At 36.3% G+C, this 116798-nt stretch overlaps 6 protein-coding genes and 1 long non-coding RNA gene across 21 annotated transcripts; 6 read left to right on the plus strand and 1 right to left on the minus strand.

The window, feature by feature from the left end:
• The first annotated feature begins 11651 nt into the window (after positions 1-11651).
• On the plus strand, positions 11652-38639 carry LOC149620784 (ATP-binding cassette sub-family C member 4-like). 6 transcript variants are annotated; one of them, XR_016375579.1, is made up of 18 exons: positions 11652-11881; positions 12105-12209; positions 12269-12358; positions 12415-12606; positions 12902-13083; positions 13184-13280; positions 13348-13575; positions 14563-14735; positions 18623-18924; positions 24713-24792; positions 24848-24998; positions 31120-31350; positions 31430-31530; positions 33067-33423; positions 33484-33573; positions 37990-38067; positions 38135-38268; positions 38347-38481. XR_016375579.1 is itself a non-coding variant. In XM_089855948.1 (17 exons), exons 1-17 carry the CDS (start codon positions 11828-11830, stop codon positions 38509-38511), a joined length of 2877 nt encoding a protein of 958 aa, XP_089712074.1. In that variant the 5' UTR covers positions 11652-11827; the 3' UTR covers positions 38512-38639. The 6 variants fall into 6 exon arrangements, 4 of the variants coding, with proteins under 4 accessions (XP_089712074.1, XP_089712075.1, XP_089712076.1 ...); XR_016375580.1 differs by lacking the exon at positions 38347-38481 and having other exon boundaries at positions 33501-33573; positions 38135-38196; XM_089855948.1 differs by having other exon boundaries at positions 37990-38268; positions 38347-38639.
• Positions 38640-44463: 5824 nt separating this feature from the next.
• On the plus strand, positions 44464-67701 carry LOC149620785 (uncharacterized). Of its 8 annotated transcripts, none has more exons than XM_089855309.1 (11): positions 44464-44961; positions 45216-45293; positions 51146-51533; positions 51602-51674; positions 59506-59756; positions 59829-60077; positions 60143-60242; positions 60450-60687; positions 60766-60946; positions 61039-61109; positions 65417-67701. In XM_089855309.1, exons 6-8 carry the CDS (start codon positions 59980-59982, stop codon positions 60675-60677), a joined length of 426 nt encoding a protein of 141 aa, XP_089711435.1. In that variant the 5' UTR covers positions 44464-44961; positions 45216-45293; positions 51146-51533; positions 51602-51674; positions 59506-59756; positions 59829-59979; the 3' UTR covers positions 60678-60687; positions 60766-60946; positions 61039-61109; positions 65417-67701. The 8 variants fall into 8 exon arrangements, with proteins under 8 accessions (XP_089711435.1, XP_089711434.1, XP_089711431.1 ...); XM_089855308.1 differs by lacking the exon at positions 65417-67701 and adding an exon at positions 61176-61489 and having other exon boundaries at positions 45103-45293; XM_089855305.1 differs by lacking the exon at positions 65417-67701 and adding an exon at positions 61176-61489.
• On the plus strand, positions 52939-55197 carry LOC149620786 (uncharacterized). Its single transcript, XM_089854606.1, has 2 exons — positions 52939-54838; positions 54923-55197. Exons 1-2 carry the CDS (start codon positions 52939-52941, stop codon positions 55195-55197), a joined length of 2175 nt encoding a protein of 724 aa, XP_089710732.1.
• Positions 67702-72701: 5000 nt separating the features above from the next.
• On the plus strand, positions 72702-75713 carry LOC149620787 (uncharacterized). 3 transcript variants are annotated; one of them, XM_089855083.1, is made up of 2 exons: positions 72702-73088; positions 74268-75713. In XM_089855083.1, exon 2 carries the CDS (start codon positions 74751-74753, stop codon positions 75042-75044), a length of 294 nt encoding a protein of 97 aa, XP_089711209.1. In that variant the 5' UTR covers positions 72702-73088; positions 74268-74750; the 3' UTR covers positions 75045-75713. The 3 variants fall into 3 exon arrangements, with proteins under 3 accessions (XP_089711209.1, XP_089711210.1, XP_089711208.1); XM_089855084.1 differs by having other exon boundaries at positions 74283-75713; XM_089855082.1 differs by lacking the exon at positions 72702-73088 and having other exon boundaries at positions 74002-74662; positions 74730-75713.
• Positions 75714-89998: 14285 nt separating this feature from the next.
• LOC149620788 (uncharacterized) lies at positions 89999-91266 on the plus strand. The gene is made up of 3 exons (XR_016375435.1): positions 89999-90061; positions 90144-90260; positions 90333-91266. It is a non-coding gene; the product is annotated as an uncharacterized LOC149620788 (long non-coding RNA).
• Positions 91267-105838: 14572 nt separating this feature from the next.
• LOC149620789 (uncharacterized) lies at positions 105839-106657 on the plus strand. The gene is made up of 3 exons (XM_089854898.1): positions 105839-105881; positions 105948-106181; positions 106241-106657. The coding sequence occupies exons 1-3, from the start codon at positions 105844-105846 to the stop codon at positions 106395-106397; spliced, it is 429 nt and encodes a 142-aa protein (XP_089711024.1). The 5' UTR covers positions 105839-105843; the 3' UTR covers positions 106398-106657.
• A 689-nt stretch (positions 106658-107346) lies between these two features.
• Positions 107347-110043, minus strand: LOC149620790 (uncharacterized). Its single transcript, XM_089854607.1, has 8 exons — positions 109478-110043; positions 109265-109411; positions 109065-109164; positions 108783-108984; positions 108179-108728; positions 107927-108113; positions 107596-107868; positions 107347-107522 (listed from the first exon to the last, which is right to left on the minus strand). The coding sequence occupies exons 1-8, from the start codon at positions 109814-109816 to the stop codon at positions 107347-107349; spliced, it is 1974 nt and encodes a 657-aa protein (XP_089710733.1). The 5' UTR covers positions 109817-110043.
• Between the last annotated feature and the right edge of the window lie 6755 nt (positions 110044-116798).

Consider the following 116798-nt stretch of genomic DNA (forward strand, 5'->3'; position numbering starts at 1 on the left):
GTTACTCGTGGAGGTTGAAAAACCACCTTTCATCTCAAACTCACCTCCAATTTCAAATTTTAGTACCTCTCCTCTCCTGCTCATATCACAAGCTCAAAAAAGCCCTCTCTTTTACTCAGAAATTACTCAAAATTAGGAGTAGGAGATGAGAGCGCCCATCACTGGTAGTATATAAGGGTTTCAAATCGCAGCTATGGATAAGAACAGCGCAATTACGTGAACCTTTGGTGGAAGCCCCGCCATTGGGAGGCCAGACGTTTCTCGTACCCCTGGCCGATCGCCGCGTATGTCTTAACATTAAGGAGTAGAAGCCAGGGGTACAAACTGATGTCCATGTGGGACGGACATAAACAAAGACCAGAAGATGGTGGTGTTAGGAACCAGATATACAAACTGGTGTAAATGTGGCATGGACAATGACCAGAGGATGGTGGTGATTAGAAGCCAGTGTGTATAACTGGTGTCCATGTGGGATGGACAAAAACAAAGACCTGAAGATGGTGGTGTTAGGAACCAGGTATACAGACTGGTGTCCATGTGGGATGGACAATGATCGGAAGATGGTGCTGATTAGAAGCCAGCGTGTACAGACTGGTGTTCATGTGGGATGGACAAAGACCAGATGCTGGTGGTGTTAGACAGGCAATGGAGTGCAATACAATTTTCAAAATTTCCGGGAAATGCGGTCCGGAAATTGAGAACACGTTTGCTCCGATTGGCAAACTGCGAACGCGGTCACGTGGGTGTAACAACAGACAGACAGACACACACACACAGAGACAGACAGACAGACAGACACGTCGAAATTAGAACCTCTCCGTGACATAAGTCACTCGGAGAGGTAATAACAGATCTTTATGGTTAGTCTCTAATTGAGATGAAACTGCCAGATATACATCGCGTACAAGGGGCATTATATATTGATTTAAAAACAAACTTACGTGCTGACGTCTATTAGAAACATATTAATGGTCAATAGAATGTTTGCAATTTTCCAATTCTTAAAAAGAGGTAGACACATAGATCAGTAGAGTGTGTTGGACATGTACATGTAAAACATGGTATGACGAATCAGATAGCACAGACGTTGCACTTGGTTCCGAAAAAGCCTAAGATTACACCCATCGATATATCGAATGACTCAATTTCAAAGACAAAACCGGAACTCAGTAAAACCAAGAGCATTGTGTGAAGCCTTCTCCGGGGTTTTGGCAAAACGTACTGTATAGACGGTCAAGTTCTATAAGCGCAGCTATAAGAGCGTTTTATCACAATTGCAGATTTCATAAGCGCTGTTCTCAAATATTCAGTGCCATTTAGCTTAGGTTTATTTCGTCTAATTATAAGTTAGGTTTGTCAAATGTTAGGCTATGTTTAGGATTAGTTAGTCTAATGCTAGATTAGATTAATTTAAACTCAATATCAGATTACTGTCTTCCGTCGCAAATTTAAATTAATTTAAAGCAATTATATTAGATGCTTCCCCATTAGATTGGCGCTTTCTCAAATATATTTCTTTATATAATTAGTTACTTTACCAATAATTCGATGCTTTTACCAAAATATTTTTGGTAAAATTTTGCTACCTAACCAGTAATTGTAATCATTTCCCATATCTCACCGCGACGCTTTGCCATTTACAGCAACTCAATACTTCCAAGGATGATCTTATAACATACCTAAATCAGTTGGTTTCTAATAATGCTCAACAACTTATATAGTTTAAAACTAGTTCGGCACAGATTTTTATAAATTAGATTTTTCTATAAGATTTCGAATTTTATGAGTGTACCCTACTTATTTTGCGCTTTAAAATACGAGTGATTTGGTTCATTACGTTATGTTGTCATTGGTTATCAAATGAAATCTTCGTTTAATGAAGATGAGAAATTTAATATACTCTTTGAGACTTTCATAGACAATATGAAGTAATTTACGTCTCTTGAAATGTTCGTACAATATATCCTTAAATTTACTTGAAATCTCAATTTTTTCTTCTCATTCCTAGGATTCGTTATTTTTTGAAGGTTTTCAGTTGATCAATCGATATGTAGTAGACTAGCTGTTACTCGCGGCGTCGCTCGCGTGTAATAAGAACTTCCATCAAAATGATATAACGAATGGGAAGATTTTACTGATGACTAATATTTTTATAGCACCCTTGGAGTGAAGGCACTCGGCGTTGCCCGTCAGCCCGTGGGAACATTTTTTATTACTTTCCATGCGGACATTATTCCATAAAGAATGGTTTTTAAGTTTTTGGCCGCCATTTTAAATGATGGCAGTAAATCGAACTCAAAAGACCTTTCAGCCCATCTATAGGTTAAAGGAAACCAGTGTACTAAATATTTGTGAAATCGGTTGAAACGCACGGACTTTGTTGCATAGAGAAGGTATTTTACATTTCTGGTCGCCATTTATTAAGATGGCGGCGGATTGGAAAAATCTTTCTTAGTACGCGCCTACTACTTGTGAGTAACGTTCCTGCAATTTTCAGCCTTCTAGGGCAAGCGGTTTGGGCTGTCAGTCAGGACTTTGATTTATATAGAAATAGATTTATTGACTTTGAAGCCAGTTCCACAGTGCATGTTGTTCTCTAGCTATGATTACGGCTCCACTATTCATGGACAAGTTCAGTGTTAATGTTCGCAGAAAATAGTATCGAACTGAAATATTAAAACGTTTTTAGATATGTTGTTGTTAATATGTTAATATTATTGAAATGTTGTCTTCCTTTTATCCACCTGATACACTACAGATCGAATGTCGAGAGATAAGAAGCTGTCATCATTATATTGATTTAAGTACTTTATGGTAAGAACTCAGTTAACATATAGTGAGCCCTGCAAGTTCACACGCTAAGTCCTGATTGCTTTTCTCGTGTTAAATGTAAAAACTAGAAGAAAATATAATGAACAAAAACACAAAAGCTTTGAAAAAAAACAATATTACACTGAAACATGTATCTATGCAACAATGAATGATCATCTGTATGCTATACCCCTTCTAACCTGTCGATTTGATTGGTTTTTGGCTTACACGCCAGTGACACGTTTTGGGCAGTTCAAAAATTCCAAACATAAAACAAGAGAAAGGGGCCTATTAAATGTGATAGCAGTGAGCACTTATACGTCCTGACCGGTGGTAAAACAGCTAGAGAGCCCGGACTAGCAGCGCTCGGATAAGAACGAGATGACAGCAAGAATGGTAAAGGACAGGGCAAAATCGGCGAAAACGCGGCAACAAAAAGTGGGCACGGTTCCATTTACAATGAAAGAATTCGACCATTTAGGCCACGTAATATTTGAAACCACCCCCATTATAATGGCGTTCATTCAATCCTTGTGAAAGGAAAACTACGCTAAGTGTTAAATACGATATTACACTGGTTCTCTCTTGTTGCGCGGTTATCTTTCGCGCTTTCCAATGGAGACCAACTTATACTTAAATATAAAGCAGTAGTCATACACTGTAAAAAAGTGAGGTTCATCTTTGAATGCTTAGGCGTGCATAACCCCGACACTGTGGTGGTACGCTTTAACGTTCAAATTTGAATAATTTCGTTGCGTTAAAATTTGAACAGAGCACTATTGTTCAAAATTAAACGCTCACACATTCCTATTTGAACGGCGCGTAAGGGGTTAGTATATCGTGTAAATTTAAGCAGAAAACCGCTCAAATTTAATTGGAAAATTAAACGTTTAATAGTGAATTTTTATGCATTCATTTTTGAGCAACATCGGAGAGTTTGATCAAGCGTTCATATTCAATTGCTTACGTTCAAAATTGAGCAATTCACCATTTAATAGCACATGGTGCACAAGCGTTTGATGAAATTTGACAGTTATAGCGTTGAATTTTGAAAAGAGAAATTTGATTTCAAATTTCATCGCTGAATGCGTTATGGTAAGGCATACTATATTAAATATACGCGGTGATAAGGAAGATATCTGTGCTTAAAGCTTGTATATCTTCTGAGGGCAGGTAAATTTGAAACACATAGACCATAACCGTTGTGTTAAATAATAATTCAGTTATATGAAGAAAGTCTGAACATAAGGAAAGTGTTCATTATCAAGTTCTTTCCGATTATAACCTTGTAGCAATAAATTACATTATCAAACTATTTGAAGGCCTTTGTAAATATAAGGGAAAGGTGAAATACGCAATAATCCGTAACATTTCTTTTGATATTATAGTATAATTATGATCATAAAGACAAATATATATTAAATTCACAGTAAATAAGCAAGTTATAGTAAATTGTTGAGAACTTATTGTATTTTTAATGAAAGCTTTGTTTGTAGTTCAAATTTACAGCAGCGGAATCAACTAATTTTAGGGCAGAATTAATTTTATCTTGCACACCTTTTGCGATTGAACAATTTCGTTCATATTTGAATACCCATTAAACCCTTTTATTTAGAGTGTTGTTTTAAAGCCAAAAACAAATCCATTTGAACGCCCATATCGCATTCGTTTGAACGCCCATAATGCACTCGATTGAAAGTCAAAAACTTCTTTTTTGAACGCCTAAAACGCTCTTGTTTTAATACTAATACTAATACAATTCTATTAGAACGCCAAAACTAACATATCTGAACACTTCATTAGCGCAAGGCGGTTATTCAAAATTGAATGGGATAAGGATTCATTTTTGAATGGTAATATATAAGCTGTTCAAAATGAATGCTAGAGTTAAGTTTTGATTCAAAAATTAATGCTCATGGTTGGGTTTGAACGCCTAAAACACTCCTTGTTCAAAATTGAATGCCTCTGGTTAAATGTGAACGCTTCAATGCAGGCTTGTTCAAAATTGAACGGTCCCTATCATTTTTGAATGCCAAAAGCACGCTTATTTTTTACAGTGTAATTTGGTAGTTTAAAACTCATTGCACTTTTATAAACCTAAATTAAATAATACTGAATGAATTAAAAAAACAGAATTTTCATCACGATTAGAGCTCGGCATTATCTATCCATTATCCACGTTATTTTATCTTTATCCATAATCGAAAATTATACACAGAACTTACATGTTAAATCGTATTATAATCCACAACTTAGTTCATAAATATCGGTTATCCACCAATTTGTGGATAATGGATAGAAAATGCCGAGCTCTCACGATGTTGACTACATTTTAACGTCGACTGCATGAATGTGTGTAAACAAAGGAAAAAGTTTCCTTTTGTTCGTTTTCTGTGGGATCCTAGTTCTCTTTCGCCAAAGGGTGAAAGGTGCTAAGAAGAAAGAACGCTAAGTTTGCGGTCGAGGAAGGCAGTGAACTGGACATATACCAAAATATCGAAAAACGGAAGTTTCTGTCCATTGTCATCTACAAATTCATTTAAGATGATTGGTTTTGATTGAAGATTATTATAATAATGCGTTCCTTTCTTACTTTAAAAAATAATAGGTTTACATTACGAACATTGAAGCTTGGATGGAGTAAAAAACTGCTTGAAGAGGATTTGTATGACTGTCCTGTAAATGAAGGTTCAGATATAATTGGACAAAGATTAAAAAGGTACTTTTGTCGAAAAATATTTATTTACAAATCCTATTCGAACGTGTGTAAAAGTTGTCATGTGAAGTCCCCTTCCTATTAAGATGATTTATTTTTTTAGATTATGTAGAATAATTGCAATTTTGCTCCTCTAGTTTCAGTTCAATTTCCTTTCTTGAAGGTCTCGTGACCTTTTCCCAATATTTCTTGACATTTTCCCGGTGCTGGCGAGCATTTAGGGTTCGGATACTAAGGGAAGAGAACTAAGAGAATATGATAATGGAGACTAGTACGCAGTAACCAATGCTTAACCTTAACTCACCTAAAATATTAAATATAATTGACCTCGGACATTTCTTTAACGACGTCAAGAAAAGTGTGGTAGCTTAGCAATTTAACCCTTATTAGTTGAATACGGGCCGTTTATCTACGGATCCGACGTTATTTAAGTTTAAACTCTCAAAAAGAAAAATAATTATTATTCGTTATGAAAAAAGGGTCTTTCTCTCACACCTTTTGTACAATATTTGATTTTTTTTCTGTTTGTTAATTTATTGCAGAGAATGGATAAAAGAACAGGAGCTTCAGAAACTTGGAATAAAACGGAAAGCCTCCCTACGAAAAGCGGCCACTAACGCATTTGGAAAGCCATACTTCCTTTATGGTTTTCTTGCACTTTTAATCGTATGTATAGTACTATACTAACTGCATTCGTGGGATACTTCCAAATTCTTTATTGCAAGGACGTAAATTTAAAACTGGTGTTGTGTGCGAAACTTGATATTCTAGTGGTGGGGTTATAGCTATATTCACACTAGAACTGCTTTTCCGATTACTTTTAAAACCCTCTTCGTTACCAATTTGTACTTTGAAGTGATTTCAAGAGCGAGCCTCGATTCATACCTTAAGATCCTTTTAGTTCAAAATCTCCAGTACAGGATATTAGGTATCTTTGAGACTTGAAAGACGGTATTCGAGGTATTTGAAATTGCAAATATCTTATAATGCCGGCATTCCTTAATTGAAGGAATTGGTTTTCATCGATTTTATTACCTCTCTGATGTGTGTTTTATGGTATTCGACAAAAAAGCCATGAGAAAAACCCCTTAGTAAAAATAATACACCGATGAAAAAGCTCCTTGGTTTAAAAATCCTCCACGTTAAAAAAATTCCATCCCAAACAACCAAGCTCTGTCAAAGACTTAAACTTTGTCCGCACTAGGTGAAACGTTTCGCGCGCCAAGCTTAGTAAACGACCCTCGCCAAGTACGCCAACATAGATCGAAGGTATTTATGTCCTTGGAATACAAATTTATGAAATCGAAGTGTTCTACGAATATAAAATGTCTATACGCCTAACAATTTTGTTATAATCATAAATTTTTTGGTAGGAATGCGTAACTCGTATTGGTCAAGCAGTGTGTCTGGGATGGTTAATTCGTTATTTCAGTGTGCCTGATTCAATGACTCAATTGCAAGGATATTTATCAGCAGCCGGTGTATGCCTACTTGGATTCATAGCTACAGCTTTATATCACCCAGTAGCATTTGGATTAATGGCTGTTGGAATGAGACTTAGAGTAGCTGCTTGCTATCTTGTTTATGAAAAGGTACATTACATGGAATTGATTGTAAAGCTTGTTAAAATAGCCGTATACATGCGAAGAAGTTTACAAAATAAAAAATCTGAAATTTAAACTAAATAGAAAAACAATTCTAAGATATTAATCTGAGTAAACCGAATTATAATTTATTGTAAAATATAGATGACAGGTAGATATTAACTACCTTATGGTTGTGGAACAATTCGAATTTTCACTGGGATATTCGTAGGATTTAGAATAAAGTGAAGGATTGCCACAATGTAATAAACTTCAAATTTTATCTGTTCCCTGCAGGCTCTAAAACTAAGTCAAAAAGCACTTGGAGAAACTACTGTGGGTCAAATGGTGAATATTTTGTCCAATGATGTTAATAGGTTCGATACGTCAGCACATTTTATCCCGTATCTCATTATTGGGCCAGTTCAAACTGTTATAGCGATGACGTTTCTATGGCAACATCTCGGCTACTCAAGTCTATTTGGTCTTGCTGTCATAGTTGCATTAATACCCTTCCAATCTTATATGGGAAAATCATTCTCTAAATTAAGGTTTGTTTAAAAAAATAGAAATACAAAAGTGAAAATATTGAACTAACCATGTTTTAATAGAGCATCAACGGCTCTCCTAACAGACGAGAGAGTTCGACTTATGAACGAAATTCTATCTGGAATGACTGTAATAAAGATGTACACTTGGGAAAAACCTTTTGCCAAATTGGTTGACTTGGCTAGGAAGTATGTATTATGTAAAGCATGCCACTTCGTTTTATAACAAATGTTCGTATTGCAAAGGAATGAAGTTGGACAAATAAGAAAATCTTCAATACTAAGAGGCATCAACATCGCCGTATTTTTTGGAGCATCGAAAATCATAGTCTTCATTTGTTTTGTCGGATACATCTTATTGGGAAATTCCTTAACAGCTGAAGTGGTTTTCGTTAGTGTTAGTTTATACGATTACTTGCGCCTGACGATGACGTTTTTCTTTCCATTGGCCATATCTTGCTGGGCTGAATCATCAATATCCTTATCTAGAATTCAGGTAAATGGTTTTGAGTACTGTAAACTTGAAGAGCATTGGCATAGCCTTGTTGTTCGTAAGTATGGGTCTGCCGTAGGAGCCCATAATATTGGCGTTGTATATACGAGACAAAGTTAAAGAGACCGGTGGTTAGTTTCTCCTCTGAATCAGATCAGAACAAAGGCATCCCATACTGTGATTTGATTCATTGATCCAGTCGATAAATCTTAAAAGGGCTGGTTTTCCTGTTTCCGGTAAATCCGAAAAAAATAATTACTTCTGGAGAGTGTGCTTATGTTTCAAGTGCGGTTTTTTGTCGTAGTGCCATGACTAAAACATATACAATAGAATCAAAATTAAAAGGCCAGATGGATTGGGAAGCATCTATCAACATTGAAAAGAAGCTGCCATTTAGAACTCTATTCCCTCTGATTTGATCTCTGTAACGTCGTTTTCTCAATTTAAATTAGTAGTCAGTAGTTAGACACCCTCCGGAATTAAAAATCTTTCCAAGCCCTAGCTCGGCATATAAACCGAAAGAAAAAAACAATTCGCACCAGCTCCAATATTTAAAATTTTGGGTGATTTTGCTTCAGCATCGTCGTCGTTGTCATCATAATATTCCTCTCCGCACTATTTACTAAAGCCTCGTACATACGTACGTAGCCTTACAGCTATTTAAATCTATTCGAACCGATAGTTACTTAACGTATAAACAGAACTAGCAATTCTGAAATCTGTTTCTTTCGCTGATCTCCGAAGCAACAAGAAACGACGTGAACACGCTTGTTCTACGTCACTTCCCGAAAAACGCTTCACGTTGAGAGTAGAGCTCTGGTCAACGAGCTGAATCCATTTACAAACAATTCATATTTTTGTTTCTAAGTGTGCAGCAAAGCGTAGACTATTTTCGCAGTTCTTATAATGTATTAGTGCACAGTTTGAGCCTTAAGATGCAACGACACGACTTCAAAACCCGATTACACTTGTCTTTGGACTTCCTTAGTTGCCAGTCATGCGCGGTGAACTGCACTTCTATTGGGTTGGCTGAATAAGAATAGACCGAATCGCCTATAAAATGTTTCTCTTCACTTGAGGAAATTAAAATCAGTTGAAAAAACTTCAAAAGCTTTACCGGGATCACGTTAAAGCCGCTTCTATTCACCTTGACGAAGCTAAAGCTCTAAATGCCTCAAAATATTGTCTTCAATTTATGAAACTACTTACTTTGAATAATGACAGCTACGCATTAGGGCACTAGTTAGTACCATCTCTCTCATTTTCTTGTTTGAGATCGAAATTTACATCATTTGTGAAAGAGTTGCCGAAAATGGTCCATCAATTTCTTTCTTTGGGTCGCTAACTTAACTTTTGACGCCGTATGTATGTATATCGGAATATTTAAAAATAGAATACAATCTGGATTGGCTCGACTTCAATTAGGACAATCCGACACGAAATTTTAATGAAAACTACAAATTTGTGTAAGATTTGCCTTGTGTGTAATATTTTATTATTCTGCCCGAAATTTTACTGATAGCAACTGAGATAGGATAAAACTTCAATTGGCAATACTGTTTCAATCATTTCAGCACCTGATTATAAACTATAATTAATAAAGTAAATTCGAATCCATAAGGCAAAAATTAGTGGCTATGAAAATTGGCTGAACGTAATGACACCTCTTCAGCCCCCGCACTACTGGTGCAAAGATCTATTTAGGTGGTAAATGAGAGTGAGTTTATCTGCAATTATCTAGCCCATGAAAACCTCAAATCGAGTTTAAACCATCCGTACGGAAGCTAATGTTAACATCTCGTTCGTAAAATGTTGGATGATTGTTGTGTAGTTCAGTGTAAATAATTGCGAGTGAGATTTAAGCTATAAATACTTTACTACTGAATAACAGCTAGTCATTAAAGAATCTTACAGTAAAAGTTAAACCCGTGAATGCGTGATGCACAAAGAGAATTCCCGGTATTTATACAATATAAAGTATATCAAAACACTAAATAGTAGACGAGCCGGGTTTTTTATTAAAGTGGCAGTAGAGTTTTTTAAGGATACGACAATGATCAAAAACCACTTTTGGGGAGGGGGAGGGAAGGAGGTTTCGAGCCAAACTGGGTCCGAATTTCCCAGCCAGGATTCAGTACGTAATTATGGAAATAATTGTAGTTTATTTGGGATATAACAAAATGGGTGTTGCGATCAATTCACTTCTTTTGGCACCTATAAATTAGGATCAAAAACATGTGTCGCATTCCTTCGTACTTTGTCACCCAGAAGGTTGGTTTACACTCCCGACTGAAAACTAGTTTAGTAATACAATATCGGGTGGAAACTCGGATTGTCGTAGAAAATTACTCATAAGTGCGAGGTCTTGGCCTAAAGGACCTCTTTGCGAATATGTACGGTTTGATTCTCTTGGCATTCTTTGTTTCTTTTAAATGAAATTCTACCGAACGTTGGAGATTGTCTGAGATGTTCGCGTTTGCAACAAAATGACAACTTTAGGTACTGCCAGAAGGCCATTAAATTAGCCTAGGAAGTAGCCAAAAGCGGGGTTTGGGACTCCCCTCTCTTGTGTAGCAATACTGAAGAAGCGCGACATATTCGCCACCTCGCGATAAATTTTCTCAGATCTCCGGTTTAGGTGCGACTCGTACGCCAAAATTTGCCCTATTGGGAGAGCAACAGCTATTGGCTGAAAATGAACATTGGATCTGTAAAGTGACCGGAAAACACCCCCTTCCACTTTAAAACCGAGCCCTCTCTATCATAGCATCAGGAAAAGGGATGCGGGCTGTGAATTTGGGAACAATCAAGGAAATTCGGTTTTTTATTATTCTTTATAAACCCATTGAAAAAAATTATCGACCGTGGCCGTTCCTTTTTATTATTTCTTTTTAAGAAGCAAGCGTGCTATATACAGGGTTCTATCCCGTTTTCCGGTCCCTTTAGAGATTCAGCGTTCATGGGCATTGGGCTGAAGCCTGAAAAAATCACGCCCTGCTCTTGTGAAGAAAGACTACCAAAGGAGGAGCTCGAGATTTCTAACAGGGTTAGGAAAAGGGGAAAAACTAACCCCTTCCATGAAATTAACAGGAGTTCTTACCCCATGTTAAATTTAAAATTAGTAAAGTACAATTAAAATCCAAAAAACTAATAACGAATATTAAAATGAAAATAAAAAATAAACTGTATCAAACCACGAAATTCCACTAAACATAGTTTTGAAAAGATAGAAATATAAAGGTAAAAGCGCATGAACTTGTAAATATAAAAATAAATCAAAATGACAGTTGCAAAACCCCAAAAATATAAAAGCTGGGTTTTTCTGTATCGGAACTTCGGAAGAGTGTCGTTAGGGGAAAATTTTAGGAAACTCTTTTTCACTTTAAAAAGCCAAGTCACTCCTAAAATCGGACGGTATCGGAGAGGAGTCAAAAAGTAGGCTCCCTAACGGAGCGTAAGAAAAAAATATAAGTAGATTCTTTAAAAGAGTAATAGTTCGGCTCACTAATGGAGCATTATTTCAAATTAGTTCGGCTCAATAATGGAGCATTATATTAAAAATAGTTCGGCTCACTAATGGAGCATTATAACAAAACAATAACAATTTGTAGATAGATTTCGTAAAATTTCATTAAAGTTTGTTCATTCGTTACATCCGGAATTGTCTCATAAACAAATGGATAATCCTAAAATTATCACCCCAGCAAAGACGTACGCTATACCAGCCATTGTAATTGTTTACTTCCTATGGTAAATTAATGGACTTCTGCTGGTACTGCTTAAATGATCTATCACCTTGTTCCGCTCCGCTTAGCACGTTATCCTTGCGTTTGTTCAGAATTAATTGAGTGGATTAAAATCCACCGTGATGATAATTTTCTTTTTCTTTTTGACTTAGTCGAAGTCCAGAATTGAACACACTCTTGACTTGTTATTTTGATTTCTTTCTACAGACGTTTCTTGAACTTGAAGAGAAAACTGATAAAGGAAATAACGCTTGTGTTGAAAAGACTACGAGTGACATATGGATTGACAATGTTTCCGCAAAATGGATAGAAGTATTTTAATTTTCGCAGTTTTATTGAACCATATTTTAATAAATATAACATTAATAAAGGAGTCAGAGGAATTTACTTTAACCAATATAAGTTTGAATATTAAAGCGGGTGAATTATTGGCAATCGTTGGACCTGTAGGATCAGGAAAAGTAATGCACGCACTAATTCGTTATCGAGGTTTATATTTACTCTATTTTTTCATTAGTCTTCTTTACTCATGTCAATATTGGGTGAGTTACCACCCTTAATTGGGAACATCAAAATTCAAGGACAAATAGGATATTCGTCTCAAGAGTCATGGTTGTACGGTGGAACAATTCAACAAAATATATTGTTTGGACAACCTATGGATAGAGACAAATACGAAAGAGTTTTACACGCATGCGCGCTAAAAGAGGTAATATAACAGATTTTTCGTTTTGATCAGTATAAAAACCTGGCAACAATGTATTTTTGAAGAAAGTAAAATTAGTAACAGGCCTTTTATTCCACGAGATGGGTTAAAAAAAGTGTCTGGTTTGAGGTAATTTCAGGTAAAGTTAATATACTCTCTCATCAAAATGGTGATTTAAAATAGACAATGAGATATTCAAAAATATCTGTACGTGTTGAATAGAAAGATACTGTTATTCATTTTGCGTCTTTAAAATTATCCATTCCTGATAAAATGTATTAAATATATTAATCTCTAGGATATTCGTATACTACCCTACGGTGATCAGACTTTAGTTGGCGAGAAAGGAGTTTCTTTGAGCGGTGGTCAAAAAGCGCGTGTTAATTTGGCCAGAGTCGTGTATATGGATGCTGATATATACCTAATGGACGACCCTTTAAGCGCTGTGGATGTGTCTGTCGCCAAACACTTATTTGAAAAGTATTTATTTATACTAAATTATAGCTTGTACTTTGGATATAGAATGATAGAAAAATAACTCATTTCTTCTTAAACTATAAAATTAATTTCATACTTAAAGGTGTATCGATGGACATCTGAAGAAAAAAACACGTGTTTTAATAACGCATCAAGTGCAGTTTTTGAAAGCCGTTGACAAAATAGTTATAATGAAACAAGTAATTTGACAAAAAATCTCTGTTGAAAATTAACTTAAAAGAATGAACGGTTTATTTGTTTTTAAAGGGAGGTATTGCTGCGGTTGGTTCTTACGAAGACATAATTTCGCAGGGTTTTGATTTGTTGTCATTATCTGACAAAGATACAGGCGCTGAGGGAAAATATGGGCCAAAATCTATTGCATTTTTCCGAGATGACTCTTATTCGCCTTCACCAGAAAAAGGTGGTTCTATTAATGCGTGCGATGAATTAAAAGAACTTGAAAATATTCTAGCAGACGCTTCCATTAAAATAGTAAGATTTTTAACATTGTTCGATTACGGGAAAAGAATAAAGCGCACAGAAATTAAACTTACAGACTACATATAGAGAAATGAGATTGAATATATATTAAGAAGTAGGTTCGACTGTAAATAAGGTTGAGTTTTATCAGAGGAAAAATAGTATTGCGACTGCTTTTAGTGATAATTTACGGTATAAGACGGTGTTTTGTAAACTACTTCCAGTCTTCCACTGATAAATAATGAGATACAGTGCAATAATGTGCACGATTTGTGCACATATATTATTCTCGATTGGAAGTACATTTCTATTTCTGACGACATAAGCTGCGTGAAAATGCGTTTTAAGGACCTTAATGCAAGCGGTATTTTTGATGAGAAAAGCTTAAATCATCATTAATCTTATTGCAAAACAAAATGCGTGCTCGATATAGTTAAAAGCTACTTAACATGGATATTTAAAACTTGATACCTTGTTTTTGGAAACCCAAATATAACATTTTATCAACAAGAAGAAATAATCTTGACTATAATTTCTTTATAAACATTTTTAAAGGGTCTAATACAATTGAGAAAAAAAATTATATCTGATAATGGATATCACACGTTTCTTGAATGCAAGGTTTATCGCGTTTTAAGTTAAAATGAGTTTTGTAGCTTCATCCATAAAAGGAAAAACTTCATCAAGAATATGTTAAAGGGCACTTATTTTTAAAATAACCTGGTTTCAACCTTATAATTTAATATGCAGCTACAATTAACTATCAGAATTTTGGTATCTTAACCCTATCTCGGATGCAAAGATGTTTGCGTGTACTTGTTAATTCTCTTAAAATGCTTTGGTGCGATTGTAAATTCTCATCCTTCGATTTGTTTAATGCAAAGTTCAAAGTCTACCTTAATTATTCCTTAAAATGAAAATCAGTGCTGAAATTTTCGAAAACAATTGCTTCAAAGGATAGATGAAATTTCGAGAAATGATACTTGGCTGTTTTTTTAGACAGAAATTCCAAAGGAAATGACGGAGCAAAATACTGAAGGTTCAATCAAAGCCTCGACCTACTTCAATTATATAAAAGCTGGAGGTGGAATTTTCCTTGGAGTTTTTATAATATTGGTGAACCTTGCAACCCAATTCATCTATAGTTACAGTGATTATTGGCTTTCTTTATGGTTCGTTAACCTTAATATATTTTTTACCGTAACTAACATAACAACAAAATGTATGGCAGTATGCGAAGTACGTTAGTGAAGGTGTGTTTCACAGTCAAAAGTTGTTTCTGCCACCCAAGTTGTTTTCAGCCATAATTTCTATCAGAAGTGAGATGAGACTAGAAGTGAAGGGCTCTAGCATTGATAGTAGATCCTGGCACTAGTGAACAAATTTGAGGATTTTATGCCGCTTCCCACACGCTAAAACTAGAGAGAAAAAAATTGGTCGAGTTCCAAAAACATTTCCCACCCCCTTCCCCTCAACCTAAAGCCGCGGAACACGGACACGGCTCCTTGAATCTAGTTCGGTCGTCTACCACCGCGAGCGTCTCACGTTTTGGAGGGGAATTTCTGAAACCGCCACCAGAGGGCCAGCCGTTGGTGTGTTATCAAGAATATTCACTTTCGCCGAGTGAAGAATTTGGTTAGCTCAGTACTTGTGGTTTCATCTCACTTCTGTTTCTATCTATAGCATCTTAAAAATCATTCCTAGCATTACGCTAATGGCAATGCCGTTCTTACTTATTAATTGGTATAAAAGCCGATGAACATAAATATATTCAAGAAAGTGGTTTATTCCTTATACACAGCCACAATTCGTTACCACACTCTTAAAATCAAAGGTGTTATTTAGCACCTTTTGTCTTAATTTTGACGGGTCCAAAAACAGCACCATTAAAGTGGTTAAATAACGCCTCTGAAGGTTTTAAATGGCCCATTTTCAACACTTTGCGTCTTAAAAATATTTTCTCCCGACACATTTATTACACCTTATAAAGCTTTATCTTACACCTTTTAAAAACCATATATTTAAAACGTGTTCTTAAAGTGTCTGTATGTTCTTCTAATATTCTTCAAAAGGCGTCATTTTTGGCTTGAAGTGTGAAATAGTGCCGAAAAGGAATATTACACTCTTTAAAGGTACTACATCTTAAAAATATTTCACACTGACACATTTATTACGCCTCATTGAACTATTTCTTACACCTTTTAAAAGCAATATTTTTAAAAGGTGTTCTTTAAGTGTTTGTATGTTCTTCCAATATTCTTCAAATGGCGTGAATTTGAACTACTGAAGTGGGAAATACTGCAGAAAAGGCGTGAAATATTGTAGGAAGCCTGTATTACACAGCGTGATTTTAATACAGTTTGCCACCTTTACCACATCGTGCTACACTCACTAAAGATGCTACACATACTTTTCACTGTACACTCAAAAATATTTAGTGCTTTAACACCTTTTAAAGTAGTTTTTATTGGTCCACATTTTACACAGACCGAAACCATAATTTGAAAGTCCCATTTGACCAAACTCCCGCAATTTAGGCGGTTTTCGAACAGTGGTAAATAGCCTCAAATGACTACACTTAAGTGTTCATTGCTAACATTTCTCTGATAATAACATAGTTGCAAGGTGATACATTATTTAACGATTTGAAGGCTTATCTAATTATAAGGGAAAGGTGAAATAAGCCATAATCCATAACATATCCCTTGTTATTATTGTAAGATGATGCTTAAAGGGTATGAGAAGCTTCGTTTGAAAAACCTCTGATTTATATAGCAAAAGATAGAATTAATTACTGTGAATTCAGAAATATCAAGCTTTTAATTCTCCGATTTCTAGTTATTTGGCAATATGCATTTGAAAATGCTTCATATGAAATTATTTAAAATCCACTTTTTAAAAGTTTTTAAGAAAGGCTACAACGTTTTCTTGTTTTTGACGTCACGCACGCGAGATGGTGCCACTCTCTCCGCTATCAAAGCATAGACAGAGCACGAGACGGGTATAGCTCGCGCTCGCGCTCGCGCTCCTTGTATAGGTTTGCCCGTGTGATGTCATAAACCAACCGAACAAGCTGACAAGACAAAATAATTTATATATCGAAGCTCAGTTTTCGTGATTTTCCAATGGATTTTAAAAATAGAAACTTTGGTTCAATTATATTAAAAACTTTATATTTTGAAAGTAGAGACTTGAAAGTGTAATATAATACCACTTTCGTGCTAAAATATGATATGAAATTGTAAATTCCCATACCCTTTAAAAAGATAAATTGACATTTAAATTATGGTAAATAAACATGTTCCAGTAACTTGTTGAGATATTTATGGATTTTTAATGAAAGGTTTGTCTGTAGTTCAAATTTACATCCGCAGAATCACGAAATTTTAGTGCAGAAGAAATTTTGTTATTATATGGGTTCTCTAAACTATTAATTCAATCGATAACCGATACTTTGGACCGTATACGCAGAGTGTGGGCGTCGTGAGCACTTAACGATAAATTAACCTTGTTTGATTAGATTAAAAATGTTAAACCCGGGATGCAATGTGTCAAAACAATGATTATAGAACTTTATGGGAAATGTCAAATAAGGTAGACTTAGAAACTGTTCTTTAGATATTAAGCTGAAAGGATTTAAACACACTTATTTGAACAATGGGTGTCGAAAATAAGAATGGAAATTGTTCAACAGAGGTGCAGTTTAACACCTTTTCAACTCGTCTTTCGTACTAAAAGATAATTGTTACTCTTTTATGTGTGTTGTTCAGCACCTTTGCGAGCTTAAAATAACACTTTTAAGTGTGTCGCATAACAACTTTAAGAGTGTCTCGTAACGCCTTTAAAAGTGTCGCGTAACGCCTTTAAGAGTGTCGCGTAACGCCTTTAAGAGTGTCGCGTAACGCCTTTAAGAGTGTCGCGTAACGCCTTTAAGAGTGTCGCGTAACGCCTTTAAGAGTGTCGCGTAACGCCTTTAAGAGTGTCGCGTAACGCCTTTAAGAGTGTCGCGTAACGCCTTTAAGAGTGTCGCGTAACGCCTTTAAGAGTGTCGCGTAACGCCTTTAAGAGTGTCGCGTAACGCCTTTAAGAGTGTCGCGTAACGCCTTTAAGAGTGTCACGTAACACTTTTAAGAATGCCGCGTAACGCTTTTAAAAGTGTCACATAACACATTTAGCTGGTTTTATAAAGCTACCATACCACCTGATCACCAATTTCTTAGCTACGTTTTACTCAGGGATAAAGATATTTTGTAAAGAAAATATCATCTTTAAAAATGCTGTTATATTTAATTTAATACGAACAATTAAGTCTTTTTCCTTGACTTTATAATCTTTGGATTGACTTCAAAATTAAAACAGAAACGGAAGACCTCATTTAAGAAACAAGTTATTGATTTTCTATCCCGCAGTATTATTATTTAATTTCCGTGTTTAATTTCAAACGGTGTTTTAAAGGTTTTTATTACCGAATTTACACCTTAAATTGTCCGGAAAACTCAAGGTGACGAAACTCTATTTTGGGTGTTTTTAATTTGTAAAAAGTGTTTTCTTGAATTACACTCTTTTGAAACTTCCATTTCGCTAAATATTAATTGTCCACAAAACTATTTCATATTAATATTAATAATAATCATAAATCAGTGAAAAAAGCGAAATTGTTCTCTCGCCTCTCTTGCCGCTCTCGTGTTATTGTATGAGACAGTATAACTATAAATAGAAATTAAAAATTTACAGAATTGTGCTAAAAAATACCAGTTTATAAAATTTAAAGTCTGAGATCTACCCTTATAACACCCTTTTTGAGAAAAAGGAGTAATTCCAGATACATTTTACACCTATATTAACTTAGCTTTTTTCGTAGATAATGGTCACCTTTAAAATACCAATATAACACCGTTTTTGTTATTCATGTGAAAATGTTAGGTGTTATATAGGTGTGTTTAAAAATTACACCATTTTCACTCCAAAGAAACACTCAATTTATTGTGTGTGCAAATTCGATTAAACTGCAAGATTGATGTCAAAACGAACAATTCATTTTGTTTCATTTAATTTCTAGGACAAAAGCAGAAGAAGAAAAGAGCAAGTTAATGCATTCAGAAAATGACACAGTGAATTTGAATTCTACAATGTCGACAGAAACTAGTGGAATTAATTGGAACAGTATAACGGGAGATTTCAGTAACAAATATTCCAGCATATACACGTATTCTGGTTTCATGGCAACACTATTTGTACTTTCTATAACAAGAACAATTACCTTCTTTATACTATGCATGAAGTCGTCTGTCAATCTTCATGATAAAATGTTTCAATGCGTTTGCCGGACCCCCATATCTTTCTTCGATAAAAACCCAGTTGGTGAGTTACGTAACTTTTAATTATCAAGTGATTTTCTTAAATTATTTAAGTTTTTGATATATCAGTTTACTTCCCCATAATACTGTTTTAGAAAAGATGGCAATTAATTATTAGGGCTAGTATTTTAGAAAAGGTGGCAGCCAAGTATTAGGACCAATATTTTTAAAGGGTGGCAACAAATTTTAAGGGTTACTATTTTCGAAAAATTAAAACTTCTTAATAAATAGGTCTACGCGATGGCGCTTTAGTACATTTATTTTTTGTTCACAATCCTAACCTATCCTCTCCTGTCCTAGTTTTAATTGAATCGTTATTGTTTTACATAATAAATAAACAAACATAATATATTTATAAAATGATAATATTGTATTTAAATATTTTCTGGAAATGAATGTTTTTGTCGCATAATTTGACACATTTATATGTCTTTCCCAAACAAACTTGTCGTAATATTAATTGAATTAATATTTTTATATATAATAGTTTAACTAAGGTCCTTCTACTATGCATTTAGCTCCTCTGGTGTTTAAATCCTATTATTATTTGAAGGCTTATGCTCTACCACTGTACTGCGGTGATTCGAAGAATTTCCATTACAAACTAAATAAACTATCTCTTGAATTAACAATTCCCGTTCAAAAGAACTGACAATTCTAGATAAAAACAAATATAATATTTCGGTAGCTGATAATATGTTTTTAATAGTCATATTGTGTTTAATTTTTGAAAGTATCAAAGTTTCCATAGAAATAATTACCTATCGTGAAGGTATACTCCCATTGAACATATTCTGTATAATTCTAAGTCGGTAGAAATCTCACTAGAACGGACGTTCTCAATTTACAGAAATCCCATTAAGACATACTTTCCAAATTGACAGATGTCCCATTAAGACGAAACGTCCCAATGAACAGAAATCCGTTTACACGAAACGTCCCAATGAACCAGTGATCGGCATTTTTGATATTTTTCTTCCCTCTCCCACTCACACCTTTTTTCAAATATTGACCAAAGCGCCGCTCTCCTCTCCCATCTCATAAGATGGTGAAATATTTTTAAACCTCTCCTCTCCTTATTTTATCAAATTCAAATACAATTCCATCATCTCACGTGATCAAAATGGCGCTTTTCTATAGAAACCTCTCCTCTATGGCTCACCTCTTTTATTTTATAAAATGGAACCAAATATCAAGCGCACTACTGTTCGTCAGTGTTATTGAAAACTCATTTTTGAGTCCTCTCCTTTCAGTAATATTCATTTTCTCTCATTTCATGGCAGCCCTCAAATCAGAGCCTTTGTTTGGCTCTCCTCTCCTCCTCTCCTTTCAGTTTTTTTTCTAGTAGATATATCTCTCGGTGAGTTTATCCCGGGTTTTGTATATCATCTCATTTTAAGCACCTGCAATATCATCTGATATTTTTCACTCATCTCATTTAAACACCCATGAAGCCTTAGTTTTGAACTCATAACTATTTCTTCAATCTCACATCATTTTATTAATAGCGCTCATCTCATTTCATTATTAGCATTTATCTCATTTTAAAAGGGTGTTTTATTATATTACACGGCTCGAGCAAGCTTCAATGAAGTGTACTTTTTGTTTTTATACACGAGTATTTGGTGTTCGTTCATGCACCAATGCTATAAAATAAGGCGCAAAGTACCTTTTCTCAGTGAGCATCTAATAGAGTTTAATCAAAGCTAACCAGATAAAAAATTATGAAAGGCAAAATTAAAAGAGGTGAAGTCAAACATTATTAATAAAATTGTCATTGTTGACAAAGACGGGAAAGTGTAAAAGATAAGTGTAGAATATTAATTGCCTGAAATAACAGATATTCAAATTTTCCATTTCGAAAACATGATTATAAAACATCAATAAATTGATAAAATTCTTATCTTAATTTTTTCCACCAAATTTACTTCAGTAAATATAATTTTACATGAAAGATCTGCATAATTTTAAAAAAAGAACACGTTTGCATTTTATTTTCTCTCATGCATTTACAATTAGGTTGAGAATTCGGCCCTATAAGAATAATAAAATATACAGAAATTGTTTTCGTTAATTGTAAAGTTTGCGAAGTTTTAAAAATTTACGTGTTGTGTTGCTCTCAAGATATCACGATCAATCTACAGATTTTTTCGACACTAATAGTGAAATCACAATGAAAATGCCTATGTTATTTTCCGCTTAGTAATATTTCCAATTTTAAAATATAAAAATTTAAACTGATATATATACCATATCAATATTTCCAATTTTATAATATAAAACTTTAATCTACATTTTTTCATATATCTGAGTATTTGAATCTTCTATAAGCAAAATATAAAGTAGAACATTGTATCCCTTAAAAAATTCTTGAAGCTGACTTATTTTCTAGAACTACTAGAAAAATACTGTGTTTAAATTTTTTGGGCAAATAAAATTTAGGTGAAAAAACTAGGATAATAATTTTTTCAGATAATTAATGATTTATAATAATTTCTTCAAAAAGAAAAACTTGAATATCTGTACTTCAGGCAATTAATTTTCTATACTTATCTTTTACACTTTCCCTTTTTTGCCTACAAAGGAAGTTTTTATTAATATCTTCTAATTCAGTCTTAATATTATTTAAAATTGTTTAGAATCATTGGAAAGAACACGTATTAGGGCGTAGCGCGTCCATCGGTAATCTCATAAGGACATCTCTCTAAGGGCCCAAGATTCTATATTACGGTTGAAATGTATGTATGTCCGATTTGGTCAGCCATCCGTCTCATCTCAAGTGGTATAATAATTGTATAGCCTAAACACAGGCCGAGCGCATTCGTTGCAAAGTAACCCGGCATTGAACATTTTTCCCTCCTTCAAAGATTTCTCACGACAGCTCTTCGTGATTTTTACTAAGCGCGAATATACCTTTTGTGACTGAGAGAGCTGGGGGGGTCTGGCAATTCTCTTACTTATTTTTCCCCTCAGGCCTTCCTCTCTCGCCTACCCGTGTGTTTTAGTTTGATTCCCAACCGCTTGGGAGCGTTATCTCAGAGCTCGCGTCTAGACCACGACCGGCTTAGGATATCCGTCGTGGCTGATTTTGAAAATTATTTTTCTCTCCCGCGAATTTCACGAAAAATTCTGAAGGAGTCCCTATACAAAATCTACGTCACATCTAGCAGAACTAGATGTTTTTGCTAATAGATGCGCTTGGGCCCTTAGAGAGATGATTTCCTTATGGTAATCTAGCTTCATTACCAGTAGTCGGTAATCTACCACTCTTTTAGAATATTAAAGCATATCTTATTAACGCGTGTTTTAAATTCTTTGAACCCCTATAAATAACATAAGTCGCTTCAAAAATAATCTCAAAATTTATCAAAAGTACAAACTCAAAACACGTTATCCCGTAATTTCCGTTAAGCTTAAAAAAAAACTGACATCCTCCATTAAATAAACCTTTATTATGGTTGAGATAGTAGGGTTTCGGCTTTGAAAGTAACTCATTTAAGTTTCAGTCGGTGCAAAGTTTCTCTTTTCTATTTTTCAGTTAGAAACAAGTATTTTTTACATACTGCCCAAAATATGTCTCCCATCAACCACTCCTTTCATCCAGTATCTCACCAAGCACTTCTATCATCAAGTATAACGACATCTCGTCAACCTCTCCTTTCATCGAGCTTAAAAACTTCTCATCAACCACTCATTTCATGACACATAAAAAAAACCTATTTCATATCAACCACTCATTCCATGGAAAACCCAAAACGTATATCACAGACTCACTTCAAGAAAAAAACGCTCAAAAAATAGCCTCTCACCTATCACTCCACTCATGGACTACCGAAAAATCATATCTCACATCCAACTACTCTCTTCATGATCGAAAACAATTGCTCTCAACACTAGGTTATCTCTCCGAGTTTTGAAAATAATATATCTCACCACTAAAGTTACTCGTGGAGGTTGAAAAACCACCTTTCATCTCAAACTCACCTCCAATTTCAAATTTTAGTACCTCTCCTCTCCTGCTCATATCACAAGCTCAAAAAAGCCCTCTCTTTTACTCAGAAATTACTCAAAATTAGGAGTAGGAGATGAGAGCGCCCATCACTGCAATGAACAGAAATCCGTTTACACGAAACGTCCCAATGAACAGAAATCCGTTTACACGAAACGTCCCAATGAACAGAAATCCGTTTACACGAAACGTACCAAAGAACAGAGACTCGATTTGTTGTATTGATTTTGATTTCGTGATTCGAACCTGAGCTTCAATCCAGAGGCTCGGGTTTATATAGGGTTCAAAAATGGTAAATTACGCCGTAATTTAGCGCGTAAATTTACGAAAATTCAAAAATAAATTATATTGATCGTTTTTAAGCTAAATAATGAAAAATACCGCTTGAACATACGTAGCTATACTTTCTGTAGCATAGTGTCCTACATTATTTAAAAACCGAGTTTTGTATGTTTGCAGCTCAAAATATACTTTTGAGCAGCAACATCCTTTTTCTTCTTCTTACCCATTTTGCAAACTATTGCTGTTTCACGTTTTTAGAACAAAATTCTAACAACTACAGCGTTTCCAGCTGACGCAAAGGAACTCGACAACAAGAATAGACGAGAAAATACAATTTTATTTCCTTTTTCAAATTTTTCCCAAGCTTGCCGTTCGACCATGTATGACTTACTCATGAGAAGAAATAAGTGTGCATGTTCGGGTAGAGCAAAACATGGACCTTGAGACCATTTTCCAAGAGATAGAAATAAGAATTCGGTGGTAAATTACCATCGTTGTAATTTACCAGTGTATTATCTCGTTAATGACCAGGGTAATTACCGTTTTCGTAATTTACCCGAGAAAATCGTAAATTACAGTTACCCTGGTAAATTACTGTGTAAATTACCATGATACTTAACCGATTTAGAATCCTAGGTTTACACCCAGGAGGACATACATATACATGTCGTAAATATTTTAATTAACCTAGTATGTGCATCAATAACAGTAAAGATTCATCTAACATTAAGACAGGTGAGGTTAGGTTTGTAAACGACAAATGATGCTTTATTAAATGATCACTTCCAAATCAAATTTTAATATATTTTATATTATAATTTTCTTAATGTATTATTTTTCAAATAGGTATGTATTAATAATGATTTATTTAACATTAAGACATGATATGTTCGATTAGGGGAGGTGAAGTTAGGTTTGTGAACTAAAAATAAATATATCGACTTGAATTCTTGTAGACCTATTAGTAATAATTTTCACCTTTCCAAAATATTAGTCCTAATACCCAAAGACCTATGATTCTGGTTTTGGAAGCTAATATGTGTACCTTCAAACACACATACACACCACGACGTGGTCGTAACAGATTCTCACTGTGACATACGTCACTCGGAGAGTTATAAATTTCGATGTTCAGCCAAACGAAAATTCGAAATCTGTTTTGATAATTCTGACTTAAATGGCACTTTTATTGACAAGGGGCACCTTAAGGCTAGACTTATTACTAAAATACAGTCCTTTGAGGGTTGTGAATTCTCTATTTCGTGTAGGGTACGGGTACTTGAAAAGTTCCATTATGAATAGGGTGTCGGGTTGTTTGACGGGTACTGAAATAATTAGGACTGGCAATAGAAACAATAGTCGGGTTCTTTTTGGGTAGCAAAAAATGATTTCGAATCAAAAATATTTGGTTTATGTCTTTACTTTCAGATCAGTGTGTTTTAATATCTCATTTCACTTCATTTAATTGTCAGCTTATGAAAGTTTCAACTGCATTTTTCAGGAAGAATTCTCAACCGCTTTACCAAAGATATGGGACTAATAGATGACCAACTACCTTTTACAATTGTGGATTTTACCGCGGTAAGTTTCGTGAAATATTGTTGGCTGAAAACGTTAATTTGAAATTTTCCGGCAGAATCTACTTACTCTAATCGCTATTGTTGGTATTGTTATCTACGTCACTCCATTTTCTTCAATTCCAACATTCGTCTTAATATTTCTGTTCATATTTATTCGAAAATATTACATCGCGACCTCAAGAGATCTGAAAAGGCTTGAAGGAACAAGTAAGAAACTGGAAAACATACATACATGGTTTAAACTTTCTCATTATGCGTTTTAGTCAAAAGGAGATGATCTAAAAGGACATAGCTTTACAGCCTAGGAATGAAGGTATTGTGTGTCAGGTTCTCTCTAACGAACGTCTCATCTCGAGTGTTCCTAAAACTTGATATCCCAAGGCTAGACCGAATGTATTTACTGTAGAGTAAATGGTAGTTGAACACCCAAAGTTTTTCTCTCCTAACATTTTTTTTCGGCGCCAACTAACATCAGCCGCAGAAAGCTGGGTCTCACTAAAACAATTCCACCCCCCTTAAAAAATTAACGAAACTTCAATTTTTGGATTGGAGGTTGGGTCCGCTTGTGGTGAGTTACTCAGCCAATAGAGAGAGGATATCTTATAAGACGATCGGAGTTTACGTTATGGCGGAGCAAGTTACGAATAACAAATCGGGTGTAAATGTATTAATTTAGAAATGGATAAAAGGCTCTCAAAACAAACTCAGAGTATTTCCGTGCCAGAAAAATATAATTCAGTCGACTTTCTTTAAAAACGTTTGCACTCCACACGATACACCGTTGCCATAAAAAACGCAAACACCGTGCACTTGGATGAACCCTCCATGCTTGAACTTACTCGGATAAAAAAATTAACCCCGCCTGTTTTACTTCACTCTCCACCGCTGTGGAGCGCTGATTCAAAAGCTCGTTCTCGGTCGTGGCCGATATTTTAGAAATTTTATCTCTCCATTCACGCGAGCTCCATTGGGAACTTTAAAAAGCTTAACATCAGAACTTTCAGACACAGAGGCTACGGCAAAAAATCTTACATAGGAACTTGGTGTAACATTATTCTACCAAGGATGATAGGGGGTGGATACGAATTCTGAGAGAAATACGCGCCGTAACTTCGGACGCGATTGGGTCTGGTGGGACGCTAAAAATGGGGGAGGAATACTCGGGACGAAAGGCAGGTGAGCTACCTCAGAACTAGACCCTATTTAGCGCCATCGTGTTGGCCTAATTTTGCATGCATATTGCCAAAGTTATTTTAAACCTTTTCCTCATAAATAAAATTTTCAATTGATACACTAAATTTTATATAAACTTAATTTTTAATAATTATTGCTTCGAAATTGTTCCAAAAATAATAGTGTACGTAGATGACGCTGCATTAGGGAAACGCCGGTAGGGATTTATTTGAACGCGCTGGGCGTCACCTAGAGTTGTTAATTCCTATTTCAAGGACGATTGAAAAGATTAGCCATTTGATGAAAAAAAATGGAATTTAACTACTAACGCATTGTGATGAAACAAAACATGATTTTACTATGTTTGAAAAAACTTACATTGATTATTAAACCTTTTCTTCTTTCGCGCATAAAAATGATCATTTTACACCGTAGTTAGAAGTTAAAAACATTATTTAATGAAATATTTGATCATATAATCCTTTCAATCCCCTTGAAAGCGGAACAAAGAACTCTATCAGACGCGTTTAGCGCCGTCAAAGAAATTCCTACCGGCGTTTCCCTATTGCAGCGTCATCTATGAGCACTATTATTTTAGCAACAATTTCGAAACAATAATTTTTAAATATTAACTCTATATAAAATTTAATGTTTCAATTGCAAATTTTATTTATGAGAAAAAGGTTTAAAATAACTTTGGCAATATACATGCAAAATTAGGCCTACACGATGGCGCTAAATAGTGTCTAGTTCTGAGGTAGCCCACCTGTCTTTCGTCCCGAGTATTCCTCCCCCGTTTTTAGCGTCCCACCAGACCCAATCGCGTCCGAAGTTACGGCGTGTATTTCTCTCAGAATTCGTATCCACCCCCTATCATCCTTGATTCTACTTGTGGTTTTAGTAGATTTATAAAAATTTTGCCATCTCGTGGTAACCTCGGGAACTTTAATTTAAAAATGTCCATTCCGTTAACTCAGAGAGATTTTATATAGGGAGTGGAAACTGAGGAATATTATGTAGCTCGAAAATCACGTGATCAACAAAACTGTCCAGGTCTGTTTCCGGTATAATTTTTGAGGCCCCTCCCTCTAGGGTGAGTCTAGAATGTTGTGGGAGGGTCTCTAGGGGAGATGGGCACTACCGTTTTTAGGGAAAGGGAACGGTCTGACTAAAATAACTTCAAATGGCGCCAATCGCACTCGAAATCGCGAACCCTTATTGGGTAATTGTACCACCAACAGTGATTGAGGGCAACCTTTAAAATTAAAGGAGTGTCATGTGACCGGAAATTTTCCTGGCCATTTTTAGCGTCGTAGCCTACTTGTTTGATTTACATTGTATTTAGCACTGTCAAAGGCAAGAGCTTCCACTCTCTATTATAAATTCTCTCTGGTTAACTTTAGATGTTTGAGAGTTTTCGTATGATTTGTTTGGGTTGGTAACTTGCATACATTGTTTTTAAGATAGATAATATGTTCCTCTTATTCAGGCAGTTAGTATTCAAAAGTACGTTTTCAAATGTTTTGTCAGGTAAATAGACAAAATCACTTAAGCCTTGGCACACAAAACCTGTTAAAATATTGTTTTCCAAATTTTCCATTAGCGGAATGGGGCGCGGGATACCCAACTCTTCATAGGTATATGCGTAAAACATTTTATTTACTTTAATGGTGATTTTCATTCAACATTTCAAAACTACGAAGTGGCAGTGGCTACGATTACATGGGTACAAAAAGCATACGAAACACCAACCGACTTGACCCCGTAAATCGGTAAATTGAATGTTTCCGGTTCTTATAGTTTTGGCCGCGAGGGTGTGTTTCGAAGAAACATTTTACAGCCGTCATTTATTCCTGTTAGTTTTTTTTCATCCATGGTTAAAAGTCCAGCAGCTGAGCTAAAGTACTATTCAAACTTTCCCACTAAAAACACGCCCCTTACCCCGGAACAGGAAAATATGGTCTCGCTGAATTGGTCTCGCCATTTTGGTCTTGCCTATTTGGTCGCGGGACTAATTGGTCTCACCGATTTGGTCTCGGGAGTCGGGACTATTTGGTATCGTGATTATTTGGTCTCGGGACTATTTGGTATCGTGATTATTTGGTCTCGGGACTATTTGGTATCGTGATTATTTGGTCTCGGGACTATTTGGTATCGTGATTATTTGGTCTCGGGACTATTTGGTATCGTGATTATTTGGTATCGTGATTATTTGGTCTCGGGACTATTTGGTATCGTGATTATTTGGTATCGTGATTATTTGGTCTCGGGACTATTTGGTCTCGGGACTATTTCGTATCGTGATTATTTGGTCTCGGGAATATTTGGTCTCGGGACTATTTCGTATCGTGATTATTTGGTCTCGGGACTATTTGGTATAGTGATTAATTGGTCTCGGTACTATTTGGTATCGTGATTATTTGGTCTCGGGACAGTTTGGTCTCGTCATTATTTGGTTACCAAATTCGTTGCCACCTTTCCAAAACAATGGTTCCAATAATTCGTTGCCACCTTTTCCAAAATATTCTCTTATTAATTAGTTGCCACCTTTCCTTAATATTCTACTATCAATTAGCTGCCACCTTTTCCTTAATATTCTCCTATCAATTAGCTGCCACCTTTTCCAAAATATTCTGCTATTAATTAGCTGCCACCTTTTCCAAAACATTATCCTACTAATTAGCTGCCACCTTTTACAATATATTCTCTTAATAGTTAGCTGCCACCTTTTCCAAAATATTCTCCTATTAATTAGCTGCCACCTTTTCCAAAATATTCTCCTATTAATTATCTGACACCTTTTACAAAATATTCCATTTTGCTAATTAATTGTTCGTGGTAAGAGGCGGGCTTTTAATACTCATATAAATAATCTTTTTACCTCCAAACAAGGTTGGGTTGGGTTAGGTTAAGTTTAGTTAGTTTAGGTTCGGTTCGGTTCGGTTAAATTTGGGTGTTTTAAAAAATTCTGAAGGGGTGTGCAACGGATATTTTCGTTGCACAATTCAAATTTTAGTTGTTTCCCAAAAGTCCGTTAGCCATTATAGTTATAACCTAAGTTTTGTAGTGGGAAAGGTTTGAATGGTTAACCTATAGGGACGTGTCAATAAAAGACTGGGAATAGCGTTTTGGTGGCGACTTCGTGGCGCCACCAGAGCTTGGTCATTGTTCAACCCCTCTTTCGCCGGCCGAGTCTTTCTTTCTTTATTGTTACCTTACCCTTTCAAAAAATATACTGTCGTACCTTGGATGCTGTAAATAGCTCTGTTATATACTGTAGCGTAACTTTAGGCTTATTTGTATTGAAATGTCTTTTCTCGGTATTGTGCATAGAAATTGTACTGTTTAAGTTAAAGACGCCAGATAGTCGCCAGATCTTATCGTTGCCCATAGAATTTGCCACCGCGACGTGGTCAAAATTATTTTCCCGCGCTCGCGCCCTAACACCAAGAACAGTAACCGCCAAATTCTCGATTCGTTAACCAATCGGCGTTCAAATCGACGCTCTCAACCAATCAGTGAACAAAGACTTCAAGCCACAAAGATTTCAAGTCATCGAAATTCTATAAAAAGGACTGAACACCACAATGAGATAACCAGAACATAGAGATCCGAGATTCAAGAAAGACACTCTTGATGACTGCTCGATAGAACCGAAGTCCATCTCCGGGTACTTCTCCCATGGCGGGAACGGAACTCCACCACGGTTCCGGAGAGTCGCTGTAAACCACTGGTCGACCGGACAAGTCTTGATTCTTCACCTTTGGCGCCAACCAACACTCTTTACTACAACGTCTACGTTTTTCACTTCCGTCCGATCCGTCTAGTGTCGCCGCAAGTCTCGGTGACAATCGCGCAACTATGAACTCCGTTGTGATGAGTACTCTTTCGCATAACGCTAACGCGCATTTAATTTAATTTAATATAATATAAAGTGGCAACTAAATTTAGTAATTTAATTTAATCTGGCGTGCATGCTATTATTTTGGGGGTGCATGTGTCGGGGTTATAAAATGTTAATGGTATTATAGTAATTAGTCGGTTTTAATTTTAAACAATCTGAATTAATCAGGGTATTGTATTGTTTGGAAAATAATTGAAATATAGTAGATCCATGGTACGACAACCCATTCTCTTTAATTCACTTACAAATTCGTAGTTTATAGTTTCTAAATCAATGCACACGGTTGTTAGTAGTCGGCCGCCTGAAGAGGGGGGTAAAAATCGTGGCAGGTGATATTTTTTTTAAAACGCGACTTTCGTGTCCCGAGACCCAATTGTTCCTGGACCACTTTGTCCCGAGACCCAATTGTACCGGGACCAATTTGTCTCGAGACCAAAGTGTCCCGAGACCCATTTTCCCCCAGACCCATTTGTCCCGGGACCCATTTGTTCCAAGACCAATTCGGCGAGACCAAATTGTCGCGTACCGCCCTTACCCACCCCTTTTAGCCAGGCCGGAGCCCCCCACCACCTCTGAGAGCAGAACGGAAAAACACCAAATATTTTTTCAAGTTCAGACTGGGGGTTAAAATGGGGCATGAAATTCCGAACCTTAACATGAGCTATTGCTTGTAGCGACATCTTCGAGTTTACGTTTGAAACACTCTTCGAATATACATTTCTTATCGTAATTTAAAAACAATTAAACTTAAAAATCTCAAATTATACCATAAACTACGTCTGGCTTTTATAGATCGTCAGAAGTAAAGTTTTTGTCATTCGCATTATTAGAACTTGAGATAATAGGTACAGGAACTTTCAAAGTAACGCGATTCATTTTTAATTAATATTAATTAATCTCTCATGCTATCATTATCAAAAATATATCATGAACTAAAGAAGATTTCAATTTATATTTTATTTAAAACTAGTGCTCGGCATTTTCTATCCAATATCCACAAATTGGTGGATAACCGATTATTTATAAACTAAGTTGTGGATTATAAAACGATTTAACATGTAAGTTCTGTGGATAATTTTCGAGTATGGATAAAGATAAAATAACGTGGATAATGGATAGATAACGCCGAGCTCTATTCAAAACCACTAACTAATAGCATTTGTGGTTCGTTAGATAATAGGGACGGGAAATTAGCCTTTTCAGCCTGTTAAAAATAATTTTTTTGGTTAGAAACATAATAACTTCTTTCAGCAAGGAGTCCTGTCTTTTCTCACCTCTCGACATCACTCTGTGGAATTACAACTATTCGAGCATCTGGCGTTCAGCAAAAATTCGTGAAGGATTTCTGCTCGCTACAAGACAACCACACATCAACTTGGTTTACTCTCTTATCTGCCTCAAGATGGTTCGCTTCACTGTTGGATCAACTAACAGTCGTGTACATCACGTGTGTAACAATATTTTTGATGATCATAAATTCCGGTAATTTTAATTTCGAATTGTGTGGAACATGTTTTAAAAATAATTTTTCCAATTGTAATATTTCTTGAATATCAAACAGAAACCACTGGAGGCAATGTTGGCTTGTTACTGTCCAACGCACTAGCGCTCATAGGCCTTTTCCAGTATTCAGTAAATCAATCGGCGGATTTGGAAAATCAGGTCAGTAGCAAAAATTTGAAAAAAAGCTGATATAATTTTGAATTCTTATAAACTTAGCACGAATTATTTTAACCTAAAGAATTGTGAGATAAATTATAACTAAAAATAAGTGCAATGGTTTTTTACTCAAAAGTATTCGATATTGATGTTTTTTTTTGAAATATTTTATGTTCTTAATTGTATTTATTATTACGAAAAAGTAAAAATAGAGCTAATATCGCAAGTATTATGAACGGTTTGAAACAAAACCTAGAGGTCCTGGTAGGCCATATCAAAGACTTTGAACATTCCCATACCTCTTAAAAAATCGAACACTCCCATAAATCTTAGAGACTTCATACATTTTTAAGACTTCGAACATTTTCATACATCTTAAAGGCTTCGAACATTCCCATACATCTTAAAGACTTCGAATATTCCTATACATCTTAAAGACTTCGAACATTCCGATACATCTTAGAGACTTTGAACATTCCCATACGAGCAGTCGGACTCGAACACGAGTGCTCTCGCTGACCCAATATTAGTTAATTTCATCTATGGACAAGCAAAGCTCTGTAAAAATAAAAGAATTGTAGCATTTTTATGACCAAGTAGAAAACCGACTCTACTAAAAAAACTGACATCTTGGAATAAGTTAGCTTTCTTATATACAGGGTGTTTGTGAAAGGTCCATCAATAATGAAGGGGCGTATTTATTGGGCCATGTTCTATGACATTTTGCCGTCCGAGCCACTGTTTTCAAGTTATGATTGGAGTAATTTACGGATGACCCCTTAAATTTAATTAAGAAATTGAAAGACAGCGCTAATTTAATGAAGGGGTCATCCCTAAAATATTCAAATCATAACTCGAAAACCGTGGCTCGGACGGCAAAATGTCATAGAACATTTTCGACTCAAAATGGCCCAATAAATACGCCCTTTCATTATTGATGGACTTTTCACAAACACCCTGTATATATATAATATCAACTGGTCGTATAAAAATATTTATTTGAATCTAGTTGAATCGAAATGAAATCAAGGAAACATATTTAAAGATTAGATCTATAAAAAAATTTGAAAGACAAACGGAATTTCAATTATCTTTGGATTGATAATCTTTAGTTCAGATTTGCAAGATTTTTAGGGAAAAATCTGACCAACTGCCTCAGAAATTCTTCTCAGTTAATTTAAGTTACGAAGAATATGGTAGTGTAGTTTTAGTCCCAGTTACCATGTTTTTGTATCAAATATTTGTCTTATATTTTGGAACTAGCACCGATAAATTGACAAATTTTACTATTAATGATTTTTTATCGAAATTATTCTAATGGAAAGTAAAATAGTTTAGAGTGTGGGAGGATGGTTATAGAAACGTTATATCTCCATGTTTTTAGTAAAACGGAAAAAATGTTGCTAAAGTAGTAATGTAAGGCTTTTATATGTCAAAATGTAGTCCTGCTTGATAAAGTTTTTTGAACCTTACAAATTTAAAATAGTTCTTCTGAAAAAGTATGAGTTAAAATGATGAAACGTGAGAAAAATATTACAGATGACTGCAGTTGAAAGAGTTTTTGAATATACGAAATTAAAAGCTGAAGCGGCATTAGAATCACAGAAGGACAAAAAGCCGCCAGCCGATTGGCCAGTGCTAGGAGCAATAAAAATTCACAACCTCAGCTTAAGTTACTCCACTGGTGGTGATGTTTCAGTCTTAAAAAATCTGAATTGTCAAATCCGAGGAGGTGAAAAAGTGGGAATTATAGGACGAACAGGTGCTGGAAAGAGCTCCATCATTTCTGCACTGTTTCGAATGACTGAACCTCAAGGTGAATTAAGGATCGATGATGTCAACGTGAAAGAAATTGGATTACATGATTTACGTAGAAATATTTCTATAATCCCCCAGGTAATGTGATTTTCTTATTTTTAAAGCTTTAATTTGTTTTCATTAAAACATTTCTTGAAGGATCCTTTCCTATTCAGTGGCTCAATGAAAAGAAATCTAGATCCATTTCACGTCAAATCGGATGAAGAACTTTGGACAGCGTTAGATCAAGTATGAAAGCTATATATATATATATTTACTTTCACCTGTCCGCTTTTTGTTCAAACAAACAAAGGGAAACTAAACACTACCAGCAAAAGATAACTGTGTATTGCGTAAACATCAAAGTTAATTCTATGAGAGCGGTAACTCTCTTAAGATAAGACTTCATACTGCTCTTAAGGAGAGTTTTTTGTTTGGATGTAACTTTTTTCGTATTATGTTTAGTGTTTTGCAAAAACACGGATCTACAATCCAGGCCCTTAATATGCGGTTAAAATTTCAAAGAGATCCATTAATTAGTTTATTTTATAAAAAATAAAGTTGCTAAGGGTGGCTTTCATTTTCATAAAATTATTCAGTGAGTTTGGCAAAAAAAGGGAAATTTTCCCATAGGAATAACATGGGAAATGTTTGCTGTGATAGCCAAAGTTTCTCGACCATTTTTTGAAGACTATTTGTTCGATAGGTCAGAAAACGGTTTTAAATGAAAGGTTGAACATTAAACTGGTGCCTTTTGAAGTTTCACTAAAACAATTAAGTTCAAGTATGGTTTTTCATAATTTTAATTACATACTCTAAATTGCGTTTTTTACCCTGAAACTGTGGAACATACAACTTTTCAGTGGTATGGGTTAGGTAGTCGTTTCACCGCGATTATAGCGCCTTTATAGACGATTATACTAGGTAAGCGAACAAAGGTAATTAAACTAGGTTAGCGATCAAGGGTAGTTGAACTAGGTTAGTGATCAAGGGTAATTGAACGAGGTTCGCGATCAAGGGTGATTGAACTAGATTCGCGATCAAGGGTTATTGAACTAGGTTAGCAATCAAGGCTAATCGAACTAGGTTAGCGATCAAGGCTAATCGAACTAGGTTAGTGATTAAGGCTAATCGAACTAGGTCAGCGATGAAGGCTAATCGTACTAGGTCAGCGATCAATGGTGATCGAACTAGGGTAGCGATCAAGGGTGATTGAACTAGGGTAGCGATCAAGGGTGATTGAACTAGGTTAGCGATCAAGGGTGATTGAACTAGGTTAGCGATCAAAGGTGATTGAACTAGGTTAGCGATCAAGGGTGATTGAACTAGGCTAGCGATCAAGGTTGATTGTACTAGGTTTGCGATCAAGGGTGATTGAACTAGGTTTGCGATCAAGGGTGATTGAACTAGGTTTCCCAATTGCAACCGAGATTCTGCGGGGATGGGATTTTTTACAAGCGGAGGTGAAGTGCGTTGCTGTTTCTGCCAAAGTCCCAGAGGCTAAGTTCTAACAGAAACCTCGTGGAGTGGAGGATACTTACATCAGTGTAAAATGTGCGATAACGACAGTTTCGAGACAACAGGACATGTGGTACTTGAGTGTGAAGCATTTATGGAGTGGCGGAATTAGCAATGCTGGGAGGAGGGAGATAATTGTGTTTACGACTGGTACTGGAATTTGAAGGAGGCGGGAGTAGTACACGAGGAAGCAAATGCCGTGGTGGAGAGTTAGGACAGTGAGTAAGTGGCAGCCAATGAGTTATCCTTATTACGGAAACGTTAAAGGCCCTTGGTCCTAAGGCAAATCTCGCACTTCTGGATATACTCAATTATCAGCGGGCCCAACGTAAAGTGCCTATAACATGGCTCCATTCTCGAGTATCACTTATTTACAAAGGAAAATCAAAGGATGTATCGGACCTAACTTCCTACCGACCTATCGCTGTGTCTTCAATTATGTATAAATTGTATGCCAGTCTCCTTAAAAACAGGCTAAGCCCATTTTTGGAATCTAACAACCGGCTCCACTCAGCGCAGGGCGGCTTTCGAAAAGGGAGAAGGCTCGGAGATTGTTTATTCGTGATAACTCAACTAATCGACATTGCGCAGCGCTCACGTTCCCCACTTGAAGTAGTATTCCTGGATATACAAAAGGCATACGATTCTGTCGATAGGATTAAACTATGGGCTGTACTCAGAGAAAAAGAGGTTCCAGCAGATTTTATAGCCGTCATTCAACGGCTATATACAGGATGTAACTACGCCTATACATTAGATAACTGCACCACACCGCCAATTCCGAGCCACGTTGGGCTTCGTCAGGGTTGCCCGCTCTCCCCAGTACTTTTTCTTGTTTACATTGATAAACTAGCCGTTCAACTGCATTCCCTCGAAAACGGTGCCACTCTCCCGGCTGTTTGTGACGGTGACGCGGTGACGATTTCGTGCGTCCTCTATGCCGATGATATTGTGCTATTTGCCAACACAACAGAAGCGATGCAATCTCTACTTGATGTGTGTAGTCACTTTGCCGATGATGTGGGCCTCCGATTTAGCCCAGAGAAGTCCAATTCTTTGGCGTATCACCGAATAGAACCCCCGCCTTCTTACCACGTGCAGGGTTTCTTGATCCCAGAAGTCTCGCGTTACACATACTTGGAGGTCAATCTCACCAACGTCGACAATTACCTCTCCAAAGCGTCTGCTGACCTAGCGAAGAAGTGCAACAGTCTCCGTTGGGCAGTTAGAAACTTAGCGAACGGCTCTTATAACCAATACACGGTCGGCCGAACGTTGTGGAAGACGGTGGCAGTTCCTGCGTTAACACACGGGAATGACGTTCTGTGCTACCCAGCTTCACTGATGTCGACGCTTGACAGAACTGAGTCCATGGTCGGCCGCTCTGCGATAAATGCAGGCCCGATGGCGGCTTATGCCGCTATTCAGGGCGAAATGGGTTGGTTCACAATGGAGGCCAGGGAGGCCAAGTCAAAGCTTAAATACCTGGGTTGCCTGAAATTCTTGCCCGCAACTCACCTGGTCAAACAAGTATATGACTCAATTCGATCTAATGGCCTGGTTACGGCATGGACCATACGTGTCGCAAACCTGGACCGGAAGTATGGTAAAGGTACAATGCGCGGAAGAATTGAAACATATAGTGAGTGTGAGAATATAGTGGACGGGGAGGCAAGAGGGCACGCCCAAAGGATTTGGAGAGACGCAGTCGCGAATAAAAATAGCCTACGACATTATATCGCAAAACGAAATCCTTACCCGGAAATATTCTACGACGGTACACACGCCAGTGGTCTCCTGTTTCAGGCTCGTTCAGGCTCCCTACTAACTGGGGTCCGCCAATCAGAGATAGGGAACTGCCCACCTGTTTGTATATTGTGTGGAGAGGCGGACGAGGACACAAAACATGTTCTATTGGAGTGCCCAGCCACTGTTTCAGGCGCGGATGCCATAATTTGGCGATTAGAAAACTATGGTAAACCATTGGAGGTCATGCTCGGTTTGAAAGGGGAACCCTGGAGATATGACGTTGTAAGAGGTATCCTCTCCCTGTGGTGGGCCAAGAAACAGGCTTGGCGTAGGGAAAACCATCGGGATCAAAACGCCGGGTTTGATGGCTGGCAATTTTTTCGCCCATAAAGAAGTGACCTATACGTGTGTGCGTGACTAATTTAATTATTTAATTTTTACTCATCATTTCAAGTTTTCATTCTTATGTTACCACTTTGTATTCAGTTTTATTGTATTTTATTTTATTGCTGAGCTCCTCCAACAGAGGAGCCGCCCCGTTATAAAGGGGTGTACTTTGTACGGCTTCCTTAATAAACCTATAAACCTATAAACGTATTCGCCTGTTTTGTAACAAACGCTGTGCGTGAGAAACCGCCAAAAGAGTTAAATGAGGATCTCCCATCAATAAAACAGTTACATACAACGTCATATCCTATATATGGAAATATTTTCAGGAAACTGATCAACATCTTTACTATTTAAAGGAAAGGAGAAGCTTCGTTTGAAAAACCTCTGATTTTTATAACAAAAGATAGAATTGTGAATTCAAAAATATCAAGCTTTTAATTCCCCGATTTCTGCTTATTTGGCAATATGCATTTGAAAATGCTTCATATGAAAATATATGAAATCCACTTTTTATGAAAGGCTAAGATGTTTCCCGTGCTCCGACGCCACAGGTATATTTTTCACGTGAGATGGTGCCACTCTCTCCGCTATCAGACCCAAAGTTTAGACTGGCGAGAACGGGCTAGACGCGAATAGGATTCCCGCGCTTTTTTCCCTCTCACGTCATAGTGATGTCATCAAACGGGTGAACAAGCTCGAAAAGACAAAATCATTGATGTATCGAAACTGAGTTTTCGTGATTTTTCAACGGATTTTAAAAATAGAAACTTTGGTTCAATTATATTAAAAACTTGATATTTTGAAAGTAGAGACTCGAAAGTGTAACATAATACCACTTTCGTGGTAAAATATGATATGAAATTGTAAATGCCCATTCCTTTTAAGGAGTTTTGCTAAATTCTAAACCATCAACATAACCTATGGTTGCCTCTAAATAACCAAACACTTCTGACTTACTTTTTTCCTCCATGATGAATAAGAATAAGAATTAAGAATACGTTTTTCTAGGTTCAACTGAAGGACGTCGTAATGGAAATGCAAGGGGGTTTGGAAAGTCATATATCCGAAGGCGGTGGAAATTTAAGCGTAGGCCAGCGCCAGTTGATCTGTCTTGCAAGGGCTTTGCTAAGAAAAAACAAAATTCTTGTTCTAGACGAAGCAACTGCAAATGTAGATCACAATACAGACTCCCTAATACAGAAAACAATCCGACAGAAATTTCGAAACTGCACAGTGTTAACAATAGCCCATCGACTAAACACAATCATGGACTCGGACAAAATAATGGTAAACATCTCAGTTTATAAATTTAACATTGCTGCCGTAAATGACTGCAAAATTTAATATTATTATTATTCTTATTAGGTTTTAAAAGCTGGTCGAATAGTTGAATTTGACGACCCTTTGAAGCTTTTGAATGACCGCTCATCTGCACTGTCGGAAATGTTCAATGAATTAGACCCATTGATGAAAAAGCAGCTTTACGACATTGCTGTTCGTTCTAAAAATCAAGATTCCTACAATAATTAAATATGCTCAAATAAGATCATCTAAATTTCCTAATAAATTAATGAATATAAATGAATCTTGTATTCTTTTTCCAAGAATAGACAGTTTAAGAGATAAGGGTTCAAAAGGCACAGGTCTCTTAAAACATAAGACTATTTACTACGATGAACTACAAGACAGTATAGAGCAAGTGCCCTTCAAGATACCAACACTAATAAAATATTGATATTTTATTTTAATTTTCTCTAAACATCAGTTATATTCCAGAAAAATAACAAACGACTCATTTTCCTGAATGTTCAACTATTGTTCTCTATTTATAAGCAACTGCTGACGATAAAATTAAAATAATGAATTATTCCAGTGTTTTAGAGAGTCCTATCCCTACTCAGTGGTCGTGTAAACACCAACCCCTCGTTATGGTTTACTAACATTGGACCGAATCCCATTCGACTGAACTCTATTCCCAATAGGCCCAAACTAGTCCAGATGCACGGTTTTTGAAAAGTGGAAATAGCTCTCTCTATGTTTGTCTACTTGATGAAGTTGCTATTGATTGTCAAGTTGATACCACATAAAAAACCATATACCAATAAATAATTTTTGTAAATATTTTAGATAGGTTTGTAATATATTCACATGAAATAACGGTTTTCCCTGAGTTCAGAAAAATTCGTTGAAAAAATACCCATCCGCCGGAAGTTGGTCACGGTTGATCTAAAGAAATTAATAATTAAAAGTTATTAAGGAAAGTATTTTGGAATAGATGAAAACTAATTAATAGGGCTAATATTTTGGACAATGTGGCAACAAATTTCTAGGGTTAATATTTTGTAAAAGGTGACAACTTATTAGTAAATAAGTCTACTCGAGGGCGAGTTAATTAATATATTTAATTTACATTCACAAAGCTATTCTAACATCTGTCCTAATCTTAATTGAAGCGTTATTGCTATACATCTATATCTATATAAATCAAAATCCTAACTGAATGACTGACAGACTGACTGATAATCAACGCTCAACCCAAACCGCTTGCCCTAGAAGGCTAAAAATTTGCAGGAACGTTACTCTTAAGTAGTAGGCGCGTAATAAGAAAGATTATTCCAATCCGCCGCCATCTTAAAAAATGGCACCCAGAAATGTAAAAAATCTCTATGCAACAAAATTCGCGCGTTTTAACCGATTTCACAAATTTTTAGTACACTGGTTTCCTTTAACCTATAAACAGGCTGAATGGTCTTTTGGGTTCGATTTGTTGCCATCTTTTAAAATGGCGGCCAGAAATTTATAAACCCTTGTTTATAATGTTCGCCCTATAATAATGTCCGCATGGAAAGTAATAAAAAATGTTGCGCTGACGGGCAACGCCGAGTGTCTTCGCTCCTAGGGTGCTACAAAAATATTAGTCATCAGTAAAATCTGCCCATTCTTTATATCATTTAATGGAAGCTCTTATTACAGGCGAGCGACGCCGCGGGTAACATCTAGATTTAAATAAATAAACAAAATATAAATAAAATAACTTAAAGGCTTTTTGAAAATGAATATTCAAAAACATATATTTCGTTTCCAGTCCTAACCTGACCTAAAGTTAATTGAATTTTTATACTAGATTCACCAAGATTTTTAATCTAATCCGTTGTAAGAATTGGTAGACTTCCGCTCTACTACTGTACTGCGGTGATTCCGTTTCCTTTTTCTCCCCTCTAATTATAACATATATTGTTTTTTATATTCTGAGGGATGGTAAACAACTAACAAAAGCATTACATGAGCTTAGTTCAAACACATGCTTTAACCATTCTTCAAACTAACCTTGGACACGAAAAAACACATTCGAACACCCAAACAACCACAACCTAACAAGAACGTACCCCAGCCTGCCATGTACAGGAATCACAAAAACTATTTTGTTATAGCTTCGTGTGGGGGAGGGAAGTGGTAAAATATTTCTAATGTGATAAGGTAATACAGTATCGATGCTTATATAACTTTTTGCAACGTTGCAAAGTTTCAAAATGAATTATACTTCCACGCGTTAAGATGAAAATTATACTTAAAAAAGGTGAAAATAAAATATCCCGATTTTCCAATGATTATGCTCAAATTTTGTTTACTTCCTAAAATCAAGACTTTCAAGAGTTCATAGTATTACGTACAAAGAATACGTAACTCATAATTTTAGTCGTCACATCTCATTTTCCATGCTCCAAAAACTCAGTCCCTCATATACAGAGCCAAATATCAATGCTGTTATGCGCCATCAAAAATCCTCGTCTTTTCACAGAAACACTAAAATCAGAGTACTTTTTTATGAAGCTCGCGCATGCGTATCAGATTCTTGGTCACACCATGACGTCAGCAAACCACCGCCGGTATTCCACTGGGGAATTTTCCATCGTTTCCCTCTCGTTGGACCCGTATATTTCAATTGGCACGCGAGCGTACTCAACGGGCTTTAAGTCATCCGTTTATAAAAATAATACTTTTGCACCACCAATAGATGGCATGCAAAAGTAAAAATACTTCATTTCCGTCTTTACGTCACCCATGCTAACTAGACTCACGTTGGCTGAAATTTTTTGTTGTTTCCTGAAAATGCGTCTGCTAGGCCTAGGTAGGAGAGCAAAGGTTAGAGTGGTTAGATCACCAAAACGAGTAAATGAGATGTTAAGGAATTAAGGATATTGATCAAGGTACGATAAAAATTAAATTGCAAGTTATAATTTAATTTTTACCTCTCCGAGTGACGTATGTCACCGAGAGGTTCTAATTTCGATGTATCTGTCTGCCTGTCTGTTGTTACACCCCAGGGGACCAAGTTTAATAAATAATAAAAACGGCGTCAACGACGTTGGTGGGTTCATCCCATATGGAAGAGGATTAACCAGGGATATTTTCACGCTTTGTTCCGAGGGGCTGCTATCTCTCGCTAGAAGGTCTACACCTGATTTCAGATTCATGAATTACTCCATTTTCAACCTTATGAATTCATGATTCTCTACTGAATACAGAATTCTTAGATAGAATTCAAAGAATTCAAGGAATTCATCAATGTGTTAGATGACTTCACGCAAGTAAAAAATGAATTCAGATCTGAATTTATAGATTTTTTTTAGTGAATTCACGGAATTCATCAGCGAATTCGAGTATGAATTCACGAATTTTTAAGTGAATTCAGGGAACTTACTGAATTCATCAATGTTTTAAATGAATTCACTAAATCAAAAGAGGTCTCACCGAGTTCATCAGTAAATGCGTAAATTTTGAAGTGAATTTACGGAATTCATCAGTGAATTTGTAATGTTGTAGCGAATTCACGGAATTTATAAGTGAATTTGTTAATGTTGAAGCGAATTCACGGAATTCATCAGTGAATTTGTTAATTTTGAAGTGCGTTCCACGAATTCATCTTTGACATTCCACTATGTTTTAAGTGAATTTTCGGTAAATAATTTATCGATGGACTAGTCACGTTACGATTCTCTGTACACAGATTACGGGTAAAATCATTAGAAATGAAATGTGTGTACACGGCTGTACCTTTGACTGTACTTAAAGGATTACACGTAAAAGTGAAATCCCTGCCCTTGGCAGTGGTTAATTAAATGATAAGACTTTACTAGTCATCGTTGTACAAGGACTTTAACAAAGAAACAAGTTGGGAAAACCAAAATATTACCTCTCCGAGTCAACAGGTCTACTACTACAAACTTATTTACCTAGATATGGAATTATGTCTCTTTTTTTTAAGTAAAATTTACGAAATATTGAAGCAGTATTCCAAGCATAGCGAATATACAGTAAGGCATACGACATTTTACATCCAATAAGGATAAATCTTGGACACATGGATATCAGTGAATGGGGAAAAGAACAGGAAATGAAGTCTACGCTTCAGCTGTTTACCGTTTATTCTGATAGCTACATTCACAACTGGTTTGCAGTGTAAACACTATCGTCTCGTCTGACCTCAACAATATTCTTAGTTTGCCAACATGAATGTTAACGTTAAATAACACCAAAGCTAAATTGTAGCTAGACGCACTAATAGTCAATGCGCACCATAAAGAGAATAAAAAGACTGTAGCTACTACCCGTTTACCATTAGCCCTTTTACTATTCTAGTTGCCACCATGTTCTTTTCTTCTATTATAAAATCTTAACCTGATTATTTAAGAGTGTATTTTTTAACTTTCGTCTCACTCAGAACCGTTGATGTCTCTTCATTTCACCACCATGTTCTTTTCTTCTATTATAAAATCTTAACCTGATTATTTAAGAGTGTATTTTTTAACTTTCGTCTCACTCAGAACCGTTGATGTCTCTTCATTTCAGACACGAAAATCAAAGCCCAAAGTTTACTTCACCTCAGGCCTCAATTATTTACTAATTGAATGGAGTCTCAACTAGGTCTTAGTTTTCTTCATGAAATCACTAAACCAAGGATTATTCTATATACAGATGTAGTAAAGCTTAAGCAATATATAAACAGCCATTTCAAATAACAATATTCAAAAAAATCTTTGGAATATCAAAATGAAACAGAGCTTTAAAGCTACAAAAGTACTAAATGCATCATAATTACGAAAAATACTTCCATATATTCACTTTATATTATGGAAAAAGGGAATATTAAGGTTCTGTATGATTTCTTAACACATCAACACAAGGCTAACTGCTAACGCGACGCATTAGTGTAACAATGGACGGACACACACAGACAAAAACATTGACTGCTTTTTAACTCTTTCCGTATTAATTTGGAGTTGAGAAACAAGATTATCTTAAATATTAAAATAAATATAATTAATATTAAATATTTTCTTCGTTAGTTGTTCGCCTAATTGAGCGTTACATCGTTTTGATAAAGAACAATTAAACATTCTTGAGAGACTTGACTAATATTGGCGTTTGAAATGAAGCATACGCCGGTTGCTTCGCCTTACTCAAATAGGTAGTATATAAGGGTGTCGAACTACAGTTAAAAGCAAGAACAACCGCAATTGCGAAAACCTTTGGTGGACAACCCACCGTAGGGAGGCTAGACGTTTCTCGTAACCCTAGCTGATCGCCGCGAATGTCTTAAACCAAACGATGACGATGGAGTTAGAAGCCAATGAGACAGATTGGTGTCTATGTGGAATAGACGGAAGACCAGTAGATGGTGGTGTTTAGAAGCCAGTATGTACAGACTGGTGTCCATGTGGGATGGACGAAGACCAAAAGATGGTGGTGATTAGAAGCCAGTAAGTACAGACTGGTGTCCGTGTGAGATGGACAAAGACCAGAAGATGGTTGTGTGAGAACTCAAGTAGAGGAGCCATTTCCGTGACGGTGAAAGCAGTTCGGAAATGGCGAACACGTTTGCTCCGAATTGGAAACTGCGAACGCGGTCACGTGGGTGTAACAACAGACACACACACAGATAGACAGACACACACACGATCGTTACAGAACCTCTCCGTGACATACGTCACTCGGAGAGGTAAAAAATTCCAAGATCTTTCTAAAAGTAGACCCTTTCAGTTAGAGACCTACTAAGAAAAATATCGTGTTTCATATAAATATATAAATGCGAAGCGCTTTCGTGTTACGAATTCTCTAATGCCAATTGCCCACTTTACCAGTCCCCAATAGTTCCTCAAGTATCCATAGAATATCGTGATTTCCTAGTTTATTAAATGTCTTAACACACAGGTCATAGACACGCCGGACATTAGCGCATTAAATATAAACGAATATTAACAACGAAATTATGGAGAAAGGGTTTTCAGTTCAGTTTCCGGCGTTGGAACAGAATATTATGTAACGAATAAATTTTAAAATCATCGGCGATTCTGATTCATGAATTCAACACATCAATATTTGGAAAAGAAGAAAAAGACGTCCAACCAGCCAATCGCGAGGAATTTAAGAATAATCTTATCACGCGGAAGCAAGAAAAGCTAAAAAAACTGAAGGATGATGAAAGTTAATTCTACCTAACTACTATTACAATATTTGCTAGTTTGATTTCACTGTTCGATTAAATAAATTACTTTTTAAAGAATTCAATAAGATCCCAAGGATTGTGACGCGCAGACAAAACTTCATTATTATATCGATGGAAGAATAATCGATTAAAGCATTTTATACACCCTTGAAGCATCCTATTTTCCTCTGGTGTTTTACACTTCCAACTTCGGGAGAGGGAACGAATAAATGCTCGAAGCGCCCTCGCCCAACCTTTTCGGCTTTTCACTTTTCGTAGCATCATCCTCCGCAGTCGCGGCGTTTTGGGCGTATCATCCGTTCAAGAAAAGAATTTTTGGTTTCTGTGCCAAAATGCGCTGCAGTCGTAAAACCGGGGTGGGAAGAGGAAGAAGTGGGAGATTTCCTTCTCTACACCATCCAACTGCACTAGAGATTATAAGACTGTTCGATCTGAGAGGTCGTGCGCTTCCTGGGAGCGTTCTCTAAACAGCTGTAAGTTATACCTTTACGTTCGTGCTAGCTATAATGTAGTTGACCTCCGGATTAAACATAATACAAGATTCTTTCACCAGATAGTTGTAGTTTTTGCGTCAAACCTCCATAATTAACATCTCGTCAATAATTTATTTTTAGTATTTTCCTCTCAGCCGCGCGCTTTCAGTCTTTTGTATTTCCGTTACGCGACGTCTTAAGTTTGCAACGCGCTGGCGTCGCTGTACTGAAACCGCATATCTTTGTGTTTACAGCAAACGAGGCTCTAGTCTTCAGCCGAGCCAAACTACGAAACGAAATTACGACAAAACGAGTATATAAAATTTCGAACTGTAAGTATTGTTTAAAATGCTTGTTATACTTATTTTTTCTTCCGTTTTATGTTCCGGTATTGTGAAAATTTTAAGAGGTTAGTTTTATTTCCCCAAAAATCCTATAACACACTGAAAATATATATATACATAAAAATTGCGATATAGGGTCCTTGCATAGTGAATAGTTTCATAATAAAATTTTCTGTAACAAATGTCTATGTTGTAAGTACATACATTTATGTGGAAGGTGTCCCAGCAAAATTCATAGACAATAATACTTTCGTTTGGTTCGATAGTTTTCCTCAAAATTTGGTTTTAATGCCACGCTTCTGATCGAGGGGCTTCTAACTCGTGAATTCGGTGTACATCACTGGCTGAATTCCATGTGAATTCTAAAAACAAACTTCTGAATTCCACGAAATATTCCATGTATTCAAGTGAATTCAAACGAATCAAGAATTGCCCTTTGAATTCAAGTGAATTCCCAAAACATTTCATGAATTCATGCGAATTCCTGATCAAACTTTATGAATTCAAAAAAATCTTTGGCAAATTTACTGAATTCTCCGAAATAATTTTGTGAATTCATATGAATTCCAGCGTATTCCCAACAGTGTCAATGAATTCAATTGTATTCGCGACAATTAGCATGAATTCATTTGAATTCAGAAAAATGAGCTCGAATTCTTTAAGAATGCGCACGAATTCACTGAATTCCGCAATGAATTCTTTGGTATTCATTATTTTTTTCGTGTATTCATCTTTTCGATGAGATATTTTTTCAAACGATAGAGTATAAATACCACTGGGCCCAGTTTAAATCATTAAAAGTATTGTTCAGTGTTTTTATTTTGACAATAGCTCACTCGATCACGCACTCGACGACGCAAGCTGCTCACGCTATAGAAGCCCGTTCAAAGATTCGATTTACAAGTATAAGCCCGACTTTTGAAAAAAATCAAAGGAACCGAAAATTAAAGCAAGTTTCTAAGGGAGGAGGTAGATTTTTGGTCAGATCCTTGGTCCTATTGATCCAAATGACCTGATATTTTAACGAGACGCGTGTTTCGACGTGTTTTATTTAGTGCTGTGCGAGTACTCAATAAGACTCGAGTACTCCATAAGATATTTTCTGAGACTCGAAGAAGTTTCGAGTATCAGATTAAGGCTCGATAAATACTCGAACCTGCTTTTGGAAGACCTTATTTTCTAATATTTGTAAACGCGCAGATGTCTCGAAAGCCCTTGGGGTGATGCCCAGCCATTCGCGATTTCTTAGCCACATCTTATGATGTACATCTACGATGAGGCTCTTAGTTTGGCCTGCCCTGGCGGCATTGTAGTGTCCCACGGTAAATGCCTTTGGTAGTATAAAATTTTTCGTTCGTCATTGAAGGGAGAATGAATGGGAGAAAATTGTGGTGAGGTGATATTTTTCGTTAGTGTATTTTAACAGCAAGTTTAAGAATTAGATTTATTTGTACTAGTAAAGTTAAACATTGAGAATTGTGTTTTACTCGAATTGTGTTTTTTTTTTGCTCGATAAATTTAAAGCGAGAGACAGCATTATGGTATTGCCTTAATTTAAATTGGAGGTTTAATACTCCCTTTAAAATTCATGTCACCCGTCGACAATAAGGGTTTCACGCTTTTTATCCCGCTCCTCTATTTCAAAATTCAAAGAAATCAAGAGGAATATTTATAAATCAAAAGGAAGTATATACCTACGTTATATTTAGAACGGTTTTAAGGTGGTGTTTACTATTAGAAGTTACGTGTATTTTCTATAAATCGACAAGAGTTTTAAAAGAAGGTACTAGCTAGGAGCCCCAGATATTACAAGTATAACATGACTAAATTTATTGAAGTAAGGATTAAGGGTTATGATTTTTTGTTAGGGCATCGAGGGGCTATTCACTCTGATCTTCAGTACTTCAGCCTTTTTTTCGGGTAAATCGTTTTACCATTACTGTTAATGGATGCACATCGTGGGGGTACTCACTCACGTTTTCCGTTCGTATCACACTATAATTATAACTGAAGTGAAAAAAAATCAGTAATAATTTTAAAACAGTAGCTCATCGAGGGGCTATTTAGTCAAATTTTCTGTACGCCTGTTAAGTACGGTACGATGTGGCTACTATATCGAGCCCTTGGGTCGTCTTGTTAAATGTTGTTCTTACTTGTTGTTCGCGACTTTTAATTTTTTTCGGTCTTCATTTACCAAACAGGTTAGTATTAAGGGATAGAACTAATTTTAAAAGCACTTTCTTGCAATTTAGTATTATGCCTATACCTTCTTGCTGTGTGTCTTATTGGTCATATGACACTTTCATCCAACCTTTTTCAGTTTGTTTCTTGATCATGATTTTTCTATGGGTTTTTTTTTTGAAATACAGTTTTGAACTAAAATTGCCTTAACACAATAAAGTTTACTAGGTGGAAACACCGCTCCTGGCCCATTGGACCGTATGTCCCATACAACAGAATACTGTTGAACAGAATATAGCCAAAATGTGGCGATTTTATGATCTTAAAATTTTAAATGCTATTTAACGATATATTTTTAATGCCGTTTTTACAGGCGGAATTAAAGATTTTGTCTTTTGGTTTTTTTAAACATCCTTGTTCTAATGCTTAGTCTATCAATACACTTTCCAATATAAATATTGACACTACGATGGTCAAATTACAAGTTTACTAGCAAGTCTCTATTGTAATCGAACCGAGCAGAAGCTAAGCTAACCTAACCTGTAATAAAATCAATGTATTAGAGAAGGACCTTGTTCCAGGGTCTTAATAAATATAACCAAAAACGGATTTATGTGAGAAGAACGTTGAAGGTAGCAAATTCACTACCCATCCTCGCATACTTTATTGAGAAACGTCGTCTGCTTATATTTTGACTCCACCCACAAATTCTGTATATCTCTATTTTCGTGGTTAAATATATAAAGAAAGAACAAGTTGGGAAAACCAAAATATTACCTCTCCGTGTCAAGAAGATTATATAAACTTAAGTATCCAATGAAAACGTTATTATGTTTCTGAGTTGGGGTTTCCCATTTTTGTTGTTGTTTTGAAAAATATATCGCAATGCACGGGCCTTGATAGATATAGGAGGCAATGAATGAAATATATCACAATGCACGGGCCTTGATAGATATAGGAGGCAATGAATGAAATATATCACAATGCACGGGTCTTGATAGATATAGGAGGCAACGAAGGAAATATATCGCATGCACGGGCCTTGGTAGATATAAGAGGCAATGATAATCTCTCTCTTTGCACGAGAGGTTTATCTTTAATATTTAAATAAATATAATTATTTTTAATTATTTTAATCTTCAATAATTAACATTAATAATAGTTAAATCGTTTAAAATAAAGTTATACCTATTATCTTATCAAACTTTGCTAATATTGACGTTTAAAGTGAAGGGTACCCCTCTTGCCCGCTTTTTTCAAATTTGGGGTATATATACGATTCGTTTCCATTATAATAGTAAGGAAAAAGCGCAATTGCGAAAACCTTTGGTGGCGATCCCACCTTAGGGAGGCTAGACGTTTCTCGTAACCCTAGCTGATCGCCGCGTATATCCTAAAACCAAACGATGATAATGGAGTAGAAGCCAATGATACAGATTGGTGTCTATGTGGAATAGACGGAAAACCAGTGGATGGTGGTGTTTGAAGCCAATGATACAGATTGGTTTCTATGTAGAATGGACGGAAGACCAGTGGATGGTGTTGTTAGAAGCCAATGATACAGATTGGTGTCTATGTGTAATAGACGGAAGACCAGTGGATGGTGGTGTTTGAAGCTAGTGTAAGTGCAGACTGGTGTCAATGTGGGATTGACAAAGAATAGAAGATGGTGGTGGTGGAAGCCAGAAAAGTACCAGGCTGGTGTTCATATGGGATGGACGAAGACCAAACATGGTGGTGTGAGTACTCAAGTATAGAGTAGCAAACGGAGAGAAATACAATTTTCCAAATTTCTGTGAACTGTCAATGCGGTCCGGAAATTGGGAACACGTTTGCTCCGATACGCAAACTGCGAACGCGGTCACGTGGGTGTAACAACGGACAGACAGACACACACACAGACAGACAGACACACAGACAGACACGGCCGTTACAGAACCTCTCCTGGACTACGTCACACGGAGAGGTAAAAACTAGATGCTTAAAAAAGAAACATCAATTATTTATATTCTTAACTTTAAAACATAATTCCACTAAATCGGGAGTTATATAGCATTGTTGTCCACTTTGCTTTTTTTACCACTGGCGCAATTTCGGAAAAAATATTTAACCACAAAAATAGAGAAGTCTCTATACACAGAATTTGTGGGTGGAGTCAAAATATAAGCAGACGAAGTTTCTCAATAAAGTATGCGAGGATGGTACCAGAGGCTAAAGCTATGATCCCACGTTCTTAGAGCATAAATCCGTTTTTGATATAACATATAGTGTTCAAGGGTCTTAAAAAATATAGCATTTATTGGTAAGCATATAAATAAAACGGGTAGCAAAAACAAAAAAAATAATCCTTTCTGTTAACATGGTTACCACTCCAGATAAAAATTTTTCAAACGGTCGCAATGTAGAAAGCTCACAAACAAGTTCTATCAGGAGCCCTTCCTCATAAAAATATGTTTGTGATATTAACCAGACCTTACAGTAAAAGTATTCTTAAATAACTTATCGAGGGACTAGTCCCTAAACACCGATGACTAGTAAAGTCATCATTTAATTAACCACTGCCATGAGTTAATAATATGTTAGCTCCCTAACATAATTTAGGGAGCTAACATATTATTAACTCATGCCACTGCAAAGGGCAGGGATTTCACTTTTACATGTAATCCTTTTAGTACAGTCAAAGGTACAGCCGTGTACACACATTTCATTTCTAAAGCTTTTACCCGTAATTGGTATACAGGGACTCGTAACTTGACAAGTCCATCGCTAAATTATTTACCGAAAATTCTCTTAAAACATTTGAGTACTGGAATGTCACAGAGAAATTCGTTGAATTCCGTGAACTCACTTCAAAATCAACAAATTCACTGATGAATTTCGTGAATTCGCTTCAAAATTTACGAAATCGCTGATAAATTCAGTGAGATCTCTTTTTAATTTAGTGAATCCATCTGAAGCATTGATGAATTCAGAAAATTCCCTGAATTCACTTAAACATTTACGAATTCATACTCGAATTCCGTGAATTCACTAAAAAAATCTATAAATTCGGATGTGAATTCATTTTTACTTGCGTGATGTCATCTAAAACATTGAAAAATTTCTTGAATTCTTTGAATTCTTTCTAAGAATTCTGTATTCAGTAGAGAATCATGAATTCACAGGGTTGAAAATGAAGGAATTCATGAATCTGAAATCAGGTGTACATCTTCTAGAGAGAGATAGCAGCCCCTCGCAGATATGCGAAAACGATAGTTGTTTATTATGGTGTAAGCTGGCCCAGCCTCAAAAGAACTAGGTCAGATATGGATAATTTGGTTAGGTTAAAGTTCATTATTTCAACTAAATAGTATTAGGTTAGGTTAGGTTAGGTTTTGTTTCCTTTGGTTACACTCTTAAAAAAAGTGTGCAATGCCTGTTCAACTTTGATCGAATGTGTTCAAAATTGAACACACTTGAAATATGCGTCGCTAAAAACCAAGAAGCGTGCAATCTAAATTATATTTTCCTGGGAGCCATTCAAACTTGAACACAGAAGCGGAATGTCATCCCCACTTCTATTTTCCCCTTTACCCTCCACTTACACCCGTAAGCCCCAAAGGGTAGTTTTTCGACCTTCCCCTCCTCCAACACCTGTTTAGGACTCTCTCTTTTCACAGCCTTACTCGGCCGAGGAAAATTTTGAACCAAGGTGCATTATTACAGGTTGGGGCACAAAGTTAGGCTTATACATGCTCCTAGGGAATCTTACCAGCCATTTTGGTACTTTGAGCTTCAGTTGTGTGAAAGTTTTCGTAAACGCCCCCTATTGTCCTAACCTGTGGCAGCGGTCCTTGGTTTAAGGGCAATGTACTGCACTTTGCTCGTAAGACCCTGAACGACACGAGGTAGCCTCGTGTTGAATTTGCGCCATTTTTTATTACTTCTTAAATTGGTGTGAGCGGGGTAACTAGGTGCTCTCTGTTGAGTCTGTTCATGCGTTATCAGTACGGTTTGGCTATCTATTTAAATAGATATATTAGAAACCACTCGGAAATTAACTATAAGGTAAGTCTCAATAATTTAATATGGTTTTATGTAGTAAAATAACAATTCCCTGCCTTTTTTAAACAAAGCCCTGGCGTAAAAAAGTCTTACAAAGCCTCGTGCAAAGCATTGGTCTTCTCTTCTGCGCAATAAGAACTTAAAGTAAGTGTTAAATTTTAATTATAAAAAAATGGCTCACAAAAATATGGAATTATAATATTTTCTATATCGTAGTAAGTTAATCGACATGGTTAAGGGGTATTTTATGTAGATTTGGGGTTCTAAATTTAAGCATTTAACTACAGCCATTCCATTTTCTCCCGATCGTTTTACCATCGTTTACAAGGCTAAAGGCTATAAAAATTAACTAAAATAGTCTAGCTATTTTGGCGAGGGGAATGGGTGGCACTGCTTAGATGTAAAAAACCTTTCATTGTAAAGAGAGCTTTTTTACCGGTGGGGGGGGGGGTTCTAAAGCTCGTGACATAATCCACCTTATTCCCTGTCGCCGGAAGTTAGGCTTAACTCAGTATCATTCCTGGAAATATGGGTTTTTTCTAAACTAGGCCTCGGGACCAGTGATCCCTCGTGTGTGGTATAATTAAACTAGTCCCGAGGACCAGTGCCCCTTTTCCCACATATTAAAATTGGAATTATTAATCTAATCCCAGCTGGGACCAGTGAGCTTCGGGTTTTGAATTGAAAAACTGGTCCAAGCAATTAATAAAGTGGTTTTTGATTTGTGGAATTGTCCTAATTCCAAAACTGCTCGTATTCGAGGACGGGAATAAAGGGAAGACTTCGTCTGTCGTCTGCTACATTGGAAAAAATGAACCAAACATTATTTTTAAATGTTGTTATAACTCGTGTTCAAGCACATTTAAGAAGTATGTTTCTTTGCGAAACCATTTATACACGAAGCATTTCTCGCGAGGGGTTTTTCTAGAGCATTTAGGCGAGATGGGTACCGAGTTTCATAATTTACAACAAACTAGCATGCCAGTTATCGATCCAGTGATAACCAAAACAATTTTATAGAATCCAATACTGGGTTTGACAGAGTTCAGTTAGACAGAAATGCAGCGTTGTTCATCCTTGAACTTAGGTGTAGAGTATAAAAATGTAATTTAGTTTTTTAGTTGGTTTTTATCTAAACTCACACCTATTTTTTATAGACTAAGTAACATATATAATCTATCCTCTGTATTAAAAACGTGTCATTATCGTGGCAGCCACAGTAACATGTTACACGGTGTTAAACAATAAAGATAACAGTTCGTACCGACGACCCAGTAGTTAATTCATTCAAAGCCTAGTCGAACCCCAACATTGGCGACGGACTTACGTTTCGACACTCGCGCACCTGAACGACGATCTAAACCACGATTCGTCGCGAAAATCTTGACATTCTGCATAACCAGAAATCATGGCCGCCATCAACACATCCTTCGGCCAATTCCCACCGTTCAATGAACATTCGGACCACTGGACCATATACGCTGAGCGCCTTGACCAATTTTTTCTCACCAATGGCGTGAAGGAACGTCCAACAACTCCTGCGTCAGCCACCGCCGGAGCCGACGCCTTATTCAACCAGGACATCCAAGAACAGAAACGCGCCGTCCTCCTAACAGTCATCGGGACCACAACGTATACGCTATTGCGCTCCATCGTGGCGCCGGCGAAGCCTCACGAGAAACAGTACACGGACCTCATCGCCATCCTGACCAAACACTTCAATCCAACGCCCCCTGAAATTGTTGAAAGCACCAAGTTTTTTCAACGCATACGCCGTGACGGCGAAAGTGTCGCCGAGTACATGGCCTCCCTACGCAAGTTAGCCGAGTTCTGCAATTATGGTACTGCTCTCAATCGCCTCCTTCGCGACCGCTTCGTTAGCGGGATAAATGATGAACACATGCATCGACGCTTACTGGACATAAAAAACATAGATTTGGACAAGGCTCTCAATGCTGCCATCGCCATAGAGACAGTCGAACGCGACATTCACCAAATCAGAAGCTTTAACGCCGATGAAGCATCCTCGGCTATCAACCTCATTAACACCAATTGCTCGGAGAATCCACCCACAGCACCAGTCCGACGCCCCGCAGGAATACAGCAAATATCACGACACACCGCGCCACGCCAACAACAGAACCCATGCATTCGTTGCACGTCAATCACTCACCCGGAGTGGGAATGCCCGTACAAGTCATATGAATGCCGAGACTGCCAAACCATGGGCCACCTCGCAAAGGCATGCCGCAAGAGATTTTTAACCAGGCTACCAGACGCCAGAAGAAACCCCTATCGACCTCGACCTACCCACCGTACGCATCACATAATGGACACACCTGATCTCGCAAACCCTCATCAGATCCAGCCAGACATCGTAGGATCTTTACCGGAGTACGACGCATTCATGGTATATGACCTCGTCAATGACGTCAACAGCATGCTCCTTCCGTCATCTACCAGCGTTCCCGATGGAAAGTCTGAACCAGCACACGGTAAACCGCCACCAGCCATGACAATCACGTGTCACGTAAACAGCGTGCCAGTCACCTTTCAAGTGGACACAGGATCCGGGTACACCATCGTCTCTACAAACACCTATAATCAACTGCACGGCGCCCTACCGCTCGAGCCCGGTCCGGATAATCTGGCCGGGTACACGGGACATCTTCTCGACATCAAGGGCCAAACCAACGTCAACGTCACGTTCCGAGGAAAAACATTGCGATTACCCCTAGTCGTTGACGGAGGTCATCGTCCAAATCTGCTGGGCAGGAACTGGATATACTCTGCATTCAATATACTACCGAAACCGGGAGAGTACGTTAATCTGGTCAACAACACGCAAAAAGTTCTCACCGACCTGCTTATCAAACACAAAGAACTCTTCTCACCAGGAATGGGATGCATTAAAAACGTGCAAGTCAAATTGCACATTCGCGACCACGCCCCAACACCTCGATTCTACAAGGCACGATCGGTCCCTTACCACATGAAAGACAAAATTGAAAAAGAGATCAGACGTCTTGAATCGGAAGGTATCATTAGCCCTGTCGCACATGCGGAATTTGCCACACCCATCGTGCCGATCATGAAGAGGAACGAAGATGTTTGCATCTGTGGTGATTTCAAAGTCACCACCAACAAGATTATCGACATCGAACGCTATCCATTGCCACGCGTCGACGACATTTTTGCCAAACTCGCCGGTTCCAAAGTGTTCGCCCGTTTAGATATGCGCAATGCATATAATCAGCTGGAACTCGATGAAATATCACAAAATTTTGTCTTCATCAACACAACCAAAGGTCTATATCGCTATAACCGTCTGCCTTTTGGCATAGCATCAGCGTCGGCAATATTTCAAAGGTATATGTAAGTACTGTTACAAGATCACCCGAGCACGCATCCATTCCAAGACGACACAGTGGTAGGCGGGACAGACGAAAACGACCTGTTGGACAAACTGGCCAAAATCTTCCAGACATTAGAGCGCGCAGGCGTCAAGCTGAACCAGGACAATTGCGAGTTCTTAAAGAAATCCATCAACTTCTTGGGTTATCGCTTAGACGAAAACGGATTACATCCGCAGCAAGAAAAGTTGGCCGCCATAAAGAATGCACCGCCACCCAAGAATGCTGATGAACTTCGCTCGTTTTGGGATTAATAAATTATTATGCCCGATTCATTCCGAATGCCTCCACTATGCTATCGCATCTCTACGGTCTACTCAATAAATCAACACAATGGAAATGGTCGAAGATCCACCAAGAGTCGTTCGAAGCGGCCAAGAAAGCGCTACAATCAACCAATTTACTCACCTTATTTGACCCCAGCAAAGAGATCATCCTGGCTTGTGACGCATCACCTGTCGGAGTTGGCGCCGTCATTTCACACAACATCGACTCCATCGAACAACCCATAGCGTTCGCATCCCGTACCTTATCGTCGGCAGAGAAGAACTATCCCCAGATAGAGAGGGAGGCGCTATCCATCATCTTTGGCGTCACGCGGTTCCGGGACTATTTGCTAGAAAAGCAGTTCGTCCTGGTCACCGATCACAAACCGTTGGTCACAATCTTCTCCGAAAACAAGCCGATCCCGCAGATGGCTGCTGCTCGCCTGCAAAGATGGGCACTGATGCTGTCGGCGTACGACTACCGAATCGTGTACAAGAAAGGCAGTCTGAACAGCAACGCCGACGCTCTCAGCCGACTTCCACTGCAGACGATGGACATTGAACTACCGCTACCTACCGAACTGGTGCTACTGACCAGAGACGCAGTGAACGCGCCCGTCACAATTCAGGAATTGGCTGAAGCCACTAAAACCGACCAGATCCTGGCAAAGGTTATGGGACACACAATCAAGGGTTGGTCCAAGAATGGCAAGAACAACGAGGACATAAGCAGATATTTCCGGCGGTCTACGGAGATATCCACCGCCAAAGGCATTCTTTTCATCGGTAACAAAGTCATCGTGCCCGCCGCACTGCGAAAGAAGGTCATGAACGAACTGCACAGCACACACCAAGGTGAACGGACAATGAAGGAGCTGGCACGGGCCAAAGTATGGTGGCCTGCCATCGACCAGGATCTACAGAAGCTATCAGACAGCTGCAAAACATGCAGGATTAACGCACCTATGCCACGCAAACAATTCTCACCGTGGCCGGAAGCCACGGCGCCATGGCAAAGAGTACACGTGGATTTCGCGGGGCCAATTGAAAACCGTTACCTACTCATCAATGTCGACGCGCATTCCAAATGGATCGAGGTAGACATAACAAGCTCCACGTACTCCGCAACCGTCATACAGTGCCTTCGTAGACACATCGCACGCTTCGGAATAATGTCGACGCTGGTATCGGATAACGCCACTTCGTTCACAAGCGATGAATTTAAGACCTTCACAACGAACAATGGGATCACACATATGACCACGGCACCATACCATCCACCATCCAACGGTCATGCCGAAAGATGCGTCAGAACAATGAAGACCACGTTAAAGAAACTCTCCGCAGAGTCATGTTCCGAACTGAATCTGCTCAGCAGTAGTCTGCGACACCATCCCAAGGACTCGTTAGAAGTACGGGTATCGCGATTTTTGCTGAACTACAGACGTACACCGATAGATGGTCACCTGTCACCAGCGGAAAAGATGTTCAAAAGACCGATCATGACGGAGTTGGACGTGTTCAATCCAAAAGTCGCCAAAGAAAGCATTACAAACAGCAATCATAATGAGACCATAGTAACCATGATGCCCGGACAACACGTATACGCCCGCAACTTTGGCAAAGGGCCGCAGTGGCTACATGGCACAATCACGGAAAGACTTGGCCACGTCATGTATTCAGTCAAAACCAGCACGGGCATCATCCGTCGACATAGGAACCAGCTACACGTAACGACCGAATGCCATCTTCAAGCGATGCTAGACCACACGAATCCAACCACCCAAGCTTCGACAATCTTACGATGCAACCTTCTTTCGCCCTACGACAACGCAAGACCACGAGCGGCTCAACAATCATCGTACCACAGGAGACACAGGTAGCAAACGAAGGCCCACGAAGATCGCAACGCGCGAGACAACCACGACAACTTTACGACGCATAAAAAAAAAGTGTGAAGTGATGTAGAGTATAAAAATGTAAATTAGTTTTTTAGTTGGTTTTTATCTAAACTCATACCTATTTTTTATAGACTAAGTAACATATATAATCTATCCTCTGTATTCAAAATGTGTCATTATCCTGGCAGCCACAGTAACATGTATCACGGTGTTAAACAATAAAGATAACAGTTCGTACCGACGACCCAGTAGTTAATTCATTCAAAGCCTAGTCGAACCCCAACATTAGGGCAAAGCACAAATTGCCAGTTTGTGTTACAAACAGCATAACCAGTAGCTTGGCTGGTTTGATAGAGACTTGCTTGGAGACCTTTATAGCATTAAACGAAAATAAGGAAGGACACGGGGTAGATAATAACGATAACGGGTTTGAGAACGAAGCTCGTGTAGTTAGTGATTCTGTTCTTGGAGTAATTAAGAGCAATTATAAATTAGAGAAATACTGCAAAGATAATTTAAATTTTATTGAACCAGTTGACTATATTTTAGGGACGGAAAGAATAAATGGCAAAGTTTTCAAACGCACCCTAAGTTATGTTCCCATTATTAGAGTTTTGCAAAATCTGTTCTCTCACGAAGATGTTTGGAATGAATTTAATAGGGAAAAAAGAAATTTTGGTTCAAACCTACTGCTTGATTTCGATGATGGTGAAATCTGCAAAAACCACCCTATATTTTCAAATGATCCGAAGTTTTTGAGACTCCATTTTTACTTGGATGAAGTAGAATTAAATAACCCATTAGGATCCAAACGAGGGCTGCACAAAGTGACTCTTGTTTACTTCATGATTGGAAACTTTGACCCATATCTTCGCAGCAAACTCAGTAGCATTAACTTAGCCTTAGTTGTTAGGTTCCCAGTTTAAAAAAAATATGGGCTAGCTAAAATTTTAAAACCGCTAATGGATGACCTCGAAAAGCTTCAGACCGAGGGATTTGAAATTCAAAATCAAAATATTAAAGGCGCTCTTGCGACTATATCGGGCGATAATCTCTCCAGCCATAGTGTCGGTGGTTTCACACAATGCTTTTCTTCAGGTCGGATATGTCGTCAATGCATGATTAAAAAGGAGAACATTTCTGATATTTTTGATGAGAAAAACATGATAATTAGAACTGAAGAGAATCATAGGTATCACCTCGAAGCTGTGATTAAAAATCCAGAGAATGCTTCCATATATGGTGTTAAAGGTTCTTCGCCTTTTTCTATACTCGAACATTTTCAAGTAAGTACTAGTCTGCCACCTGATATATTGCATGACTTTTACGAAGGTGTCGTGCCAATGACTCTGAAACTAGTGTTAAACCATATGATAAATTCAAATTTTATTGCTCTTGATGAAATCAACAAGAGAATCGATAGTTTTCCTTATGGGTCATTACACAGAAAAAATAAAAGCGTACCAATATCAAAGGATAAACTTTCAGGAGCTAAGATTTTGACAGGTACCGCTGCTCAAAAAAAGAGCTTGTTTTACTTCTTGCCTTTAATCTTTGGCTCTTTTGTACCCATTGGTGATTCAGTATGGGAACTTTTAATAATTTTAACTGAGATTGGTGAAATTATAACAGCTCCAATTATAAATAACTCGCGGATTCCTTACCTCTATGAATTAATTCAAGACTTCATGAACTTACTGAATGAAACTCCGAATTCTCATTTCATACCAAAAGTTCACTACTTAACACATTATCCTAGACTAATTAAGTGTTATGGACCACTAATACACTTATGGTGTATGCGATTAGAAGCTAAGCATCAATATTTTAAGATAATAGCTAGCAACTCTCGTAATAAGTGCAGTCCATGGGTTTGAAAACGGAGATATGTTGAAAACGAGTAAAACTACCTTTAGTCAGCTTCCACAGCAGCTGAAAATGACACTCGGACATTTAATTAATTCAGATTCGGATGTAATGCGAATCGCTGCAGAAATAAATCACGAGGCTATTTTGTATAAATAAGGGTTTGTTTTTCCTATATCCATGTCCCCAGAAGATTTTCCGACCTTTTTTAAAATATACTTTATAATCGATATTAGAAGCAATTGGCACTTGTGTGGTAGGGTTTTATTTATCTCAGAGTACCTAAAACATTACAATGCTCATGTAGTTCAGGAAATTAGCGATTGGGATATCTTAGTGCCTGGACAACGGTTCCTCGACTACCATCCACTTCAAATATATAGATTAGATGGGAAAGACATTATCGTCATGAACCACAAAGTTGCCAGAAAAATAGAAATTACTAGCCAATAATATTTTCTGGGCCACTTTTTCTGTTTTTAATGTAATACCTAGCCAAAAGTGCAATTAATTACCAACTATTTCTTAGGTGTCGACGTTGACTTTCCACGTAACGTGTAAAGAAAGCAAAAAGCTTTTCGAGTTCAAGGACACAGCCACTGCTGAGGAGTTTTCAAGCCTCCTTGAAAAAGTTCTTAATAAGAAAATTAATAGTCTACAAGTATTCCACGATGGTTTTAAAGACTGGCTCGACTTTGACCTTAAAACAGGTTTACCACCAACTATGGCAAAACTAAATTTGCAGTGAACTAAAGATAACGCAATCAATGAAGTGACATTGTGAGAATTAAAAATCCAGTCTATTTTATTGGTTTATTAATGCAACTAAATTACGTGCTTTATTATTTGCAGAAGTCAGGGATTTTTGGATGTGAATAGCTCTCCTACCTTGCTAGAACAAGATGACAGTCAAAATATAGTCACTCCGTCGTGTTCGTCATCAGAATCAAAGTCAAATCATCTTCCCCTTATTTACAAAGTACCGACATTCCCAACAGCTGTGATGCAGCTAATAAATGACAAAAACTGTGACGTATTTCAAAGAAAATATAAAACAGTTATTGTAAATGTACTCTTCGAGGATATGATGCGCTATAATGCGTAAGTAATATTTCAGAAAGTAGTTTATTTCCCTATATCTTAAGTATTTTTTCGAACAATTTCAGGTATCCTAGTACTGATGATTTTCAAAGAGTTGGTGCTGCCCATATTTGCAAACATAAGTTTTTGACAGACCGATTTCGTACGTCAAACGATCGTGGATATGTAAGTTTATTTCAAGGATGATACCAGCTAGGGGAGAGTTGAGAGGATCCAAGATGATATGGCCCAATAAAATTTTCTCCAGGATTTAATTTTCTGAGAGTTACCTTCCCTTTTGTGTTCGCTGGCGAATCTACTTAACTCTTATTCAACCCTATGTCCTTGGCTATTTTATGTTACATAAAATTATAACGTATGTTTTTGTGATAGAGTACATGGATTAGGGCACTTCACACAAAATTTAGGAATGAAAGGCGACATATGGATCATTTGGAACAGGTACAAAAAATTAGGAAGATTTTCAACCAGAGCAGAAAACGAAAACTTGAGATAGAAAATGTTGATGAAAATTCGGAGAAACCACAAGAACTGAAGAAGAATAACATAAAAAGATCATTCTGTTCAACAAGTAACGGAAAAATTTCCATTATTGGTTAAAAATAACCAGGTATTTTCTTTGATATTAGTCTGACTTACATCTACCATGGTAGTGAAGAAAATTAACAACCTTAAACGTTTTTAATAGTTGGTAAAGGAATTTAATATGCTGCACAACTTAAGACCTTCAATGGAAAAGGTTTTAGTTCACCACTTCCTTCCAATATCTAAAAACATTCTCAAACTTATTAAAAGTCGCAAAGAATCTCAGACGTTTTTGGAAGAACTGAAAAAGAGCGAAGAAGTGCTATCAGAGGAAGCCTATAAGGGTAACACTCTGATTGAAATAATTTATCACAAATATGAATATTGGCTTTCTACAATTGAATAATTTTTAATTTTTTTTCCTTTTAAAAAAAAGAGCTAAGAACGTGTCTACTTATTTTGCCTAACCTTTTTAATGAGAATTTGGAAAATTGGTTCACTAGTAAAGTGTGTATTATTACATACTAATTATACTTAATCATAAAACATAATTAGTTAAAATTTTTATTTGAGGAACCAAAAGTAGGGACACCAATAGTGAAGTTTGCGAATGACGATCTACAAACTTCTTCATTCGAAGTTCTAATAGAAAATGTCAGCTTTGAAGTGACAACCATAGAGAATGCTATTGGATCCCTCTTTGCTGGTTTTTATGCATTTCAAATAGCTTACCCTACACAGTTAAAAAAAACTTTAGAATATTTAGAAAAAGTAGTGTTTAAAGTTAACGCTGAAAAGATTTCGGTCCATATTATTAATATGGTTAACAAACTGTCACGCTAGTGCAGTAAAGTGGCTCAAGAATTAAAAACTCATGAAAACTTCAATTTTGTTATTAATTTTGCTTATAATTTAAAACCAAATAATTCTACGTTAAAAGGTTAAGTTCAAAAACCCTTTCAAATAGAAGTCACTGGAATTTATAGAGCTAGGCCTATAACTACACCGAGTGGATGGGGTTGGCAATCAATGTACAGATGCTGAAAACAAAGCTATGGTTTTCCATGTCGAGTGCATACTGGTTTAATTTCGCAAGAGAACCAATGACAGGGAGAAGTCGAACCAATATCCTTTTAAAGTCGAATGTAAATTAGTGAGTAGCCGAGCAGGTAGATAGCAACATTAAGCTAATTTTCGCGTAAGTTCGAGCAAATATGTGAGCAGGGATGAGCGAATGTTTGTGCAGGGTTGAGCAGATATTGGAAGCTGTCGCTTGTAAATCCTGTACCATTATCCGAAACCAACGTTCTCATCAAACCAAATCTTGCAATCGTAGGTCGAAGAACGTCTAAAACATCGCCAGTAGAAGTTGATGACGTTATTGCTACTTCCATCCATTTAGTTGCCGAATCTACTATTATTAGGAGATATTTTCCTTCAATTGGTCCGGCGAAATCCATGTGAACCCGGTCCCATGGAATTGTTGTTATGGGCCATAGTGTATATTCTTTCTTTGGCATTGGTGCATTTTTCTGGCAATTTGGGCATGCTTTTACTACATCTTCAATGCTCTTGTCAATCCCTGGCCACCATAGTTTCATGCGAGCCATAGCCTTCATTTGTACTATGCCTTGGTGCGTATTATGAAGTTCTTCCACAATACTTTTCTGACACTTTGTTGGAATTACGACCTTGTTGTTTAGCAATATGATGTCTTCTTGTACAGTAAGTTCGTATCTTCTCCCAAAGAATGGTTTTATAGCTTCCTCTGTGGTTTTTGGCCATCCTTTTTGGAGATAGTTTTTAACCTTGGATAGTGTTTTATCTTCATTTGTTTCTTGTCGTATAGTTTTCCCAGTTACTGGTCCCGAACCCAATGATTTTATCAACAGTACATATTGTTGAGGTATTGTTGGTTGAAATTCATCAATGGGCAGAGGCAATCGACTTAATGCGTCTGCGTTCCCATGTATTCTTTTCTTGTATTGAATCTCATACTGGTACGATGCGAACAGTAACGCCAAACCTTGTAGTCGGATAGCTGCGTTATGTGGTATCGATTTCTTTTCAGAGAAGATTGTTACCAATGGTCTATGATCCGTTATTAAGATAAATTTTCGACCCAATAGAAAATCTCGAAATTGTCGTACTCCGAAGATGATAGCCATTGCTTCCTTTTCTATCTGTGGATAGTTCCTTTCTGTCTGATTCAACGATCTTGACGCGTATGCTATTGGTCTTTCATTTCCGTTCACTCTGTGTGATATCACAGCTCCCACTCCAACAGGTGAAGCGTCAAACGCCAGATAAATGACTTCTTTCTCATCGTAATGTACCAAAACGTTTTCGGATATTAAGGTTTCTTTCGCATATTCAAATGCACGTTTCGCTTCTTTATCCCAATTCCAATCATAATTCTTCGTGAGCAGCTTATATAAAGGTGCTAACTCTGTGGATGCGTTAGGAATAAACTTGCTGTAGTAGTTTACGATTCCTAAGAATGATCTTAGTTCTCCTACGTTAGTAGGTGTCGGAGCTTCTCGGATTGCCTTTACTTTCTTTTCTTGTGGGTGAATTCCAAACGATACCCCAGGAAATCTACAGATGTTTGTAGGAATTTACATTTGGTTCCCTTTAATTAGATTCCGGCATCCTTCAATGTTTTTAGAACCATAGCAGTGCGGTCCAACGCTTCTTCTATGTCTTTTCCTCCGGTTATCAGATCATCTTGAAATGGGCCAACGCCTTTCATGCCTCTAAATAGATTTTCCATTGCTCTTCGGAAAATTGCTGATGCTGATGAGTTGCCATATGCCATTCTATTGAATTTGTACAGTCCTTTGGTGGTGTTGATGACGAGTAGTTCTTTAGATTCTTCATCGAGTTCCAGTTGTAAATATGCTTCTCTCATATCAAGTGTCGTAAAATACTTCAAACCAGCCATCGTCACAAAGATATCTTGAGCTCTGGGTAGTGGATATTTTTCCACGTCTATTGCTTTATTTACGGTTAATTTGAAATCCGCGCATATTCTAATTCCATTGTCAGGCTTGAGAATAGGTACGATCGGTGATGAGAAATCCGAATGTGGAATTGGTGTTATTATTCCATCATTTTCCATTCGCGTTAGTTCAGCTTCGACCTTTTCCTTTAATGCGTACGGCAGTGGTCTAGCTTTACTGAATACAGGTGTGATCCCCGGTTTTTGTGGATATGAACTTTGTATCCCTTTAGTTTGCCTAGGCCTTCCGAAAATAGTTCCTTATTTTCTTCTAATATGCTTTTAAGCCTTGGATGAGTATCTCCTACATGCGCTATGCTTGTTATTCTTGGCAAAATTTCTAACGAGGAATATAACCATGTTCGTCCACACAGTGTGGGACCTCGTCCTTGGAAGATTATAGCTGGTAAGATTGCTTCGGCGCCCCGATATTCAACCTTGAACATGGTTTGTCCTAAAATCGTTATCTTGTTTGCCGAAAATCCATACAAGTCCCCTCCATTGTATGCCATGATAGGTTCAATTTTTGGCAAGGTATTGTATACGACTTCTGATATCATCGTATGTGCAGAACCGCTGTCCGCTTCCATTTCCAGAGGTTGTCCGTGAATTCTACAGGTGATTATCTCTGGTGGTGGTATGCGATTGTTGTCGATTGTCTCGTCAGTGATATGATTAAACATCAAATATTCTTCCGGCATTATCGTCTGATCGGCTTGATCACTGATGGTATTCTCTTCCGGGGCTATATGATGTGTTCTGTTACGTTTGGTTTGACTAGGATATTTCTGATTATAGCATGCTCGTGCAAGATGACCAACTTTCTTACACTGATTACAGGTAGCGTTGATATATGGGCATTGTGGTGGTTTATGTGTCGTGTCGTTACATCTGATAAACTTGAATGGTCTATACGGCGTTGTAGCGTTGCTACTTTGGTTTGTTGATCCATTGCTATGTTGCTGTGGATTGTTGAATACCTTTGGGATTCTTCTAAAGTTGGGCCTTGGCTTCGCTTTTGATGACCCGATAAAGTGTACCACTGAGGACATATCTTTATGGTTTGCTATCATAGTGGTATCTTTTGCCGCCATTTCCATGTTTTCCGCCAGTTTCACTGCATCTGCTAGTGTGAATGCGTCCACCTTGCTAGCTTCATCCAACAGTCGTGCTTGTATGGCTTGATTCTGAAGGCCACCGCATACCATTCTATCCCGTATCATTTCTTCCAAATTCGCTCCAAATTTACAATGCTCGGATAATTTCCGTGGTTCAGCAACATACGTGCCAACTGTTTCGTCTTGACGTCGCACTCTCGTATAAAATTTAAATCGTTGCGGTATTTCCTTGGGTTTAGGATTAAAATGTTTAGTTAGGGTTTCTATTAACTCTGCATAAGTTGATTCCCCCGGTTTAATTGGGTATAAAAGATACCTTAATTTTTGATAGATATTGGCACCTAACGATGCTAGTAAATATGCACGTTTCTTTGTTGCATCCGTTATATCGTGAGCCAAAAAGAATTGTACTAGTCGCTCCGAATAGGTAACCCATGACTCCACTTGTGGGTCAAATTTCTCAAATTGTCCTACTGAAGGCATTATACTTGTTGATATGTTTCTTCTTAATTAAGTTAATCCAATATAGTTGCCCTCTTTTTCCTCAATAGGTCACGTGTGAGCCTTGGCTTGTTTAGTTAATCGTAATTATTCTAACAATTAGTTTCCTCCTTTTTCTTCAATAGGTCGCGTGTAAGCCTTGGCTTGTTTAGTTAATCGTAATTATTCTAACTTGCCTTCCTTTTGTTTTGAAGATGAGGTGTTTTAGGTCTTGGAGATGAGCCGTGAATGACGTGTATCTTCGATCGAATGGAGTTCCTTGAGTCCGTGGTTGTTTTTTTTTCAAGTTGCGTATGTTGAGTTCCGTCGAAAGCCGTAGTAATCGTGGAAAACTTATCTCGATTCCGTCGCCATTTTGTTATGTTTACTCGTAGTATGTTCGTGTCGCGTACTTGAATTAAAACTCCGTTATTCTCATTTAATACTTGTCATTTATTCATTAATAAATTAAGTCCGTAACTGTACTTATAAAATCATGGTTAAAACATTTAACTTGTTATCACGACTCCCCGCTTTAATCTTTTAACCCGGCTTCTCGTTCCCCCAGAAATCAACAATGCCTAAGGTCACATGGTTACAATTTCTAAGCGCCATCTATACAACTTACGATTGGCGGTATATTCAAATCTTTATACATAACACGATCCATTTCTGGAATTAAACGAATCCTTAAAATGCTAATGGCCAAGTCAGAAAAACATTCTTGAGAAGTTTTAAGTCGAATAAAATGTTGGTTCACCTGGAGATAATAACTTGGCCGTATTTTAGATATCAGTTCTTTTTACGGCCAAACAACTTGGCATATTTTTACAGATATGTTTTTGTTGAGATACAGGATGTATCTGATAAGTTTGCCATAAAATAACATCGATATTTAAAGGTTTGTTCAAAATGTCCACTCTTGTGCTATTACACTTTGAAGTACCTTTAAACGTACTCTTCTGCTGGATAAAGGCGATTGGAAGCTATTGAAATTGTCTAAACAAGATGGGCAGGCTGATATGTCTTACTAGACATTTGTGCCAATTCCCTTGTTTTAATTAGGGGCCAATGTTTGGGGACCCGTACCTCCGAAACTAAATGTTTCAGACCCCATGTTCTTGACACTTTTCACTCAGTCTGATCCAAAACCACACCATTTATTTTATGACATACTTATCAGAAACACGAGTAATATAACACCAAGTATTTTATATTCTCAAATCTCAACGTATGTTTTTGGAAATTAAAATATTTTCTGATCTTTATTTAAACATTTTAGTATAATTTGCAAAATTTAGAAATACTTGTTAAAACAATTTTTTAAGGCTTGAATTAATTAGTCAATTATGTAATTTAGTTGAATACATAATTTTAAACAAGAATAAAAAAGAAAGATTGGGAATTCAATGGCAACCTGAAATATTTGATATACAGTTTGTAGCATTTTTCATTTTCAACACCGATTTGGTCGATTTGATCGATTTTCATCGAAATTTGGGTGATCGAACGCAGTTTGAATCGATCGAATTTTTCATTTATCGAACGAATGCTGATCATACATATGTTTTTCATTTTGATTAAACGGGAGGAAGTCGTACACACTTATTTGAATTTTAACAAGTTGGGAAAACCAAAATATTACCTCTCCGTGTCGAGAAGATTATATAACCTTAAGTATCCAATGAAAACGTCGACCTTTTTGCCCTCATCCTTTCCCGCGCTTTGCGCTTCCGCATTTCATCCTTACTCTGAACATTATCTTCCTCCATTTTACATACAAAAATCAAATACTCACAAAACGAAGTGGCAAAAACCTGCTGGCTCTTCACAACCACTTAATTTGATTTAATATCCAATTTCCAACAACAATAATATACCGGTAGTTTAATTGACAACCTACTAGCATCGAAATTCTCATTAAAAATGGCTCCCGTGGATAAAAAAGGGCAATTTTCAACTTTATCTCATTCAGCGTTATCTCATTAGATTTGAAAAGTATCATTTGTCTTTTTTACCAATGCCTAACCGTTTGGATTTTTTTAAAGCAATCTTAGCACCAAAAAATATTTTTTGATACAAAATAAATGTTTTATATTCTTATTAAGAATAAAACAAGAGGATAAAAAAGGTCTGTTCTCTCGTAATTTTGTAAGCACCCATTAGTGGAAGCAGTATTTTTTTTTTCCGAAACAATCTCGCTTATGTTTATCCTCTCTAGACTTCGCTAAAAACGTATTACTCCTACGTAAAATATTAATAGACAGGCAAGGATTCATACCATTAAAGGAGCGCAATATTATCCATATTTTTATTTCATATACAGAGAAAAGAAAATATTATGTTTCTGAGAGGAGCTTCCCATTTTTGTTTTTGTTTTGAAAAATATATCGCAATGCACGGGCCTTGATAGATATAGGAGGCAATGAATGAAATATATCACAATGCACGTGCCTTGATAGATATAGGAGGCAATGAAGGAAATATATTACAATGCACGGGCCTTGATAGATATAGGAGGCAATGAAGGAAATAAATCACATGCACGGGCCTTTGTAGATATAGGAGGCAATGATAATCTCTCTCTTTGCACGAGAGGTTTATCTTTAATATTTAAATAAATATAATTATTTTTAATTATTTTAATCTTCAATAATTAACATTAATAATAGTTAAATCGTTTAAAATAAAGTTTTACCTATTATCTTCTCAAACTTTGCTAATATTGACGTTTAAAGTGAAGGGTACCCCTCTTCCCGCATTCTTCAAATTTTGGGGTATATATACGATTCGTATCCATTATAATAGTAAGGAAAAACCGCAAATGCGAAAACCTTTGGTAGCGATCTTACCTTAGGGAGGCTAGACGTTTCTCGTAACCCTAGCTGATCCTAAAACCAAACGATGATAATGGAGTAGAAACCAATGATACAGATTGGTGTCTATGTGGAATAGACGGAAGAACAGTAGATGGTGGTGATTAGAAGCCAGTATGTACAGACTGGTGTCCATGTGGGATGGACGAAGACCAGAAGATGGTGGTGATTAGAAGCCAGTATGTACAGACTGGTTTCCATGTGGGATGGACGAAAACCAGAAGATGGTGGTGATTAGAAGCCAGTATTTACAGACTGGTGTCCGTGTGGGAAGAACAAAGACCATAAGATGGTGGTGTGAGAACTCAAGTAAAGTAGCCATTTCCGTGACTGTGAAAGCAGTTCGGAACGGCGAACACGTTTGCTCCGATTTGGAAACTGCGAAGGCGGTCAAGTGGGTGTAACAACGGACAGACAGACACACACACAGACAGACACACACACAGACACAGACACGGCCGTTACAGAACCTCTCCTGGACTACGTCACACGGAGAGGTAAAAATCCCATGATATACTTCATTTCTTGGCAAAGTTAATCATTGGACATTTTCCATGCTTACTATGGTGACGTCACTATTACTAAACTTAATTTGACACTTGGGATAGGAGACCGTATGATTTGTTATTCCCATTTTTATCACTGTACCCTTAAAGGGAGGGTGAAGATGAAAATCGAGTGATTTTCATCCATTCTCCTACATATTATAAGACCAGTCTGCGTAGTGAAACATCCAGGAAATATCCCCGAATGATTTTAAAATTAAAATTAGGCTGAGATTTTATGGATAATTTGAAATAAGGACCTCTTATCGTGTAACGTCCTGCCTTCTTGCTAATAAAATTCTCTTGGCACGCTCCATGTCAAATGAAACTTATCGCGAGATTTGATAAAATTTGCGCGCGATGTGATAATCGTGGCACGAGATGTAGAGCGTGCATCTGGAATTTTGAATTTTAAAATCATTCGGCGGTATTTTCTGGATGTTTCACTATGCAGACTGGTCTTTTAATTAGTAGAAGAATCGATAAAAAATCACATTATTTTCCACTTTACCCTCCCTTTAACGAAATCATTGTTAGATACGACTTCAATCAGAAATACGTAGATTTCTTCTACTTGGAACCCTTAACCCTGGGCCTTCCTGGTTGAATTAAAGGGGAGGAAGTGTAGCAACTGACACCCTTGACGTCATACGTAATGCACTTTAAATTTGAAACCACGTGATATTGACGTTGCTAGCGACCTGTGCCGAGACTCCCGCGACCTATGAGCGTAGAAACAAGCAAGTTCTCTTAGCGTTATGTGAAAAAGTAGATTTAGGGTCGTTGGTTGTCCTAGCCAGTGAAACACTAGGAAGGAGGGGCGGGCGGTTTATCGAAGTTTTAAGCCCTTCCCCTTACCTTCAATCAGATATTAGTATGGGGTCTATAGCCTCTTAAAATAAGATTCCGAGTAAAAGAATATTCTAGAGGGCCGGTAGGCCCTTCTAGATAAGATCCCACACCCTCCCGTAATGTTAAATGAAAATTCAAAGATTTTCGCTGATTTTCCCATAGGAATAACATGGGGTTTTTGGTGCTCCAGCACATCGAATCATTTAAAAACTAAAGGGAAGTTACGTTTCGGAATACTTTTAAATTAACAAGTAACTATTCAAGGTGTGCCTTTTTCAAGTTTCATCAAAATTAATTAAGTCTAAGTATGTTAATTTAATTAAAAATGCAAGTACCTCAAAAGATTACTCTACAGCAGACGACGCTAATTGCTCTACAGTAGACGACGCTAAATTGCCATTTCACCGCCTTGAAACTTTAACTTGATATTTTTCAATAACTATAAAGGCGGATGCCCACTGGCGTCGCGTGTAAGTTTCACGCGAAAATTTCGCGCGGGTGCGCATGCGCAAATCGGAGGAGAGTTGTCGCGCGAGAATTTCTACGCGTTCATGCGACGACTTCCGAAATTTGAGCAGCTTCCTATTTTCGTAAGTTCGCGCGCGAAAATATAAGCGACAGATGGCGTGGAATAATTCGTGAAAGTTGCGTTTTTCCGCGTTATTTGGTCTGTTAAAACTGACAAATCACTCAGTAGCCTTCGTTGATACCTGATTGCGGATTAAAATGGATTTTAACGTAAAATTAATTTAAGAATTGATCATTTTAAACATCAAAATCACCGCAAAAGAGAAGTGCATCGGAATTCACGGTGATCCATTGCTTTGGCAATGAATACGGATAGTGAGTGAATATTATTTACTTAAAGTTTTTGGGTAGAGTTGTATTGAAGTAATTACTGTTAAATTATTAGTACAAAAATTTTCTATCAACATTCGGGCTTGATCATTATGAGCCATTGAATACGATGACCTTCTCGGCTTAAGCCTTTGCAAAATCTACCCCTGTGATCGGAAATCTTGAGATCCACTAAAAAATTATGAAAGTCCCCTTGTTGCTTTCTTTTCTGAAAAATTTCTCGAACCCATTTTGACCATTAGTATTTCTTGTTTTTTTTTCATTCAAAACTAAAATTACACTTTTTCACGCGACTCCAGCGGGAAGCAAAATTCCGGTGTGAATGGTTTTCGCGTGAAACGTTTGAAATACATCCGCAAATGATTTTTTTTATAAAAAAAGGTAGCACATATTACTTATGGTTGTTTTTATATTTGATATTTGGGGCGCATACACTTGTTTAGATTATGTTTGGGATATTTTAGGTTCAGGTTAGGTTAGGCTAGGTTAGGTTAGGTTCAGGTTAGGTTAGGTTAGGTTAGGTTAGGTTAGGTTAGGTTAGGTTCAGTTTCTATAAGATTTGTGCTTTTCCAAAATATTTCAATTTTCATATAGTATATTGGCATATTTTGAAAGAAAAAAAAAAGCTTCAAAATCATTTGCGGTGGAAACTTTTAACGGCATCGTGTTCCTCACCTCATTTACTATCAGAAATGAGTACAAACTTTTAAATATCCGTGGAGGACTAATACTACTATTTTACCTGCCTTACTTAGGATTAACTAACGCTATCCCTCAGTTAATCCATGGTGGGTATAATGCAATGGGTGATTGTAAAAGCTTGAAGCATAGATGGATCAGTGTGGGAAATAAGGATATTTTTAAAACTGGACCAGTGGCCTAGGTATTTTAATTAAAATAACTGGCCACGGTGCCACCCAGCGTGGGCAATATGGCGGTAGCACAGGGTAAATACCAGTTTAAAAATTGCCTGCACCAGTTTAAAAACGAAATTGGAGGGGGAGTCAGTGGTCCTCGGAATACTTTCAATTTAACAAGTAACTATTCAAGGTGTGCCTTTTTCAGGTTTCATCAAAGTTTATTAAGTCTAAGTATGTTAATTTAATTAAAAATTAATTACCTCAAAAGGTTACTCTATAGCAGACGACGCTAAATGCTCATTACTCTACAGTAGACGATGCTAATTTGCCATTTCACCGCCTTGAAACTTTAACTTGATATTTTAATTATCCACTTCTTTAGTGTAGCAGACGCCTACCAATGGTGAGTTAATTTACCAATCGCCTACCTAATTATTTAAACTTTCAAATAAAATTATGACTGACACTTGGTTTGAGCCAATATGCTCACGAACATCTTACTGAATCCTCGAATGAATGACGTTATAGAGGCAAAAAATTATTTTATAATAGATTAATACGAATAAAGACTGAAGGAACAGGTATTATATAAAAAGGAATTGGTTTGCCCAAGCCTTAGAAACAAAATGATAAGAGTTTTTCCAGTTAACTGAAGCGCGGATATTTTTTTTTCATATAATTTTAAAGACAATCCGTATTTTACTACTCTTTAGAATTTAATTCAATCTCCTGATTTTACTGGTAATGGATTTATTTCCTATAAATTAATTGAAATAAAAAATTACTTATCTCAGATTTTTCAACAACAATTCCATTTTCCTAAAACATTTTATCATGAAATTTATTTTTAAGGGATACCGTGTAAATTTAATCTAATTGACACATTCTTTCTAATTTCCGAAGATTTTCCTCTCGAAAGGTTTCAAACACAAGAAGTTTTCATAAACACGAACTTTTCTATTTCGTACCTCAAGGTTAAACAATATAAAATATTGGATCTTATGTATTACATGACTATTCAACTGTAATTAACCCAGGTCTCTTGAAAATAAATATTCTTTGGCTACTAAAATTTGATTTCTAGTCATCTTTGACCCCCAACTACAAAAACACTATTTTAATTCATGTGTGCTTTACTATCTTTGTTTCACCATTATGATGAATTAACTAAGCTACCCTGTGTTGCTTTATGCAACTCAACCAACACTTCTAAAATCTTCCCTAAATCATCCAATAATTGTGCCTGTGCATAAAGAAGAAACAAAACCCTTTCTCAAATATATGAAAGGTTATAAAAGTCCTCCCTTTTGTAGTCGAATAGACCGCTTATAATATGTTTTTAATGAGAGAATTATTTGAAAGTTAAACCCCTTCTCCCTTGAAAAAAATTGTTGTTGAAAAATCTGAGAAAATCTTTTTTTAATTTTTTTAAATTATAGGAAATAAATCCATTACCAGTAAAATCAGGAGATTGAATTCAATTCTAAAGAGTAGTAAAATACGGATTGTCTTTAAAATTATATGGAAAAAAAAAATATCCGCGCTTCAGCTAACTGGAAAAACTCTTATCATTTTGTTTTTAAGGCTTGGGCAAACCAAGTCCTTTTTTATAATATGTATTGCTGCTTTAATGTATAAAGTGTAAGTTTTGGTATCGTTCCTTTCAACCGAATTCCCAATGGACCGAAATCCCATTCGACCGAATATCCCGCAATGATTTTAGATTTCCAGCCCAATGGCTATATTCCCGATGGACCGAAATCCCAATCGTCCGAATATGCCCCTAAAAAATACATGAATATAACTTGAAACACAGTAGCCGTCAGCGATTCGGTGGTGTAGTGGATACGATGTTGGACTGCGAAGCGATAGGTTGTTGGTTCGAATCTCCGAAAGGTATGTTAATAATATTAAAAGTAAATGTTTCGTGATACTTATTAGAACGCTCACTTTCATTCCTTTCAAGGCAAGAGATATATAGAATTAATAAACAAATTGCGCTTAAAATGAAGTACAGTCTTAATGGTAGTTCCATCAATGTCTTTAAATTTTAAATTAAAATTTTAATATTTTGGGTTCGGGTGGGTTAGGTTAGGTTAGGTTAGGTTAGGTTAGGTTTGGTTTGGTTTGGTTTGGTTTCAATAATTCGTTGACACCTTTTCCAAAATATGCTCCTTTTAATTAGCTACCACCTTTTCCAAAATATGCTCCTTTTAATTAGCTACCACCTTTTCCAAAATATTTTCCCTTTAAATAGCTACCACCTTTTCCAAAACATTCTCCTATTAATTAGCTGCCACCTTTTCCAAAAGATTTTCCTATTAATTAGCTGCCACCTTTTTCAAAATATTCTCCTATTAATGAGCTGCAACCTTTTCCAAAACATTCTCCTACTAATTAGCTACCACATTTTCCAAAATATTCTCCTTTTAACTAGCTACCACCTTTTCCAAAATATTCTCCTTTTAATTAGCTACCACCTTTTCCAAAATATTCTCCTTTTAATTAGCTACCACCTTTTCCAAAACATTCTCCTATTAATTAGCTGCCACCTTTTCCAAAATATTCTCTATTAATTAGCTGCAACCTTTTCCAAAACATTCTCCTACTAATTAGCTGCCACATTTTCCAAAATATTCTCCTTTTAATTAGCTACCACCTTTTCTAAAATAGTCCCCTATTAATTAGCTGCCACCTTTTCCAAAAGATTTTCCTATTAATTAGCTGCCACCTTTTCCAAAATATTCTCCTATTAATTAGCTGCCACCTTTTCCAAAATATTCTCCAATTAATTATCTGACATCTTTTCCAAAATATTTCTATTATTGCTAATAAACTGTTCGTGGTAAGAGGCGGGCTTTTAATACTCATATAAATAATCTTTTTACCTCCAAACAAGGTTGGGTTGGGTTAGGTTAGGTTACGTTTGTTTAGGTTAGGTTAGGTTAGGGTAGGTGAGGTTCGCCGTAATTAAAACGTAGTTAAAATAAGTGCAGTAATACATTTTCAACTCACATTTATTTTAACAATAATAAGTTGTGAAATTAAAAATATATTTAATGCAAAACCACACAGTATGTCTTCTTCCAGTTCAATAGAATTTCGGTCCAATGGGACTATAATAAAATCGCACCTTTGGCTACGTTCGGTCGAATGGGACCCCAAAAAAAAACCTCCTTCTGTCGAATGGGAATTCGGTTCAATGGGACCAAAGCTAAGTTTTCAGTTCCCCTTTATCTAACTTCCTTTTGTTTGAAGTCAGATAAGAAAATCTTTCGCGCATGTACTTTCTGGCGGAAACAGTGAAACACAACGTAATTTATAAGATAAATTAATCGGCATATTTCCCAGAAATTGGTATGTTTGAAGGATTTTTATTTGCTTATTTAGTTCGGTCTACATTTTCAGTTTGAAAAAAAAAACCTTCTTTACCTCGGTTACATTTAAATTTACCACAGCTAATAATTGAGGTATGTAAAAATATACATCTGTTTATGGTTTTAATCGAACACTGAGTGAATTCGTGCAACCTAAAAGCGTTAAGCGTTTCTACTAAAGATGGCTCAAGCGAAAGATAGAAGACTGTTTGACGCCGTTAGGAATAAAAACCTCGATGAAGTTTTAAAGTTGATCAATGAAGGATTGAATTTAGAAGACACATTTGGCGTATTTAAAAGAACGCCGTTAATCCTAGCTTGCTATATTGATGTTACGAATATTGCTCTAGCTCTATTTGAAAAAGGAGCTAATGTAAATGCACCTGATAAAAATGACAATACCGGATTAATTTACGCATCTAAATGGGGAAATACCTCAGTGGCCACTTCGTTAATACGTAACGGGCTGACATAAACGCAGTCGACATATATGGAGACCCTGCTTTAACCTTAGCGTGTGAAAACCAGGCTGCAAAAACGGCCCTTATGCTTATAGAAAATGGTGTCAATGTAAACATGAGAAATAACCAGAATATATCACAATTACGTTACGTGTGGCATGCGAGAGCAATCTCACAGATTTTGTCGTATCTTTACTACGTAATAGAGCTGACGTTAACGAAGTTTATGAGGATGGAAACACTGCTTTGCACCTGGCCTGTCAAAATGGAAAAGCAGATCTGGCGCTTATTCTCATACAAAATGGTGCCAATGTGACGTTTCGTAATAAGACCGACCGCTCTCCGTTAAGTGTTGCTTGCGAGAATGATCTCAGTGACGTCATTGTGTCTTCAATACATAACGGAGCCGAAGTAAACGAAACGTGCGGTTTAAATAACGAAACGGCTTTACATTATGCTGCGGTAAATAATCACAAGGATATCATTGGCATGCTGTTAAATAATGGCGCTGATATATTTCCCGAGGGGCTAGCCACTTACGAAATATGGTGTACAAGCCTTAAGAAATATATTTCAATATTTCGAGAAATATCGTAATATTGAAAATTGTCGGAAATCTAGGGAAATATCTGAAATAATGGGAAATATCGGAAATTTAGGGAAATATCTGAAATAATGGGAAATATCGGAAATTTAGGGAAATAACGAGAAATATCGGAAATATAGCGAAATAATGAGAAATATCGGAAATATAGCGAAATAATGAGAAATATCGGAAATATAGCGAAATAATGAGAAATATCGAAAATATTGGGAAATGAGAAATATCGGAAATATTGGGAAATTATGAGAAATATCGGAAATTTTGGGAAATTATGAGAAATATCGGAAATATTGGGAAATAATGAGAAATATCGGAAATATTGGGAAATAATGAGAAATATCGGAAATATTGGGAAATTATGAGAAATATCGGAAATATTGGGAAATTATGAGAAATATCGGAAATATTGGGAAATAATGAGAAATATCGGAAATATTGGGAAATTATGAGAAATATCGGAAATATTGGGAAATTATGAGAAATATCGGAAATATTGGGAAATTATGAGAAATATCGGAAATATTGGGAAATAATGAGAAATATCGGAAATATTGGGAAATAATGAGAAATATCGGAAATATAGGGAAATAATGAGAAATATCGGAAATATAGGGAAATAATGAGAAATATCGGAAATATAGGGAAATAATGAGAAATATCGGAAATAAAGGGAAATAATGAGAAATATCGGAAATAAAGGGAAATAATGAGAAATATCGGAAATAAAGGGAAATAATGAGAAATATCGGAAATAAAGGGAAATAATGAGAAATATCGGAAATATAGGGAAATAATGAGAAATATCGGAAATATAGGGAAATAATGAGAAATATCGGAAATATAGGGAAATAATGAGAAATATCGGAAATATAGGGAAATAATGAGAAATATCGGAAATAATGAGAAATATCGGAAATATTTGAAATACGAAGGAATAATAGAAATACTGAGAAATATTAGAAATACGAAGGAATAATGGAAATATTGGAAATTTAAAGGAAATATCGTGAAAATATTGGAAATTTTAGGAGAAATATCGGGAAATAAAGAAATACAAAAATAATAGAAATACTGGAAATACGAAGGAATAACGGAAATATTGGAAATATAGTGAAAATATTGTAAATTTTAGGAGAAATATCGGGAAATAAAGAAATACAAAAATAATTGAAATAAATCGGAAATATTTGGAAATAAGAAATCTGGTGTACATTTTTTGGGGAAGTAAGTAGCCCCTCGATACCAAAAATGGCAAGACACCATTACACTTGGCTATGGAAAACCAAAGTACCGAAGCCGTTGAAGTAATACGAAGATACGCCGAGCGATCCGCTATCACACCAAAAATAAACCCAGGTCAGAGTTCACCTTCGAATAATTCTGCTGATGTAGTCAAAACAATCAAAAATGTCGAAGAAGGATTAGAAAAGGTGAACCAGAAATTAGTTGAATTAAAATTATTAACGGGTAGCTTCGATAAAACTTTGCAAACAGTAATAACGCGATTGGAACATTTGGAAACGAAAGTGAAATCAAATGATCAAGAAAATTAAAAAAATGTTTTGGAAATTGCAGGGATTGAATTGAAAGAAAACGAAGATTTAGATTTCATTTTGTTAAGATTAGCTACAATTTTGGGTTTATCCCTGCAAGATAAAGACAACAGCATCAGCATACATCGACCAAATAAAACCTCAACTGCCACTGACAGTGCCTGCGCTGCTAAAAATTGTTCAAACGTAATTGAAGTAAAGTTTCGTACTTTGGAAACGACTCAGAATTGGTTGAAAGCTTTCAAAGAAAAAAGATCTTTGGAAATTAGGGCGTCGGCTTTGGATCCTTCCTTGAAATCGGAGAATATTTTCGTCAATCAAAAGTTGACGCTTTACAACAAGAAACTTCTGCATCGCGCCAAAGAATTCGCTAAAGATAAGGTCTATAAATTCGTTTTGGTCCAAGATGGCAAGATACTTTTGCGTAAAGACGAAAACAGTCCCGTCATTAGAATCAAACGTAACGCGGATTTCCCAACCTAACTATAGCATAAAGTACATTTCATTATTTTTCACATCAAAAGTTTCAATAAAAATTGTAACGTAATGAAAATAATTAAAATCTATATACAATTGATTTAGGGTGAATGGAAATGAGACAAAATAATCTAAAATTCGCTCTAAAATGACTTTAAAACCATTAGAATCGTAACGTTAAGAAATTTAATAAAACCATAAGTGTGATGAAACCTTATAAAATTATTTCTTCTATGCGTATGAATATAATTTGTTTGAGAGAGAATTGAAATGACAGACAATAATCTTGAAATCGCTTTAGATTCGCTCTAAAATGACTTTAAAACCATTAGAATCGTAACGTTAAGAAAATTAATAAAACCATAAGTGTGATAAAACCTTATAAAATTATTTCTTCTAAGCGTATGAATATAATTTGTTTGAGAGAGAATTGAAATGACAGACAATAATCTTGAAATCGCGTTAGATTGATAAATGGGCATTAAATTCACTATGAAAACTTTCCAAAAAAACTTAGTTTTTGCAATGTAGGTATTATTTAGATCAGAATTTTATTCTTACCAAGTTAACATCGCTATTCAAAGGTTTGTTCAAAATGTCCACTCTTGTGCTACTTACACTTTGAAGTACTTTTCATTACCATTTAAGGAACACTTCAACCTTTAAACGTACACTTCTGCTGGATAAAGGCTCGTTAACGTTCTTAGATTGGAAGCTATTGAAATTGTCTAAACAAGATGGGAGGGCTGTATGTCTTACTCGATATGTGTGCCAATTTCCTCGTTTTAATTAGAGGTCAATGTTTGGGAGCCCATATCTCTGTAACTAAATGTTTCAGACCCCATGTTCTTCGACACTTTTTACTCAGTCTGACCCAAAGAACACACCCCTTAATTTATGACATTCTTATTAAAAACACAAGTAATAAAACACCAAGAATTAGGTATTCTCAAAGCTCAAAAGTATGTTTTTGAAAATTAAAAGATTTTCTAATTTTTTTAAAACATTTAAGTTTGATGTGCAAAAATTAGAAATACTTGTTAAAACATTTGTTTAAGGTTTGGATTAATTGGTTAATTATGCAATTAGTTGAATACATAATTTTAAACAAGAATGAAAAGGAAAGATTGGTAATTTAATTTCAGCCTGAATTATTTGATATACAGTTTGTAGCATATTTTATTTTCAACATCGGTTCGGTCAATTTGATCGATTTTCATGTGATCGAACGCAGTCCGAAACGATCGAATTTTTCATTTATCGAACGCATGCTGATCCAACAAATGTTTTTCATTTTTTTAACCGGAGGAAATTGTACACACATATTCGAATTTTAAAAATCCCAATGTATACTTTACTTCTTCGCAAAATTAATCATTGGGCATTTTCTATGTTAATCATGTTTACCATGGTTTACTAACCTTAATTTGACACTATGTATAGTACATAGTATAATTTGCTAGGCCTATTTTTTTCGCTGTCTAGATTGGGTACCCATAAAGGAAAAGTACAGGTAATATAAAATTATGACTTAACAGATGGGCATTTTTCTGAATATAAAAGGAAAAATATTAAACAGAAAAAAATTAGTGATATCTTATTACATAATAATTAGGATTTAATTAATGTTAAAATCAAGGACAACTGCTCCGCCATTGGTTTAGTGGTTTCTGCTAAATCGAACCTTTTACCCCTACCTGATCATTACCTCTCTCAGCCTGTTATAGCCCACCAATCACGTAGCGGTAAGAGGTTCCGGCTAGCAGACACCACTAAAGCAATGGCGGATGGCACAGTAGTTCTCGATTTTAAGACTAATTAAATGGTAATTATTTTGTAATAAGAGATGATCTATTTTTAATATTTTCCATTTTGTATTTATTAATACGTCGTTCTTTTAAGGTATAATGCTATGTTATCTGAACTTTTCCATTAAAGGGAGGGTGAAGTGGAAAATCAAGTGTTTTTTTATTGATTCTTCTAATTGTAAGACCAGTCTGCATAGTGAAACATTCAGGAAACACCTCCAAATGATTTTAAAATTCAAATTAGATAATTTGAAATAAGCCCCTCCGACCAATCGCGTAACGCCCTGCATTTTTATTAACAAAATTCTCGTGGCGAATGAAATATATCGCAAGATTTGATAAAATTTGCGCGCGATGTGACAATCGTTTCGCGAGACATGGAGCGTGCCACGAGAATTTGGTTAACATAAACGCTGGGCGTTACGCGATTGGTCGGAGGGGCTTATTTCATATTATCCTTAAAATCTGAACCTAATTTGAATTTTAATATCATTCCGAGGTATTTCCTGGATGTTTCACTATGCAGACTGGTCTTTTAATTAGAAGAAGAATCGATAAAAAATCACTTGATTTTCCTCTTCACCCTCCCTTTAATAAAATCATTATTTTAACTTCATACTGACTTTGACGTATAAAGTTTACGTATTACCTAACTTACTTTTGTTTGACGTCCAGAAAAGAAACTAAAATAAAATATCTTTCGCGCATGTACTTTGTAGGGGAAACAGTGCAACACAACGTGACTGATATGATATGATAAGATAATTTGATCGGCATATTTCCCAGAAATTGATATGCTTGAAGCATTTCTATTTGCTTATTTAGTTCGATCTACATTTTCAGTTTGAAAAAAAAAAAGAAACCTTCATGGCCTCGGTTACATTTAAATTTACCCAGATAATATTTGAGGTATGTAAAATGTGCATAACTGTCTCTTTTTGGTTTTAATCGAACGTCAACGGCTTTTATACATTCAATTTATTACACTTCGCTTCAACCCTATCAATACCAATACGTCCGTTAGAGAGAACAAACCCCACCGACATTGACCATGCCCAAACTTTTGAATCCCTATTACGACGGTTCCAAGTGTTATGCCAGGTATCAATTTAGTATAACATAATAATTACCTAGTATATGATTGTTATTTCACACCAGACCGTCGATCAATAATATCTGTTTATTAGATTATTCTGAAACCTTATGGGTACTTACAAAGCTACGTTGCTAACTTGCATAATAAACATATAACATGTAAAACGCAAAACTTACTTCTCACAATATTTGCATATTGTCATTCCGCCAAATATGTCGAAATGATTCCACACAGGGCTTCGTTATTTTCGATTTATTTCAGGCTCACAAATTTCATCCCCCATACTTTATACTAACTAGCTAATAACTACTGTTGAAACCTTATCGCGCAACCCGGCAACTACGAATTAATTTGTTTATCAAAGGTAGGAACTCGACAACTTGGTTCTTTTAACATACATACGGTGGGAAAATAACGTAAAAAATTATATATTTTTGGAAGCAAAAATAGGCTTAAACAGATCTATCCTCGCATAAATAAAATATCTAATGGTAAATAAAACAAATGTTTTTTATAAAGAAGGTGCAAGGTGGACAAAGTCTACGAAGGGCGGTTATTGTGAAATAAAAAAGTTTAGTCGATTTCTAATAATATTGATTACAGCATGAATGGCATGGATAATTTTTTGAATAATTCAGGTTGAACACATATTGTCAAAACAATTATCCGTGGATGAAGCTTTCAAAATGTATCCATGGATAACGGTTGACAGATTGCCGACCTCACTCCCAGGTATTTCACCTCGGAGGACTTTGTCAGGACCTGACCAATGAAGGAGATATCACTGAACAGGTCTTTAGTATTCTTCCTCGTAAATTGAACAAGGGCAGTTTTGGTAGGATTAACAGTGAGGTTAACCACTCGGCACCATTGCTCCACGTTAGAGAGAGCAAAGCTCATAAGCGTGGCGATAGTAGACGGGAATCTAACGGTAATTACTATCGCCACATCGTCCGCATACCCGAAGCACACCGGCAGCCTCCTACACCCTCGAGCAACCCCAAGAGCTCGTCCACCACCAGGCTCCACAACAGGGGGGGGGAGAGATCGTTTTAGTTATTTCAAGACATTTTGATCTAAATGTTAACCTAAGCTTACGACTTAAAACGGAAATTTCAATGGAGAGATGCTCTGTCGTCTGCTAAGCTGCTCTCAGAAGTGACTGGCAGTACTGTACGGGGAGGAGCACAGGGGATGAATTCAAGGGAAAAGCACTGTAACCCCCTTTAGTAAACACTGTGTGGATATTTTACCTGGAGTTTCTAAAAGAGAACGAAATGAGTGGTTACCGAGAGGCAAGAGCTTTTGAAGCATTTTTCTTTTTGGTCGAATGAAACACAATTTATTTATATTATATGATGCTCATTGAAACCGGAACAGGAAAATATGGTTTTGGTCTCACTGTTTTGGTCGCGGGACTAATTGGTCTCACTGTTTTGGTCGCGGGACTAATTGGTCTCACTGTTTTGGTCGCGGGACTAATTGGTCTCACTGTTTTGGTCGCGGGACTAATTGGTCTCACTGTTTTGGTCGCGGAACTAATTGGTCTCACTGTTTTGGTCGCGGGACTAATTGGTCTCACTGTTTTGGTCGCGGGACTAATTGGTCTCACTGTTTTGGTCGCGGGACTAATTGGTCTCACTGTTTTGGTCGCGGGACTAATTGGTCTCACTGTTTTGGTCGCGGGACTAATTGGTCTCACTGTTTTGGTCGCGGGACTAATTTGTCTCACTGTTTTGGTCGCGGGACTAATTGGTCTCACTGTTTTGGTCGCGGAACTAATTGGTTTCACCGTTTTGGTCGCGGGACTAATTGGTTTCACCGATTTGGTCTTGTGACTTTTTGGTCTCGGGATTATTAGGCCTCGTGATTTTTTGGTCTCGGGATTATTAGGCCTCGTGATTTTTTGGTCTCGGGATTATTAGGCCTCGTGATTTTTTGGTCTCGGGACGGTTTGGTCTCGTGATTATTTGGCTACCTTATTAGTTGCCACCTTTTCCAAAACAATGGTCCCAGTAATTCGTTGCCACTTTTCCAAAATAATGGTCCCAATAATTCGTTGCCCCCTTTTCCAAAACAATTGTCCCAATAATTCGTTGCCATCTTTTCCATAACAATGGTCCCAATAATTCGTTGCCACCTTTTCCAAAACAATGGTCCCAATAATTCGTTGCCACCTTTTCCAAAACATTGGTCCCAATAATTCGTTGTCATCTTTTCCAAAACATTGGTCCCAATAATTCGTTGTCATCTTTTCCAAAACAATGGTCCCAATAATTCGTTGCCATCTTTTCCAAAACAATGGTCCCAATAATTCGTTGCCATCTTTTCCAAAACAATGGTCCCAATAATTCGTTGCCACCTTTTCCAAAACAATGGTCCCAATAATTCGTTGCCACCTTTTCCAAAACAATGGTCCCAGTAATTCGTTGCCACTTTTCCAAAACAATGGTCCCAATAATTCGTTGCCACCTTTCGCAAAACAATGGTCCCAATAATTCGTTGCCACCTTTTCCAAAACAATGGTCCCAATAATTCGTTGACATCTTTTCCAAAACATTGGTCCCAATAATTCGTTGTCATCTTTTCCAAAACATTGGTCCCAATAATTCGTTGTCATCTTTTCCAAAACAATGGTCCCAATAATTCGTTGCCATCTTTTCCAAAACAATGGTCCCAATAATTCGTTGCCATCTTTTCCAAAACAATGGTCCCAATAATTCGTTGCCACCTTTTCCAAAACAATGGTCCCAATAATTCGTTGCCACCTTTTCCAAAACAATGGTCCCAGTAATTCGTTGCCACTTTTCCAAAACAATGGTCCCAATAATTCGTTGCCACCTTTCGCAAAACAATGGTCCCAATAATTCGTTGCCACGTTTTCCAAAACAATGGTCCCAATAATTCGTTGACATCTTTTCCAAAACATTGGTCCCAATAATTCGTTGTCATCTTTTCCAAAACATTGGTCCCAATAATTCGTTGTCATCTTTTCCAAAACAATGGTCCCAATAATTCGTTGCCATCTTTTCCAAAACAATGGTCCCAATAATTCGTTGCCATCTTTTCCAAAACAATGGTCCCAATAATTCGTTGCCACCTTTTCCAAAACAATGGTCCCAATAATTCGTTGCCACCTTTTCCAAAACAATGGTCCCAGTAATTCGTTGCCACTTTTCCAAAACAATGGTCCCAATAATTCGTTGCCACCTTTCGCAAAACAATGGTCCCAATAATTCGTTGCCACCTTTTCCAAAACAATGGTCCCAATAATTCGTTGACATCTTTTCCAAAACAATGGTCCAAATAATTCGTTGCCACCTATTCCAAAACAATGGTCCCAATAATTCGTTGCCACACTTTCCAAAATATTGTCCTATTAATTAGCTGCCACCTTTTCCAAAATATTACTATTATTGTTAATAAATTGTTCGTGCTAAGAGGCGGGCTTTTCATACTCATTATATAAATAATCTTTTTACCTTTGGTTAGGTTACGTTTGGTTTGTTTAGGTTAGTTTAGGCTGGATTAGGTTTGCTTTTGTTTGGTTGTGTTAGGTTTGGTTAGGTTCCGTTGGGTTGGGTAGGGTTAGGTTTGGTTTGGTTAGGTAAAGTTTAAAGGAATGGGTCACCCATAAACGTTTTTTGCTGTAATCCCTTTAATTACACCCAAAACCAAGATTTCGAGAGTTGAAAAAATTTTACATTAAGTATATTTTAAATTAAATCAGAAAAACTAATTGCATTGAGTACCTTATCGCGCCTGTATGGTGCTTTTCCGCAAAGCCACAGAGAGTGCGATACGTCACTCTCATATATTAATTCAGTCCTCCTTATTGGCCGAGGTATCTATAGGACAAGCTTCTACTAAAAGTAAACTCGACTATTATACGCGGTTGAGCGCTAGACCGGCGACAAGGTACGTTGGCAGCGCCTATAGAGCCGTAGTCAAGCCTGCTCGTAGACGGCCGTAGCAAAGGCCTAGCTAGTACGCTAGCGAATCGTAACAATTTTGGTGCACTATAAGGGTACTTACAGTGATCGGGAACAGTATAAAAACTAACCGCACACCTAGAGTTAATACTCTGACAGTCTTTTATAATACAACTTGGCATTTCGGCAATTAATTTTGATTCAAATTGATCAACGAAACGATTAACGAGAGCTAAACATACTTGAAGACGAAATTGTCAGACTGAAAAAAAAACCCGACCCAAATTCTTCTGCTTGGAGTGCTAAAATCTCATTGGCTAAACGCTATTTAAACCAGCCAGTCATCTGGCAGGTCTGGAAAAGCACGACAGTGAAGTTTAGAGATAGGGGTTAAGGGTTTTGTCCATATAAAATTTTATTTTAATTATAAAATGAAAACTATCGCTAAAGGTGGATTCGCAAAGGCGCTGAAAGTCGAAACTGAAAGCTGAATGAAAAAATCGGTTTCAGCGGACTCTTTCGCAAAGAGGCAAAAACTGGTTTTTTAAAGCTGAACCGCAAAGCAAACGCTGAAAGCAGGCTGATTTTAAGTTTCAGCCAAGATCAAACCGAGATTGATCTTTCAGCTTCAGTGCCGTACCACGTGATGCCAAGAGCCAATCACAAAAGGGGGCGCTGGGGTCACGGTTTTGAAATTATTTACGCGGGTATTTTAAAACTGTGAATATCGTGTCTCGTTATCTTGAAAATGTTTTCTGTGAAAGAATTAATTAAACAAGAAAACGATAACAAAAAGCGAAAAATATTTGAGAGAAGAAAATAGCAAAAAGGATAGAAACAAAAGTAAATAGATATCAAAAAGTTAATAGCTTTAAGTCAATCATACCTTCCCGCCTGCATGCTATGTAAAATGAGTATCGAGTATCACGTGGCTTGCTTGTAACCAATAGGATGCTCGCATGACGTCATAGAAGCGACAAGAGATATTGGAAAGCAGTACAAATTACTGAGCATCATGAGAGTAGATTTAGGGCAATATCATTGGTAGCCGTAGTAGTGCGGGTAATTGCTGAATTATGGTAAATTATATTAAAATACTAAAGTCTAAAACTGTAATTAGTTTCATAATGCCGCGTAATAAACGATTTTAGTTTCGCCTTCGGTATCGACCCAGTGCAATTTTTATCTGAAACCTACTAATAATACCATAATACCGCATACTCTTCCATCATGTTGCAAACAAAAGTTTTCAAACGTCCTTGGCTCTCCCAACATTGTAGTATTGTTTTACGTTCATCTTTTTGTTTCACGAATTCGTCATAATCATATTCCTTATCCATTTTTCATTTTACTATTTTATCACATTCATAGGCAATCACATGTAGTCTTCACAGATTTTGTACTAGGCCTAGGCTATACTGTTATAGTCTCACAGCAGACAGCTGATTGAAATTACCTTTAGAACGCATGCGCGTCGATTGAACCTTCAACAACCCGCACTACTTTGTCTGAGCGGCGCGACACTAGATACGTTAGGTACATGTCAAGTGGTTCGCTAGGTGTTACGCCATTTGAGCGCTGCCGCGGAATAGGAGCGGGAATCTCAACTTTCATAACGCGCCCATGCCGGGGAGATATTAACTTCTTGTTTATAATCTATTTACTTCTGATAGAAATGAGATAAAATAACAATATTGTGGAAAGAGGTTACAATAAACAATATAATTAGAATAAATTGGAAAAGTAGCAATAATTTCAGGTTAAAACATATCCAATTGAGTAATATTTTGGAAAAGGGAGAAATTTACTCAGTTGATAAACCTTGATAATTACCAAAACATGCGCACATTTAGCCACTCATCTATTTTTCCCCATTAACAGCCAAGGCTTAACATTTGATAATCTCCTTCAGTTTTTCTGTTTTTCCAGATGGGATGAACCCACAAACGGCGCTTTTTCTGCAAAAGGTTTTGGGTTCTTCTTTTTCGTTTCAAAAGTAATAATTTCTATTTTAATAATAATAACAGCAACAAGTTCCGATTCACCGACGTCATTTTTTTCTATATTTTTTGTGATGAATCCCTAGCGGCTGTTAATAAAAACTGCTGCTTTGCGAAAGGTACAGCGCGAAGCTTAAACTGGTTTTTGAAGATGAAACTTTTTTTTTGGAAAAAAAAGCGCTCAGTTTTTTTCAGCTTCAGCTTCAGCTTTACGCTTTTTGAGTGGTTTCAGCGCCTTTGCGAATCCACCTTTATAATTTAATTTCAGTAGTACCACTATCTTTATAAAAGTACTATTGACGCTAAGAGACAAAAAAAGTTTATGGGTGAACCATTCCTTTAATTTGGTCTGGTTGGGTTGGGTTAAATTTGGCTGGTTTAATTAAATGCTGAAGGGTTGATAATTTCTTAAAACGAGACTTTCGTGTCCAGAGACCAATTTGCCCCGACACCCAATTGTTCCGGGACCAATTTGTCCCGAGACCCATTTGCCCCGGGACCCATTTGTCCCAAGACCAAGTCGGCGAGACCAAATTTTCGCGGACTGCATTGAAACATATTACTCGAATATGCCTTTTAGTTTCATTGAAATTATTCTTTCACAAGGTAGACAAGGTGTTTTTACCTCTCCGAGTGACGTATGTCACGGAGAGGTTCTAATTTCGACTTGTCTGTCTGTCTGTGTGTCTGTGTGTCTGTCTGTTGTTATTGACTTACACCCCAGGGGACCGCGTTCGCAGTTTTCAAATCGGAGCAAACGTTTTCCCAAATTCCGGACCGCATTTACAGTTCCCGGAAATTTGGAAAATTGTATTCCACTTACAATGGCTATTATCTATTGCCTATCTACCACCACTATCCTCAGGCAATTTCTCCATCCCACTTGGGCACCAGTCTGTACACACTGGCTTCCACACACCACCAGTTATGGTCTTTGTCCATCTCACATGGACACTAGTCACACCACCATCTTCTGGTTTTTGTCCACTCCACATGGACACCAGTCACACCACCATCATCTGATCTTTGTCCATCCCACATGGACACCAGTCTGTACACCTGGCTTCTACTCCATCATCATCCTTGAGGTTAAGACATACGCGGCGATCGGCCAGGGTTACGAGAAACGTCTGGCGTCCCAGGGCTTCCACCAAAGGTTCACGCAATTACGCTGTTCTTATCCATAGCTGCGATTCGAAACCCTTATATACTACCTATTTGAGTAAGGCGAAAAAACAGTCGTATCCTTGAATTCAAACGTCAATATTAATCAAGTCTCTCAAGAATGTTTAATTGTTCTTTTTTAAAACGATGTAACGTTCAATAAGGCGAATAACTAACGAGGAAAACATTTTATATGAATTATATTTATTTTATGATTTAAGATAATCTTGTTTCTCAAATCAAAATTAATACGGAAAGAGTTCAAAAGCAGTCAATGTTTTTGTCTGTGTGTGTCCGTCCGATGTTACACTAGTGCGCTGCGTTATCAGTTATTTTCGTTTTGATGTGTAAAGAAATCCTACAGAACCTTAATATTCACTTTTTCCATTATATAAAGTGAATATGTGGAAATATTTTTCGTAATTACGATGCATTTAGTACTTTTGTAGCTTTAATGCTCTGTTTCATTTTGATATTCCAAGGATATTTTTTAATATTATTACTTGAAATGGCTGTTTATATATTACTTAAGCTACACTATATCTGTATATAGAATAATCCTTGGTTTAGTGATTTCATAAAGAAAGCTAAGGACTGCACTGTGTCGGGTAAATCAAGTAGTATCCGCAATAGGCTTAGTGATCCAAAGAGTAAATAATTGAGACCAGAGGTGAAGTAAACTTTGGGTTTTGATTTTCATGTCTGAAATGAAGGGACATTAACGGTTCAGAGTGAGCCGAAAGTTAAATACACTCTTATATAATCAGGTAAAGATTTTATAATAGAAGAAAAGATCATGGTGGCAATTAGATTAGTAAAAGGTCTAATGGTAAACGGGTAGTTACTGAGTTTTTATTCTCTTTATGGTGCGCATTGACTATCAGTGCGTCTAGCCACACTTTAGCTCTGGTGTCATTTAACGTTAACACTCATGATGTGAAACTAAGAATATAGTTGAGGTGAGACGAGACGATAGTGTTTACACTGCAAACCAGTTGTGAATGTAGCTATCAGAATATAGGATAGACAATAGGGCCTTTACGAACACATAAAGTTTATATATCTCCAAAATTTATACACTTCATTTCCTGTTCTTTTTCCCATTGACTGATTTCCATGTGTCCAAGATTTATCCTTATTGGATGTAAAATTTCGTCTGCTTTACTGTATATTCGCAATGCTTGGAATACAGCTTCAATAATTCATAAATTTTAACTTCAAATAGAGAAACAATTTTATGTCTAGGTAAATAACTTTGTAGTAGTAGACCTCTTGACTCGGAGAGGTAATATTTTGGTTTTCCCAACTTGTTTGTCATTTATTTTAAGAAAATACTTTTTAGATATATTGAAATTATTGTCCATTGCGTGCAATAAGTGCTAATTTTAATAATAAAGAAAAATACATCTTAGTTACATGGTAAATATTTTAATTGGACCCAGTTAGTAATTATTGAAACTTTCCTCCAAATTCATATAGCTTCATTTCAACCATTAATAATTTGGGTCCGATTAGTGAACATCGCAGTATTTTTTCGATTATACATTTTTTTAAATATTATTAGGTGCTCAATGAGAGGTATTCATCAAAATATGTTCTTCTTACATTAAAAATATTAATCTATGGGTCCGATAGGTGCTCATTGATATATAATACGCCAAAATACATCTTAGTAACCTGGAAATTATTTTCTTACTCCAAAAAATAGCTAGTTATATTCTAAACAGTGTATGTTTCATACAACATATGCTATGGGACTATATCCAAATTTCACGACAAAAAAAGAAAATTGTAATTAAATTGGGAACTTTTTTCCTTGGGTGCTCTGCGATTGAAACAGGATCATTGTCAGTAGCTCGAATGCAACCACGATAGAAGCGACTGTTAACATTACTGCCCAGATTGCAAAGGCCATTCGAATTTCTTTCCAGGTGATGGCGTGAATTTCATTTGCAGATCCTTGATCGTTCCCGCCGAAGTGTCTCTCAATTTTGCGACGCCAGGGAGTCTCTTGACTGGTTGCAACGAAAGAGCGCAGTCTAATGAAGATAATATAGTTAAATTTTTATATTGACAGGGTAATGATTTAAATTACAGCTCTAGAAAAGCAAACCTTCTGTTGATGAGCTTGAGGGCTTCTGGTGGCAGAGTGGGAAATGTGAAAAACACCCTCGGTTCGCATAAGTACTGAATCGAGCCAAGATGAAGCCGTTTTTTGTACTTTGGGCCTTCACGCTCAATAAAAAACATTATGCTTTCCAAATCAAAAAACCCTACACATGGCTCTGTGAGAAAATTGTAATTGAGTCTTCGTTTTACATTTTTATCAAGAAACTTGCAGAAAGTGATTATGTCATGGTTTTTCTGAAATAAACAAATGTTGCGGTAAATTCTGAGGTTAGAGGTCGAATTTTTCAAAAATACGGCTAGAGAAGCAGAGCGATGTTTTTGAAAAGCAAGACTTTTTTGCCTATTCTAGAAATAATCTTAATATAAGTGCTATATGGATCATTTATAATGTATTTGGCTATTGAGTGTTAAGCAGTATTTAAAGAAAATGAGACGTGAACGGAAGATAATATTGCGTTTACTAAAGGTTAAAATTGTAGTAAAATAACTTTTCGATATCATTATACAAATAAAATATTAGGTACCGATTCACAAATAGGGCTGCTTTGCGTTCCCATACGTGAAGGACCCCCCAAAACGTTTGGAACTTTCATGAAGTCCGCAAGAGTGTTGACATTTTCAACTTTTTGAGTTATGTAGTTGGCTCTCATGAAACTGGCTAACAAGTTGATGAGAATCACAGTTATTAAGAGAAAGAACCCCACGCTGATGCGAACTGCTATTGACTTCGGAATGTTGTGGCCTACGGGAATAAATTAATTTCACGTGCCACATTAGACCCAACGATCCTTAAAACTAGACGAATGTGAGCAATGGAGATATAGAATAGTGTGCGTAAGGCTCAAAAAGTCTAAGAATGAGAAAGGCAGTGAGACAGACTGGTTGTAACTTATTCCTGCAGTTACCTGTGATTGACCATATTATCGTTGTAACAATAATTTATTGACCTAGTGTAACAATAATTTATTGACCTAATGTAACAATTATTTATTGAACTAACTAAAAATGTATGTAAATAGTGTCCGACTAACGTTTTAGACGTTTTTTTAAAGTTTAGCATGTAACCAACCCTTTACATACGTCACTCGGAGAGGTTCTAATTTCGATGCATCTGTGTGTGGGTGTGTTTGCCTATCTGTCAGTCAGATGTTACAACCCAGGGGACCTCGTTCGCAGTTTGCAAATCGGAGAAAATGTGTTCTCAATTTCCGGACCACATTTACAGTTCCCAGAAATATAGAAAATTGTATTCCACTTACACTGGCTACTACTCCATTGTCGGTCTAACACCACCTTACTCTGGTTTTTTTTACATCCCACAAGGACACCTGTCTGTACCTTCTGGCTTCTACACACCATCATCATCCGGTCATTTGCCCATCCCACATGGACACCAGTCTGTACTTTCTGACTTCTAAACACCACCATCATCGGATCTTTACTCCATTCCACATGGACATCTGTCTGTACCTTCTGGCTTCCAAACACGACAGAGAGTATAGACGCCAGTATACGCTAGTTGTTGCCTGTATACGCCAGTTCACTGGCGTATAATAAAAAAACTGTCGTATAAAGTCGATCTGTTTGTAGGGGTTTCATTACTACCCCCCCTTTTTTCTCTTTCCCTCTAGGTAGTGCAGTGCCTGAAGGGGGGGGGCTGCGTTGAGCGGGTGGGGGGGTGCATAATCATTGTTATGCATAACCATTGTCTTCCCCCTATGGTGGCGGGAGATCTGTTTGATTTTTATGATTTGTCATGTGTGTATCGTCCTGAGGGGGGGGGGCTGAGAGGAATTGATAACGTCACGTGTCACGTGATGGTGATGGCAGGAATTTTGAATTTATTTTTAGTGTATTGGTACGATGTCACGTAATTTATTGATGTTGAACGCACTAAGTTTCCCTTAGCGCTAGTGGTATTATTTTGGTGTATCTTTAAGATATTGTGTACGTTTTGGGTATAATGTGTCGGTAATTCTATAGGTTCTGCAAGCTCTTTCAACACCTATCCTAACTGTAATGCTATACTGTATAGGATTTTGAGGTCTCCATGTATGCTTATGTTATACTAAAGAACTAGATTAGGTTTACGTAGTTTATTGAAAATTGAGCAGCGACTAAGTTCTACAGTAAGGGTGTATGTTTTGTATTGTTATTATTAGGTGTATCTTTAGGATATTGTGTACATTTATGTTATGATTTAATGGTAATTCTACGGATTCAGTAGGCTCTTTCTAAACACACCCTTCCCGTAATGTTGTTCTTTGTACGGTTTTAAGGTCTCTCCATGTAGGCTTATGTAATCCTAAAGAACTAGTTTTAATTGAGATATGTTTACATTGCAAAAGGGTACAAATTAAGTTACTACGCGGTACTACAGTAGGGTGTTATAGTTAGTAAACGAGATACATGGGCTAGAACAACAGTACATTTTAACAACATGAAAGAGGAATTACGACAGTTTTTACACATTTTAGTATTTGATAAGTAGTTAAAATGAAGCAGTACTGCTAAAACATCAGACCATAAGGATTACATTAGTTTTAATACGAATTTGAAGAATAAGTGCAATTACTGGAGTTAAAATGCAAAGTAGTACTAAAAAAAACATCATAAAATGCTGATCCTAACTAAAGTATACACGAATATAGCTTGACTGTTTCATATATTTTCTAATTAGCACACATTTTAAGGGATATTTTTACGAAAAAAGAATTACATATTACGTAACGCGCATCGGAGGAAACACATGATTTCTTACTAGCCTTGTAACCAACCTTTCTCTCCAGAATTCGGAATTGAAAGTGACTCTCTATAGTTTACAAAATACCCTTTTGGGATCACCCTCCAAACGTAGGTTATATGACATTAAGGGGGAGGAGGTCGAACTTGGTACATAACAAAAGTATTTATCCCCTATCTGTTTTTATTTATACGTAAACACATTCAAACGTGTCTAGATTTTTTGAGATAGGGGGAGGGGGGGCAGGGCCAATTGATTCCTTGTATTCTTATCAATGGAATTTATTTTTCTTTAAGTGGACCACCAACCAGGTGGTTTAGGGCCTTAAAAGGGGGCTTGGTCGAACCAATTGTATTGTTATCAATGGAATCTGAGTGATTTATGACTCACACAAACGTGTTAAGACATTCCATCGGCTTTTTATTCATACGTAATATTTATACGTAACATCGTTCAGACTGGTCTATGGCCAAAAAAAGGGGCAGAACTAGAACAAAAGAATTTATCCCCATCCGTTTTTATTTTTACTATAAAGACGTGTCTTAATGGGTTTAGGGGGGTCGTACCATTTGTATTGCTATGAATGGAATCTATTTTCGGATTTATTGCTTTGTTATTTGGTGACTCAATCTACCACGAAACATTTAATTGTTTCCAGGTGTTTGCCCTGAAGGCATTATCCTGACAAGTCTCAACGAGTTATGTTTTTGTAGCGTTAACAGAAAGACAATATATCATTAGACCGAAGCATTAACCTAAACGTACTATATTTATCAAAATTATCGGCAGCGTAATCAAAAATTTGTGGAAAACGTAAATCCGGTAATGTATTCGCAACGCATTTCGTGTTAGAAGTAAAAGACAATCGAAACGTTTTTGATCATTTAGGTTACAATTGACCGACACGAAAACGTTAATTTACATTACCTAAAAACCCATAGGAATGCATGGGGAAATGTATAGACCACCGACACGAAATCAGTCATCTAGATTACATTTTACCGAAACAAAATGCGTCATTTGAAAAACATTTCAAATTGTTAAAAACGTTGAGTTAAATTTTAGCTAAATTTATCAAAATTCACCAAAAAACCTTTTGATTTAGCAAAATTTCACCAATTATTTTCAATTTAAATAAAAATTTAACACCTATTAAGAATTTGTGATACATTCCCTATACGGTGTATACTCGAGCCATGGGGGTGGAGGTCAATAGATATCTTGAGGGCAAAATAAAATGATTGTAAAAATAACTCTCTCTGTCACGCTGAAGGGTCCGTTACCATTATGTACTGGAGGTTGCTACACTCTCCCATCCCCATTGTATGCCATGAATTGTTATGGAGTCAAGTACACCAAGGTTGACAAGAATACGTCAGATCTTGGAGATTAATCCCCAAAAACTACTTATTGTATTATTTATTTTATTGATCTTGGGAGTGCTGGAATTCCTTAATCTTCAGAACTTTGTCATAAAAATATGCTTACAGTCTAACAATGGAACAGTCAAGGACAATAGATATTTCGCAATAGCTACGTAACAAAATGTTGTATAAAAACCCCCTGACTCAATAGAGTAGAGCATCATTATTCGAGAAGACCTTAAACCTGCAACATGGAAAATCAAGAAGGTGGGAAAAGGAAGATTTAACTAACGAACGTAAAATTAACGGGAGATTCCACATCTCGAAAGAGTTGTTCTTAACAACTGGGTTTGTAAACGGTACGCTGGATCCCGAAGTTCGTCTATGCCGGAGACAATCTGTAAAAAGCTTTGCCATTTCCGCAAGTACATGGGAAAAGCTGGTTCCCCGTTTGCCCGTTTTAGCAGGTTGGACCGCTGCCCATGAAGCCAACAATTTTGAAATCGTGTTAAACGATAACCCCAATGAAAAGATAACGATTGTGGCATATCATAACACATGCCACATTAAAGACTTAATAAAGGAGGACTCTATTGTTTTGAATAGTATGGAAACAGCGGCATTGAACAGCGTTTCGGGAGCTGTAAAGGAGCATCTCATTAAGCTAAGTAACCATGAAATTGTGTTTACACACATGGCGGATATTATCATAGAATTTTATAACGCCATTTATGATAATTTATACGGGGATTACGAACAGTGTTGTTCTTGGTAGTACAAATGTACTTTTTTAGTACATTTTCAAATTTCGAGTACGAAAAATACATTTTGTATTTTTGGTAGGTTATTTAGTACTTTTTGGAATTTCTAGAATGGGAAGTATTTTTTAATTTTTTTGGGGGACGATTTTGCACTTTTTCGAATAACGACGAGGAAATTAATGTCTCAGTATTTAAAAATGAACCTTTTAAATACATGTAATCGTGCCGCTTTTTATTTTAGTATATAAAATAACTTAATTTATATTAAATAATATTATATAAAACAATTATAATAAAATAAATAATATTCCATAAATTAATATAAAAAATAATCTTATAATTATATTTAAGATATTTTGTATCTTAGATGGCGCGCTAAGCGTTTCGGAGGGGGTGAAAGTTAAAAGTACGTTTTCCCCCCCTAATTTCTGGAAAAGTACGTTTTAGAGTTGAGAAAAGTACATTTCCAAAATTGCTAAGAACAACACTGATTACGAACGCATACCGTGTTTGGATGGCCAACCCGAGAAATTCGATGCCGTGGTGGGGTATTTCACCAACTTTATAACGTCGTACCAGGTCGTGACGAAATTCAACAATGTTCTTCAAGAAGAAAATCTTGAAAATTATTTTTATAATTATAATTTATTTTCTGTAATTTCGGGTCAGATAACTTATTTAAAAACCCGTATGCATTTATTAACTCATTTTTAATTTATATCTACTTGCTAATTTGTTTTTTTTTGGTGTTTAAAATAAATTGAATTTAAATCCGAAAAAACTGGTCCATTTGTATATAACTAATACTAAACATATCTTTTTTCTTTTGCTATTTAAGCCTAAAAAACTTTGACGCTAAAAAATATAAGCTTAATTTAAATAAAGAGAGAAGTATATAAAGCGAAAACTAAATTTTTTTATTTTAAAAAAAATATTTACAAAAAATTTTTTTTACATTTTTATTTATTTTTTGGGGGTGCCGCCCCCCTCTCGTTCACGGGAACGAGAGGGTTTGCACGAGTGCACGAAAGCCTTCGAACAGTATATTGTCCCGTCCTTCGTACACCCTTGCGTGTTGTGCGGGGACTTCTAAAAACCGTACCCGGCGATACAGGTGCAGCTGTGACAGTTCCAGGATAACCCTGTGTGCGTGAGAGAGAGATACTTTAAAGGTATGATAAATTTCTTCCGTGTCTTCGAAGGGTTCTTTCCTAGATCGTGATTTTGTTATTTATTGACTTGGTGTACGTCTCTGTTTTATCTATGCTAAAGGGTATGTTTTTTGTGTGCCTACCTCTGATAAAGTTGCACTTAGGGAAATGTTTCAAATGTTCTTCGTAAGGATTATCGGTGGGTTTCCAGGTTAATAAAATGCAGTTGCATTCGAAGCGCTGGACTAGATCATCGGCATGTAACGAATAAAACCCCGCTCTGCTGTCTCTTCTTTAAAAGTTTTGAAATTTGGCCTCTTAAGGAATTAAATATGTTATATTTAAGTGTCTAGTCGCTACCGGGCTGATTAGAAATCACCTATTCCATAAACACGTTCAGGCATAAAATGATAAAGTTCTTTTAACTCTTGTAGAAGTCTAAAAAAGCGTTCCTTTAGTACCTAACTACTTAGCTGTAGGCAAAAATAGGGAATAAATTCGATAACAAGCATTTGTTATCATTGGAATTTACTTTGTGATTCATTGCCTTTTTTAATTGAATAGACCTACTTCTTGCCTACATAATCATAGTGTTATTCATGACCGTGAGAAACTATCTGGTCATAGGATAACTTAAGGTAGAGTTAAAAATAACTTTTTGAAAAGTGTACAATGTGAAGATATCAAAGGATATTTTCACAATTGAGAATCTCTAGAAACGCTTTACACACCCTGTTTTTTAATTGATTTATTACAAGCATTGTCCTTTATTTGCGGTGTTTATACCAAAATTCTATTTATAGGCCGCTCCTTTGTTGACAAATTTTTTGACGTAAAAAAAATCCATCGTTATTTTGTTATAAAATAGGTAAACTATTAACAGGCATGGGTCCGAAATGCATTGTGTGAAAACATCTGGTGACTGATAGGATCAGGTAATAAAGGCTATTGTTGAACGATTGAGGAATGTGGGCGTGTCTTTTAAGAAATTTCGTTAGCTTAAGGTAGCATTTTTTGGAAAATATACAATGGTTCTTATGACCTGTTAGAGAAATTCGGAACGTTATTATTTAACAGACATGAAGATGCCAAAGGATATTGTCACAATTGAGAATCTCTAGAAACTTTTTACACACCATGTTTTTCATTTATTACCCCAATAAAATTGTCCCTTATTTGCGGTGTTTATAACAAAATTCTATTTATAGGCCGCTCTTTTGTTGACAATTTATTTGACAAAAAGCAAATCCAACGTTCTTTAGTTATAAAATTGGTAAACTATTAACAGGCATGGGTCCGAAATGCCTTGAGTGCAAAACATCTGGTGACTGATAAGCAATAAAGGCTATTGTTAAATTATTGAGGAATGTGAGCGTTTTTATTATGAAATTTAGTATAAAAGGGGCTAAGGAAATGATCAAAATACGCAGTCGATCTTCAAACACCGAGAGATAAACATGGATCCTGAAACTCTTAGTACAACTTTGAACGAACTGAATATAAATAGACCCTGGCCGTTACGTTTAGTATACGAGTTTTATTTCTACCTATGCGCCTATCTGCGAATAGATCCGGTGTACGGATCTCAAACTCTACCACAGATTGTAGTACAAGATGACTTAAATGCTATTCGAGCTTGCCTCGACTTACTCGATTATATGAAAACAGTCGCTCGAGTACCAGAGGACTGTACCACCATAGAAGAATTGGAAAACTTAAGGAACCTAATTCCTAGTCCCTTAAGAAATTAATACACAGATCGTCTAGCGAAACGACAAGAAGAAATTGAGCTTGGTATGCAGGAAGCTCAAATTGCCGACTTCAACAGCTCGCTATATGACAAAGAGATAGCCGCATTTTTAGACGGAAAAGATCAAGAACCACACACAGAGGAGACACTATTGAACGATACCTTACCGAGGGAGCACGGATCTGAAGAGGCGCTTTCTGACGATGATATCGACGTACAATGGGGAGGAGGAGAAACGGACCAGCCCACACCTATTGAAAACGTACCTTCTTGCGAGATAATAGGACAAAGTGAGAAATTTTACGAACATTTTAACATGTATGGTCGGGAGGTAGTTCTTAGAGTTACTGTAGATCCCGTCGCTAGTGTATGTACCGTAACGGAATGCGTTCTTAGTAAGTACAGGCCTACAGACTACGTCCAAATTACTTTAAAGAGTGAGGCAAATATTTGCAGATCCGAACTAGAATTATCTTTTAGAAGAGCAGATCAAGTCGACCCTAATATTCTCTTTGACCAGCTTAGTGTTATGCTTTATGATGAGGAAAAGAAGCATTTTTCCTAGGTCCTGTTAAAATTATTTTTAGCATTGTACGAATGCCTGAGGGCCAAGGGCGCTCTGAAGGCCGAGGTATTAAACCTTTCAATCTATTCTGTAAAGATAGACGAGGTATTGTACGCATAGTCAATTCAGATAATCTCTGTCAAGCTAGAGCCCTTTGTGTGGCTATATCGCATCGAGCTTCCACAGACGATGCAACAGAAGCTCTAAAAACTCAATTCGAGGCTATATCTAGGGCAAGACCGGGGAATAAATCACAAAAAGAGGCTGCTTTAGACCTATGTCGTAAGGCAGACGTAAGGGTTAGTGAGTGTGGGACTGCCGAATTGTTTCAAAAGTTCAAAATTTATTTAAATAAATATTCGATTTTCGTCTACAAATTTGAAAATAGTGTTCCTATCTTGATTTTAGGTGAAAACGATCCCGATGATACTAGGCCCCGACTCTATTTACTAAAGGAAAATAACCATTATAATGTTATTACAAATTTAAAACCCCTTTTTAATCACGATCGATTCTGTGAAAAATGTCTTGTACCGTATTGGCGAATACAGTCCCATAAATGTAATGACTTTTGTTTCAGATGCATGAGACCCACTACCTGTCAAGGCCCCAAGATAGCTTGTGAGTCTTGTTTACGAAAGTTCTTAGGCGATGACTGCTATCAAAGCCACTTAGCATCTTCCAGCAGTAAAAAACCGCTATGTGAGCGTCTTTTTCATTGTAAAGACTGTTTAAATATTATTGATTTTTCTCGAAGAACCGAAATGCATAAGTGTGGTGAGATATTTTGTCAGGTCTGTAAGAAATATCAGCCCAGCAATCACTTATGTTATATCGGGGTTATCCAAGATAAACCTCTGGAAGTGCCCTCTGTTAAGAAACCTAAACTTAATCATCCAAACCTTATGTACATTTTCTTTGACGTAGAATGTATACAAACGAAAGTATGTCAAGAAAAGTTAGGAGCCTACGAACACCAGGCTATCCTATTAGTCAGCATAACCGTGTGTGAGCATTGTATAAATGAAACTTCTGTAAACTTTAGTTTTATTATATGTAGTCAGTTTGGTAAGCGTAAACAACGCTTTTCAGGCGGTAATCCTATTGCTTTATTTTTAGATTATTTAATGCAATTGCATGCCGTTAAGAACGTCATCATACTGTCACATTTTGGAAGTAATTGTGATAACCAACTACTTATTAGAGAAATAATTAATCGAGATGAGAAATTCGTTCCGTCTTTGAAAATTAACGGAACTAGAATTTTAGAAATGAAATTGTTTAACTTGTTATTTCTGGATTCTTATAATTTCATCCCTGTAGCTTTAGCAAAGTTTCCCGCTACTTTTGGTATACCCAACGCAGCCAAAGGGTATTTTCCACATTTTTTATTCAACGCAATAGAACATAGTTTTGATGTTAACAGACAGGATGAAACCAACTATGTTATAGAAACTAATCTCCCCCTATAGAAGCGTATGGTTGTCAATATTTTACAAGGAAAAATTTAGATGCCTTCTTAAAATGGCATAGCTCCGAAGATAGTAAAGGTAAAGGTTTCAACTTCTTGAAGGATCTCAATTATTATTGTGAGAACGATACGGTTTTACTATTCTTTGGATGTATAACATTTCGTACACTACTCTTTAAAGTAACGGGCGTAGATCCATTTAATTGCGGCGCAATTACTCTTCCCGGCGTTTGCTCTTACGTGTTTCGCAGGAATTATCTTAAACCTGATACTATAGGCATTATACCCGCTAATTATTATAGACTTAGCGAAAATCAGTCAATAGGAGCTATAGAATGGTTAGAGTGGACAGCGCACAAACGAAATACATCTATCCAATCATCCTTTAGAGGTAAGGAAATCAGAATTCAAAAACTCAAAGTAGATGGTTTTTGCGCAATCAATCAGGAAATATTCGAGTACTGGGGGTGTTTCTATCATGGGTGTAAAATACACTTTCCCTTAAACAGAAACAAGCCGTTGCACGGAGACCCTGCGCAAACTTTGAATTCTAGATATATTAGAAGCATGATCATGTTAGCCAAGTTAGAATCCCTCAACTATAAAGTACATGTCAAATGGGAGTGTGAATGGCAGAAGGAAAAAGTAAATAAACCAGAAATAAGAGTTTTTAAAATGTAATGATATTATGCCTAAAATAGTAAAAAGATTAGACCACCGTGATGCATTCTTCGGGGGGAGATATTGCGCGACAAAACTATATCATAAAACAACAGGATCGGAGCGTATTCATTACGTGGATTTCACAAGTTTATACCCTTTCATCAACAAAACCACCAAGATACCTATAGGACATCCTGAAATCATATTAGACAAATTTCCAGACATATTTTCGTTTGATGGTCTTCTTAAGTGTGACGTCTTACCGGCCCAAAACCTGATTCATCCCGTTTTGCCTGCTCGTATTAACGGGAAATTAACATTTCCGTTATGCTACACATGTTGTAAAACCCAGTTTCAAGGTGATTGTGAACATACTCCAGAACAAAGAGAATTGCGTGGCACATGGGTGGTCGACGAGTTACGCCATGCAGTAGAGAATGGTTACACAATCACACGAATGTACGAGGCTTGGTCATACAAAGTGACGCAATACGATCCCAGAACAAAACAGGGAGGACTGTTTAAAGATTATGTTAATACCTTTTTAGAGTATAAAACCCAAGCCAGTGGCTTCCCTGCAGATTGCCAGACTCAAGAAGATAGAGAGAACTACGTTAAAAGTTTCAAAGACGAAGAGGGTGTGGAACTGGATATCACTAAAGTAGAGAAAAATTAAGGTCTCAGATGCCTTAGCAAACTTATGCTCAACTCTTTTTGGGGTAAATTTGGCCAAAAAACCAGACACACCTCTACCGAATTAATCAAAGATGCCCACAAATTATATGGATTAATATTAAATCCTGATATAGAGGTTAAAAGTTTATTAACAATCAACGAAAGTACAGTACTTGTAAAATACGAACACATTCTAGAAAACGAGATTGTGCACAAACACACAAACGTAGTTATCGCTTGTTACACAACAGCTATGGCCCGATTACACTTACTAAAACATCTTGAAAAGGTCGGAGAGCTTTGTTTTTATTATGACACGGATAGTTTAGTGTACCTCTCGCCAGACGGCGCTCATTTGCTACCCACAGGCGATTATTTAGGGGAACTAAAAAATGAATAAGAATCCTATGGACAAGATGCGTATATTTGTGAATGGGGGAGTGCTGGACCCAAGAACTATTCTATGGACATTCTAGACCCCAAAACCGGCACTAAAACTAATATCATAAAAGTTAAAGGATTTTATTTAAACACCTCTACTGAAAATTATATAAATTTTGAAACAATGAAGAAACTACTGGGAGTAAACAACGACGGTGAACCTCTACTGAACTCGGTTCAAGTCCCTATTGGCCCACAAATCAGACGTCTTCCAGATCATACTCTGATCACTATCACTCAGACTAAAACATATCAGGTCGTAGTGGATAAAGTTAGAATAATATCTGACTATAAAACTGCCCCCTACGGTTATATTAAATAGAGTCATTGACTTTTTTAACATGAGTTACTTGTATATATTTTAGACACCTAGTATCAGTATTTTAATTAATATTTAAAGTATAATTTTTGGTAATATTTTTGTATTTCAACTATTAGCATGTAACAACATTTTAACGAATACGCAGCGATTTTAGTAATATTTTTGTATTTCAACTATTAGCATGTAACAACATTTTAACGAATACGCAGCGATTTTAGTAATATTTTTGTATTTCAACTATTAGCATGTAACAACATTTTAACGAATACGCAGCGATTTTAGTAATATTTTTGTATTTCAACTATTAGCATGTAACAACATTTTAACGAATACGCAGCGATTTTAGTAATATTTGTGCATTTAAGCGTATTTCAGTAATTTTGTCTGTAAAATTCTTATGGAAAACATTTTTTATCTATCGTATGAGAAGTTTAGTTTAATCGTATAAAACCTAGTATTTGTATTTATTCACAAAATCGTAACCATTATAATTTGTTAAGAGTACCAATGGTATATGTTTTTTTTTTTCAATATATATACTCATGAGCTTTTGTACTAAACTATGCCAAAATATACTTTGAAACTTTGAATCATCTTGTAATTAGTAACATAATACTGCTATATTTTCTTACGTGTTTATGCAAAATATATGCACTTAATAACCTCTCTTGTAGTAATATAATATTGCTAAATTTTCTATGAAGGAACATGTAAATATATGCGCTTAATAAGCTCGCATGTGGTAATATTGTTATATTGTCTATGATTGTAAATGTCTATGTGCTTAATCATCTTGTACTATGATTTTTTTTGAATTTGTATTAATTTTGCATTTTAGTCTATTAGTATAAAAAAATTAGTATTGCGTTTGTATTAATTTTCCATTTTAGTCTATTGTTTTGCTATCAAAGCCAGTGTTATGAAGATTTTTAGTTTAATAACGACCTAATTATGTTTATTCGCCAAATCGTATCAAAATCTATGTAAATCGTATTTTCTCATGTTTTTAGTAATATTTTGCATTTTTAACTCAAGTAATTGTACTTATTCTTCACATCGTATCAAAACTATTGTAATCCTTATGTTCTGAGTTTTTTTAGTAATATTTGTTAATTTTAACTAATTATAGCTTATTGATGTGCGACAAAATTATGTAAAAACTGCCGTATTTCTTCTTTTTTGATATTAAAATGTACTATTGTTCTAACTCAGTAACTTGATAACCAATACAGAACATAAGTACACCTAGAACATCACCGTAGTTTAGTTTTCAATAAACGACGTAAACATTATCTCAATTAAAACTGGTTCTTTAGTATGACATAAGCATACATGGAGACCTCACAATCCTATACAGTATAGCATTACAGTTACACACAGAATAAAAATGCTGTAAAATAAACACTATGGTAATGGCAAAAGCGTATGCCATCACGATGATGTTAATTTAATTGCACATCCTCCCTGTTTTTAATACCGTCAACAATACTGTTTTTCTAAACAGTGGAACTAACATATTTAAGTATTAATTGTTCGTGTATTCAGGGGCGTTCGTAGTTTTTAAAATAACCGCTTCAGAGGTTGTTTCAAAGACAGTCTTAACCGTTGATTATATTGTAGGGGTCAATGAAAAAACCAGCACTATATGCTGTTTTACTACCAATAAATCACAGTTACATAAAATTTCTGCTGCTGTAAAACTAAGAGCAAAATATGTGGTTTTAAACTCACTAAGCACTCTGGATTAAAACGTGGATTGCTGTGAAAATAAAAACACATCATGCTGTTTCAAACCGTTTATAGTACACTAAAAAAATAGGGTTGCTGTAAAAATAACAGCTCTTAGAACAGTTTTAAATCCCGGAGCTTATTTTGATAAAGACTCTCTTTGCTGTTAAACTAAAAGCACTCAAACCTTTATTAAAAACATTAAGCTCTGTTGGTTAAGATGCAACTTGTCATTTATACAAGAGGACTAGCTGTTTTTAACAGACTGTCCATTAGGGTAGATTTATACTGGTTGCTGTTATAAACTCTAAGAAAATGCGGTGTGCTTTAACACCTTTAAAAGTAGTTTATATGGGTCCAAATTTGACACCATTACAAGTGTTCATTTACACCCCAGAAAGGGTTTAATAACACTTATTTGAGCAATTAGTGTCAAAGATAAGAATAAAATGGTGCTACAGAGTTTCAGTTTAACACCATTTTAACTCTTATATCGAAATAAAAGTTAATTTTTACTCCCTTATGAGTGTTGTGAAATTCCTTAAAGGGTACAGCATAACACCTTTCCGAGTTTAAATAACACTTTCTGAGTGTCGCATGACACCTTCCCGAGTGGTTGATTTATCAGCAAATAGCGCTATATGCTTAGCAAGGTTCAACCTTGAGAGAACATAAGAGGACAGTTCTAACAAACAAGGGTAGTTCTCGCATTAATGTGAAACTACATAAAAAGTTGGCCACTTGTTCGACTTCAAATCCAGCTTGAAACTGCATGGTAAGTTGGTCATTTTCACCGACTTAATAACTTCTGAAAAAGGCAGAAAGTTATAAATTTGTATAAATGCATCGGGTATTAAATTGGTTTTGGAGGCCCTAATATCCCAGCAGTATATACACACGTATTCGTTAAATTTAATAATCTCTTTTCACGAAGAGTTTTTCGAGCACAAGAAACGCGTTTGACCTAATCTACTCTACCATATTTAAAGAAAAGAAAATCCCTGGAAGTGCGCGAACTTGGAACAGTTTGACACTAACGAGGTTTTTGAAGCGGAAATTTCTCTAACTGTATAACTAAAGTCGACGATTTAGAAGTTAGTGTACGGATTATTTTGAGGGGCTAACTTTGAAATTTGGGGGCGCTATAGCCCCATAAAAAGCCTAGCGACGCCACTCCAAGAGTGTCGCATAACGCTTTTAAGAGTGTCGCATAACGCTTTTAAGAATGTAGCCTAACACGTTTTGTACATTTTCGGTCAATTTTAGAAATAAGTAGGTTGAAATTTTAATGAAGAAGAGATTGCAAAGTTAAAAAAATTGGTTTTAAAATTAGCAATTCACTGACTTTCCAAAATATTTTTATTTTCATATGGGTTCTTTCATAATAAACACGGACCTTCTCCAAAAGGCTTAGCATGGTTAGGTAAGAATAGGTTATATTGCTTCAAGGTATAAATTAAAGCGTTTCAAGGTTTAAACTAAAGCGTTTCAAGGTTTAAAATAAAGTGCTTCAAGGTTTAAAGTAAAGTACTTAATGTTCAAATTATAGTATGCAAAACTTTAATTTACGGTGGATTATACAGTAAAATATAGGTTTAATTTATACTTAATAGTGTAACTATCTGTGTTTTTAATTATTCACGGCAGAATACTTTTTTCGGAAAACAGCAACGTTCTATTAATAATAACATATCCTGCACTTCCGTTTGAGAAATAAAAACTAGCTGTTTTTTCCACAGTCGTTAACATAAAAAAGCAATGTTTTGCTGTATATTTAAAATTAAGGTAATGTAATTTCGAAAAACAGCGACTACCTGTATATATTAAGGCTTGTTAGAGGTTTTTCTGGATAACAGCATTAAACAATCAAAAACATGGTGAAAACTATTGTTTCTTTGACATTAGTTTCTCAGTGTGTAGGATAGGTGTAGAAAGAGCTTGCAGAACCTATAGAATTACCGACACATTATACCCAAAACGTACACAATATCTTAAAGTCTACCTGCACACAAAAATTTAATTTTACCTAATGATAGATACAACATTAAAATACACGAAAATAATATTCCCTTCCCGAAAACACCCGCCAATTTTTAATTAATATTTTAAATTAGATCGAATTTTAGCAGACGACAGAATGCACGAAAACCGCGGGAATTTGTATCTAGCCACCCCCTAGCCGCGTGACGTAGTCGGAGACAAATACGGCGGATTTTTTGATAGAGACGACTCAGACGAGGCTGTAACCCACTGTTCTCTTGTTATAATTTGGGAATGTACGGCACATTTAAGTTTTATAACTTAATAGTTATGGCTAATAACGTTGAGCCTTATCAATTTGAACCGAAAACTGACTCATCCAGTGATGAAGAAATTATAAATAGGGATTCGGGCGAAGAATCTGATGAGAGTGCCATGGATATAGAAAATAGAATGACGAATGTCAGAACATGGTAATTGGATTTTCAATTTTAATTTAGTTTGAATGAACTCAGCCTTAATTAGTGTATATTTGGAAGGTGTACCTGTCAAAATTGTGTTGTTCTGGGAAGCCCTGAAGAATGTATCTGCTGCTGTGAACAAGTAGCAGTTAAAAGAAAATCCAATGAAGGTGGGCACCTCTGTGTAACACAACATGTGGGCTTTTCTTTGAACTGTCTTGAAGAAGAAGTTTTAAAGACGGCTTACAACGCGTATGTAAGAGCGGACATGAGAAGATTTGGCGTGAATGATAGGAACATGATTACTGCCGAGTACGATATTAGTTTTTATTGTTAAACTACCAGGTTAATTAGCTATTAATACGTTTTAGGAGACATCGTTACACAGCATACCGACAATTCGTCCGGTTTGTTTATCAACACTTGGGTAAACGCCAGAGGGTAATTATACCAGCTTGTGTTGTTAATAAGATAAGGGAAAGATTTCCTGCCCCAAACTTGATATACAAAGGATTTGTATATGTTTAAACCAAAAATTGAGTTTAAAATATTGTTAGTCTTAACTTTCTAAGTCAAAAGTAAAAGCTAAAATTTGTGATATTTAAAAACTAAAATACTAAATCTTATTTCTGATCTTCCAAGATAAACTAAAATATTGTTAAGTCTTAAAACTAAATTTGTGATACTACATTGTTAAGTCATAAAATTAAATTTGTGATACTACTAAATCAAATTATTGCTCAATAAAAGTTCCTAAAAGTTTTATGATTTGATGAATGAAATTAAAACATAGTTTTAGTATTTTTTTATTTAGTAATATGAAAAGTGCATTAACTGCACTCAAATAACACAATATTTTAAAAATTAAAAAATTCAGTGTCATCAGCCTTAATTTTGGAATCTAGAAACATGGTTTCTAATTAATTCAGCTTTAGGTGGTTGGATGTAAGTGTTTGACAAAGGAGGAGGCACAAGATTTGGTTGCATTTCTAGATTTAATCTTGCTTCTTCGTAAGATGGAAATTCACTTCTCCTTTCAAAAACTAATTCAATTAGTTGATCCACGTAATCTGTTAAAAATTATAATTAGAACTTTTTTTGACTGAAGGACAAATATTGTACCATATGTGGCCTCTTCTTTGACTGCAGATACAATACAGCGCCCTTTCTTCGCTTTGGGAAATTTGGTTTTGTAGCGCATTTCTCCATTGGCATTTTCTTTTTGACATCTGAAACTGTTCTCATTGTTGTGCAAAGCCGCCAGAGCTAACCTGAAAAACCCATATAAGGAAAGAAGTAGTACCATTTCAAACCAAATGATTGTTGTTAATTTAGACGTGAGATATACAGGGTGTTTCTGAAAGGTCTATCAGAAATTAAAAATGTTCTATGACATTTTGCCCAAAAGAACATCCCTTTTAATTTCTGATTGACCTTTCAGAAACACCCTGTATACATGAGTTTAAAATAAAGTCCATTACCTTGACTGCATGCCTTCATAAAAGAAGTGTCTATTTTTTGGAGCCATTGTTAGCAATTGCGAATGGTATCCTTCAAGGCTACTCGTTTGACCATCGCTGGATATCATTTTGATATCATTGCAAAGCCTAGTATTTTTTACAATTTTGGACACTTGAATGTGCGCCATTGTACCTAAATTTTAGTTATTACATTTTAATTTTATAAAATTGACGGTTCATCGTAATTTGATAAGGGTAAAGCTTACCCTCTCTAATCCATTTTTTCTTTTTCGTCCCTTTCACTCGCGTTTCTTGATTCATTGGTGGGTGAACGCAATTTTTGAAATATTCCAAATCATGGTCCGTGTGTTTATTTGATATGTGGTTAAGCAAGCTCAACCATTTGTCCTTTTTCTCTAGAGGTCTTCCTGGACTGCTACAAGCGCACCAATGAAGGTGATTTGTGAGACTTTGAGTCCATCTCTCAATTATTTGGCAATCATTGATCTTTGCAGCTTGGTTAAATTTCTTGGCAACGGCTTTAAAATGGTTAAATAAATACCATGGAATGATACTCATGTTTGAACTAAAACGTACCTTTAGAAATATGCCAAGCATCAAATTGATGAGCCACTTCAGGATAAGATTCCCTCAAGTATTTTCTGACTTGGATGTGACGATCAGTAATTAGGGTCTTTAGGTAAACTTCGTTACTGTCCAGTACCTTCATGCAACGCTTTAAACCCTCTAACTCCATGGCGGTGGAAGATGTAACTTCGTTACTCTACGTAATCAAGCCAATTCAATATGATAAAAATTATTATTTAAAAACCAAATGTGTTATTGTACCTGTACTAGCTGGAATGTTACTATTTCTCCAGTTTCTAAATCCATGAGGGTATAGGAGCCATATTTAGCACTATGGCCAGGACTGTCACAACGACCATCCCCTCCAAAAGTGTACCTTTCAGCCCTTGCTCTATAATAGCCAAGAAGAGCTTTTTCTTCTCTTTGCCAGCGAAGCATAATCGTAGGATGTAAGTAAAATTTCTGGATTTTGAAATAGGTCCGAGATGAAATAAATGGGATTTGGAGGAAGTTGAACATTCTTATGATGTTTGTTGAGTGACCACCAGAAAACAAGATTACTGCCGCTGAGATTAAATTTCCAAGTGGCATTTTTCCATGAGTTGGTTGGCTAAACCAAGTTCTCACATGTCGATTGACACACTCAATTTCTATGGCAACCATTGTACCCAAAACCTGTTTAATTTTAGCTACTGCTGAACTAGAACAAACTAAGCAGGTTGCAAAAAGGCTCATCATACAGCTCTCAAAAACTATAAACTTTCTTTCATTTTTCATGTCGTGACTGGGCAAATCTTCGTCAGATTCAGATCTGTAAAGTTTTAATTTGTTACTTCTATTCCGTTTAATTAAGAGAAAAAAATACCCTGAAATATCAATGGGATTATAAGATGGGTCCTCTTTTTCGTTATCTTGGAACTCTTCATTGCTGCTGTTGTCATCATCATCACCAGTAAAAAGGATTTCTTTTCGTAAACCCACTATAGGCTCGTTAGATGTGTAAAGGTTGCACTGTGTCTCAGCGTTACTAGTTTTCTTAATCTCAGTTATACTTTCAGTTTGTACAGCTTTAAAAGTAAATGACATTATCAGAATATTTTTAATTTAAACCAAAAAAAAACAGTTACTTCTGTCAGCTTAGATTTACCTTTCGTATTACTAGCAAATTTTGTCTGAGATAGTTTTGAACGATAATTTATTCTCGGGGTTTGACTACTTGCCGGTTTTGTTTTGGCTTCTACTTGTTTCTGTATGTATTTAAATGTAATATATAATATCTACACTTATACCTTAATCATGATTTTTTATGTCTAAATTATTAACTCTCATCATTTTACACCATAATACCTTATTTGAAGAAGGTATGCCACTAGTTGAGGGCATAATTATTTCGTCATTATCAGGTTCGCTGGAGTCAGCCTGCATTTCCTCGTTATTTATTTCCTGATCAAAAGTGCCTGAACCTGATTTAACTTTAATTAAGTCACTTACAACCTAGATGTAAAATAAAATATAATAGAAACCAAAAACGCATATTTCGAACTTCATAAATAGGCCTACCTCTCTTCTACGCCGCTTTAACGCAGCCACCCGTTTAGGTGCCAACTTTGGTTCATTGAACGAGAATATTGTTGGTACAGCATTGGGTTTTAATTTTGAATTTCGACTACCACTGTAACCAATTGAAGACAAAAATTCTTTTCTTACACTTAGTTCAAAACAATCCAGTTCAAAATGCAAATGACATACACGCGAAGCCTTTGTAGGCGTGAAGTTTTTCCTTTTAATTTTAGCTAGCCACTGCTTTAAAAGATCCTTATTATCCAAAGGAAAACGATAAAAACTATTACCGGGGTTTGCGCTTGAAGATTTACACGAATAAGCACAACAATAGACCATTTTGGAAACAAAATAAATTAATAACCGCTAGCGAAACTTAACACCTTCCTATGATCTACGCGTTATTATCCACGTCGCGCCGAAGCCCGAAACCCGTTTGTTTGTCGCCAACTACGTCACGGGCCCTGTTCGCTTGCGCATGCGCCGTTGGCTTTACGGAAACAAGAGACGGAGCTAGATGCTTTGCGTGAAAGTACCCTCCGGGAAAGGGGATAGTGCAGGTAGGCTTTAAAGATACACCAAAATAATACCACTAGCGCTAAGGGAAACTTAGTGCGTTCAACACCAATAAATTACGTGACGTCGTACCAATACACTAAAAATAAATTCAAAATTCCTGCCATCACCATCACGTGACACGTGACGTTATCAATTCCTCTCAGCCCCCCCCCTCAGGACGATACACACATGACAAATCATAAAAATCAAACAGATCTCCCGCCACCATAGGGGGAAGACAATGGTTATGCATAACAATGATTATGCACCCCCCCCGCTCAACGCAGCCCCCCTTCAGGCACTGCACTACCTAGAGGGAAAGAGAAAAAAAGGGGGGGGTAGTAATGAAACCCCTACAAACAGATCGACTTTATACGACAGTTTTTTTATTATACGCCAGTGAACTGGCGTATACAGGCAACAACTGGCGTATACTGGCGTCTATACTCTCTCACGACCATCATATGGTCTTTTGTCCATCCCACATGGACACCAGACTGTACTTACTGGATTCTACTCCATCATCATCGTTAAGATTAAAATGTAGGCGAAGATCGGCAAGGGTTACGGGAAACGTCTAGCCTCCCAATGGTGGAGCTTCCACACCAAAAGTTCACTCAATTGCGCTGTTTATTATCCTTAACTGCGATTCGAAACCTATAATCTATTCTAGAGCGGTAGCTCTCTTAGATAAGACTTCATACAAACTTTAATGTATAAGGAGGGTTTTTTGTTTGGATGTAACTTTTTTGTACTGTATTAACTGTTTAGAAAATATTCCACAGAACTACAATTCGGGTCCTCAATATGTGGTTAAATTTTCAACGTCATCCATATAACAGCTTAAATTTTAAAAAATAAAGTTGCTAAGGGTGGTTTTCACTTCCATAAAATTAATCAGCCCTTTTTAAGAAAAACTCGATATTTCCCAAGAAAATAACATGGGATTTTTTTTCCAAAACATCTTTTTTGTCCAGTACCTTATAGACTTAACTATACGTTTGCCAGACTTGAAAAGGGTTTTAAATGAAAGGTACAACATTTTACTAGGCGCTACGTGATTTTCATTGACTATAATTGAGTCTAAGTATGTTTAATTTAAAATTTTTAAACCATTCCATTTTGCGCAATTTTAGCATTGTAAAGAATCAGTTTATGATGACAGCACGTATAAAGTTCTTTTTTCCATTTTCGTGGCGGTTGAAAAACAAGGGTAACTTGCATTGTGCGAGCTAACAATAATATTTTTAGTTACCAACGGCCTTTGGGACAGAAAAAATAAACGTGATTTCAGATGATTACCGACTACTGGTAATTAAGCTAGATTACCGACTAATGGTAATTAAGCTATATTACCGGTGGCTGGTAAATAAGGTAGATTACCGGTGGCTGGTAATTAAGCTATATTACCGGTGGCTGGTAATTAGGCTATATTGACGTTGGCAGATAATTAAGCTAGATTACTGGTTCCTGGTAATTATGCTAGACTAGCTGTTACCCGCGGCGTCGCTCGCGTGTATAAGAACTTTCATCAAAATGATATAAATAATGTGTAGATTTTATTGATGACTAATATTTTTGTAGAACCCTAGGAGAGAAGGCACTCGGCGTTGCCTCTCAGCCCGTCGGGATATTTTTTATTACTTTTCACGTGGACATTATTCCATAAAGAAGGGTTTTAAGTTTTTGGCCGCCATTTAAAAAGATGGCAACAAATCGAACCCAAAATACCATTCAGCCCGTCTTTAGGTTAAAGGAAACCATTGTACTAAATATTTGTGAAATCGGTTGAAACGCGCGGACTTTATTGCATAGAGAATATTTTCTTACATTTCTGGGCGCCATTTTAAAAGATGGCGAAAAATCGAACCCGAAAGACCATTCAGCCCGTCTTAAGGTTAAAGCAAACCAGTGTACTAAATATTTGTGAAATCGGTTGAAACGCGCGTACTTAATTGCATAGAGAATATTTTTTACATTTCTGGGCGCCATTTTTTAAGATGGCGGCGGATTGAAAAAATCTTTCTTATTACGCGCCTACTACTTATGGGTAACGTTCCTGCAAATTTTCAGCCTTCTAGGGAAAGCGGTTTGGGCTGGGCGTTGATTATCACTCAGTCAGTCAGTCAGTCAGGACTTTGATTTTTATAGATATAGATTACCAATTTCAGGTAATTAAGCTACATTACCAACGGCTGGTAATTAAGCTAGATTACCGATGACTGGTAATTGAGGTAGATTACTTTTGGCAAGAAATTAAGTTAGATTACCGGTGGCTGGTAATTAAGCTAAATTACCGCTGGGAGGCTATTAACCTATATTACCGGTGGCTGATAATTAAGCTATATTACCGGTGGCTGATAATTAAGCTATATTACCGGTGGCTGATAATTAAGCTATATTACCGGTGGCTGATAATTAAGCTATATTACCGGTGGCTGATAATTAAGCTATATTACCGGGGGCTGATAATTAAGCTATATTACCGGGGGCTGATAATTAAGCTATATTACCGGTGGCTGATAATTAAGCTATATTACCGGTGGCTGATAATTAAGCTATATTACCGGTGGCAAGTAAATAAGCTATATTACTCTCCTACGGTTTCTGAACAATTTTAATTAATATTAAGACTGAAGTTACAGATATTAATAAAAACTGTGTTTTTAAGTCAAAGACGGGAGATTATGAAAGATAAGTGTAGAAAATTAATTGCCTGAAGTACAGATATTCAAATTTTTACTTTTGAAGACACGATCATAAAAAATCAATTATTTGAAAAAATTCTTATCTTAGTTTTTGGACCAAATTTTCTTTTCAACATTATTTACAAAAGTAATTTCCTCTAAATAGTTGTTCTAGAAAAATGGCATCTTCAAGTATTTTTAGGGATACAAGCGTGATACTAGGTTTTAATTTTTGAGTAACATTTGCTTTTAGGAGGTTCAAATACTTGGATATCTGAAAATAGGAAATATTGCGAAGCTGAAAATTACAAAGGCCGTTTGTATGTTATTAGTGTCGAAAAGGTGTTTAGATAGGTAGTGATCTTTTGGGAGCTATCACGTTAGTTTTGTTACTTTTAAAATTTTAAAATTAACGAACACGATTTGTTCAGTTTTCAGACGGTTTTTTTTATCAGTTATCAACAATGTTCTGTCCTTTTTATTCTGCTTATAGGGCCGAGTACTCAAACCTAGTTGTAAGTTTTTGATAGAAAATAAAAGAGATACGTGTATTATTTTTAAAATGATGCATATGTTTCGTGATAAAATAAAAGTAAGTTTGGTAAAAAAATCTAAGATAAGAATTTTTTTAAAATAATTGATGTTTTATGATCGTGTCTTCAAAAGTAAAACTTTGAATATCTGTCACTTCAGGCAATTAATTTTCTACACTTATCTTTCACAATCTCCCCCGTCTTTGACTACAAAGCCAGTTTTTATTAATATACTACCGATTTGAGTAAGACGAAACAACAGGCGTATGCTTCATTTCAAACGTCAGTAGAAGTCAAGTCTCTCAAGAATATTTAATTGTCCTTTTTAAAAACGATGTAACGCGCAATAAGCCATAGATTTAGTCGTTCAAATAAAGTTTTATCTGTTACTATGCCTAGTGAAACAAAAAGTAAACATTCAAGGGCCGAGTTGAAATAAAATATTTATAACCATGCCTAAAAATAGTGCCGCATCGTCTGCACGTGTAACCGTGCGTTAGAGTGCTCAATGAGTAATTAAATAACGCTTTATACTAAAGTACCAATTCATGAAACCTCAGTTTCAAAGCGACTGTATAGAAATGATTTTACCTTTCCCTAATATAGCTCCGAAGTACAGAATAACTTTCTTCAAAGCAAAAGGTAAGACTGAGTTTCGAATTCCATTGATCCGCCTTTGAATGATCTCAACAAAGGTTAAAAGAGCGAAAGAGCAAACCAACCCGATCCAAATCTGACCAAATATGTCACAAAATTAAGCGAAAATTGTTATTAAAAACATCTAAGATGCAATTTTTTAGGCTACGTTAGTCTATATTAGTTTGTGAGACGTATATTTTAGCAGAGCGGTAGCTCTCTTAGGTGAGACTTCATACTGACTTTAATGTACAAGGAAGGTTTTTTGATTGGATGTAACTTATTTTGTGTATACTCAACTGTTTTTAAAAAAAATCCGCAGAACTACAATTTGGGCCCTCAATATGTGGTTAAAATTTCAAAGAGATTCATTTAATAGTTCTCATTTAATAGTTCATTTTATAAAAAATAAAGTTGAGAAGGGTTGTTTTCATTTCCATAAAATTAATCAGCACTTTTGGCAAAAAACTGAAAATTTCCCATAGAAATAACATGGGATTTCTTTCGCAATTGAACTATAAGAGTAAATCTAACTAGTTCTGTAGACGTCAGGAAATTTTCACAATATCACCCAGGGAACACAAAATTACTAAAATTTCCCCTTCAAAATTTCGTCCCCTAAAAATATATAACCTTTGAGATTGAAAAAAACGTTTCTTACTCCCTTAGAGAAAGCGTTTATGCCGTTGAAAGTTCCAGTTGAACCCTTGTTATACGTCGTGTTTTTTGCCGAGAGAAATCTAAAGCAAGAATACATGAACTCTACTGTTGGTATTCTTGTTTTAAATAGCTTCTTATCAAATGGTGGCTTGTCATAAGTTTCTGGTGTATAAATCATCATTATATTCTGAAAATGTATTAATTTTAATGCCCTGTAACTGGATCGTAGTGTAAAATAATTGAAAGCCATATTTCCTAAGCGTAACTGCAAGTATATTTAGACTTACGAGGTATGTCTGACTGACACTCTTTAATTCGAATTTGTCTCTAGGTAAATACTTAAGACGGTTGTTGTTTTCGAAAATGTAATATATCATTCTTCCAAATAAATCGTAGGGTAGCAACCCTGATGGCTTGAAAATAAAATGAAATATTAAACAACTAGTAGAAAATCCCGTTGCGGCTAATCCAACGGGCGCTAGTGTACTGTTTCAGCAATATTCATGGTTTTGGTTTATACTTTGTCGACGTTATCTGCACCGATGGTGGCTAGATGACTGTCTAAATGTGGAAAAACCTATTCTAATCTAAACTATCACACGATATTTAAAATGCAAGATCCGATTGCCACGTATTTTTATATCCTACTAGTTTTCGCAATTCGCAATGTAGCTGGGCAAGTGGGCACATTCGGGAAATTATTAGGGTTTCACCGACACTGGCAATTGAACTTTTTCCTTAAAATACCCATCAAGACCTCCCCTGCTTTGCAAATACACAATTTTCGTTGCCAAGGGCACGCCGCCAGGATTTATTTACAGGGATGCTAAGGAAGATTTGGGGGCCCCTCATAATATTTGAAGAGAAAAATTTAGTTGCACAGTGTCGATAATATTAAATTAACAACTATTTTTATCATATTATTCATATAGAGCAGTTTAATATATTTAAGTTCAGTATCATCAGACATATTATTATATAAACTATAGTTTGCGAATAGAAACACGGAGTCAGAGAGAGAGAGGGGGGTTTTCAGTTAAGCCCCCTATGAGGTCACTGTGCACTTATGATGTGGTGAGGAAAAGGGAAATCGGTTTACCAAAAGGAGTCTGACCTCGAAGTTTTATGGCACCAAAAGGAACGGGAGAGAAAAGGGTTAGGTAAGGAGCGCAAAACAAACAAGATGACCCTAGGGCTGAGCTCATAATTTTAGCCACATCGTGACGAATAGAAAATTTAAGTGAATAGCCGCTCGATGCGCTACCTTTAAGTGTGATACAATGATTACTAGTAATCCTAACTTCAATTAATTTTCTTCTGTTATAATTATATTAGTGCGACACAAATAGGAAACTTGCGCATCGTGCAAAAATGATTAATCGTAACGCATAAGTAAACCCTTAATTGAAGTACAGAAAATCAGACTGATTGCTCCCTCGATGCGCTATCTTTATCTGTGCTAAAAAGATTGCCCGTAAACTGTACATCAATAATTTACCTTCTTTTATAATTGTAATAGTGCGACACAAACGGAAAACTTGAGTGAAAAGCCCCACAATAACGCATACCTAAACCATAATTGAAGTACAGAAAATCCAAGTAATTAGCCCCTCGTTTCCCTGACCTAAAAAATAATAACCTGGGCTGTAATCCTTACGTTCATAAATTTACTTATGTTAAAATTGTAATATACTATATTAAATATATAAAGATACTATATACTTCCTTTTTGCTTTTAAAATTATTTACGCTCTCTGGAGAAATGCAATCAAATAATCGTTTATTTCGCTTTAGATATATCGAGAAAACGTAAAACACAATTCACAATTAGTAACCTCACTTGTACAATTAAGTGAAATGTTTAAACTTACTATTACAATCCCCATCCACGTAATAAAAGAACGAAAAAATCACCTCACCACAATCCTCTTTCATTCACTGTCCCTTCAATGACGAAACAAAAATTTTACCACTACTTCAAGAATGACAACAGGGCAGGTCAAACTAAGAGCCTCATCGTAGATGTACATCATACGATGTGGCTAAAAATCAAAAAGCGAGATAACCCATTTTCCGTTTTGTAGAATATTGTAAAAATCAGATGCCAAAAGGATAATCATCCTTGTGAAACTTTGTCTAAAGTAAATTGACTTGTAGGCTAAGATCAACATATTGTAATAATGGTATTTTAATATTATGGGAACCTAATTTCGGAGCCCCTCTGAAATTTACGGGTAGGCTGGCGGC

This window comes from Phalangium opilio, unplaced genomic scaffold (assembly GCF_054372755.1).
Source record: "Phalangium opilio isolate 3A_F unplaced genomic scaffold, DU_Popi_V2 ptg000209l_1, whole genome shotgun sequence".
NCBI lineage: Eukaryota > Metazoa > Arthropoda > Arachnida > Opiliones > Phalangiidae > Phalangium > Phalangium opilio.

What these genes read in the sequence shown, in the direction of transcription:
- LOC149620784 (XM_089855948.1), top strand. Translation starts at nt 11,828, where the DNA reads ATGGATAATCCTAAAATTATCACCCCAGCAAAGACGTACGCTATACCA. An exon ending in TTTCCGCAAAATGGATAGAA is followed by an intron (nt 12,210 to 12,268) that starts GTATTTTAATTT and finishes ACATTAATAAAG; the next exon opens with GAGTCAGAGGAATTTACTTT. An exon ending in CTTCGATAAAAACCCAGTTG is followed by an intron (nt 18,925 to 24,712) that starts GTGAGTTACGTA and finishes TGCATTTTTCAG; the next exon opens with GAAGAATTCTCAACCGCTTT.
- LOC149620786 (XM_089854606.1), top strand. Translation starts at nt 52,939, where the DNA reads ATGGCCGCCATCAACACATCCTTCGGCCAATTCCCACCGTTCAATGAA. An exon ending in CTTCATCAACACAACCAAAG is followed by an intron (nt 54,839 to 54,922) that starts GTCTATATCGCT and finishes TACTGTTACAAG; the next exon opens with ATCACCCGAGCACGCATCCA.
- LOC149620785 (XM_089855303.1), top strand. Translation starts at nt 60,784, where the DNA reads ATGCTGCACAACTTAAGACCTTCAATGGAAAAGGTTTTAGTTCACCAC. An exon ending in ATCAGAGGAAGCCTATAAGG is followed by an intron (nt 60,947 to 61,038) that starts GTAACACTCTGA and finishes TTTAAAAAAAAG; the next exon opens with AGCTAAGAACGTGTCTACTT. An exon ending in AAAATTGGTTCACTAGTAAA is followed by an intron (nt 61,110 to 61,157) that starts GTGTGTATTATT and finishes AAACATAATTAG; the next exon opens with TTAAAATTTTTATTTGAGGA.
- LOC149620787 (XM_089855083.1), top strand. Translation starts at nt 74,751, where the DNA reads ATGGCTCAAGCGAAAGATAGAAGACTGTTTGACGCCGTTAGGAATAAA.
- LOC149620789 (XM_089854898.1), top strand. Translation starts at nt 105,844, where the DNA reads ATGGATATAGAAAATAGAATGACGAATGTCAGAACATG. An exon ending in ATGACGAATGTCAGAACATG is followed by an intron (nt 105,882 to 105,947) that starts GTAATTGGATTT and finishes TATATTTGGAAG; the next exon opens with GTGTACCTGTCAAAATTGTG. An exon ending in AGGAACATGATTACTGCCGA is followed by an intron (nt 106,182 to 106,240) that starts GTACGATATTAG and finishes AATACGTTTTAG; the next exon opens with GAGACATCGTTACACAGCAT.
- LOC149620790 (XM_089854607.1), bottom strand. Translation starts at nt 109,816, where the DNA reads ATGGTCTATTGTTGTGCTTATTCGTGTAAATCTTCAAGCGCAAACCCC. An exon ending in AATCCCATTGATATTTCAGG is followed by an intron (nt 108,729 to 108,782) that starts GTATTTTTTTCT and finishes AAAACTTTACAG; the next exon opens with ATCTGAATCTGACGAAGATT. An exon ending in GAAAAAATGGATTAGAGAGG is followed by an intron (nt 107,523 to 107,595) that starts GTAAGCTTTACC and finishes ACTAAAATTTAG; the next exon opens with GTACAATGGCGCACATTCAA.